This window comes from Neofelis nebulosa, chromosome 15, assembly GCF_028018385.1.
Source record: "Neofelis nebulosa isolate mNeoNeb1 chromosome 15, mNeoNeb1.pri, whole genome shotgun sequence".
Lineage (NCBI taxonomy): Eukaryota > Metazoa > Chordata > Mammalia > Carnivora > Felidae > Neofelis > Neofelis nebulosa.
In genome coordinates this window covers 68,634,384-68,778,562 of record NC_080796.1, presented here as the reverse complement: position 1 = coordinate 68,778,562, position 144,179 = coordinate 68,634,384, and the positions used below count along the sequence as shown (strand labels likewise).

The 144,179-nt window shown below is 43.8% G+C and overlaps 2 protein-coding genes, 1 long non-coding RNA gene and 1 pseudogene across 4 annotated transcripts; 2 read left to right on the top strand and 2 right to left on the bottom strand.

Moving 5' to 3' along the window:
* The first annotated feature begins 7,759 nt into the window (after positions 1 to 7,759).
* Positions 7,760 to 14,953, top strand: RGS4 (regulator of G protein signaling 4). 2 transcript variants are annotated; one of them, XM_058700552.1, is made up of 5 exons: positions 7,764 to 7,938; positions 10,824 to 10,928; positions 11,213 to 11,274; positions 11,858 to 12,024; positions 12,465 to 14,953. In XM_058700552.1, the coding sequence occupies exons 1-5, from the start codon at positions 7,895 to 7,897 to the stop codon at positions 12,702 to 12,704; spliced, it is 618 nt and encodes a 205-aa protein (XP_058556535.1). In that variant the 5' UTR covers positions 7,764 to 7,894; the 3' UTR covers positions 12,705 to 14,953. The 2 variants fall into 2 exon arrangements, with proteins under 2 accessions (XP_058556536.1, XP_058556535.1); XM_058700553.1 differs by lacking the exon at positions 11,858 to 12,024 and having other exon boundaries at positions 7,760 to 7,938; positions 12,465 to 12,662.
* A 30,448-nt stretch (positions 14,954 to 45,401) lies between these two features.
* LOC131496010 (small ribosomal subunit protein eS6-like) lies at positions 45,402 to 46,033 on the top strand (annotated as a pseudogene).
* Positions 46,034 to 60,184: 14,151 nt separating this feature from the next.
* RGS5 (regulator of G protein signaling 5) lies at positions 60,185 to 111,838 on the bottom strand. The gene is made up of 5 exons (XM_058699975.1): positions 111,694 to 111,838; positions 85,045 to 85,155; positions 78,080 to 78,141; positions 68,242 to 68,408; positions 60,185 to 65,565 (listed from the first exon to the last, which is right to left on the bottom strand). The coding sequence occupies exons 1-5, from the start codon at positions 111,735 to 111,737 to the stop codon at positions 65,404 to 65,406; spliced, it is 546 nt and encodes a 181-aa protein (XP_058555958.1). The 5' UTR covers positions 111,738 to 111,838; the 3' UTR covers positions 60,185 to 65,403.
* Positions 69,130 to 78,035, bottom strand: LOC131495233 (uncharacterized). Its single transcript, XR_009253844.1, has 2 exons — positions 72,589 to 78,035; positions 69,130 to 69,248 (listed from the first exon to the last, which is right to left on the bottom strand). It is a non-coding gene; the product is annotated as an uncharacterized LOC131495233 (long non-coding RNA).
* Positions 111,839 to 144,179: the final 32,341 nt, after the last annotated feature.

Sequence of the window (144,179 nt, the reverse complement as noted above, 5' to 3'; positions counted from 1 at the left end):
AAGGAGCAGAAAGGTAGAAAAGGACCTGGAGGACCAAAGAACTTAGACATTCAGTCTAATCCTTCCCCATTGCCAGCCAGAGCTAAACAGAGCCCAGAGCTCCTGCTTTTCAGCCAGTTATCACCATTTCATGTTGTTAGGGATACTGTTTCTCTTGCTGTTATTTTCCATCAGAACATTCCAAAACCCTTCTTGGATCATACAGATACGAATTGTAGCACCACGAAACCCATTGGGTCTGACTGTTGAAAAAAAGTAAACGGTTTTATAACACAGATTCTAGAGACAGCTATAGGGAAAGGGCGACAACACCTCAAATTACCTACCAGGGGAAGCGGGTGCCCTTAGGTGGTGTCACCGTTGCTAACACGGCCCAGGCCAATCAGTCTGGAGGCCCCACTAGGAGCTTAATGCTGTGCAAAGACAGCACCAAGCACGTAAAGGATTCACAAGTTTACCCGAATGGTGAGGCTTAAAAACATAAACCAAAGCGGTGTATCATCTAAATCAGCAGAGATGGCAATTGCATAAAAGAGAAGCTGACATTTAACTGGAATGCTCAGGGTAGGCGTATGGAAGGAGGTCTTAAGCTGGATGGTAATCGACCTGCCAGTGCTTTGGAAGCTGGCGGAGTGGGGAGCACCAAGGTCAAGTATGTGTGTCTTGCCCAAGCCTCCATGCTGTTTCCATCCTCCCTTTTCCCTGTCTTGTCCTGTCCCTCCATCGTCCGCTGCCTGGATCCTGAATCCCTATGCTGCTTCCCTGGCCTCCTTACCAACTTCTCCACCCCACTGAGGAGTCATCTCTGGGCAGTTCCTGTGCTTGGGAACCTTCGTCAGCATTTGCCTGGCGTTCTGGATCCCTGCCTGACTCAAGAAACCAACATCAGGGCAGTGAGAGAGGTTAACTGGGGCGGGAATGGGGGTCTCCTAGCACACCACCCACATAAGCTACACCAAATGCACATGTGCAAGACTCAGTTCCCATCCATGACGATCGCATGCTCCCCTGGCACCCATGATTATCCCTGTTTGTGAATGTTTGGCATTTTCCTGAAATTAATGGTTTCATGACTTTCTCTGCCACCAGAACACAAGCTCTTCACCGTTAGGGATGGAGTTTTCTCCTGCCTGGTGCAAGCAGGAGACATCCCTTCTCTAGACAATCTCTCCAGTTTCCTTCACAACCTGTTGATACCCTGCAGTCTCTTTTCCATAAAAGAGCCAGAGAGGTGCGCCTGGGTGGCTCCATCGGTTAAGCGTCCAACTGCGGCTCAGTTCATGATCTCGTGGTTCGTGAGTTCGAGCCCCGCGTCAGGCTCTGTGCTGACAGCTCAGAAACTGGGGCCTGCTTCGGATTCTGTGTCTCTGTCTCTCTCTGCCCCTCCCCTGCTTGCATTCTGTCTCTCTCTCTCTCAAAAATAAACAACAAAAACAACAACAAACAACCAGAAAGCCATGAAATGTGAGTCATAAAATGCACATGCCACCCCCCCTCCCACATTGTAGGGGAAATAAAATTCAAGCCTCTTACCTGGGGCCCTCTCAAACTCCTTAACCTTGTCTATACAGTTCCTACTCACTACATCCTAGCCTCTGTGGTTTTCTATGCATCAGACTTTTTCTGGCCTCAGGGCCTGCCTTGGTTTCTTCTGCCTGGGATGCCCCATTACTTGCATAACTAGTGCCTTTCCCGTATTTTAGCTCTTCGTTTAAATATTACCTTCTTAGAGAAACCTTGCTTCTTCATCCAATATAAAGTGGGATTCCTTACCCTTTTATTTCTTAAGGCATCCTTTGTTCTGTTTTTTTTTTCCCTTAAAAGCATTCATCACAATTCGTAATTCTTTTATTTATTTGCCTATATGCTTATTTTTGCCAGCCATCTCCCCACCAGAATGTAGGATCAAAGAGTGCAGGGTCTGGTTCTGTCCCTACCGCCTACGATGCTACTGAGCACACAGAGGGCATCTGTATGCATTTGTTGGATTAATGTCACCCGCAGTGAGAGCCTTTCCAGACCCATAGTAGATGTTCAACATAAACGTTCACATAAACCTTACAAGCTAAGGCAACACAGTCAGACTTAAGGAGGAGTTAAATAGAGGTTAGGTTCCAGCATGGTGCTGGCAGAGCACAAAACAGGGAGCGATTGATGAGGATTGAGGGCAGAGGAAGACAGTAGGACAGGCAGGGAATTGTGAGGTCATCCCGGTAGATGGCACAGTATGAGTCCAGGCGTGGAGGAGGGAAAATACACAGATATGTGGGGAAGCCTCGGAAGCCTGGGATGAATATGATGAACAATACAGGGGCAGGGGGGACGAAATCAGCACAGTCCTGGAGGGCCACGCTAAGAAGTTTACGTTTTCATTTGAGAGCCAGCGGGAGCCCAGGCTTGTTTTTTTAAAGAGACAAATAATGATCGTGATGCTAACTCATATAAAATTTGGTATTATAGTTCTGGTAATAATTTATAAGTTTTGAGATTCCCAAGTCTTCCTGATCACTGTGGCATTGTATTGTACCATCCGAACATTTCATTCAGCAAGTACTATCGAGTAGGTCTCTCAGATCGTTTGTTAGTATCCCGTTTTGCACACCAAGAAGCTGGAATTCAGAACATTTACCTTCGTTTGCAAGACCACCCAGCCAGTATGCGGAGGAGCTAGAATTAGAATCCAAGTCTGCTTGACTGTGAAGTTCAAGCACGCTCCATGACATCTTCTCTTTCCACTAACGCAATGTAAATGAACTCTTATGAAACTACTGTTACTATCTTGGGCTAAGCTCTGCATAAGAAAGATGAAATCTTTGGGATAAGGGTATTTTGGTTCTTCCCTTACTTCTTAGGAAAGAATTTTTTCCCCCAGCTAATGAAATATGACACCACCCAGGAGAAATTGAGTCACCTGGTCGCAGTCCAGGGTCAGGGGGAGGGGCTCTGATTTCCTCCAAGTGACCACCAAGCCTGAGGCAGAGACTGGGACACACTTCCCAGAAGGGAGACACCGGGGAAGTCCCCGTTCATTTTCTTGGTGGACAGCATTGTGCAGTGGGTTATATTTGCTCTCTAGCCTCAAAAATCAATAACCTGAACTCTCACTGATGTCCCGGCCATTGTAGTAAACAATTAAGTGGGGGAGGTTTCTAACAGCTGAGAGGAAATTGTGATCTGAGATGTTGTGAATGTTGCCTAAGGCCCAGCTTCAGTCTGCATCCTGCCCTCCCGGACAGAGGTGCCCTTTTTAAAACCTGGGAGAAGGATCCAGTGCCTGCCACAATAGCTTATTTCCTCGTATCAGATCCCCTAAGGGCTTAAGCAATGTTTTCTTATGTTTTCCCTGAGCTAAGGGGGCGGCGGGAGGGGGGATTAGAAACCTACCTGGGGACCACACACAGCTCACATCCTGTGTGGTTTAATGTCCCTCAGTAGGAAACAATATGTCTACAGCGTTCTGGCCAACAATACCTTCCGGATGCTGAGCATTTAGTATAAGGAGCACTTTTCATGCGTTACCTCATTGGATGCTCACATCAGTCTTGGGCAGTAGTATTTTTTACCATCATCATCTTTCACATGGACTGTTGCAGTAGCCTTCAAACTCTCTGCCACTTTGTCTCTATTCCCTGGCAGTGCCTCCCAAATTCTACTTCTAGAACGCTAATATGATGTGTTTGAATACCTTGCCTAGCCCCTCCACAACTACAGGGTAAAGTCGGGTCTTCACTGTGATGAGAAACACCCTTCAGGTCTCAGAGTGTTCGCTAGCTTCATTTCTCTCTCCCTCTGCCCCAGAGCCAGGGTTACACGTGACATCTCTGTGGTCATAAACGGTATACTTTCTTTCATCCTTCGTGGCCATGGTAAGCATAGCAGAGACCCCGGACTGTCTGAGCTGGCCTGTCACCACTACCTAGGAGATACGTAACCTCAGGTAAGTTCCTCAAACCTTCTATGTCTCATTTGTAAAATGGGATCACTGTAGGACCTTCTTTCAAGAAGAATTGTGAGGAATATGTGAGTTCTAATATATAGTGCTTACGACGGTGCCCTGTAAAGTTAGTGCCCAATAAAATTAGCTGTTAATATTGTGCTCTCTATTGTAGTGCTCTTCTCTTCTTTCTATAGACACCTATTAAGTCTCTATTCATCTTTTAACATCCTTTGTGTAAACTGTCCCGAATTTCCAACGTTGCATTTATCTGTACCCTCTGTGCTTTCCTTGAATTTTCTAAAAACAAGTTTATAATAATGACACTCAACCTTGTTCTCCCCCATGAGAGTATGAGCTTCTGAAAAATATAGCCCATTTCTGATTCATATTTAGGTTACTAGATGCTAGCAGAACGTCTAGCACACTATCTAATAAGTATTTGTAAAGTAAATGCTCATTTTGAACTCATGAGCTAGGATCCAAACTTCTCATTCTTCTAACTGGTCTACCTGCTCCCATGTTCTTCCCTCAGTCCATACTTCCGCAAAAACCACGGTGACCAGCTCATGCCTGTCATCTGCTTCAATCCCTTGAGTGGATTTCCACTGCATGGCCATAAGGTCCAGTCTCTGGACCAAGTCCTTGCAGGATCTGGCCTCTACGCCTCCACCTCTGTATCATGCTACTCTCCCCTTGTCCTCAATCTTCTAGCCACGCTGGTCCCCTTTCAGTATCTCCCAATTTAGAGAAAGAACATTTTCCTCTGCTCTGATCTCTATTTGGAATGCTGCTTCCTAGGCATATCTCATTGCTCATTTCTTCTCACCCATCACATCTCATTTCAGATCCCACCTCTTCAAAGAGGGCTTTCTGACCACCTTGGCTACAAGAGTCCTTTGCCATCCGGTTACTCTCTGTCACATCACTTGCTTATTTTCTTCATGGCATGGGTCAAAATCTGGAATTAGGCATTTATTTTTTGGCTTTTTCCACCTGGATGAAGACTCCCCTGGGGTGGGGACTTGTTCCTTGTTCACACTAACCACTGCTCTTCAAACAGAACCTGTCACTGAGCAGGTGCTCAAAATACAGGTCTTAAAGAAATGAATAAACGCAAAGTAGATCTTTTGAGAATGAAGCTATTCCGCATCCCAGGAATCATCCCAGAATGACAAATCATAGAATAATAGAATGAGAGGCTTTGTGTATGTCAGAGAAAGAAGGTGGAAAATTGTCAAGGTCTCATGATATACCCGTTTTCGCCTCCTCAAACACCATCAAGTCCCATATTGTAAAACAAGTTAACTTATATAAAGCTCTCCCAAACATTCTTTAAACCATTAAGGCTCTTAAGAGCTCAAGACATTGTAGTTAAAGAAGTGAATGAATATGAAATGCCTTGACAGATTAATGGGTAATCACAAAGTTCAACAGACTTGGTTTTGATAGAGAACCAGAGCAGTGAGGTCTGAAAGCAGCTCCCACTGTCACAGAGCAAGAGAAAATCAGGCAGAATCTCCTTGAATGAAATGCCTAATACTAATACTGCATTTTGTTATCTGCTGTATATAATCTAACAATAAAAAAATATTTGCCTAGCACTTTCCATTTTAGAAATACCTCTGTTTACATAGTTTATCTCATTTGATAAGACAGTGAGAAATACAATAGCACAGTAGACAATCCAGTAGACATAGCCTGGTTTCAGGAACCAGCTCTATTAGTTAGAAGGCGTGACCCTGGCAAGTCACTTTCCCCCTCTATTTCATTTTTGGTAAAATGAAGGTGTTAGCCTCGATGATCTTGAATCCCATTTAACTCATTGATTGGCACTGTTTGTATTTATGACAAATCAAGCTTCTCTTTGACCTAGGTCCAAGGTATAAAGTTCTTATGGGGTCTTCCTTCATGTTCCTAAGATGAAACTATCTGAACAATCACTCTCTTAGGTGCCTAGGTCCACAAAGAAGGGCTTCATCTATCTTTGGGTGACTTTTCTCCCTGTGAATTATTCTCTCCTCTTTGATGCCAGTTCTGATCGGTCCATCTCCCTGGGTCTACCTTCCTTGGTCCAATGGCTTCTGTCACTCTGCATTGCACTGTAGTCCCTTCCACAACACAACCTAGGACAGCCGTCAGCTTCACAAAGAAATTTATGTGTTCTGTGGTACACCCCAAGGAAAAGGTGTCCAGTAGCTAATCTAATTTTTTCCCATTTGCCTTGGAGAAGGCCAGAGAATTTTTCCTATAATGTTACACACATCTTCTAAACGCATACTTCCATATTTCTCTGGCGTCTCCTTGCTTTACTAGTCACGGACCAGGGTAAGGGGGTGGGCAGTGCGGGATGTCTAGGGGTTATGTATGTGGTAGGCAGATTGCTCGTTATCACTCCCCCTTCTATTTTCTCAGGTACCTTTGCATCTCACTGGAACCCGTCTATTTTTCACCTTCTCCACTGAAACCATTTGATGTCCCTGCTTCTTATATGTAAAGCACAGCTCACTATATTGCTATGATCAGGAGCCCGTCTACTGAAAAAATGAAAGCTGTTTGGGTCTGACGTAGCAATTAATTCCCTCCTTCCACGCATTCCCTTCCTGCAAGGTGAAGACCCCTCTGTAACTCTGGCGTGGGTACCAGAGCTACGGCTACAGGATGTAAAACACCTGCGTGCTTCTTTGAACATTCAGTCTGTCATATTATGTACAAAAGATACTAATTGTCCAGGTGTCAGAACCACCTGTAGGGTCAAATGTTCTTATGTTCACTCAGAAGCCTGGTGATATGCATGTGAATTACACCTTTTCTTGCCCCTTTCTCTCTCTCTCTTTCTTTCAATATCTTGATATACCAGTTTGGAGACCTGAATTCTGTAAGACATAATAGTATATACATCTATTTGCAAATAAGAAAGAGGGTGTCTATAATTGTTCATTCATTCCCTCCTCTGGTCCTCAAGCTGCTGCCTTGCAGCTCTTGGCAGGAGGCATGGACGTATAAGAGACAGTCAGTGCTAGGCTGAGTTCTGTTCCTAGTAAGATTTCTAGAGAAGTATTCCACAGTCAGGCTGATGACAGACGTGGCTAATCCACTTTCCCTAAGGGGAATTTTCTGTGCTGCCGGGCATATAACTGCCTGCCATCCAGCTTTTCCTCTCCACGTCCCTGCATGAATGTGACTACCCCCCCCCCCCCCCCCCCCCCCCGGGCAACTTCTGCACATCGCTGTCTGGAAACTGTGCTCCTGCCAAATCCCTTCTGGAAATAGGATGAGCTCTTGGACCACGTGCGATATGCTATTTCTAATGCAAAAAAAAAAAAAAAAAAAAAAAGGAAATGCATTGAGATTCGGTCCCAAAGTGAGCTCACCGAGTCTTGCTGCCAGCTTTCCTTCCAGGAGGCAACTTTTCCTTGACATTGTTTTTATATTAGAATGAATACACCTATGTTTCGTAGCATGTGACACTCTCCCTCCCCCTCCCCCTTTTCTAGGAATTCAAAACCCCATACCGACATCGGTAGGGACACTGAACACATTTTTCTTCTCCTTCCTCCCGCTTCGCAAAAGGTTTCTCCCGGGCTGTTCACTTAGCACGGTGATGCGTCAGGACCTCCCTGCTCATCTCCTGCAGCCGGGGAGGCGGGCGCTGCGGGGCGGGCGGTTTCAGAGCTGCCGTCTGATTGGCCGAGCGGCGAGGGGGGTTCAGAGCTGCCTTCTGAATGGCCGGGCGGCACGGAGGCGGGGGGGGGGGGGGGGGTGGTTCCAGAACTGCCGTCTGATTGGCCGGGCGGCGTCGGCTGGGCTATAAAAGGGACCCGGCCAGCCTCGTTAGCAGCTCGCAGATTTCTGACAGCGTCTTCCGCGAGAGGAGGGCCGGGGAGCTCGAAACAGAAGCCGCAGCGCCTCCTGCCTGCCGCCTTTCCTCCCCAGCTTGCGAATCCCACGCCTAACAAGATGTGCAAAGGACTTGCAGGTCTCCCGGCCTCTTGCTTGAGGAGGTAAGATCATTTTCAGCCACTCCCCGCGTTACATTTTCGGGGAGACTTGCTTAGTTACTTACCTGTACCACATGCCGACCTCGTTCTTTGGAATCAGAAACAGTGTGGTCAGGAGAGCCTCGACCTGCCAGCTTTCCTCCGAGACCAGCTGGACACTGTAACTGGAGGAGTGTGCTCCCCAGATGTTGGCACCTGTGTGTTGTTTTATATTGACCTCGGTTTCGAGGACCGTCCCGATCCTCTCACCAAGCTAGATCGAAGGAAGAAGTGATCAGAGGGTTTCGGACTCAATGCGGTGGTCTGTGATTGTTGTTATTATACCTGAGCATCATTGGGGTCTGTGGAATCATGGCTCTGAGCTTTCCCGATGGCGGGGGGGGGGGGGGGGGGTAGGTCTTGTTTAGGGAAAGATACCCCAGAATGAGGCTTGGCTCCAACATGGGCACACTGTGCTTTCTGTGTGGTGCTGCAGTATCTAACACTCTTTACGCTCTTATAAGCAAGTGTGACAATACAGTATGAGTTTCAATAGTGGGTCCCCCTGCTCTCACTGCCCCTTCCCCCAGCTCCTGAAATGCCTTATGTGAATGGTGGTTGAAAAGTGTTGATCCTAACAAATCGTTAAGGGTTCTGTAGAAGATCTCATCCTACCTTGTCAATGTAGTGTCAATGTACTGTCTCTTGATTTAAATAAATAAATAAATAAATAAATAAATAAATAAATAAAGCTACTTCATAGGTCCTTGTATGCCTTTGGCTTTTAAAAAGATAGAAATAAATGCTTTCAGAGAATGCTTGTATATTAGCCAGCTGAAGAAAAAGGCAGAACTGGTGCATATTACATTATTTCATCTTACAGTTAAAGGTAGAAAGTCAGTCTGTAGGTAACACCATCCCCTTGTTTCCCTGCAAATACAAATCACCTTAAATTTCAGTTTAGAAGTATCCCAGAAAGCACAGTCTTCTGTGCAGTTCTTAGAAGTTTCCCTTTCGAATATTCAGGAGTGTGAAAGAATATTCTTTGTAAAAATACGCTTTCATGGCCGCTTTTACAACGAAGCACCTATGGAACGAATGCCCCTGACCTCCACCATTCCTATCCTGAGCTGAACGGAGCAAATCGTATAGAGCTACGGTTAGCTCATCTATAAAATTACCCTCACAAAATACAGGACTGCCAGGAAAGAGTTACGCTCTGGGAAGGATTTTCGGGGACAGATGAAAGATTGCACGAGTCTGCCCGAGGAGCTAAGGGGAGGTAGCCTCTGATCAGCAAGGTGGACGGCTCTTCCCCCTCCTCGCTGGTCAACTGCAAGTTAAATAGTCCAGTGCTTCGCCCTAGCATCAGTGCCTGAGACTGCAGAAGGGCATGAACTGCTCAAGGTCACACAGGCAGTGCGTGGCAGAGTGCGGATCAGATCTGGTTTCCTGACTCCAGTGACCTCTGAAGTCAGGCTGGTTTTTCTGCTTATGGTTGCACTGTGTTGGAAGGACAGATGTCACATACTTGCTAAGCCTACTTCCAACTCTTTACGAGACGACTTGCACTGATTAGTAACTCAGGTCTCACCCTGACCCAGCACACGGAAAGGTGAAATCAGTTCTGTTTGGACCGAATCACAATGTATTTCTGTCTTAGAATCACGTGAGCCTTCGTGATTATATATTGGTATCATTAAGGAGGATTTTTGCATCCCCTGGCCAATTGGAGAAGCAGAGGAGGGAAAAATGGGCTTGTAAAGAAGAGAAAATACCATTTTAGGGGCAGTCCACGAACATAATGGAATTCAAACTTTCTGGGGCAACGTGCATAGAGAAGCCACTGATCCATCAGAAGGCTTCCTAACATGGCTCTTTATCCTTGTGACTTTATTTCTCTCCCTCTCAGGAGGAGCATCTAGCCTCTCACTTCTTTTACAATGACATTTCTCTTTTAACACTAGGTCCTGGCTTTTATAATAAAAGGGATCCAAGCCAAAGAATAATTAACAGAGAGAGAAAGTCGAGCTTAAAAACTTATTAAAAGCTGCTTCTTTCTGAGTGAGTCATGCGCCCGGCCGTCCCCTCGCTACCTATTAAACAGGGACAAATAAACTGGAAGCTCGGCTCGAATGAGACAATCACTAGCTGCAGTGATGAGTCTGGCTTGCTTCCCTTTATGGTTTTTAAGCCTCGGATGCCCTTTATCGTGTAAACGGCCTTACAGTGTAGATATTAGACAGGAAAGCGGCGGCAGCCCCGGAGGATTGCTCTAGAAGCAAGCCCCGAAGGAGCTCAGGTTTCGCCAGAGCATCTGCGGTTGCCGCCTCCTCCCGCTGCTGGAGCTGCACACTCCGTTGCGTGCTGTGTATCCCGCTGTGAGAATTGCGGAATTGCTCCGCCCACCTCGTGCACGGCTGGGACCGCGCAGCCCTTTCCCCTCCGGAGGGGCTTCTGCAGGGCCCTCTGAGGCAGGTGCAAACAAGCGATCCCGGGCCAGAAGGTGGCGCGCCACATTTCACAGTTCCTGCTTGCTTTCTGAGGCCCACGGATCACCTGAAGAGCAGTCACGTTTTCAGCGTGTTTCTATGAGAGGCGCCAAAGCGTTCCATCGGTCAACATGACAGGCGTACAGAAGGGGCTCCTGGCGCCGACTGAGGGTCAGAACTCTGTCGCAGACAGGGCAGGCTGGGCCGTGACTCGAGCCCCGGGTTTTGTAGTGAGTCACGGGCAGAAACAGAAGTGGGATCTCGTTTTCCTGAGAGTTCACGCCACCGTCACCCCCCATCTCCTAAATTAACCGCTCTCCTGTCCCTTTCCTAGTAATGGACTCTTTGAGCTCTGCCACGAGGGCATCTGGTAAAGCAGCTAATTGGCTTTATTCTTTCTCCTCTTCTTCGGTGCAGTGCAAAAGACATGAAACATCGGCTGGGTTTCCTGCTGCAGAAATCTGATTCCTGCGAACATAATTCTTCCCACAGCAAGAAGGACAAAGTGGTGGTTTGTCAGAGGTAAGAGAAAAGGCCTTGGGGAAAACCCACGGGCTATAAACTCTTTAATGTCAGAGATGTTCTATGAGGAAAGAAAGAAGGTATGGTCCTAGTGAAGCGAGATTTGCATTTGAAATTTCCAGGCACTTAGTGGAAAGACTGCCCTCCTCGGCAACAGATCGCATCCTCAAGATGGAAAATAAAATACCCGCATTTTTCTCAGGATCTTAAATTTCTTGCCGTAGTTTTGTATCACAGCATTCAAAGTTATCATTATTATTTTTTTGTCTCTGTAATGTCTCCAGGGTGAGCCAAGAGGAAGTAAAAAAATGGGCTGAATCACTGGAAAACCTGATTAGCCATGAATGTAAGTCTGATGACTTTCTTCCCCCCTAGAATGAGGACACAAGCTCTCTAGATAGCCAAGTTGTCTCCCACTATATTTGATCTAATAGGAATTGCAGAAAGGGTGGGGGTTTCCTCTGACTTCCAGACTTGGGGGAATCAGTCTGTTTGAAATTTTCCCGTGCCCTAGAGCGTCGTGATACGTAATGAGAAGTTCGTACGGACCCCATCTCTCTCACCACATGGAAAAAGGGTAGAGGGAAAAAATATGCCAAATACTGACGTTTCTTGCAGAGTCGACCTCAGTATCTCCTTCTCCAACTGACTTTGGCAATTGGTAGCTGCATGGGCATTTCAGAAACACCATTTTCTGGAATGAGACTTCACACCTTGAGCAAAGAGCACTAGGTATAACTGGGATCCAATAGATATCAAACAGATTAAGGTTACCTGACCCCAAGTGATGCCCCAGAAAGTGGGGAGAGAGGGGCCTGTTTGAAGTCTCCATGCTTTATTCTCTCAAGCACGTTGGCTTTTCCTGAAATATGCTGTCCAGGAGGCCGGTCAGTGTGGTGATGAGTGTGGGTCTCTCTCCCCCATCACAGGTGGGCTGGCGGCTTTCAAAGCTTTCTTGAAGTCTGAATACAGCGAGGAGAACATTGACTTCTGGATTAGCTGTGAAGAGTACAAGAAAATCAAATCGCCCTCCAAACTGAGTCCCAAGGCGAAAAAGATCTATAATGAATTCATCTCAGTCCAGGCCACTAAAGAGGTAGGTCTTCGTGGCAGAGAACTCCCTGGGTCTTGGTGAAATTGCCTACAAGTGGTATTGAATGGCATGGACCTTTAGATGATCCGAGTTAAAGGAAAAGATAGAGCCGTGGAAGAGGTCATTACGGTCTCGACCACCTCAAGTAAATCATCAAGAGAAAAAGCTCTTTTGTTATCCGGGTGACTTGGATGACCTCCCTTCACGAGTGTTTTGATAAATCTCCCCAGTTTGTGAGACAGAATGAGGGTCGTGCCCTGCCTGCCCAGAAGCAGATGAACCTTTTATAGTCTGTCACTCGCAGGTGCCAGGGTGGCGCGGAATGTTCTGTTTTTCCATTTCCGGGGTATGGAAGCCGCACACTCCTGATTCACTACGAAGCATGCGGCCTCCCGTCCTCCCCAGGGCAGCGTGCCTAATACGTCTCGGCTTTCACCCTGCAGGTAAACCTGGATTCTTGCACCAGGGAGGAGACAAGCCGGAACATGCTGGAGCCCACGATAACCTGCTTTGATGAGGCCCAGAAGAGGATTTTCAACCTGATGGAAAAGGATTCCTACCGCCGCTTCCTCAAGTCCCGATTCTATCTTGATTTGGCCGACTCCTCCAGCGCTGGCTCGGAGAAGCAGAAAGGAGCCAAGAGTCCCGCAGACTGTCCTTCTCTGGTCCCCCAGTGCGCCTGATTGTCACACGGCGCCGGAGGCTGACGCGCCAAGACTTCTGCCCGGAGAACCTGAGGCCGAATATTGATCCGTAGTAAGCACGAGGGCTTTTAACCCACCTTGTAGCTTAGTGTTCGTGCTGCCTGCCATGTGTGAGTCACTCCCATGTAAGAAGTAGATTTAGTGTTGGTGTTGCGGTGTCCCATCAGGGCAGGACCTCCTTCCAGTCCGGTTTTCCCAGATTTCCTTTAGGGTGCCACGTGAGCAAGTACCCACATAATGGCTTTGTAGGGGTGGCTTTTCAAAGACGTGGAGCTCTCTCCTCCCAACGGCTTGACCTCAGGTTTGTTGGTTGGTACATCTCATGTGACATCCACAAGCACATGTATTCTGTTGGCACTTTCTCTAAACTCTAAGTGTTTAGATGAGGTTGACCTATTATGTGTATATGTGTGTGTGTAAATATATGTATGTAGGCACATATATTTACATTTATGCGTATACACATATTTACATATATACATATATTTGCACACACATACATACACATTCTATGTATATGTGTCTATGTATATTACATATGTATTTCTGCAAGGAGAGATAGGAAAGACCCTAGGTGCTCATCACTAGAGTGGGTGCACATACTTATATGCACGTTCTGATCCCTGGCCTTTCATCCTGCAATCAAACAGGCAAACGGAACCAGCCGCCACGCAGGCCAAGAAAGGCATGCTAGTCCGGGGAAAGTTGATTCTGTAAAACTCCATAGATCTTGCTGGAGAAGCAGCCAAGGGACTTCATGCGTAGTTTACTCACGGAGAGCCTCCCAGATTGAACCGTATCCTAAGGAGCAAATATCCTAAAGAGTCTTATGCCTGACTGCCGCAGTTCTGTCTTGGGCTGGTTATTACTAACGGCACTTTCCAGCCCCTAAGCCGCTGGCTTCCCCTTCTTTGACTGGGTGCTTGGTGCATAATTGTTGGCAGGGTTGGTACAGAGCTGGGAGAGAAGATGTCTGAACTGAAGGAAGAAACGCAGGTGGGGCCTCGCCAGCTCTACCTGCTGGATGATACTGGCTGAGCGAGGGCACGGAACTTCGGAGTTAATAGTTTTATCCTTGACTCTTTTTCCCTCTCCTGAACAAGGTGCTCTCCTCATTTTGTTTTTGCCTGAGGACTTCAGCCATCAGAAGAGGCCCTTTTCTTCCCTGGGTGGTTGGTGGTTTCCCCACCGTGGGTCCAGGCTCTGTGCCTGCACCTGGAAACCAGCAGCAAGGGAAGGATTGTATTTTATAAAGGGATACCTGTTTGCACACACTGAAAAGCCCTTGTAAGTTTCTCTTTTGAGCGCAGGATCTTGTTCATTCCATTCCCGAACATCAGGACTAACAGAGCCCGGGGTATCTCCTTTTAGGCTCTGCAGACTAAATGAGAGAGAAAGGGGAAAAAAGAGAGCGAGAGATAGATTGTTAGAACTACTGTTCGGAACTTTTCAAGGTACATGAAATACTTGAAAATTTCTCATTTATGTTATTTATGATGTTTTGTACAATGTTTTTATTATTGTATTGTTTTATAAATGGGGGTGCAGGATATCACCTGAATTATTCATGAATGGCCAGGAAGTAATTTTCTTCTCATTCTTGTGAAACCACAGCCTCCGAAGCACACACGCACGCCTGCATGCACAATACCGATTCCTCCAGCATAGACGGCACACGTGAGCACCTTGTGGCTCCTAAGCCAACAGGCCGGGTCGCAGAAGGAAGACACCAGAGTGTGTATATGCAGATCTCACTGTATCGAAGATCTAGGTTTTCTCATTTGAGCCCTTCTTGTCTCTCTGGCAGTCCTTGCTTTCAGTGTTCCCAGAGTCCTTCGTCCGTGTCCCTTTTCTCCCACAGTTTTGTCTCTGGTCGACTCCAGGATCCAAACGTGTAACTCCGTTGATCTTGCCCTATTTTAACGGTCATGACTTTCAGATTGTACCTGTGCTCCTGGACCGCTATCTCACACAGGTCCAGAAGGTCGTTCTGAATGAGAAGTAAATTATTTTATGTAATACAATTTTCAAGTGTGTTTTTCAGTTGTATTTTCCTCTCCCTTTATCACCGCTGGCCATGCTGAGCTTACCCGCTCACAGCCCGTGGGCGGAATTCTCCCGTTTGCATGCCTGCTTTTATCATGTGCTTTTAAAGGCCTCAAAGCTGATGCTTCCCGTGAAACCCACGCATCTTAATAACAAGGGTAAATAAATGCTTCAGACAAAACTATGTGCTTGTAAACACATTAATGATCCACAGAGAAGCAGCAGGACGTAGGGTGATGATGGCAGAGGGCTCACATCCAGTCTTTGCTTGCTCCCATGCCAACTCTGGAGAAGATAGCAGAAAGTAGATGTTGTCTGTCTGCAGTTCCTGCCGCCGCTCCGCCTACCCCTCATCACGGAGCCGGGGCCGTCCTGGCTCCAGGGACTTTGCTAAGGGACTTGGTGCCGCCCTTCCAGGTCCTCAGTAACTGTGCCAGAGATAGAGTCCATCTTTCAGAGCTCCTCGCCTTCTACCTCCAATTATCTGCCCAACGAGAGAAGGTGGGAGCGGAGGAGACTGACAAGGGTGGAGGGGAGCTGTGGATCCCTGAGGGACAGATTCCTGCCCAAACTGCTCAAAAAGCCCTCCCTCCCCCCTACAGACTCCCTCCCCTCGAAAAGAGGTATAGGCTGTTCACATTCACGGTCACGGGTACTATATCCGTTATGTCAGGAGACTCCCCAGTTCCTGAAGTGTACTTTTCCCGTTGCGAGGGTCAGCTGATGGGGTGTTGGGGACCATGGATTTTCAACTATTTTGAGGAACAGATCCTTTTAAGGGGTCTGATGAAAATTATGCACCATCTCCTGAGAAAAACACACAGAGGGATCCAAACTTCTCAGAAATATTCAGAGGAAAGCTTTGCGACCTTGCCTCAAGACGCCCAGGGCCGCCCTTTCTGTCTGCCACGGAGACGGATCAGACTCGCCACAAGGGCCTGGTCGCTGCTCTCGGGTGTAGCACCATCTACCAAGTGTGGTGGAAGAATTCAAGTCACTGCTGTTAGCAAACGTGAGCAGTGCCCTTTCCCTCAGCCTCTACCTTCTCATGCTTTCTTTCTTCTTGATGGCCGGCCATGACATAAACAACACATACGTGCAAACTCTTGCTGACCGCCATCAAAGAGCGCATTTTAAAAAACCACTCATTATTGCTTATCATGGGCCGGATGTTGCCCTAAGCACTTTGCATAAGGTAAATAATTTGACTCTCACTCCAACCCTAAGATACAGACGCCAGTCACGGGCATGGCCTCTGTGAAACATCCACCACCTTTTGCCGAAGAGGAGACGACGGGGAATTATGTCCCTTGGCAAGGCCAAACTGCCATCGAGGAACAAAACTGAGATCTGACCTGAGTCATCTTTGCCTCCAGAGAGCGTGGCAGAGACATGAAGTGCTCACCAGATGCCCACACGCCGAGGGATGGGGAGCAGAGGGTCACTTTCAAGCCTACACGGCTGGGCGTAGGGCCAAGTGCATTTCCATCTCTCTCTTCTTCTCCTCTGGCAACCGTGGGGGATGATAGGTTTCAGATTGTATAGCTGCGAGATGAAGGACCCCTTGACTCACTTCAGAATATCAGATGAAGGCCGCCTGGGTGGCTCAGTCAGTTGAGCGTCCGACTTCGGCTCAGGTCATGATCTCAGGATTTGTAAGTTCGAGCCCTGCGTCGGGCTCTGTGCTGACAGTGTGGAGCCTGCTTGGGATTCTCTGTCCTCTCTCTCCCTCTCTCAAAACTGAATAATTAAACTTAAAAAAAAGAGTATCGAAGGAACAAGGAAAGGTCCTTGCTGATTTGAGTCATTTATTTCCGAGGCTGTTGGTTGCCGTGGCAGGGCATTGCTCATCCTGGGAAATACAGAGACTGTGTCCCTCATGATTCTGCCCTGTGGTACCTCCATGTGCTTGTCCTTTTATTGCGGGGGTGGGGGGGCAGGCACATAGGGATGGACTAGGAGACTCATTTATATGAATAGCAGTTTGCAAACTTGACTTTGGAGAAACTCCACGACTCATGTGCCCCAAGCCGCATTCCGGCACTCCATGTTAATAGCGCTTGAATGTTTAAGATTAGACATGAGATCATAGGAGGATAAAAGAGGGGGAAAGAGGAAAGAAGAAAGAAGCATTTAAAAGGCTGCCTCCGGGGCACCTGGATGGCTCAGTCGGTTGAGCGCCCAACTTCGGCTCAGGTCATGATCTCGCGGTCCGTGAGTTCGAGCCCCGCATCAGGCTCTGTGCTGACAGCTCAGGGCCTGGAGCCTGTTTCAGATTCTGTGTCTCCCTCTCTGACCCTCCCCCATTCATGCTCTGTCTCTCTCTGTCTCAAAAATAAATGTTAAAAAAAATAAAATAAAATAAATAAGCAAAAGGCTGCCTCCACAGGAAAATTTACTATCCATCGGCCTAGGTCCAACCCGTGGACCAAAAAAATCGGTAGAGCAAGCCAGCCAGATAGACGGGGTCATGTGATCCACCAAGACCCCAAAGCACAGTATAAACACCAAAGGGCTCCCCATTCACTGAGTGCAGAGACTGGATATGAAGCGTGAGTTTACTGGGACGCCTAGGTGGCTCAGTCGGTTAAGCATCTGACTTCGGCTCAGGTCATGATCTCAGAGTTCGTGGTTTCGAGCCCCGTGTCGGGCTCTGTGCTGACAGCTCAGCTTAGATTCTGTGTCTCCCTCTGTCTCTCTGCCCCTTCCCCGCTCATGCTCTATCTCTCTCAAAAATAATAAACATTAAAAAATTAAAAAAAAAAAAAAGCATGAGTTTACTTAGGCCAGTAGACTGCATGATGGCCACTCAACTGTTCATCATTAAAACCGTTTTTTTTTTAATGTTTATTTATTTTTGACAGAGAGGGAGAGACAGAGCATGAGTGGGGGAGGGGCAGAGAGAGAGAGAGGGAGACACAGAATCCAAAGCAGGTTCCAGGCTCCGAGCTGTCAGCACAGAGCCTGACGTGGGCTCAAACCCACATACTGTGATATCATGACCTGAGCCAAAGTTGGATGCTTAACCAACTGAGCCACCCGGGGAAACCTTCCAAACAAACGTTGTTTTAGTATGCATTCGTTGCTTTCTAGATGTCACACAGAAAAATGACACGAGAAAGGAAGATAACTGGGTTTTGTCCTTTTTGTGCTGTAGAATCGAGGCACAGTTGAGTGAGGTGACTGAGGAAGAGCTCACCTAGGAATGGTGAGCAGTTTTTTAGATTTTGTGCCCAACGTGATCGTGGCGGGGCTGAGGCCAAGAACCACTGAGTTTCTGAAGCACGTGGATGGAAGTCCGCTTGCCTGCAGACAGAACTGCGCTTCCAAAGCGGAGCAAAAACTGAGTAGCGGTAGCGCCTCACATTGATGGCATGCTTATTAATCGCCAAGTTTCTGCGGAGTGCTTTCCGTGATCGAATCTCACCCTTGGACCTAAACTCCACAGCAGATGCGGTGATTGTCGCTCCGTTATGGGTGGAGAGAATGTGACACAGGCAAGTTCAGAAACGTACCCAAGATCATACGTCGAAGAAGTGACAGGGTGTGGGCCAAACCCGGCAAACCGCCTGCAGCACGAACACGTTTCAGTGCTCTAGTCAAGGAGAAGGGGAGAGGAGTGAAGAGAAGGAAGAAGGACTCAACAGGCGAGGGGGGGACTAACAGGAAGAAAGGGAAGTGGGCGGGAGAAGATGTAAAAAGATGAAAAGAGAAAAGGAAGGCGAGAAGGGACAGAAAATGTGAAAGGAAGGAACCTGATGGATGGAGCGGAAGAAACGAAAATAAGATGCATGTTGTAAGGCAGGACCCATTACCAAGCCCTCGCCCGGGCCAGCATCTGGGTGGCTCCCTCCCCAGAGCATCCTGTGCCCTGAGCTGGGGCAGGTGGAGGTTCTCTCTGGGACTGGGGAAAAGGGGTTTGGGAAGCAGGAGATAAACGCCGGGTCAGCTTCCTCTCTAAGAATTACTTTCCTGTTTCCTCTTTCTCTTTCTAAATTTCCCAGACCCAGAGCAAGTCTTAAGAAAAAAAACCCCAAACCCTGAAGGAAGGGTTGAAAAGGATAGAAAAACAGCTCCACTCTCTTCTGGCTCCAGCGCACCCCTGCTTTGGGGTGACCTTGCACAGGGACCACACATCATTTAGCCACTATAAGGGTCACACAGCGACAGGCCCCCCGACGGAAACAGGCATTTGGCTCGTGGTCCTGGTCCCCTGGCTCCTGCCTCCCCCTCTGGGAAGGAAGCCGACGATGACCGCAGGGTCTAGGTTAAAGGCAACTGCCCCCCGCAGGAGTCTAGTCAGGACGCCGGCAAGTGAAAATTAGCAGTGAGTCCGACCGTGGGAAGTAGGCAGTGGTGACCTCTTGAGAGCGACTCTCCAGGGTGGACTGTGGGGGCGTTGCTTTTGAAGAAAGGCAAGCAAGAGTTTTGTTGATTCTTTAGAAGGATTGTTTGTAAATTTCCCAGATTTTTCCACTGATCCATCTGGCCTTCGGGTAGCTGTCTTCTCCCAGGACAGTATCGCCCTGAGATGTGCCCTCAAGAGCAACCACAAATCGTGGAAAATAAATTCCAGCCGTTTCACGTCACAGACAAGGCCGGCTCATTTCTCCTCCAACTGTCATGTCTTATCCTCTGCCTCCCGCGTCTTTTCCCATCTCTCCTCTGTGGGACTTGGTACTTCCTGCTATCCTTGCCTCGTTGCGAATGACTCCATGCTTTGGAGCACTAGAAAGGACAGCTGTTAGAGCAGTTGCCAAGTTCTAGATCAGTTCTTCTGAAAGAGCAGACCTAGGCCAGTCTATGTCCCCGACATGGCCTCAGAGAGAAGGCTCAAACCTCAGACCACGCCTCCTCCCCTTGAGTAACTTACGTTTTCTAAGAAAGCAGGCTATCGATTCATGCATTCTTCTGAAGTCTGAGGTGGGAGGAAGGGGAGTGTGAGAGGCGTGGAAAGTGTGAGTAGAAGAGGGAGGGCTTCTGTCAGGTAGGGGCCAGAGGCAGGAGCCCTCAACCCTGTCCGGGCTTAGAATGACCTGGGAGCATTTGACCCCTCCCCAAACCAATTCAATCAGAGTCTCTGGGAATGGTGTTTGGTGCTAGGTATTTATATAGCACAGCAAGGCTGACAGCCAATGGTTCGTAGGTGACCCGTGAGAAACGTTCTGTATACACTGAGGCCAAACATGTTAGAGACCCTCAGACACGGTGGTTCTTAAACTTCAGGTGCATCAGAATCTCCTGGAAGACTTCTTCAAACACAGATTGCTGAGCCCCACCCCCAGAGTTTCTGACTCAGTGGGTCTGTGACCACCAGGCCCAACATTTGCATTTTTAACAAGATCCAGGTGACGCTGATAATTGCTGATCTGGGAACACACCTTGGCAGCCATTGTTCTATCCTTCCCCAGCCAATCGGCTGAGGCCACGACCCTTCCCAGTTCTTTCTCACTCCCTCTACACGCCCAGTAGTTCCCCAGCTGCGCAGAATTCTTCTGGGTGAAATGACTCGAAGCCTGCTCCTGCCTCTCCACTGGCGTGACCATGGCAGGCCCTTCATCCAGGTCACCATCCTGCGTGGTCGGGCTGATCGCCTTGGCCTTACTTCTGCCCTCTCTGCCACCAGCCTGATACCCTCTGATTCACTCCACGAAAACCGCCCGTCAGCTCTGAGATGCACATTTGACCTCCCACTCTCCTGCTGAAAATCGGCCGTGGTCTCGACCCAGTAGGCTGGTATTCGAGACTCTGTATGATTTTTGAACTCTCTCTCGCCTTCTGGCCTCATCTCCGACGATTCCGCCTCTGATCCAGCCGTGACGATTTGCACTTCCTGATGGGCCATGTTGTTAATTGCCTCTGTCATTTTTTAAGCCAGTCTTTCACCCCTCTCCTTCATCCAGCAAACTCCTACTGTTTGTTTTAAACTCAGCTCAAGACCTATCCACAGTGAGAAGCCTCTGTTGTCGAGCATTCCCTTTGATATTCTGACATGCTTTCTTTGTTCCTAGCCCAGTGGCTTGTAACCACCGACTTGTGTCTCCTAAACTACACCGCCAATTCCTCAAGGTTACCGACCACGTCTCACGTGATTTGAGAACCCTTGCACCACGTAATGAACCTAGTACATGGAAGGTGATTGTTGACCGAGTGACTGCCTTTGGGTTTACATACTCCCGGATGCAAACAGGGAGGTGACCCATCAGACCCTTCCCATGTCCCGAACACTTAGTGCGTACTGAGTGTTTACATGGCCCGATCTTCTCAGGCTTTGCCGTAATCTTGCCATTTTCCTCTTAGAAAATCTCAGCCTTGTGCTAGGAAGCAACCAGAGTAAGAAGGAGCCGGTTGGAGCTGCTTTACAGAGAAAAGAAGATTTCAAAGAAGAAGCTGCTAGAGTGTGGACAGCGTGTGTCTGTATCTAGTCTGTACCTACAGTTAAATATACGTACATTTTGAATGATTTTACATGCGATTGAAATTAGTATGCTTCTTTACACATACAATCTTCTCATTTTTTGTGTGTGTATTTATTCATTTTTGAAAGAGAAAGCGTGAGCATGGGAGGGGCAGAGAGAGTGGGGGAGGATCTGAAGTGGGCTCTGTGCTGACAGCAGCCAGCCCGATGCGGGACTCGAACTCACCAATCCTGAGATCACGACCTGAGCTGAAGTCAGACACTCAACCAACTGAGCCACCTAAGTGCCCCCAACCTTCTCATTTATATCCACAGCAGAAAATGGCGAACATTTATTCTTTACTGTCTGCTAATATAACTCTCTATGTGTATCAACTTATTTATTGTACGTAACAACCCCATGGTGAAGAGGCACTGAAGTTTATCACTCTCCTTTTCTAGATGATAAACTGAGGCACAGAAAGGCAAGCATCTTGCCTAAGATCACATGGCTCATAAGCCGAGGAGCCAGGAGTTGGTCCCAGAACAATGTGGCCCCAGATCCCATGCTCTTTGCTACATCTCTCACACCAGCCCGGAACTCTGTCTACTTGGTGATCACCCAGAAAAAGTGGATCGGTTGACCACTCTTCCCTCAGAAAAATGTTTCTCTGAAAGCTTCTTCTTCTAATCTCACTTATTTTGTGGTAGGTTCCTATTTCTGCTTGTCTCTTCTATTACTTATAAAATTTGAACGGCTCACTTCCAACTAACACCGCATTCCGTGTTTCCTTCAGACCCTTCTCCCCTGACCAGGCAGGATTCTCTTGTCAATGGAGAGTCAGGACTCCTCCGACCAAACTAAATCTAGACCAGCGCTGTATACATCCCTGCATAATTAGCTGGCTCAGCTGCCCCCTTAATTTCTACATCCCCATTGACGTCTGGACTCAGTCCACGGAAGAATTGTAGATGGCAGGTGGAGTGGGGTCCACGCCTGCCTCCAGTGCCGTTCCCTGATTTATGGCTCATTCAGCACACTGAGAGTTGAAAAGTTGGGAACTGTATGACTTCAGCACTAAAAATAAGCCCTGAAAATAGGCCCCTGGCACTATTTCTTTTTCAGGATGAGATACTATAGGAAATTTGAGTCCAGTGAATAACCTTAAGTAGAAATAGGAAAACCCATAACAAAGCACAGGGAAAAATAAAAGCAAATGGAAGAAAAAGTAAAGGTAAGTGTGTAAGGTCATATATATATATTTTTTTTTAATTTTTTTTTTATTTTTGAGAGAGAGAGCTAGAGTGTGAGGGAGGGGTAGAGAGAGAGGGAGACTGAGGATCTGATTCGAAGCAGGCTCCGTGCTGACAGCAGCAAGCCCGATGTGGGCTTATAAACATGAGATCATTTATATGTTGAACTTATAAATCATGAGATCATGACCTGAGCCGAGGTCAGTTAACCGACTGAGCCACACGGGCACCCACATATTTTGAAGTAATAGTAACAGCTTTGACTTAACAAGCGTTGACATTTAACTTAGCACTGGGATTTGTGCTTTACATGTGTTACCCCACTCAACTCTTCCCATATTTCCACTTTGCAGATTAATAAAGCTATTCAGAGTTGAGTGCACTTGACCATTCATCCACAATCTCACCGCCAATAAGCAACAAACTCGGGTAAGATAAGGTCAGTTTGAATCCAGAGCTCTTTGGGTCCTAATGATTCAAAAAGACTCTTCCCCCAAATTGTTCTATTTTCAATAACCACCTCAGAATGGCTCTCTCATAAAGGGATTCCAGCAGTTGAGGGTGATTTTATGTGAAATTTTACCCAGCTATAGATAACTGATCTGGGGCCAAAGAAAACTCTTGTCTGAAGCAGACATTGGGGAAGCTTAATATTAATGACAGATTCCAGGCTCCAACTCCAATGATTTGGTGTTTGGGGGATGGATGCCTTACAAAAATCTACATTTAACACTCCGATAATCAGTTTGGAAATCACTGACCTAGGGGACCCAGCCCAGAACCAGGGATCTGAGGTTGTGTATCGGAGAAGTCAGCTCCTCTGACTCTCTGTATCTTAGTTTCCCCATTGGCAAAATGAACTAAATAACACCCCTCCCCCCCCATATGACCTGGACACAGAAGCTATGCAGACAGAGCAGCCTGTGTGGAGACCTCGAGATAAAAGCAAAGGGCCTTCTACTCAGCAACTTACCTTGATAATGACAATCAAACATAAGATATTAAACATAGGCCATGCTGGCTCATTTAACATTCATACCTACCTGCGAACTATATATCATGATAAAAATTAAAATTAAAAAAAATTTTTGATTTTTTTCTCACACTATATACAAAAATAACTTTTGTATGTTAAATGTAATGCAAAGGTATTAAAATATTAAAATAATATTTATTTATGCCCTCCTAATTTACCTTTTTCTTATCCATATACTATAGATTTGTTTTAAAATAGAATTTAAATAGGGGCACCTGGGTGGCTCAGTCCGTGGGGCGTCCAACTTCAGCTCAGGTCATGATCTTGCGGTCCGTGAGTTCGAGCCCCGCGTCGGGCTCTGGGCTGACGGCTCAGAGCCTGGAGCCTGCTTCCGATTCTGTGTCTCCCTCTCTCTCTGCCCCTCCCCCGTTCATGCTCTGTCTCTCTCTGTGTCAAAAATAAACGTTAAAAAAAATTTAAAGGGGCGCCTGGGTGGCGCAGTCGGTTAAGCGTCCGACTTCAGCCAGGTCACGATCTCGCGGTCCGTGAGTTCGAGCCCCGCGTCAGGCTCTGGGCTGATGGCTCGGAGCCTGGAGCCTGTTTCCGATTCTGTGTCTCCCTCTCTCTCTGCCCCTCCCCCGTTCATGCTCTGTCTCTCTCTGTCCCAAAAATAAATAAAAAACGTTGAAAAAAAAATTAAAAAAAAAAAAATTAAAAAAAAAAAATAATAAATATATATAATTTAAATAGAATTTTTATATCTAGTTGATAATTTTCTTTTAACTATTTTAGTAGAATATGCATAGATTCTTTTGCTGATATGTTTGGATTCATTTTTACCACTTTTTGGGAGTTTTCTGTCTCACTATTTTCTCCCTGCTTATTTTTTCTCATTTTAATTATTTTCCCATTTATTATTTTACAAGTTAAATTTTCTGTCTTAATTATTTTAGAGGTTACTCTGTATACTTTAACATGCAACATAACTAAGCCAAACATTAATAGTTTACCCCTTAACTGGATATTATAAAAACCTTAGATTATTTTGACTTTGATGAGGTCTGTCTCAATTTATATGACATTGCTGTCCATTACTTTAATTTTATTTTTTAAATACCTAAAAGTTAATATTAGTTTTCCTGAACAACCAATATTTATTGCATGCCAGGATTTTTATTCATCATGCCTTTTGGGGGGGGAGGATTATTTTCCTTCTGCTTCGTATAAAGCCCTCAGATTTCCTTTAGGGAAAATCTGTGAAAGTCATACTCTAACAAAAAGAAGTTTTTTGGCCTAAAATTGTGTTTATCTTACTCTCATTCTTCCAAGAAAATTTCATTGGGAACATAATTTTAATTGGATGTTTATTTCTCCTTAACTGATGAAAGGTAATACTCCATGAACTTTGAGTCCATTGCTGTGGTTGGAAAGTTAGCTATAAGTGTAAGAACTTTTTCCTTTGTAGATAATCTGCTTTTTCTTTTTTTTCTATCTGCCTCTAGATTTCCCTTCGTCTTCGATTTTTTCCTAGTTGTAGATTTATTCATTCCATAAGAAATTACTCCATAAAAATACATTCCATGAGAAATAACATAAGACATGCTCACCTATAGATAAAATCTTTAATTAATTTTGGGAAATGCTCAGTCGCAATGTATTTGGTTATTGATGATTTCCCCATAATCCCTCTCATATTCTTCAGGAACTCCTCAGACATGTTGATCTTTATATCTTATATTCTGTGCCTCAGCTCTCCCTGTGGCATTTTGAATAATTTCTTCAGAACTGTCTTCCAGTTTACTATTTCTCTTCCCAGAATTGTTCAATGATTTGTTGAAGCCAATTTGTTCATTTTGCCTTGAAAATTTTATTATTTTAACATATTTGCATTTACACGTAACATACAAATTTTATTTTTGTGTATAGTGTATTGAGAGAAAAATAAGAAAAAGATGTAAAGTAATCTTTTATCTACGATAAAACTGAATACCCAGAATACCAAAGATGCAATAACAAGTTATTAAAATCAATAAAATTTGGTCAAGTAACTTGCTCTGTATTTCAAATATTGATAACCTTTTCTTCCTTCTACCAATGAGTTCTTAAAGATGGAAATAAAAAATATCCCACTTATTATATTATATTTAACAATACATTTAACAATAAAATACACATATATGAATAAAACCATAAACATTTTAATAAGTATATTAATCAAGAAGCCAAGAACTTAATACCATTTTGAAAGTAAATTTTCCCTATATTCACCTATACATGTAATGTAATCCCAATGACATGTTTCTGGAATTGCATCAAATGTTCCCGACTGTCATATGGAAGGAGTAATGTCAAGAAAGTGGACCAAAAAAAGTCTGAAAAACAAGAACAGTGAGGACAGACTTGTCCTACCAAATAGAAGATATGATGTGACTGTCCTCATATCACTAAAGATTAATCTAACTTTAAGAATGAGGAGAAAGAACAAAAGAACACAAACTACTGAATTATGCCCCAATATATAGTTCATTTACATAAAAAAAACACAGCTCTTATATCTCATTTCAATAGGGAAAAGATGAATTATTTCAATAAATGGTGAAGCCGCAGCAGGCTAGTCATTCTGCCATCCATCTTATAGTCAGAAGGGAAACTCAAGGTCTCCAGGGTTTAGAAATGTTCTCAAAAAGAAAGTCAGTTTCCATACTTGCTGATGTTTCTCTGGATTAACACTTTTGCTCTGTTTCTTAGCTTTTGAAAATTCCTTATTTTCACAACTCAGTAACGTATTTTGTAAAGCTTATTTCATATGCTGTGCGGCACTTGGCACTGTTCCCATGGCAGATTTGTTCGGGGTGTCTGGTCCACCCCTGGAGAATACACATACGGCTTTTTACAGGAGCCTGTGGGCTTAAGAGAGTGTGAGGCAAAACAGTCGAAGACACTGACCTAAAGCAAACGGTGCGTCTACAGCCAGGAGCGTTCGTGCGGTGGGGAATGTTGGGTTGAGGTTTTTCTTGATTATAAGTTTATGTAATTGATCTACCAGGACAAAAAGTAAGCTAAAGATGGCCGTGGCCTGTGAGCAGGTTAACACGAGCTGAATGTGCTCCACATGTCAATGAGGAAAGCGGTGAATAAGCATATTTCAGGAATAGATAAAGGAGTCTCTGGTCCGAATAAAGATGAGTGAATGCTACTCGCTATAGTAAACGTTTGGAAACCTACTCTAAAATTTTACATCCAGAAAGACCCAGAGGTAGGAAGAGGTAGTAAGTGGAAGTAAACTCATTCTCTTCTTCGATATTCTGTTCCCTCTTCTCAACCTGGTTACACCTTCTGTCACCTTCCTTTTTCAAATTCCTATCTGTATTCTCTAGTCCAAGTGAAGTCTTGTCTTTCTAGAAAAATGTGAATGATCCTTACTGTCCTCAGTGATTCCCTTCTTTATCCCCAATGTATACAACTTTGATAAAAGTCAGTGCTATGCTGCCTTATGTTATTCTTCGACATTCTCCTAAATTCTTGGGTTTGGTTTTTTTGTTGTTGTTCCTCTAAAAAAAGAGTAAGGCTTTTGAAGGCAGATCTCACATGGAAGATTTCCTCTATGTCTCCCATAACCCTAGAAGAGTGGTAGGCATAGAGACTAATGATGAGCAAATATTTTATATATGTCACATAGTCACAAATAGATAACCTGAAAATGTAGTTTTCATTAAGGTGTTTCTCATGCAAATACCAGAACTCATCTGGGACATAGCTGTTTCACTACAGAACTCTTTATTTTTTAATTTAATCTTATTTTTTAATGTTTATTTATTTTTGAGAGAGACAGAGACAGAATGTGAGTGGGTTAGGGGCAGAGAGAGAGGGAGACACAGAAGCAGAAGCAGGCTCCAGGCTCTGAGCTGTCAGCACAGAGTCCGACGCGGGGCTCAGACTCACGAGCTGTGAGATCGTGACCTGAGCTGAAGTCAGACACTCAACTGACTGAGCCACCCAGGTGCCCCTCACTACAGGACTCTTTAAACCTTGCAGCTCTGCCATATTGTTTTCTGGAAAAGCTAACACAGGATCAGAGTAAATGTTCAATAATGTTTGCTTGCTGAATAAAGGGAATTGAATGCAAAAAAAAAAAAAAAGAAGAAGAAGAAGAAAAGAAAAGAAAAAAGAGAGAATGAGATAGAAAGGAAAAAAATAGAGGAGAAAAAGAAGGAAGGAAAGGAGGAAGGAAGGAAAGAAAGAAAGGGAGAAGAAAGGAAGGAAAGGAAGGAAGGAAAGAGGGAGGGAAGGAAGTGTATAATTCCTTATACACTTGTGAAAATAAAATTTCAGAGAAACGACTGGCATATTAGGGAATAAGGGAACCAATATAAGAAAATAAGACTACATGAAGGGGGTATATTTAAGTCAGAAACATAATGTACTTGGCAACACTTTGGTGCTCAAATGAACACACTGATTGCCCAGTCAGTTAAATAAACATTAGACACAGTTCAAGTAAGAGATGTTGTCCGAGAGCCAGCTTTACTGGAAAAGGTGAATCGGTCAGCTGAATTTCTCTTTCACAGATCACTGGGAGAAAAGCTGTTCCAGTGGTTCCAATAAAGCAAATGTGCCTTGGTCTCTCTTGCCTTTAGCCATTCTTCACTTGGATTAGCTTCTGCCAGGAACTGGACTGTTCCAGATAATTTTTTAGGCAACATTGGGTAGTTACACTGATTCTTTCAGGTGACAGGTTGTTATTTTTCTGAGCGAGATCTGCTGAGTCTAAGGTGGGGAGAAACCCACTCAGGAACATTGTCTTTATCGGCCAAAAAAAACCCAAAAAACCCTGCTGAATTCATTCTCATGGGTTTTCCTCCTCCCAACAGCATATGACAATGATGGAGCCAATATTGTTACCACAAAGACGTAGGTGTATCCATCATCCAAGACTGTTCTCTTTAAGACCTTGAGGCATTAAAACAAAGCTTTCCTTTCCATCCATCAGCATTCAAGAGGAAATGAGAGCCAGAGAAACAGAGTGAGGAGGGAAACGGAGTTTATTACCTTTACAAGCTAAAATTGGAACTATGCTCTAATAAATCCCTTTTATGGCTTATAGTTCATCAGTTTTAATTTGGAATGGGATGGGGCCAGCGATGGAATGAAGATAAGCAGAACTTGTTTAATCTCCAATGAGTCATTCTTATGAAAAATGGCCGCTACCCGGGTCATTTAGCCATGAGCAAATTATCATCCTTTCTTGTTAGCGACATTTCCCAATTTCACCTTCAGTTCTTTAAATAGGAACAGAGAGTTCTCGAAGTTCATATCCAGAAAATAATAACTAAAGTGAAAACAATGCTATAGAGGCCCAAGGTGGATAAGTATATTCTTCACCCCCTCCTCCACCAAATGTGAAGAACTCCTTGCCTGCGTTTTAAGGAATTTTTCAAAAATAGCCATCTACCGTGGAATCAAAAAAGGTGAGCTGGAACTTCATGGGGTGCCCTGAAAAAGTATTTATTGGCTGTGAAGCCCGTGAAAAGCACCGGGTGATCTACTTGGGTAAGGTGCTATTGATAGACCTATAAAAAATGGATACAGTGCTGGGTGACCTCAATTGAAAACACTTTGAAGTCTAAGTACAAAGCTCAGAGTGTTATTTCTGGAGTAGACACTAACAATATTCAGTGCACAATGACTTTATGTAGTCATAGGTCATCTTTCACTATGATTAAGAAATAGTTTCTAAAAGAAGATCAGACATCTCCCGATTGGATGCAGCTTTGATGCAAGTTGGAACATGATGTAAGGTTTTAATATTGAGATTCTAGGGTAAGTGGCTGATGGAAAGTACTGAGAATAAGAGAATAAGAATTTATCTAGGCCATTTGGGTGTGAGAGAACTATTAAAGATCAATTGTCCTTCCCCCATTCTGTGTGTTCCTGGTGGGACCACTAGTTACAATAGCATGACCCTCCCTCCCTCCATGCAACCGGACACGTGGAAAAATCAAGACTAATCAGACTCCGGTCATTTGAATAAAAATGTCCATGAGTTTCTGCTGCTGAGATCTTTCCTGGTCCTGAACTTCTCAAAGCTTGATTATTCAGCTCTTCTGTCGGTTTTGTAAACCATATAGTACTTTTGATACATTCTCTTTGAGTCTTCTTAAGTTGCCAAAGTTGATTTCCATTGTTTAAAGACTGTTGATAACACTGTCACTGGCAGAAATGTGTTTTGGCAGGTGAAATATCATATTAACTTCCCAAACTCTATTTAGATTTTATATACGTACTTCAAGCAACCTTACTGATTACTCATTTTTGTTTCTCAACCCATGGACATAGCTCCCTAGCGCATTAAAAGTTTCCATGTATTTCTCTATCAGTTAGCTTTTGCTGCATAACAAACCCCTCCCAAACTCGAAACTGAATGACTTAAGACAAGAATTTCTTTTTCTTTTCTGGATACTTGTGGAATGACTGAGTGCCCTCTGACCTAAACCGTGCACAGTTAGGCTTGTGTTTAGGTCTTTTCCACACACCTACCTCCTATCTTTCTTGGACAGTAGGCAATCCACATCTTGTTCTTCTCATGGGGATGACAGAAGTACAAGGTGGCAAGACCGATTGTGCAAACATATTTCACGTCTTTCCTAATGTCTCATCCACTAACATCACCTCGGCTAAAGAGTCACAGAGCCAAAGCCATGCTGGGAAGCCATTCTGGGAAGTATACTTTGCCTGTAGCAGAAGGGAAGAAGGACTGAATATTTGCTATAAAGTAGTCTAAATTATTACAGTCCACCTTGCATCCACATTTTAATATCCCTTCCACACAAAATATGCTCACTGCATTCAAAGACCCTCAAAAATCTTATTCAATCCCCGCCTCAAGCTTGAAGTTCTGGATCCCTTGATGTACTTCATGTTCAGATGAAGTTTATCTTCTTTCGTATGTCCAAAATTTACAAGACGATTGATCTCCCTCCCCCTCCCCCCCCCACTCAATATGCAATAGGATACGGACATAACAATTGCAATGAATACTCCTATTTGGAAAAAGAAGCAATGAAACACCCTTAATAATCACTGGTCCTGGAGAAACTATGAAAACATGCAGAGCAAATGTTGCCAAGTTTCTCTTGCTGAGGGCAGAAAAGTCCCTTTATTAGATTCTGGTTCCCTGTTTTCTGTAGTTCCTGAGTCCAGGCTCTGGGAAGTTCTCCTTTCCCATTCCATTCTTTGGCTGTTTCTGCGGAAGGCATCAGTGAACCTGCCCTCCTGTCCTGAGCCACTTTCTCTGCCTGCTTTCTGCCTGTAGATAGTTGGGAACATGGAGAATGTTTTAGGTATTAAACACTATGAGCCACTTTTTAGTCCGTGGGGAGAGCACTCTTGTCAACACAACTCTTGAAACTTTATGGGTTTTCTATGTACTTGGTTCCAGTCAACTCCATGATGCCAAGACTTCTTTTTAGATATGCCCTCTTCTAGGCTTAATTAATGATATTGTAGGCACATCAAACTGAGGTGGCACCATGTTGTTAAGCTTTCTAGCACCCCCATTTTTTCAATGATGTTTTGCCAGACTTTTAGTCTGGGAGTGATACAAATTCATAAGTAAATATCTACCAGTGCATGCCACACATGGATGCTTCATAAATATTGTGGAGCACTCCATTCTTTTTTCATCTGCTTTTAAGCCCCTCTCTTATTAGTTTGGTCCAAGGTTAACAGACGTGTCCCAAGTAAAATATTAATTAGAGCCTAGTCACCTCAAGAGAAATTTATAAAAATCAAAATTTGGTATCTGCGGAGTTGAGAAATCGATCACTACCTTGGAAGGGCACCAAGGTGCTGTGTTTTCATGGGGAAAGCCCCAAGCTACATCTCCCATCCTTTAAAACACTATTAGAAGCCAGCAAGACATTTATGGGGTAGTTTTCATAGATTTGCATTTTTGCACCTTCTCTGGTTTTACATTTGGAGAAAGGCATCGTGGAACTCTACTTAAATCTAACATGTTCAGCCCTGAGCAGAACAACGGGTGCTGCTTTGGACAACTGAGAAGGGGACTCTGGTAAACTCTACAAAGAAGGTGCAAGAGCCTCTCATTAGACGACCTCTTTGGTGACTCTAGGTGACTCATTAGCGACTAGGGACCTTTTCTGAGCCTTCACGTCCTCATGAATTTGGCGGGTTGTGATGGTACCCGTGTTATGGAGTTGCTGTGCAGACTGAACAAGACCATGATCTAACAAGTGTCCAGCACAGGGGGGCGCCTGGGTGGCTCAGTTGGTTGAGCGACTGACTTCAGCTCAGGTCATGATCTCACAGATTGTGAGTTCAAGCCCTGCGTCAGGCTCTGTGCTGACAGCTCAGAGCCTGGAGCCTACTTCAGATTCTGTGTCTCCCCCTCTCTCGACCCCTCCCCTTCTCACGCTCTGTGTCTCTCTGTCTCTCAATAATAAATAAATGTTAAAAAACAAAAACAAGTGTCCAGCACAGGAAAGTAGATTAGCTCTGTCAACACAGTTCTGATCCCCTAGCAACTTACCTTCTAGCCCTTCTAGTTTGGAAAGCTAAAGAATTACACTTCTCAGTTCCCTTTGCAGCAAAATTTCTGAATGTGACTCGAGCTCCACTAATCAGATGGCCTTGTAGGAGTCTTTGTACAGAGTGGATTTACACAGAGAGAGAACCAGGATAGAGGGTGGTCATTTTGCTGGCATAATGGCGGCCAATGGTGGTTCTGGAGCTAGAACTTAGCGGTGACTTTCCTGAGTCAGCATCTTCCTGTTTATGGCAGAGGTGGTCTTGCCCTGAAGCCAGAAGGCATGACAACGAATTCCCTGATTCTACAGTTCCTCTAGAGTAAGAGAGGTAAGAGGACCTCCTTGGCAGGCCGGTTCTTTGGTCCGGTGTTGGTAGTCATTTCTGGAAGCTCAGTTCAAGTCTGTTTCTTCAGCTCTGCCAATGAGTCTGTGCGCTGTGCACTCTCGGTAACCATTAATAAATCCATTTTTGCTTAAACCAGCTAGAGTGGATTTGGTCTCTACAGTTCAGAGCCCTGGTGAATAGAGGGCACATTGATATGTTAGTTACACCTGAAGATATGTCTCATGGAAAGCATTCCTTTAGGGAATAAAGTTTGGCCTAATGGAAAAATCACAACTCTGGGAGACATTGTGCATTGAAATACAGATGCCCCGTGAGTCAGGGAACAGCAGACAAGCGATTTCACCTGTCTGAAATCCAATTTACTCATCTGTAAAATGTTGTTAATAATGCTAGTATAAACGATTTTTTGTGTATTTAAGATATATTTGTTGACCATTGACTGAATGTCAATCTTCTAGGCACTTTATTTATTTCCAGACACAAAATAGACTCATGCCTGCTCTCAAGATGCTTCAACTCCAGTGAGAGGAGACAGACAATAAAAAATTCTAGCGAATAAACATAGGTGATATGACAAGCGGGAGTAAGCACTTAGAGAAGAAAAACACATCAGGGAAAGGGTTAGAATATGATTGGGAAGGCGTGGGCGGCCTTGTTTTACGTAGTGTGATTGCAGAAAGCTTCTTTGTGCTGAGCCCTGAAGTGCATGAGGGAGAGAGACACATGACTCCCTGGAGTGAGAGCGTTCTGGGCAGAGGAAAAGTGGCCTTTGTGCATTTAAAGACCAGCCAGAAATCTGGGGTGTCAGGAGGGCAAAGCAGGAGGGGATGGGCGGTGGTGGGGAACCAAATTGTGTTTCCCAGCCCACTGAGAAGCCTTCGTATTTTACTAGGATTGAAAATCAGATGTAATACGTACACCCCCTAGCCAAGCACTTGAGTCCCCTTTTGCTCCTTCCACAAAGTAAGTTAGTTTCGTCCCTATGACATACCTCCAAACTCACAAGGCTTCAAGATATGCTGATGGGTTGTGGGCTTCCTTTTTCTCTTTTATCTGTATTTTTCTCCACTCCAGAAAACTACACACACACACAAAAGCTACTCATCTCCACAGACTCTCAATCCATTGTCTTTATTTATTTTTTTATTAAAAAATTTTTAACATTTATTTATTTTTGAGAGACTGAGAGAGACAGAGCATGAGCAGGGGAGGGGCAGAGAGGGAGGGAGACACAGAATCCAAAGCAGGCTCCAGGCTCTGAGCTGTCAGCACAGAGCTGGGTGCGGGGCTCGAACCCACGAACCGTGAGATCATGACCTGAGCCAAAACCAAGAGTTGGACGCTTAACCAACCTAGCCACCCAGGTGCCCCCAGTGCATTGTCTTTAGAACGGACCAATCTTCTCAGTGCATAAGAAGTCACATCAAGAGAAATAAAAGTAGAAGAAATAACCTGGCAGAAAACTAAAGAAGTTAATGTCTCCTCTAGCCTCACAGCAAGTGGGCCGACACTTCACAAGAGAAGCTTTGCCAAGTGTTTGCAGCATGAGAGAAAAGTGGCTTATCTGTCTTCTCTTTACAGTCTGCAGACTTGTCTGCACTGTGGCTCAGAATGAGAGCAGACCCAGTTGTCCCCTTGTGTTCCCTCTCCTGTCGGACCTTCCTTTGCCCCTGCTGTTCCTTCTGTCTGGGTCGGCCATCCCCCTTTTCACCTAGCAAAGTGTATCTCATTTTATTTTTTAAATAATTAAGGTCTAGCTTCAGTGCCACCTTCTCGGAGAAGCCTCTTTTGGATTCCCCAGGGAGGAGCTGGTTAATTTTTCTTTCTGTTCTAATAGCATTTCCTTCGTGTCTTATGGAAATTCTTAATGGTTTCTCTTGTCTCTCGCCCTAGGCTGTGAGCCCCTCGTGCCACGTTCACGTCTCATTCTTGTGTACTTTCTCATTGTTTAGTCCAGTGCTTGACAAATGTTTGTTGATAGGAGGAAGGGAGGAAGGGAGAAAGGAAGAAGGGAAGGAAGGAGGAAGGAAGGAAGAAGGGAAGGAAGGAGGGAGGAAGGAAGAAGCGAAGGAAGGAAGGAACAAAGGAAGGAAGGGAGGGAGGAAGGAAGGGAGAGAGGGAGGGGAAGTTATTTACATCCTTGGTTGGATGCCTTTTTTGAAAGAGGCAGAATATATGAAACCTTTAAAAAAAACCCATGAAATCCCTAGAAAACTCTAAACACAAGTGGGCTTTTTGGTGATGATAAGAAGCAAGGATTCTCACTGGAGACTTAGAAAATTCCCAATAGGAATCAACATTTTTAAAAAGAAGTGGGATGCCTGGGTGGTTGAGTGTCCAACTCTTGATTCCTGCTCAGGTCATGATCCCAGGATGGTGGGATAGAACTTGGCATTGGACTCCCTGCTTAGCATAGAGTCTGCTTAGGATTCTCTATCTCTCCCTCTGCCCCTCTTCCTCCCTTGTGCTCTCTCTCTCTCTCTCTCTCTCTCTCAAAAAAAAAAAAACAAGGGAGTATTTGCTTTGGAAAATCTTAACATTCTTAATTCACTCTGGCCGACCTTTGGCTAAATTCCCTACAATGGGAATGAACAGCACATCTGCGTGTTTTCTTAATGATAAGAGGAGTTTTTTGTTTTTTTTTTTACTTATTCAAATAAAACATTGATTTGAGGGAATTGATTTGCCTATTGAGAAATTGAGGCCTGGTTTATCTCATCATTTGATATTCCGGCAAATGTAATGGAAACAATTTCCACTGAAGTATGACTTCTTTTTTCCAAGTTTTGTTGTGTTTATCTGCTCTGCTCTTTGACTAAGCCAAACCAAGAGTCCGAAGAGAGCCAGAACATTGCTCATAAAATCTAGCTCACATTTATATAGGCTTCTTCGCAGAAGGTTAGTAGATCAGGTAGGAATTATTATACCTTTTTTTTTTTTTTTTTTTTTTTAATTTTTTTTTAATGTTTATTTATTTTTGGGACAGAGAGAGACAGAGCATGAACGGGGGAGGGGCAGAGAGAGAGGGAGACACAGAATCGGAAACAGGCTCCAGGCTCTGAGCCATCAGCCCAGAGCCTGACGCGGGGCTCGAACTCACGGACCGTGAGATCGTGACCTGGCTGAAGTCGGACGCTTAACCGACTGCGCCACCCAGGCGCCCCATATACCTTTTTATTTTTAAGGAAACAGGCTCAGAGAGGTTACTTTATTTGCCTAACATATAGTATAGTTCTATTCGAGGACTGTGAACTTAGGGGTTTGTGGAGCGTTGCTTTGCATTTAAATTTTCCCCTGATTTTATGTGCTAATTTTGTAATAATACAGCCTTCATATCCACACCTATATTATTTTTAGCAACACATTTTATTTATTCCTAAATACTACACAGGGTGTGATCTGGCAAGAGGGGAGCTCTGCTCATAGCTGTATTTAAAGAGAATAGACTGTATAAGAAGGAAGGAAAAGGTAGGCATGGCCAAAGGGCTCACATTTTTGAAAATAGAAATGACTCAAAAGAGGAGGGGAGTTCTCAAAAAAAAAAGAAAGAAAGCCAACAATGTGGAGGTTTCATAATATGGCGGATGATAGTTTTTTTTAGGAAAGAATGACTAAATATTAAAACATTGCATGTAATGGCATTTATAATGCCAATCCAGCATAATTACCCAGCTTAAAGAAATCAACAAGGTGCTTCTACAAAACTAACGGTCCAATTTGCGGTCGCCCTTCTGGCTTGTTTCCACTTACTGCCTCGTATGAATGTCGGCCGACCATTTTCCATAGCCTCATCCTCTACAGATCGTTAAAGGGAGAGGATAAAACTTTTCCCTTCAGAATACTTATTATTCCCACTAAAGTAATTAATAAATTATGAGATTTTCATGGAGAACTGACCTGTGATTTGAGCCAGGGGTCAGAAAGACAGAGGAGAACTTGGCAGAGAAGCATCACTCAGTGAGAAGCCATGGGGTTCGCCATTTCTCACGTTGCCTTGAAAACGATCCCACTTCAGAGGAAACTGCTACCCTGAGGCTGAGAAAGAAAGAACTGGTTGGTGATTAAGTTCATCAAAATTCTTGAATCATAAGATAAGCTGGAATGATTTGAAGCATTTACTAGGTTCCTACAGAAGTGCTAAGTGCTCTGGCAAAAAATGATATTGTTTAATTACTGTGGTGTTAATGAGGCTACTAGTATTTTCTACACTTTTCAGAAGTCGAAACTGAGGCTCAGAAAGACGAAATATCTTGACTGATAACATAATTTCCTAGAATAGTGAAGGAAGATGGCCTGCGATGGCCTGGACTCAACGGGGTAGCGATAGAGGTGATGGTCAGAAAGGTGGCCAGATTCCGTATATACAGTGAAACCTTGTTCTGTGAGTGTTCCACAAGAGAAGCAAACATTTCTCGTAAATTTTAACTTGATAAACGAGCGATGTCTTGCAATACGCATAGTGCCTGAAGATGAACATCACATGATCACAACTGAGCCAATGGTTCTTCTCTCTCTTTCTCTCTCACTGTGGGATTGTGGGTGATCACCTCCCATGTTCAGATGCTTCGTCTCAGGCTGTGGTGTTTGGCAGAAATCAGTGATTTTTCAGAACGTTGGAAGGTGCCAACTGGCACTAATGTAATTTTTGTCACTTCAAAGCACCTATGGACAGTCCTTTGCTTTTCCATCCAAGAGTAAGCTTAGGAATGCTTTGCTTCATTCCAGGTCAGCCTGTAGATATAGGCCCTTTCCTCTGCTGCCTTATTGCCAGTTACATTCAATACAGTCTATGACAAGAGTTTATTAATACTGTAGTGTAGTCAACATCCGTTAGTGATAGTGAAAGTCGTCCTGCACGGTAACCCTCCTCTGTCTTGTCTCCCTCCCACCAGCCATGAAGGTTTTCAAAGGTAAGTGCAGGTTAATTTGTTTATTTTTCTTTATATTTTGTATTTTCTTTATTATTTTGCATTACATTACAGTATTGTAATAGTTTTATGTGAATATTGTTTGGTTGTGGAACGAATCTGAGTTTCCATTATTATGGAGAAATTCACTTTGATATACAAGTGCTTTAGATTGGAAGCACGTTTCTGGCACGCATTATGTGTGTAAACCAAGGTTTTACTGTATTTTTGTAGGTGACCCAGTGGGATCGTAGAAGAAATGGATACAAGATGTAGACAAACAAGGAGAAAAGGTGAGTCCGGGGTTTTGGTGTCAGCCAATGAGTAAGTAACGACATTCATTAAAATGGGAACATGCGAGGGGAGGTGAGTTTGAGAAAATATGTCGGACTCCGGTTTTGGTTTTATTTATTTTAAAGCATCAGTTTCGTCTAAGGAAAAGCAGCATCTCCAATCAGTAGAAGAAAGCCGATTCTTAACTCATTGGTTTGGGAACAAATGGATAACCATACGGCAAAAAGTAAAGTCTATCTTGAACCTTATGCCAGGGTAAAATCCAAATGAATCGGAGTATTAATGGTAAAGAATGAAACTGGAAAAGTAGAAGAAGAGGGGCGCCTGGGTGGCGCAGTCGGTTGGGCGTCCGACTTCAGCCAGGTCACGATCTCGCGGTCCGTGAGTTCGAGCCCCGCGTCGGGCTCTGGGCTGATGGCTGGGAGCCTGGAGCCTGTTTCCGATTCTGTGTCTCCCTCTCTCTCTGCCCCTCCCCCGTTCATGCTCTGTCTCTCTCTGTCCCAAAAATAAATAAATGTTGAAAAAAAAAAAAGAAAAAAAAAAAATTAAAAAAAAAGAAAAGTAGAAGAAGAAATCGCCGGACCACTATTTTAGGTGAGAGAGCCTTTCTAAAATGTGACACACTTTATTTCTTTTTTAATTTTTTTTTTTTCAACGTTTTTTATTTATTTTTGGGACAGAGAGAGACAGAGCATGAACGGGGGGAGGGGCAGAGAGAGAGGGAGACACAGAATCGGAAACAGGCTCCAGGCTCCGAGCCATCAGCCCAGAGCCTGACGCGGGGCTCGAACTCACGGACCGTGAGATCGTGACCTGGCTGAAGTCGGACGCTTAACCGACTGCGCCACCCAGGCGCCCCACTTTATTTCAAATTCTCAACGCCGCCACAATCATGGCGTTGGCAGATACATGGAGCTTGGCTTCTTGGGCTCCATTTCATGCACATGTAGTGCAGGAATCCACCACTGACACAGGGGACATTGCATTCTGAATTTTAGGCTCACCTTTCTGAAGTTTTTTTTTTTCTCCCTTCATGTCCTGACTGCCTCTAATTTTTACCCCTCAGCCCAGTGACACTGTTGAAAGCGCTAGGCGACCACTGTCTTCTAACAACTTATGTGCCATGTTCGGGACCAGCAGCTTCTCAGGGGGCGGAGGTAGGAAGCAATGCATGAAGGTGGGCCCCACCTCAATACATTTTCCCTCACTCTAGAATTTTATCTTTCCATTTCTGTTTCTGGGTGCTCTGTGATGATTTCGTACATATTTCTCCCATGTTTCATAGTTGTTTTGGAAAGAAGGGTTAATATGGCATAAGTTACTCTGTCACATACAAATGGCCCTTCTCCAGGGCACCTGGGTGGCTCAGTCAGTTAAGCATCCGACTCTGGTTCAGGTCATGAGCTCGCAGTTTGTGAGTTAGAGCCCTGCGTCGGGCTCTGTGCTGACAGCTCGGAGCCTGGAGCCTGTTTCAGATTCTGTGTCTCCTTCTTTGTCTGCCCCTCTCCCCACTTGCAGTCTGTCTGTCTGTCTCTCTCTCTTGCTCCCCAAAATAACATTAAAAAAATTAAAAAAAATAAATAAATGCCCCTTCTACAAGTAGTTAATTGGTCATACAAATAACAAGTAAAGATTTGGTGATTTAAAAAGCATGAGATAAACTTGTGAACTCTTACAAGCTTAGAACACTAAAGCCAAAAGTGGAGGAATATACATCTTTTTAAGCCATCTTGGAAAATCTGCAAAAATTTACTATGTGCTAGGATACAAAGTGAATCCCGACAAATTGCAATACATTATTTTTACGAGGACTCCATATAATTATAAGATATAGTTAACGGGTCTCTATCTGAAGGAAGTGAAATCATTATCTCAGAAAAGAGAGTATCTTCACTCTCGTGTTCATTGAAACATTATCCATAATAGCCAACACATTGAAGCAACCTAAATGTCCACTGGCAGATACATGGACAAAGAAGATGTGCTATATACATACAATGGAATATCTGGTCTTTAGAAAGAAGGACATCCTGCCATTAGCAACAACATGGATGGATCTTCAGGGCGTTGTGCTAAGTGAAACAAACCAGACATCAAAACACAAACACTACACGACGCTACTTGCTTGAGGGATCTAAAACAGACAAACTAATAGAATCAGACAGTAGAATGTGGCTGCCGTGGGCTGGAGAGAGGAGGAAATGGCGAGTATTAGTCAAAGGGTCCCAAGTTTCAGTTATATAAGATAAATGCAGCCAAGAGGTCTACAGTATAGCAGAGCACATACGCTTCACAATGCTGTGTCGTGTACCCTTCCAATCTTCTGGTGGCTGTAGTCGTTCCTGGTTTGGTTACCACTTAACTCTCATCTCTGCAGCTTTACAGGGCTGTCTCCTCCCCCTCCCCCTCCTCCTTCTTGTAAGGACACTAGCTGTATTGGATTAGAGCCTACCTAAATCGAGTTTTACGTATCTTAATTTTATCTGCAGAGCTTCTGTTACCAATAAGGTTATACTCACAGGTATTGGGGTGTGCAATTCAATCCATAATCCAGACATGCATGGACTTTATGTAGAAAATTACAACAGTCTGTTGAAATGCATTAAGAAAGACCTTCAAAGGAAAGAAGGGGCAAGAAACTACAATATTAAAGTGGTACAATGTGATCTCAGTGAAGTAATTGGTTCAATGAAATTCCAATCAAGCAATGATTTTGTTTTATTTTTGTTTTTTGTTTAGGGAAACTTGATAGACTGTATCCAAAATGTGTGGGAAAGAATTAAAAGCCAACAATAGTCAATACAGTCCTAAGGAAACAACAAAGAATGGGAACCTGCTCTCCCAGGCAATAGTACTCGTTACCTTATTTCATCAAGTCTAAGGTGACCAAGTTGGAAGGTGCACCATCATTTATGTGCCATTGAGAAGAAAAGTCACAAAAACTCTAAGCTATGAGACAATATCCGAATGAGCATCTACATAATACATTAATTAGTCAGACCAGTCACACATTACTTTTACATTTCTTTCGTCTGTTCTGAAATTAGACCCTTTTCTCCTCCCATCAGGTAAATTACTTTGTTGGTGATAAGAAAATTTTCGCATGCATCTCAATAAATAGATGAAAAACAGCATCATATACTAGCGGCCATCTTAATTTATTAGGTCCTACTAAGCATTTGGTGTTGTTTTTTAAAAAAATATGAAATTATCGCCATTCCTCCAATAAAGACTACTTCTTCATCAATACCAACTTTATGCCCAACTGCTCTGTTTTCGGGACGTTATGGATACACAATGAATTTTCCTTTCAATGATGAATAATAGTCTATATTAAAAAAACATTTCAGTGGCAACCGTAAACATGTATTGATAATAATGCTCATAACAGTGTAAGTGACTACACTAGAAATAGCTATGACCAGATTTATATTTGCGCAGAAAAAGAAAATTACATCATGACTGCCACTTGGCCAACAGTGATTATACGTCATGGTCCCTCATCACATAAATTAAAGTAGATAGATATGCATCTTAGAATTCCTTAAATATAGTGTAAAGTTCTGGTAATTAAGAAAGCAAGAGAGAGATACGGATCTATGTTGACATAATGTACTGTGCAAGATGATATACAGGTAAGTACAAAAAAAGTGTGCAAAATAGCAAAGTAACATTTATGTAAATGGGAAGGGGAAATGTATGGATTTGCTTTTAGATGTATAAACTCGCTCTGGAAGTTTAAAGTTATTTATTTATTTTGCTGGTGGGGAGAGGGGCGGAGAGAGAGGATCCCAAGCAGACTCTGTGCTGGAACTCACGAACCTGGAGACGATGACCTGAGCCGAAGTCCAATGCTTAACTGACTGAGTCACCCAGGTGCTCCTGGGAATATATTTTAAAAACAACAGCACCAGGGGCACCTGGGTGGCTCAGTCAGTTGGGCATCTGACTTCAGCTCAGGTCGTGATCTCACAGTTTGTAGGTTTGAGCCCCATGTCTGGCTCTGTGCTGACAGCTCAGAGCCTGGAGCCTGCTTCGGTTTCTGTCTCTCTCTCTCGCTCGCTCTCTGCCCCTCCCCTGCTCATGTTCTGTCTCTCTGTCTCTCTCTCTCTCTCAAAAAGAAACCAACATTAAAAAAATAAATAAATAAATAAATAAATAAATAAAAATCACTGTTTCTTACAAATCCCCCAAGACAGGGGGACTGAGGTGTTGAAGGATAGAAGGGGGAGAAAAATCTTGCACTTTGGAGCCATATAAATCTAGCTTGATAGGTTCATGGTTAGCAAAATAACATGGTTATGTCTGTAGATAACTAAAATTTAAAAGTATTTTAAAGTTTCAGGACTTATTACATTACCTAAGTGGAGATAACTAGAACTCACTTGGATGGATGTGTCCTGAGGAGTTCAAGGTTGGGGATAAAACTGGGGGGAGCTGTCCCTATCTGGATAGTATTTAAAGCCGCATGGAGAGATTCAATCCCAGAGGTAACAGAAAGAATCCAAGAACTGAGCCCTAGGCCACTCCTTAACTGGAAAGTCAGAAGGATCAAGGAGAAGACAGTTGGGAACAAAGAAAGTAATGTGAACTAAAAGCCGAGTCAACAGAGTGGCCAACGGTGTCAAATGGTGTTGACTTTGAAGATGACAATATCCAGGAATTTACCACTAGGTGTGCAACGCGCGAGTTAAGGGGTGATACTGACAAGAATGATTTCAGTGGAGTCGCTGGGGTGAAAGCCTGATGGGAGCAGGTTTGAGGGAGGATGGAAATGAGTGTGTGGAGAACAGAAACTTATCCCGAGGAGGATGTAGGTCAAAGGAAGATAGTTGTTTTAAGTTTTGGTGGTTTTGTTTTGAAAAAAGGGTTTTGTTTTGACTGTCCCTTCATCTTATATTTTTCATAAAACAAATCAGGCAAAATTAAGAAAAGCAACACGCAGAAGAACTTTATTAATGTTGTCTGCATGAGAGATAAGCATATGAAAAGACACAGAAACTGCAAATTAAAACATCGAATTACCACTACACACCTGTTAGGATGGCTAAAATTGAAAACAAACAAATACCAGAAATACCAAATTCTGGTAACGATGTGGGGAACAGGAACTCATGTTTATTGCAAAGTGGAACAGCCATTCTGGGAAACTGTTTCTTACAAAGTTAAATATACACTTATATATGACCCCACAATTCCATTACCGGGTATTTAAAAAAATGAATTGAAAACTCACAGCCACACAAAAACCTGTACATGAATGTGTATAGCAGTTTTATTCATAGTCGCCAAAAGTTGGAAATGACCAAGATGACTTTTAAACGGTGAAAAGATAAATCAACTGTGGCACATCCATGCCGGGAAATAGGACTCAGTAGTAAAAAGGAATAAACTATTGATTCATGCAACAACATAAATAAATCTTCAACTCATTTTGCCAAGTGAAAGAAGCAAGATCCAGAAGGCTACCGTTTTGATGATTTCATGAATTTGATGTTCAGGAAAAGGAAAAATGATAGCAATGGAAAACAGACCAGTGGTTCCCATGGTCTGGGGGAAGGGGAAAGATCTGACGACGAAGGGCCTTCGTCAGAGAATTTTCTGGGTAGTGCAACTGCTCTGTATGGTGGGGGACCTTTGCCAAAGCCCACAAAATAATACAACACAGCTTGAGCTTTATTATATGCACACTTAAGAAAAAAATCAACCAGGATTTGAAAATAAAAACAAAACATAACAGGGGCCTTCCGGTTTACACTATTCTGGAATGGCATGTGTCAGACCTACTTTTCTGTCATAAGCAAATATAAAACCGGACAGAATGTAGGAAGCAACTATTTTCAGACACTGGATACAGACAGTGACTCTGTGATCCTGGAGAGAACGGAAATACACAAACCGAGCTCCACATTTACCCTAGCTTTCTGCTTCAGGGCATTTTCTGAACGGCAGTTGAGAAAAACAGAATCAAAACAGAATCGTGATTTTGCTAGGTGGGAGAGAGAGAAAATAAGAGTTTCAGCTGTTTACAGAGGCTGGAGTTTGCAGGTCAGGGACTCAAGAGGTACTTGCACAAAGAAGGAGCTCCAGGAATCTGCAAAGGAGTCTAAATGGCTCGTCAGACTTGTGGTTGAGCGAATCCAAGAAGACACTGCATAGGACTGACCGAGAAGAGCCAGTGGGGAGCTGTGATCTGTACAGTTATTGTAAAGCTCACACAGTGCTAAGCTTACCGGAGTTCTGAACAGCTAAAAACTCCTAGCAGAACAGGTGACATATACAGCTGAGACCCCAGAAGGGCCATGACTTAGGAATGTTAAGCACCCGACTTCGGCTCAGGTCATGATCTCACGGTTCGTGAGTTCGAGCCCCACAAGGGCTCTCTGCTGTCAGCGCAGAGCCTGCTTCAGATCCTGTGTCTCCCTCTCTCTCTGCCTCTGTCCCTCGCTCTCAAAAACAAACATTTAACAAAAATAAACAAATAAACAAGCCTCAGCAAAAGAAAATCTGCCAGCAAATTAGCTGCCTGCCAGTAAAATCTCAACACGCTTAAAAAGAAGACAGCATAATTCGGACTGCCAAAAATGTAGCATTCACAATGATAAGTAAACATCATGGGAAAATAGCTGTATATTAATGATCTAAAGAAAAAACAGGCAGTTTATATACAGCAGAACAAAGATAAGATTGACTGCTGGCATCTTATAAGCGGTAATTCAAACCAAAAGACAAGGCATAAAACATTTCAATTTCACGTACTTTTTCCAGAGAAAATATCCATCCAAAGTAAAGGCAAAATAAAGGCATTTTGAAACAGGAGCTGACAGACTTATTATTAACAAATATCCACTAAGAGAAATGCAGACCTAAAGTCTTCAGACAACTCATCTAAATCGAGGAATGGAGAGCACCAGACGTGGTCAATGTGAGGGCAGTGAAAAGAGGGAAAAGAAATATCCATCCTAATTACAAGGAAGCTGGAGTAGATATGATATAAAGTATATTTCAAGACAAAAAGTTTTACTGTGGAAATCAAGAGGGGCATTTCATCAGCTTTTCTAGAAGACATAACAATCCTAAACATATGGACACCTACTAACGAAGGTTCAAATGTACAAAGCAAAAGATAACAGAACAAAAAGTAGACAAACATCGTTTGAGGTTTTACCATTTATCACTCCGTAATTAGAATAAGTAGACAAATCTGCAAAAGTATAGAAAGCATGAACAACATTATCAAGCGACCGAACGAACCTACTTAACACGAGTGGGACAGAGAACCCTAAAGCCGTTCTTTTCGAGGGCACAGAGGATGTTCACTAGATAGGTCATCTGCTGGGCTAGAACAAAATTTTTATTAAATTTCAAACAATTGATAAGCATAAGGTGTGTTCTCTAACCACAAAGGAATTAATTCAGAAATCAGGAACAAAAAGATATTTAGGAAATCTCTAAACTTTTGGACATTAATCAGTAAACCTCCAAAGGAGACTTGGATCAAAGAAGAAGACGTAGGGGGAATTAAAAAATACTTTGCTTTAAACATATAAAAGTTTGATGTCAGTAAAGCAGTGAATAGAAAACAGACTAACGCTAGAGGAAATCAAGTAAACCCAAAGCTAGGTCTTTGGAAAGATTTTTTAAAGATGATACGCATCTCACTCAGCAAATCGAGAAGAAGAGAAGGGAAACACACACACGATCAATATCGGAAACGAAAGAGAAAACATTATATATCCATAACACCAAATAGATACTGAAAATAACCTTATGTCAATAAAATCAAGAGTTGCGATGAGGTGGGCAAAGTCTTTTGACATCAAACCTCAATAAAACTGATCGAAGAAAAAAATAGCAAAGGTAAAAAGCGCTCTTTTTTGCAGGTCCTCGAAGGCGGTGGGCTCTTTGGGATGAAGCTGAACCTCTGTTTCCCAACCACTGGCTGCCAGAAACTCATTGATGTGGATGATGTTTGCAAACTCCTTACCTTTTCTGAGAAGCGTGTGGCCACAGAAGTTGCTGCTAATGCTCTGCGTGAAGAATGGAAGGGTTCCATGGTCCGAATTACTGGCGGGAATGACAAGCAAGGTTTCCCCACGAAGCAGGGTGTCTCCACCCATGGCCATATCCACCTGCTACTGAGTAAGGGACCTTCTTGTTCCCGGGCAAGGAGGACCAGAGAAAGGAAACACACATCTGGGTCAAGTGGCACCATGGATGCCAATCTGAGGGTTCTCAACTTGGTCATTGTGAAAAAAGCGGGGGAAGGATATTCCTGGAGTCGATGGTATTACTTATCTCATCATCTGGGACCCTAAAGAGCTGGCGGAATCCACAAACCTTTCAGTCTCTCTAAAGAAGATGCTGCCACCAGTATGTTGTGAGACAGCCCCTTAACAAGGAGGGTAAGAAATCTAGGGCTGAAGCGTCCTGGATTCAGTGTCTCGCTACTCCCCGTGTCCTGCAACACAAACGTGGGTGTATTGCTCTGAAGAAAGAGCGTGCTAAGAAAAATCAGGAAGAGGCTGCAGAATATGCTTAACTTTGACCAAGAGAATGAAGGGGCCCTGCCTAGCCTTGCTAGGAACAGATTGCCAAGAGGCGGAGGCTGTCCTCTGAGTCTGAGTCCAGCCCAAAGGGAGATGTTCTTGAGGCACCTGGGTGGCTCGGTCAATTAAGGGCCTCACTCTTGGTTTCAGCTCAGGTCATGATCTCACAGGTGGTGAGATCGAGCTCCACGTCGGGCTCTATGCTGACAGCATGGAGACTGCTTGGGCTCCTCTCTCTGTCTCTCTCTCTCTGTCCCTGTCCCCCCTCAAAAGAAATAAATAAACTTAAAAAAAAGTATATGTTCTAAGAGCAACAAAGGAGATCAGCCATCAAAACAACAAGACAACAACAACAGTAAAAATAAACAAGGAAGGAAAGAAAAAAAAAAAAAGGAAAGGCAAAAGGAAGAAAAAATAACCTTATATCTGTCAAAAAAGACTTCAGCCACAGATGGGTTCACTATTGAGTTCTATCAATCATTTGGGGAAAAAATGACACTAATCTCACAAAATTTTTTTTTTAGAAAATAGAGGACAATAAACCTTCCAACTTATTTATGAGACTAAAATAACCCTAATACCAAAACCAGACAAGAGTATTGTGAAGAAAGAAAATTACAGAACATTCGGATGAAAATAGCTACAAAATCCTTAAAATATTAGCAATTCAAAAATAGTAATATATTAAATAGATAATACATCTGAACTAGGTGAACTTTTACCAGAAATACAAGATTGGTTGAGGATGTCTGACTTAATGTAATTCATGTTAACAGAATAAAGCAAAAAAAAAAAAAAAAATCTGACCATCACAATTAATATAAAAAAAAATTGACAGAAGGGAAAAACTTCATAGCAAAAACTATAAATGAGGAATAGAAGGGAAATTTTTCATCTGGTAAAGTGCATCTTTGAAAATCCTACAGTTAATATCCACATTAAGAGTGGGAACAAGGAGGGGTGGGGCGCCTGGGTGGCTCAGTTAAGTCTCCGACTTTGGCTCAGGTCATGATCTCAGGGTTTGTGAGTTTAAGCCCTGCGTTGGGCTCTGTGCTAATGGCTCAGAGCATGAACCCTGCTTCGGATTCTGTCTCCATCTCACTCTAACCCTCCCCTGTTCATGATCTATCTCTCCCTTAAAAATAAATAAACATTTAAAAAAAAAAAAAAGAGTGAGAACAAGGGAAGGAAGACTGGTCTTTTTATTTCTATTCAGGACTTTTCTGTGGGTTCTACCCAGCGGAGTAAATCAAGGAAAGAGAAGAAATTTGTAAGCCTCAAAAAGGAAAAAGGTAAACTATCTTTATTTGTGACAATGTCATTGTGTGCACATAAGGAGTCTATTAAAAAAAAAACAAAACTATGCAAAGTCACAGGATACAAGATGAATATAAAAATTGTCTTTCTAAGTACTAGAAATCAAACTACAGAAATTAAAATTATAAAAAATATTAGGAATAAACTTAACTAAAAGCCTACTAATTCTTGACACTAAAAATTACAAAATATTTCTGAGAAAAAGTAAAGCAAATCAATATCAGTGAAATATACCTTTTTCACCAATTGGAAGCATCACTATTATTAAGATGTTATTTTTCTCCAGTTGGATCTGTGGATCCAAAACAATCTCAATTAAATTCTCAACAGTTTTTATAAAATATAAATTTATATATTTATCCTAAAATTTATATGGATATTCAAAAACCCTAGAGTAACCAAACAAAATTCAAACAATAAGTACAAGTAAGAGAACTTATTTTATCTGCTTTCAGAAATTATTATCATTTTTTTAATGTTTATTTATTTTTGAGACAGAGAGAGACAGAGCATGAGCCTGGAAGGGGCAGAGAGAGAGGGAGCCACAGAATCCGAAGCAGGCTCCAGGCTCTGAACTGTCAGCACAGAGCCCGATACGGGCTCGAACTCACAAACTGTGAGATCATGACCTGAGCCAAGGTCGGACGCTTAACTGACTGAGCCACCCAGGTACCCCTTTCAGGAGTTAGTCTTAAACTACATTAATCAAAGTAGAATGGATTATTAGCCTAGTGACATATGCAAATTGATCAAATTAGAATCCAGAAATAAATGCATGGTCCTGTGGTTAATGATTTTTTACTAAGTCATCAAAGGAATTCAGTGGGAAAAGGAAAGAATTTTCAACAAGTGTTGCTTGAAAGATTGGAAGTTCTCATGGGGAAAATAATGAACCTGACTCCCTACCTCAAACCACACCTGAACAATCTAGAATTATAACATTTCTGCTATTATGAAAAAGTGTTTCACTAGTGAGATTCTTTGGATTTTTGAGGCCACGTATACTTTATTCGGACATGTTACATAAATCTTTTCACTGAGTAACCCCCAAACCTACCAGTTTTGAATGAAGCCTAAAATAAAAGGCAGTTCTGTAATAAGTCTAGGTTGCTATGAATTCCGGGAATGAAGGTTCAGAGTCATCCCATCTGGCTGAGACCCATAACCAACTGGAGTGCTTGTTGAGGGCAATGGAAATGTGGAGCGGAGAGTGGAAGAATGTAGTTACAAAGGCCAACTGCAACCATGTGACTATCTTACCTATCTTGGGTTCCTCTTGGGCCATATGACCCAGTAGCTTTGATGGTACTTGAAATGTCATCGGTAGATAGAGATGCCGTTTGGAGCATTTGTCAGGCCCTTATGAGTGAATGGCAGAGAAGATGTTTGGGTTTGGATGCAGTCAGGCCATCATCTGCACAAAACATTTTAGTTTGCTGCAAGGCCTTAGTAGACAATGAATGCTTGGCCCTGGCCACAACATTACCGTGTGAACTAAGCTTCCCGTCATGACTTGGGAATTATCTGACCCCCCCCAACCCATAAAGTTAGATGTGCATAGCAGCACTTCATCGTCAAATGGAAGTGACACATGAGCTAGCGCTCAAGCAGACCCTGAAGGCACAAAAAGGGAACATGAGGAAGTAGCCCAAATGCTCAAGGCCCTTCTCCTAATACATTATCTTCTCGCCCTCTTAGCCCACATCGCTTTTCTCTTGGAGCTCTACCAATGACCAGTGGACGAAGGAAGAAAAAACTTGAGCCTGACTTACAGATGGTTCTGCATAATGTAAAAGTAACCACCCCCTCCAAATTGAGCACGGGCACTGGAGAATAAATATGCCTCAAGGAGATGTGCATGGGAGCCAAGCTGACCAGGGGTGAAATCTAGTGGTTTTGCCATGTCTCACCTTGGTCAGGGTGAGCTACGTTTCTCAGAACGCCCTTCCCTGTGTGTTTCTGGGTAGAGGGGGCTCCGAGAGAGATCCTGTGTGGAAGGATGGAAGCAGAGAAGCAGCCACAGTGGCTCACACACATGGACGCTTATCTGCCGGCCTCCCTGTTTGGCTGAGACAGCAGGTGGGCCTGAAATTGCTATGCCAACCCCTGTAACAGGTGAAATAAAATGGAGTCACTTATGTCAAGGGGTTTTAAAACGGAGCCGAGAGGCCATTAAGGAGGTGCGTGTCCTCACCTGATGGAACCGTGAACTTTTGAACCGTGTCAAGTGGCAAATATTGCAAGGACTCTACACGGGCATCTGCAACTCGCTAGACCGGCAGACTTTTGCTTAGTGCGAGCCCTGGGGATCAATTACGTTTAGCCAAGATTGGTTTTCTGCCACCAACACCAATCAAAATTCTTTGCAAACAACATATACAAGCGTTCCCCCTTTGTCTTTAAGAAGCCCTGGCTTTTGCTCCCGAGGAGGACACAATTTGGGTTGCTCCCCAAATCTGTGCTCCCCAAATTCTGAGATCCCAAATAGAGTAAAACCTTGGCTTGCGAGTAACTTGTTCTGCTAGTGTTTCACAAGAGGAGCAAACATTTCTGATACATTTTAACTTGATAAACGAACGATGTCTTGCAACGCAAGTAGCACATGATGCCGAACGTGACATGATCACAACTGAGCCAATGGTTCTCTCTCTCTCTCTCTCTCTCTCTCTCTCTCGCTGCGGGGTTGTGGGTGATCGTCTCCATGCTCAGATGCTCCGTCTCAGGCTGCGATGTTTGGCAGAAATCAGTGACTTTTCAGAACGTTGGAAGATGCCCACAACTGGCACTTGTGTATTTTTTGTCACTTCAGAGCACCTATGGACAGTTCTTTGCTTTTCCATCCAAGAGTAAGCTTAGGAATGCTTTGCTTCCTGCTAGGTCAGGCTGCCTGCCGATATAGACCCTTTCCTTTGCTGCCCTATTGCCAGTTACATTAAATAGAGAATATGACAAGAGTTTATTAATACTGTGCTGTAGTCAACACCCGTGCGAGCGTATACAATGGCCCCCACCCAGAAAAGGATTCCGCTGAGCCAATAGATAGCAGTGACTCCATTAGTGGTAGTGAAAGTCGTCCTACACAATAATCCTCCTCTCTCGTCTCCCTCACACCAGCCATGAAGATTTTCAAAGGTAAGTGCAGGTTTATTAGTCTGTTTTTCTTTATATTTTGTATTTTTGTTATTATTTTGTATTATATTACAGTATTATAATCATTTTTGTGACTATTTTTGGGTCGTGGAACAAATCCTCTGAGTTTCCATTATTTCTTATGGGGAAATTCGCTTTGATGCACAAGTGCTTTAGATTTTGAGCATGTTTCTGGAATGAATTATACATTCATGCCAAGGTTTTACTGTAAATGCTTTCATTTCAGTCTTCCCGGTTTTCTCGCCAGATCCTCCTTCTGCCTCGCTCCACTTGCTGAGTCAGGTGCTGGTATTTACCCTGTGACGAAAGGGCCTGGCTCCCACGGGACACCCTCACCACCTGGACCAGAAGCACAGGTTCCCGTCTTTCCCTGTGGACTTCTGCTTAAGTGTGTGGGATCAGCTCGATTTCGTTCTCCTCCATTTTACATCCATGTCTAATCCCTAATACAACAACAACAAAATCCCCAACTCTGTTCTGTGCCATATATCTTATCTCATTATAGTGAAAAACAAAAAAACCAACACAATCTGCCATCTGAGGTGCCAATTTCCGGGAATGACTGATGTAACCTTATTCCTGAATTATAGGAACATTTTAATTCTCTGTAGGAGTTTTTGTGTAATAGGATTCGCCTTATCCGATGACATGGCTTTGAACTTGTAGTGCAACTTGGGGAAAATTTTTGCCATAAAATTGGTAGACAATGATACAAATCCTTGAGCCAGTTGTCTGGGAGGAGCGGGTTGCCAATTATTACCTTCTCAAAGCCAACAGAAAGCAGTACAAGAGTTTCTAAACCTTCCTTTAGTTGTGACTTCGTGGCCAGAACGGGGTGAGGGGTGGTGTGGGGCAAAAGTGTTTCGACCTGCTGCCATTTACTCTGTACCAGGGGAATCCTTCTTAGCCAGGACTGTTTCCTGAAGACCCAGAATTGCAAGCAGTGTGTGACTGCTGAAGGTTTGTGATTAATGAACGTAAAACTCCATGTTCTAGGGGGCAGGAGGTCACAAATCACAAAGTCCTAGAACTCAGCTTGGTTTTTAGCGTTGACATGACTCAGCAGAACTCCACCCTGCACTGGACGTGTGGGAGGCTCGGGAAAGGGCATCCCAGGAGGTGCCGCTTTGAGCAGGGGGCGTGGAAGCGTATGCATCTTGGGCCTGGAATCGTGACATGTATGTGTGTCTCTTCCTTTCCGCTGGTAGGACCTGGGCAGATCACTTAATGTCCCTGGGCTGCTTCCTCAACTGTAAAGTGGGGATAATTGTGACTGCTTTTCCTGCCTCACTAAGTTGCAGTGGAGATCAAGTGGACTTCACTTTTGTCATTCATTCATTCATTCATTCGTTCCACAAATATTTTTCGAGAATACAATTTAGCAGCAGCACTGTCCTGCCCTACATCCTTGGGTTACGTAATTGAACAAGACACGAGTTCATAGTCCAGATGGACACAAGAAACACCGCCACCTTGGGCAAGTCACTAACTCCCTCTTTTCTCAACAAGCACCTCGTGTTTATTTCTTGGGGTTATTGTGGTAATGGACAGAGAGTATGTGCCAAAACGTGTATCTTTTGGTACAAAGAATTATTATTTTCACGTTATTACTTATGTTTATTATTATGTTATTATTATTTTAGGGAGAAAGGACTAGGCAAAAGAAATGCATCTTGTTTTGGAGGGAGTGTGGTCAGGACGTCTCCGTTCGTGAATGACCCTCCAGCCAAGTCTGGAAGGCTCACGCGGGTCAGAATGAGGCAAGGTTCTGCAGGCACGGAGGAGGGGTGGCACTTGGTAGTGAGGAGGACTGGGGTGGCTGTGCCGAACTCCTTCAGGGAGAAGATGAAAGGATAGTGTGGTAGCTGTACCACGCAGAGCTGGGATTCCTTCTGTCAATTTTGTTCAATGTTTACATTTACTTTTAAGAGAGAGACAGAGGGAGACAGAGCATGAGCGGGGAAGGTGCAGAGAGAGAGGGAGACACAGAATCGGAAACAGGCTCCAGGCTCCGAGCCGTCGGCCCAGAGCCGGACGCGGGGCTCGAACTCCTCAACCGCCAGATGGTGACCTGAGCCGAAGTCGGACGCTCAAGATACATGCAGCTGTCATGACTGCTGCAGTCAAGTTCAGAACAAAGTGTTAACGTGCAGAGAACCAGGAAGCCCCTAACTTTGCCTGAAGTGCAACCTAAGGCTTCATAAGCAATGACGTTAGGAAGGATCAGGTCAGGATCTTTGTATTTATCCTATTAGGCTATCATGTTCTTTTATTCTTAAATGTTTTAGTTATTTTGGAGAGAGAGCGTGAGTGGGGGAAGGGCAGAGAGAGGGGGGGGGGGGGACAGGGGGTCTGCAGCGGGCTCTGCGCTGATAGCAGTGAGCCCGATGCGGGGCTCAAACTCACAAACCGTAGGATCGTGACCTGAGCCTAAGTCGGACACTTAACCGACTGAGCTACCCAGGCGTCCCAAGACCATCACTTACTAAGAGAAAATTTCTTAGACACTATGTGACTTGTTCGGGTGATCCTTCAGGATCTAGAAAATTCAGGTGTTTGGACTTTGATGCTTAGGAATCAATGTTGCTACAGCGGCTGTCGCCTTACTAGGGTTATACAAACCTGGTCTGTCGGCTGAATTACAGCTTAGCTGGAGTACATCTATTTTCTGAGCCCCAAACCAGAACACGTGGTCTGATGAGCGTACTTTTGGGGAAAGACCAAGTAGGGTATTTGGAATGGCAGCTGTCTTCGAAGATCTCTGTGACCTTGGGTTGCTAGATTCTTCCTTCCTTGTGCTTAAAAAAAATATGAATTCTTGGGGCACCTGGGTGGCTCAGTCAGTTAAGCGGCCAACTTCAGCCTAGGTCATGATCTCGCGGTCTATGATTTCGAGCCCCGCATCGGGCTCTGTGCTGACAGCTCAGAGCCAGGGGCCTGCTTCGGATTCTGTGTCTCCCTGTCTCTCTGACCCTCCCCCATGTGTGCTCTGTCTCTCTCTGTCTCAAAAATAAATAAATGTAAAAAAATATATATATATGAATTCTTCAGGACCCCAGGGGTGATGGTCTGTGGTTGATAAGAGAGGACTGGGGGCAGGCAGGGTTCGCTGGGATTCCACAGCGGTGTGGCTTAACAGCACAAACCAGATGTTCCAGGGGAAGGGACATGGAGGCTGTGCCCTGCGAGTGGTGCCCCATGCCTCTGAAGACGTGAAGGAGAAAATCTGGGCCTCCTTTGGGGTAAGACGACCTGGACTGAAGTTAAAGGGAGAAGAAAGAAAATCAAGGGAGGGAAGGAAAAGGAAGACACAAATCCGTAGCCACCTTGCATCCTCTCTTGGCCCCTTTCTGGCTGCGTGGCCTTGAGCTCATCACTGAATGTCTCTGAGTGTTAGTTCCTCATAAGACCAAATGGAGCAGGGTACCTCCTGGCTCAGTCGGTTAAGCCTCCGATTCCCAATTTCTGCTCAGGTCATGATCTCACAGTTTCGTGGGTTCGAGTCCTGCATCAGGCTCCGTGCAGAGTCCGCTTGGGATTCTCTCTCTCTCCCTCTCTTTCTCTCTCTCTCTCTCCCTCTCTCTCTCTCTCTCTGCCCCTCCCATTCATTCACTCATACACTCTCTCTTTCTCTCAAAATAAATAAACTTTAAAAAGAAGAAGCAATGGGGAAGAAATTCTTGCATCATAAAATTACGAAAATTACGTGTGTATCTGCCAAAAATAGAAACAAATTATATTTGGAGTAAGAAGGAAGCTATATTATAAAAATTAGAAAGAAGTAGCAGAAGAGTTACAAGATAGCGAAGAAGAAGAATTAAAAAAAAATATTTAAGGAATAAATCCAGACATAAATGGTATAATTTAATCCCAAAATAGGATAGTGAGACACCAGAGACAGAATAGGTACAAAGATTCTGAGGGGAAAGAGATCAGAAGTGAGAAGCTAATGTAATCACACACGTGGAAACGAATTGAAAGTTTAAAGGAAACTTACAGATGGGAGAAGTCGCCAAAGCAATTGAACCAGACGCAGGACGAGCCAGTATCAGGCCCTCCCTGTGGACACGAAAGTATACAACCTCAGATACCAGTCAAGGATCGCAGGTTGGGGGAAAGGCCACAGAGGACCCAGCTAGCCGTGGTCAAACACCTTTTTCAACAAAGAAACCAGGCAGAGGCTTTGTAAATAGGCCAGACCACAGACTGAAGGAAAACCCTGCATCCTTCTCGTCTTCTCAGATAAGCTGTGACTTTATGAGGGTTAACGAAGAAACGAATTTTAAAAGAAAGATCACATTTCCCTGCACATAGATACACATTCCTCCGTGAATCTTCAATAAAGAGCCCACAGGCATTATTCAAGGTCATTTGCTCTTTGACCAAGCCTGACAAGATGCTTCAGTGTCGAGTTTGTTAACAGATACTGCAGTCTGGAATTAAAAAAAGGACCTCCAGGGACCAAAGCCGGAAGACCCATATCCTAGGCTCAGCTCTGCTGATGTTAACGGTGTGACCTTGACACGTCCTTTATATCTCATGAGGCTCAGACTTATCATATGTGAAGTGAATGTTTTAATCCTACCTACTTGGACCACCTCATGGGGTTATGAGGACATTCAGGTGAAATAAGGTAAGAAAAAGCTATACAAACATGAGTTAGTATTAGGTCATCGAGAAGACTGTGGTACTAAAGAAACCAGAATAGCTCAAGTAGATATTTGGTAGACCAGTTAACTGAACCTGATTCTGTGTCACTTGGCTATAGTCTAGACTCTCAGGACATAAGGACACCAAGGAATGAAAAGGGGCCCAAGCCTTTCTCCGTATCACAGTTCGAAACTGGCTGGGGAAAGGGCAAGGGGTAGAAATGAGGACATACTATCATCTCGCTGTCTCTCTTGGTGATACGGAAGGAAATGCCTACTTTCTCTAATCATGCTCCTGATGATTCACATCAGCAAGATATAACGGGAAACAAATTGACCTGAATGAGGATCTGAGATTTTATTTTACAGGTTACAAAGTCATTTCATACATATGATTTCATTTACTCCTCATTGAGCCTCTGTTGGAAAATCTAGGTAGCCCCATTTTTGTAGGTGGGCGCACAGAGGCTCCGGGAATTATTCACACTGCTCAAGATGGACTAGGGGAAGAACCAAAAGCCTACAGCTCAAATTTTGTGACTCTAAGCCACACGTACTGAACCGACTGGAGAGAAATGATGATTGTAACTAGAAAAGCCATTTTTTTCCCCCAGCTCTAAAGCCTAATATTATCTACACATGATTTTCTGAAGTCTGCACTTACAGTTCAAAGGGACATTGATTTAGTTTTTACCAAAATATGCCATCTGTATCTTTGGAATCTCTTATAACCCTGTTTCCTGTTGAGGAGCTAAGATCTGAATAAATGCTTTCATTTGGATTTCAAATGCCTTTATCGTCATGATGCAGACACTTTATAGATAGCTGATAAATAAAATAGAAGGCCCCTCACACAAGCTAAAAATATACCCTCTTTTTCTTCTTTTATCTATTCTTAGTAATTCTAGAAGGACAGAGCTGGGAAGATTTGTCAAGATAAGAGACATACAATCCCCAAATGCCATTAAACCTTTTTACAGGAATAAAGTGCAGTTTCAAAGGGGTAAGATTAGACCCCAGTACCTTCCTATCTCCGAAGGTGAGGCAGAAATTACAGTAAATGGTATTAAGATGGAAAGTCACAAGAGCTATCTGCCATAAAATAATCAAGAATAACTCTTTTTTTCCACCATTTTTTAAATGGTTAGCAAGATGGGGATGTGCAGGGATAAAGAACATGAGAGGTGCGTGACCTCCTTGTACAGAAAAGGAAGAAAGCCACAGAGCAAAGAAGTTCAGTGGATGGCTACCTTGATGAAGGTAGGGTAGGTGGCCACCTGCCTGGAGGGGTCTGAGGTAGGCGAGGTCCCACCAGCCTCCTGTCTGCCGTGGTGCCAGTCTGCCCCCCTTTCCGACTTGGCAGTTATCATATTGGACAGCAAAAGTTTTGGGATGTGGGAGGGAGATTGTTTCCTGCCACAAGAATTTAAATCTCCAGTTAACTCACCCTAACCCTGGGCCTACCCTAGGAACTTGGGAGAAGAGGGGTGTCTGGAAGTTTTCACGTCCAGACTTTTTCAGAAGTTACAGTAACAGAACTTTTTGCTTTTCCAACACTCTTTAAAGAAGAGAAGTCCCTAAGTCTTCCACACAATCATCTTATCCAATTGGTAGGGACGCGTCTTTAGTGGAAGCACGCCAGATCAGAGGAATGTCACCCCCCTTTAGTTAAGTGGGATCTGATGGGTATGAAGAAAGCCTCCCTGGGGAAGATGATGTCTGTGCTCTAATTCTTGAATGCGTAGGTGTTAGCTAGGTGAGATAGAGTGGGTATTGTAAGAGGGATTGCCTCGCTGAGGTCTAGAGCATGAGACAGCACGGTGCTCTTGGAGTTCTGCAAGATGGTGTGAAAGGCTGGTTCAGAGACCTTTATGTATTAGGCTGAGGATCTAGGATGCCAGCCTCTAGGGCAGTGGCAGTCAAAATCTTAGAGTTCAAACAAACTTCTAAGATTAAGAGTAATTTTTGAGGGCATCCCATATAAGAGTAGTGGTTATGTTATTATCTGTCAATTAATTAATTAGTTATTTTTTTAAAGTGTATTTATTTATTTTGAGAGGGGTGGGGAGCACGCATGAGCTGGGGAGGGGCAGAAAGAGAGGGAGAGAGAGAATCCCAAGCTGGCTCTACGTTGTCAGCGCAGAACCCAACGCGGGGCTCAATCCCACAAAACCGTGAGATTAGGACCTGAGCTGAAATCAAGAGTCGGACGCTTAACTGACTTAAATTTGTTAATGTCGAATATTGGAAATGACAAGCTGATAGACATCTAGGGATGCTTTAAGTGAGATTTGTACTTTGCCTTTCAAGACTCGAGTATTGAAATAATACATAGAAATATGAGATGTAAATCAATGGATGGTGAAGGGTGCACATAAGTCTTTACAAGCTCTACTCTTGGGCCAGGCGTTCTGGGAGGCCGAAGAGCATGAAAGGCCATTGAAAGGTCTTAAACAGAGAAATAACACGACCAGATAAATCCTAAGAGGAGTGATGTGATCAGATAAGCTGTGTTCTCCCTTGACGTTAAAGCTGTTAAAGATTTTGTGTGTTATTCCTCATAGGAGAATTCGCATTTAAGGGAGATCACTCAAAGGATGGACAAAGCTCAACAAAATGGAATAAACGCTAAATGGTAGTTGAGATCTATAGCATGATGACCTTGCCAGTTCTTCAAATCCAGGTAAAGAGTAAAACAATACATAATAGCTGCTAGAATATTTGGATAAAAGACTGTTTTGCGTTCATAAATCTTGGCTTATTACCTCGAGCTGTCAGGGAATGGGGCCATGTAGAACATGGAGGGTTGGGCAGATTTCAAAAAATAAGATTATAAAAGATAGATCTCTTCCCTCAATCAAAACACTCTTTCCCTCTGGCTGTGTTCAGGAAGGTTTTGAGAAATTGTTAATGTGTCTCACCCCATTGGATTCATTCACATTAGCATTGAATAGCTGGTAACTTTCTAAGAGGGCATTTTGCCTTTTGATGAGCACTTTGTTAACCCAAAAGGACATTTGATTGAGAAAATTATTATAGAGATAGAGGAAAGGTGGATATTTTTGAAAAGCACAGCTTTTCTGGGCCAGCCCTACCTTCTCATTTCTCTAGTGTCTTACGGTTCTTTGATTTCAACTTTAAGAACACTAACTCTTATAGATATGTGAAGGAGGCATACCATGAATTTCACTCCATAGGAAAAATACCCCAGACTGGGAATCAGCCTATCTGTAAGATGCATGCTATTTATCCAGATGTGTAACTTCGGGCAAACCATTTCACCTCCATGGGCCTCAATTTCCTCATCTTTAAAATGAAGATCGGGAAGCACAATTTCTTAGGATGGCAGGGCAGTTTTTCGTGTGTGACAGCTGGACTGGACTGATCACCCAGGGCAATCCGACTTCCTTAGGCAAGTGGACGCCCCCTTTGCTCTCAAGGGTTGTCTCCCAGCTGCTGGCATCTTAGCTGAAGAAGAACTTTGCAGGGTGGGGAAGACCACACTTTCCTGAACATAAGACGGCATTTGTAATGTCTATTCCAAGGCTGACATTTCCTGAATCTGGATTCTTCCTTCGTCATTCTCTGCTCATTCTCAGCAGAATTGTTGGAGAAACGCAAGTAGATATAAAAGTGATGGCTTTAGCTGCTAAATGAAAAGTGGTCAAAATAAATATTCACTTATAAGAAATAAGGGAACATCAATGAGCCCTGGCTACCGAAGATTAAGCAATGGCGGCCTCCTCATAAGCTTTGCTTTCTAATAACATTTTCGTCCACAGTTTTTAACAAGTTATAACATTGAGAGGGTAGGACTTGACCACAAAATGGAAAAGCCTGGAAACTGGACCAGGAATTCACCCGATGAGACTCATTCAAATGAAAAGTGCACGGAGGCATTGGGAAGCTATCTGAGAAGGTGTAAAGTAAGATTTGGAAAGTGGTTTATGAGCAAAATGGTTTTCAAGATACTACTGATTTAAAAATGCAAAAGTAGCAAAATGTGCTTGAGAGCTCATATAGCTTGGAGAACTTGGCTTATCTCACTGACAGATAAGAGCATGGACTCGCACTTGGGCAGTATTGGTATAGTCTGTTCTACTCAAGTAAGAACTAGTAACCTAATGCTGTGAGGGATCGCACGTGGTTCCTTTGGTCTAGTAGAACAAACAGGAGCCTGAGAGGCAGTCACTCTGACCTCTAAGTCTGTTCTGCCACTAATTCATAGTGATCTTGAGAACATCACTTCTTCTCCACGGGGAAAACGTATCAATGGTCTTTCCTCTAGTAACACTTCTTGATGGAAACTCCCAGAAACGCATCCCAGATAATTAAAGAGGAGATTAGGTGGTAATGCAATGCCTCGGGGCCATTGCATCTACAGTAAATGGAGTTAGGCTTCGTGGGGACTTGGAAGGAGACTGAGGAAACTGTCAGAGACCAGGACAGACATTCTCTTCGGTTTCTCTCCCAATCCCTCTCATTCCCACACACACGGACTCTCATCATTGTCTCTCCCTGCAAATCTTCTCCCGTTTATGCTTCTTTCTGTACGCAAACTTTCCCCATTTCCCCAGTCCCCATCCCTCTAGTTGATTAATTTCAGCCCATTACCTACACCATCCGAACACCAAGTCTAAGGTCATAGAATTGAGCTGCTTGCAAAGGCACCGGGATCTCAGCTCTTTCACGAGTGCAAGGGGAGAAAGGAATGATGATACTCACCCCAAACTGCAGGATCCAAACGGTATCATGGGCTTCGTTCTAACAGTGAACAGCAAGGTCAAGAAGTTGTCATTCGAATGCAAGGGAAAGTGGTCAACGGAGTGCATGGGGCTGGGTCACTTTGTATCTCCCTTTCTGAGTTTTGCTGGCAGGCTATATTAGAATCGATACTTGTTTGGATAAGGATCATCCCAATGGAAGGAGTACTCACCTGGTGTCAGGAGGATAGTGAACAAAGAAGCCTATCTTAAGGGGCAGGTTCACAGCAAACGTACGCAGGAGTCAAGAAGGACTCACAGGAGGTTGTGATACAGATATATGTTTAATAAAATGTATGTGATCATGGTTACAGACACATATTGGGTGCTTTATTTATCAAGAAATGTGAGTCGCATAGTACACAACATATTGCATACAAACTCAGAAGATAAACACAACCGTTTCTACATGAAAAACCTATGGGATAAATGCTGACAGATGCATTTCCAGCCTTTCATTTCTCCTCCTCTCTGTCTCATCCTGGAGATGAGTTGTAAGCTCCTGCAATTTTTAAAAATTCAGTTCTCCCATGCCCTGATACTATATGATATATATATATAACTTTTGGCAAAAAAATGATCCAGATAATGTCCCTCCATTGGAAAATTTCTCAGCATATCCCTTTGCTCACACATTTCCTTAGACAGGAAATTAAATGCTTTTAACGTATCGGTTATTACACGTTTGTGGTTACACTCACCTATTTTAAATGTTTCCTCTTACGGCGGGGGGGTGGGGAGAGAAGAAGGGAAGGTATAGGTGTGAGGTGGGGAGGGAAAATACCTCAGGAGACAGCTAGTACCTGGCAAGAGGCTTCTTAAACCGGATATGAAAAAGTTTGATGCGTATCTTCTCTACTAGAAAAATCAGATAAGAAGATTATTATTATTATTCAGCTGTGAGGTGAGGATAATATTCCAAAGATTTTTTTCCCCCCTTCACTTTCTGCTCTGAGTCTCCATTCAAAGCTGCAAATGTCCCCTCAGTTGGAAGAATCTTTTCAGTTCCAGGATGGCTCATTGAGGCTGGGGAAAGCCTTTCTTTGGGTAGCGATTACTCTGGTCTACCAGATGCCCCATTTGCTTGAAAGTATGTTTGACACAAGCAGCAGTTCGACCTCCTCCAAGAAAACCGTTAGGTACGTACTTGTCTCATAGAATGAGGAGACCAGAAAACCAGAGAAGTGTAATGACGATCCAGTCGGGCTGTAGTGAAGACCTCACGTCTGGAACCTACAGAGAGTTGCCTGGCTCTTGGGTTTAGACGTTTGGATGTTAGAAACCCAGTTCTCTACTCTCTGCTCCCTGGCGCAGGTGAGCCAAGTGGGGACAGCAGATCCGCCATATTGATTCTTCCCTCTAATCAAGACTGCCTCGGATTTTATTTTATTATTTTAAAATTTCTTTTAATATTTATTTATTTTTGAGAAAGAGAGAGAGAGAGAGAGAGCACGCGAGTATGAGCGGGGGAGGGGCAGAGAGAGAGAGGGAGACACAGAATCTGATGCGGGGCTCAAACCCACAAACCATGAGATCATGACCTGAGTCCGAGTAGGAAACTCAACCGACTGAGCCACCCAGGCGCCCCGTGAGACTCCCTAGGATTTTAAGAGGAAGTTTCTCATTGAGCTGCACTGTGAGTCAAGAAATGCCTTTCCGCAAATCGTGTTGATGACAGAAAGAAATGGTTTGGTTTTGGTCAAGAGGAGCTATTCTTAAATGTTTCCTAGGAAATGGATTAACTTTATAGGCCTGGGCACTTATCTGCTTCACCGGCCCTCTGTCCTCTCTCCCTTTTCTCCTGCCCTTTATCTCCCAGACTTGCTAAATTCCCAGGAAACAGGAAATGTTTGGATTGCTGGAGGGAATGATTTCAGGGATAAAAAAAACCTTTTCCCTGAAATAGAGAATTTCCTTTTAAACACTTTTTATTATCTAATCTGTGATGGGACAGATGACAAAGCCCTGGCGGAGAATTATTGTTGGTGGATCGGTTGATCTGCTGATGCTCAAGGTTTTATGGAAACTTCCAAACATTCCAAACACTTGTTATTCTTTGGGAGGCAATTGGTAACGCCATCCCACCCAAAGGGAGTAGAGAGAGAGCACACAGCAACCCAGCAAAGCTACATATTTGTAGAGGATAAAAATAAAAACAGTTCCTTTCACCAATTTTTTCTCATTAGGCACGAAAAACTGAAATCTACGGAGAGGAGAGCAGAGAGCTCATTCGCTAGAGAACTTGAGTCCCGCCCTCCCCCACCCTCCCTGGGTGTGGGGGGCGAGGCACAGAACATTTCCATACAATTGATGCTATTGCTGTGAAAGCACAGTGATTGAAATGTCTCAGTTCTGCATTTCAGAAGGTCTAGCCAGGAGAAGGAAAGGGTGTGTGTGTGTGTGTGTGTGTGTGTGTGTGTAGGGGGTCGCTTGCGTGAACAAGTACTGCTTTGGTAGATAAACACAGCCTCCTAATTTCCTCTAGAATCAACAGTCTATGTCTTTATTCTGGTCCGGTTGGGACCGTAATCTGACACCAAGCCCAAACTGTATCAAACCCAGGCAGAGAAAGTTAGGTTGCGGGCTATTCCCTGGCCTCATCTTAGGTTTCCTTCAAGAAGGAGAGGCGTAGCTGCCTCTTCGCATTGACCACAATTTGGTTCCGCTACCTCTGTACATCCCAGATCACTTACAACTGTAGCTACATTTTCACAAGGGAGGGAGAACCGAAGCACCACAGGACTCCTGCATTAAGTTTCACGCTTTCCCAGCAATTTACTCAAGAAAAAGTGGGGAGGAGGGGGGAGGAGGGGGAGGCAGTGAGACACAGACATTACACAGGTTTTTATTTTCCTGGAAGGATCATCCCAGTTTTTCTAAGTTCCCAGAATTAAACGAATTTTATTTTCTTTGTGTTACCATGGAAACTTCCAGTAACACTGTGGAGTTTTTTAAAATTTTCTTTTGTCTAAGTTTAAAAACACTTTTCAAAGGTTTCAAAGAACTTTTTTAGGGCAATTTTGATATGTTTGCTTTTCTCATTTGGGGCTGTGATACTTGCTTTCCTTTTAATTTTTTCATTTCATATGTTAGAATAGTTTCTATTGTGTGTGTATACTACTTTAAATTTAAAATAGTATATACAGATGTCTCTATTACAGGTCATTGTTTGGCTGGGAAGCATTCATTTTTATTTTCCTTCACAGCCCTGCCCTCATGGTGCTTTTCCTGCCCTCTGCCTCCTGAGTTCAGCCTATGAAAAGGTGAAGGCCTCCCTTTTACCGTCCACAGACAAGTCCTCCCCACCGCCAGAGGGCGTGCAGTTTGTGAATCCAGTTGATCTGGGTCTGTGCAACATCAACCATCTGGGTGAGCTCTGTAACATCTAGTAAATTCTCTGAGCGTTTGCAACCACTTGGCTCTTTCAAATAATGCGAATCAAAAATTTTGAATTTTTAATTCAACGAACATTTTTCTGAAAAATGTTTTGGCATTCAAGGACAGCAACTCCCCTAGATCCTTGCGTTCTTACCATTTCTAGCTGCATGAGAAACTCAAGGGCTGGAGATTTTATGCTAATCTGGACAGTGTAGACGGATGCTGAGGAAGGCAGTACCAGGAATTTTTGACCTGAGTCGCCTGTCACTTCTACACAAACGCACATGGCAGGGATGTCTCCATGCTCACGGTGAGAGCTGTCGACTGCTTATGACAAGCTTCTTTGCAGTGAGCAATGTCTACACCTGTGAGTGCACTCTTACCACACTGGCAACTGTTGACCGCGGACCCACTTAGTCCAGCCCACTTTCAGAATGTGAAATAAATAGCAAGTATTCAGAAGTGCATATGGTATCCTTTGAAACAGCAAAATTAGAGAAAAGCCAACAAAAACAGCCAGTGTTTGCCTGAAGGATATGGTAACGATATTCTCAGGAAGTAATTGAATAAACAGGCTACAAACATGGAAAACTAGGAGTGTGTGGAAGAGAAAGGGAAATAAAAGGAGTAAATACGAGACTAAATGTAATCTTCTCCTTAAACACTTCAGAATTTTATTAATCCTTAACAAGTTCTTTTCAAATTAACTCAATATCCTCCTCCTGGTTAGCTTCAAATATAGTTTAGCTTGATTCTCCTTATTACTAAATTATGTAAATCATTACTTAAATCTACTAGAGATAAGAAAAAAAAATCTAGTGAGACTTATAATAACGAAAGACGGAATTAAAAGTTTAAAACTGCTAAAAAATACCACGGCCTATCGATCAGCTGTGTGCGAGGCACGTTAGGATATAAATGTGCACTTTGAAGACGAGTACAACCCACTAACATGGGCAGCAAAACAGGGCAGGGAGAGATGGAGTTGGTAAAAAATCACATTGTTTCGCAAAATGTGGGGTCCTTCGGAATGCTATCTCAGAAAGCCTCCACAGTCGAATTAATTTTTCTACAGATAATTTGTTCTTTTGAAGATAATCGCCATTCCCTAAACAAACAGATGGCATCATAGGGTAATTAGCCATTTGTAGGCCTGACAAAGTTTTCCCATTTTAGTGGATAGCTCTCCTGATGTGGCGCTAAGAGAAATCGCGCTGGACGGCATCTGTTGTATTTCACGTGAGTGGAGTTGCAAAGTTTGGAATTTTATACTCACAGGGACTTAAAATAATTTGAAAATGGAAACTTTGGGCCTACGTACTTAGATGCGTATATATATATATATATATATATACACATTTATTAAATACTCCATTGTCAGGTTGTTGATTTAATACAACATTTGGTAACTTGGTGGGGGGTATGAGAGAGGTACAAGGAAAGAACCAATATGGATTGTGTTCAGCTTGACTTTGTATACACATAACATATTTATGGTTATATCTCTGGCTAGTGATCTCCAGCCAATGCAAAGAGGCTCTGAAGGGAAGATTGATATTTTAAATAATGTATTTGCTTAGCAATCAAATAATGGCTGCCTCATAAAATTCTTACCACCTTTTAGTAACCAAGGTCAGAAATGGAGAGATAATTCCCCCTGGGTCAGAATGAAAACAACAAATGAAATCAATGGATCTCATTTGAAATCGGTCTTTCCACATCCACATTCTTTTTCCGTACCAATCTGGGTGGATAGAGATCCATTACCTAAACCGAATGGACCCACATTCTACGGTATCATATTCTTTTCTTATGTCTCCTTGCCGTAAGCAGAATTTTCCTGCGACTGTGATTAGCGTTGACAACAACATCCTTAAGAATGGGGCAGGAAGAAGAAAATGGGAGAGGAAGGCATTCAGACACTAGATAAACATCCAAAATAATGTGCACAGAAAGAGTCAACAACGCCACCCGGGATTTTCCCCTGTTTGGGTATCTTCGAACGAAGCAGCTATGGGAAGCTAATGTAGATTAGATTGCTGGAGAATGCAGGGTTATTACAGAGGAAATAACTCACTGGATGATCCACACAGCCTGACTAAATTACTACTTGATTAATTCCTGATAAAACTCAGAGCGCACAAAGCGAGGCAGTGAATCCTTTTCCATCAGGGCATAGATTCTTTTCTGGGCCACATCGAAGCTGCTCGGGGACGGTTCCACCAGGTTCTTCGTTGTGATGTCCTTTGTGAAGTGATCGATATTCACCTGCGGGCCGAGAAACAAGGTCACGAGTCAGCCCAGGTGGCAGGATTTGATGTGGGGGGGGGTTGGGGGGGTGGGGAGGGACAGGAATTGGTCACCAATAAATTCATGAGGGGAAGAGGCTCCTAAGAAGTGAGAAGAAATGTCATTTCTGTTTTATAGGCAGTGGGGTGAAGCAAGAGATACTCTAAAAAATGCACGAGTCGGATTAAGATCCAAATAACGCACGTGTCGGAATTCCACCGGCAGCCACCGTGCTTACCGCTTTTAATCCTCACAAGAACCCCAAGAACATGTGTAGGCAAAGCCTAAGTGGCTTTCTCCAGGGCACCGAGCTAAGGCGTGCATATGAGTCAGAGACTCAGAGTTTGAATCCGCGTGTCCTGACACCTCATCCCTCAACCTTCCTTCGGCCGCGTGTGCTTTCACGCCTGATGGAGACAGGGAAGAGGAGAAGGGAATTCCGACCCGGATCCAGAAGCTTTTTTCACGGATCTGGAAGAGCGAGGAAATGGGGTCTTTCCCGGAACAAACCAGGCAACAGTGTTTTTGACAGACAAGTGATAAGAATAGCGGCTAGTGTTCATCGGGCGCTTTGTCTACACAGGCTCTTTGCCGGGAACGTTAGTTTTCCGGGCTCTGGGTCGAGGCTCCCATTGGACCTCGCCGCTCTGAGCAGGATGCCATGCCCAGCTTACGACCGAGGGGCAGAATGCGAGGGATTCGCTCCAGGTCACGAGTGGGACAGAGAAGATGAAAAGGCCAGGCAGTGTCGCCCTTCACTACTAGACTGCAGCCTTGGAAGGCGTCGCGGCTTGATGTCCTGCGTGCAGTTAGCGACACATCGCACAAGTCCCCGGGGGACACCGTTCGTATTAGGGGCCAGGTGGATGGTCCCCCGGATCGTGCAGGGCACAGACCTGCACGGGCCTGCCTGAGTGTGACTTGAGAGGATTCGCTGCTCATCATCTCGTGGGCTTTAAGGACCCTTAAGCTATCTGGCTGTAAAAGAGAAAGAAACAGAATCCAAATTGGCCAGTGGTTCTGAACTGGAACATCCCAAAACGTCCTAGATCGCTCCTGGGCTGCTGGAGGTCCTCGGCACTGGAAAAGCTCTCTGCGCTCAGAGGATGCGGGTATGGCTGCAGGCAGAGTCAGGGACAAAAGCCTGGCGGAGAGCGCCAGGCCACGATGGGCCGGACAGCGGGCGTGAGCTGGGCTCCAAGCTCCAAGACAAAAGGAGTTGAGACTGTGGTAAGATTTTCCATGGTGAGAGGGGCCGGAGTGCTTTCTGCAGGAGGAAACGATGCAGCACAGCCTCAGAGCTGAGGTCCAGGGCCTGGCTCTGCATGTGGGGACCCCAGCCCGGTGAGGTCAAGTTACATGCCCGCTAACGCTCAGGAGGGACAGGATGGAGGCGACACAGTAATGTAGACCTCTCTGTTCCCAGGCTTTTCTTCTTCTTTTTTTTAATTAAAAAAATGTTTACTTATTTTGACAGAGGGAGTGCGATCAGGAGAGGGGCAGAGAGAGAGAGAGAGAGAGAGAGACAATCCCAAGCAGGCTCTACACTGTGAGCGGGGAGCCCGATGCGGAGCTCGAACCCACGAACTGTGAGATCATGACCGGAGTCAAAATTGAGTGTCTGATTTTTTTTTTTTTTTTTAGTGTTTATTTGTATTCAGAGAGAGAGAGAGAGAGAATGAGCAGGGGAGTGGCAAAGAGAGAGGGAGACACAGAACCCGCAGCAGGCTCCAGGCTCTGAGCTGTCAGCACAGAGCCTAACACCAGGGCTCGAACTCCCAAACTGCGAGATCATGACCTGAGCCGAAGTCAGAGGCTTAACTGACTGGGACACCCAGGCGCCCCTCCTTTTATTCTTCTTGTCACACTAATGCAATGCTTCTTCCTCTCTCACCGTGAATATATACTGAGCTAGGTAGGCAACCCTACACAGAATGGTTGAATTTCAAAAAAGTATAAAACGCTCTCCCAATCTTAATGTTTAAAAGAAGGGATGCCTTTACTTCTCTCTAACACATTGTATCCAGCAGCGTGCAGCCTCTACTGGTTTTATTACTTTTTTGTGAGCAGGCCCCCTCTAATGAATCGTTCTGATACACATTCACATGTTTGCTGAGCCAGGAAAATATTATCACAGTAACCAGGTATGATCACCTGATGATCGGCAATGTCCACATCATCCACGCATTCAACTATGCGTGGCCATTTCTCTTTTTAAAATCTTAGTGCCAGGGATGCCTGTGTGGCTCAGTCGGCTAAGCGTCCGACTCTTGGTTTTGGCTCACGTCCTGATCTCACAGTTCCTGGGATGGAGCCCCGAGTCGGGCTCTGCGCTGACAGCACGGAGCCTGCTTGGAATTCTCTCTCTCCCTTTCTCTCTGCCCCTCCCCTTCCCCCCCCCCCCACCAAATAAATAAACATTTAAGCATGCTCTAGGTACACACACACATACACGTACGTGAGATGTTTACAGCAAAGGGTACCGAGGATGGGAGAACCTGTCCGAAGTCACACGTGGAGGAAAGCCTGGGATCCATTCGCCTCACAAATGTTTGCTGACCACCGCCGATGAGCCCGGGGCAGGGTTCCCACCCTCCCTGACGTGTAGCTCAGCCCACGGTGACCACCCTCACTCACCTACCCATCAAGACCTACCTCTTTAGGAGCCTCCGTTTGGATGAATTCTTCATAAATTTTCTTCGCCTTCTCGGCCATCTTGGCAGGGGACTTGATCTTCTTGTAGTCCTCACAAGCCAGCCAGAACTCGAGGTTTTCCTCACTGAATTCAGACTTCAGGAAACTTTTGAAGCTGGCAAGCCCATCTAGCGAGGGGAAAGTTTGGTTGGATGGATAAATACATGCGTCCTTCATATTATCCATACATTTTTTAGAAGTTTATCCAAAATAGATTGTAAATGTATTATAAATCTGCCTCCTTGCTTACCAACACTGTATCCTGCTGTATCGCCTGGATTTATTTACTACATATTTCTGTCACTCATGTAAGAACCTTACACGTATTAACTCTCATTTACTCCCCTTATGAACCATGAGGCAGGTGCTATTCATGTCCTATTTTTACAAAATGAAATGAGAGAGATCAAGGGGCGCCTGGGTGGCTCAGTCGGTTGAGCATCCGACTTTGGCTCGGGTCGTGGTCTCACGCTCATGAGTTCGAGCCCCTGGTTGGGCTCTGTGCTGACGGCTCAGAGCCTGGAGCCTGCTTCGGAGTCTGTGTCTGCCTCTCTCTCTGCCCGTCTCCCACCCACACACACAAGATTAAATAAACATTTAAAAAATGAAAAAAAAAATAAAAGAGAGATCAAGTAACTCGCTCTTAGGTAACCAGCTGGTAGGTGGCAGAGGCAGGATTCAAATCCAGGAACCTGCATTTGGTGACAAAGGTTTACCTGTAAGACCATCTAGGAATATTAAGAACACTAACGCCACTCTGGATACTCTTCAGTCACCAAAAGGAAAAAGATACATTTGGAACCTGATTTGGCACTGTAATACTGACGTTGATTATCGTGTGCATGACAATTCTTTCTTTTTTTTTTCTATCGATGATTTTTGGGCCGTTATTAGACTCCAGGCAGTACGATAAGTCACAACGGTAAGTAAAGCTGTCAAGGTTCCTGCCCTAATGGAGCTTCCAGATTCTGGGGGAAGTAGGAAGAAAAGGAAGAAACACAAGAAACATTGACACACAAAAAAGGAAAAACCATATGAAAGATAGTAACGGAGTAACAGGAGGGACTTAACTTTATTTTAAGTTGGCGGAAAGCCCCATGAGAAAGGGACGTTCTGTTTGAGACCTGAAGACAGGCAGGAAGGGACTGAATGAAGTTACCACCCGCGGAGGAGTTACTATGCCTGTCAATCATACGTCAGTGGTTTTTTTTTTTTTTTTTCATTGTATTTATTTTTGAGGGGGGCGGGGGCAGAGGGAAAGAGAGAGAGAGAATCCTAATCAGATTCCACACTCAGTGCAGAGCCCGATGCAGGGCTCGATCCCATGACCCTGAGGATTGTGACCTGAGCTGAAATCAAGAGTCAACGCTCAACCTCCTGAGCCACCAAGGTGCCCCAATACGTCAGTTTTTTAAAACACGTTAGCTTTTTTTTTTTTTTTTTAATTTTTTTTTTCAACGTTTTTTATTTATTTTTGGGACAGAGAGAGACAGAGCATGAACGGGGGAGGGGCAGAGAGAGAGGGAGACACAGAATCGGAAACAGGCTCCAGGCTCCGAGCCATCAGCCCAGAGCCTGACGCGGGGCTCGAACTCACGGACCGCGAGATCGTGACCTGGCTGAAGTCGGACGCTTAACCGACTGCGCCACCCAGGCGCCCCAAAACACTTTAGCTTTAATATAATTACAACTACTGTGTTTTCGGTGTGCTGTTGCTCATGTGGACTCCAGCTTGTTTCAAAATATGTATCCATCCATGTAATATATATGCATATATTTGTCTGTTACAAATGTGTATATGAGAAGCTCTTAGGCCTGATGCTGTGTTTCTTTTTCCTCCCTACCCTCCATAGGGGGTGATATGTGGGAATTCACTGATTTCATAGAACACGCACCCAGCACCGGTGCCGATTAAACCAGGATACGTAGTAGTCTTTTTTTTTTTTTTTTCAATTTACCTTCAATACATTTTTATTGTCTGCACACCCCTTACCATCCCCTGAAGCCACATTCAATTTTAAAGAAACAGAATGGTTAGGTGATAAGTAACTTGGATTAGAGTCATCAGCAATTTCTGGATGCAAACAAAAACACTTTGCATTTTAGTCCCCTCTTTTTTTTAGGTGAAATACTTCACCTAAGATTTTTTTTTTTGTAATTTATTTACTTATTCTGAGACAGAGAGAGAGAAAGAGAGAACATGAGCAGGGGAGGGGAAAAGAGAGAGGGGGAAAGAGAATCCCAAGCAGGCTCCACACCGTCAGCGCGGAGCCCGACACGAGGCTCGAACTCCCGAACCGGGAGATCATGACATGAGCCAAAACCAAGAGTTGGATGCTTAAGCGACTGAGCCACCCAGGTGCCCTAGACTTTTTCCTTTTTTATCGATCGACATCTAAAAATAAGCTGGGAGCAATGGTAGGCATGATGAACAATTTGCTCTGGAAACTTCGCTAGGAGAGTTACTGTAAAGCCATTTGGTAACACATATCTAGATAAAATCAGGTGTGTTTTCCTTCTCTCCCTTTCCATATTTTGCACTCTATTTCTAGCACCATTTGTTATAATTTAGTGACACAGGAGTCACGATATATGCTGAAAGAAGAAATAAAGCCTAGATCTCTCTCTCTCTGTCATAGTTAAAGTTTTCACTGTTTCTTAAACAAAAGGTGCCAGGTAGCCTCTGTTGAAATGGAAAAACGCCCAGGACTTTCTAGGGGCCGGGAAATGATAGCAGGAGTGAAGTCTTACGAACACCCGTGCAAGACTTTGGAGGAAACTATAACTTCACAGAATTAAGTCTGTGGCCATCGTATTCTCATCAGGCCCCTGTCCCCACAACCTGTCGGTCTCTGTGAATCACCCATTCCAAGTCTTTATAAAAGGTACAGATAAAATCCCAGTCCTCCCAAGCGTTGGTATTTATGACCTGAGGACGCACGCCAGGACTCCAGAACAATATTAACATTTACCAGGCATCGGGGGGGGGGGGGGGGGGGGGGCTGAGCTCGGAAAATAACTTTCCCGTGAAGTCAGTCCATTTCCTGGGCACTGGTTTATCACTCTCACTGAATTCTACAACACTATTTCAGGGCTTCTCATCAATGCGCACACTTTGATCAGAGACTCATAACCGGCTTTAAACTCACTCCATCGTCCGGGGAGATGCTTAAAGCTAGTCTTTCTCTCACCTGGCTTTTGAGAATTCTCTGGATGGCCCCTTAGTAGGACCCTCAGATCACTCCCCAGATACCTTCTCCTCCTTCGCCTCTGGTTTTCCAGTGGGCCATTCCTTGACTCTCTGTTCAATTCCCATCAGCCCCGAGGAAGCCCTCTTGGGTCAGAGCCAAAGAGACTCCAGGAGAAACGTGTCTAGTCTTCAAGGAACGCACACATCATCTCTGGCCCACACCACTGCCCTTGCACTCCACACCCACCGCACGGGGCCCTCGCCACACATCCCTGAGGAATCCCTGCGTCCTCCCCTGCTGAGCCTGCACAGAACCCCAGGATACTTCTCAACACACCTCTTCGGGCATCCCCTACTAGGAAGCAGTTGAAACCTCCCGATCGCCGCTCTTGTGGGAACCGTCTAGGTTTTGACCCACATTACAGCCCCAGAGCTGGCCCCTAAGGAATGGTGTCACTTTTGACATCTAAGCAAAAGAACGTAGCAGCCCTACCAAAGGACGAAATGAAGCCAGTTCTAAAACCACTTGGAAAATAAAAGGAGTGTGAGACAAATCCAAGTCAGCTGGGTGTATAAAGGAAAACTATTAAGGGCGAGAGACGCCTGGGTGGCTCAGTTGGTTAAGCGTCCGACTTCAGCTCAGGTCAGGGTCTTACGGTTTGGGGGTTTGAACCCCATGTTGGGCTCTGTGCTGACAGCTCAGAGCCTGGAGCCTGCTTTGGATTCTGTGGCTCCCTCTCTGCCCTTCCCCCACTCATGCTCTGTCTCTCTGTCTCTCAAAAATAAATAAATATTAAAAAAATATTAAAGGGGGGAGATGAGAATAAATCTCCCCTCCTGGAGGAAAAATGGTGGAATGTCATGAGTGGATAGGTGACAGGTGTCATCACATAGCTTGCCGGTTCCGAGCACGGGCTCTGGAGTCAAGGTGCCCTCGGATGGGTCCTGTTTCACCACATCACCACTCAGAAATGTCACTATTCGGTAACTGGGGCAAGTGACCCACCCTCTCTGAGCCTCAACTGCCTCCTCTGTTACACGGATATAATCATGGAACCCACGTGAACCCACGTGATAAGGTTGTCCTAAGGACTCAGCAATTCACGTCAAGCTCTTACCTGGTGTCGAACATAATGAGAGCTCAGGAAGTACTGTCTTTCATCATTTTTATTCATGCCTAATTTAAAATCAGTGTTTGCCATCATTCAAAAGCCAGCTCCCAGGTTGCCTCAGACGGGAGGTACACTGCCCTGTACTTGCTCTTGAAGATTTTTGGATGGTGATGGGAGAAGAGCTTTCTTCATCCTTTTGTTGTTGCTGTTCCCTGACATGCCTGTCTTCTCCAGGAGGCTGTTCAGGCTTCGCGCTCAAGGTCTGAGTTTCACGTACCTTCGCCTCTCCTTCCCGCCCACCTCACATCTGTGCCTCACATCGAATAGACAGACGCTGAGCCAAATAAGACCCACTAAGGGACGCCTTTCCTCCCACATCGCAGAGCCGAAGGACGGAGAGCTAAAAGAAAAATAAATCTACCACGGTAGTCTTTTATTTCATGAGCACGTTACCTCACCTCACTTTCCTTTTCTGAAAAGTAGAGATTGTTATCGTATCGAAGCCCTAAAATTATTACGCTCCTTAAGTAAAGCACTACATGGAAAGCGCGTTGGGCAGCGCCCGACACGTGAACAAACAGTACAAGTAACCTATTGCTGATACTATTATTATTACTGCTTTGAAGGAATTTGTGGCTGCCAGTGAGTCAGAGGAGGGCATAGATGAGCCAGACAAAAAAGGAGGGAGAATATTGGAAACCAAAGAGAGAGAAGCAGGAGGAGAAGGCAAAGATAGGGAAAAGAGACACACAGAGAGAGAAGGCTAGATCTGGGCTGTTCCATTCCCCAAGGACGAGTCCAAATCTCAAGGGTGTCTCAGGAAGTGCTCTGACCTTTTGGAGCTCCTGGGAAAAAAAGAATTCGCATATAAACTTTCCCGCTGCTACTGGATTGTGTTTCATTCTTCCTTGGCTCTTTTTTAAAAGAATTTTTTTAATGTGTGTTTTTTATTTTTGAGAGAGAGAGAGAGACAGAGTATGAGAGGGGCAGAGAGAGAGAGGGAGACGCAGAATCCAAAGCAGGGTCCAGGCTCTGAGCTGACAGCACAGACACAGGGCTCGAACTCACGAGCCGCGAGATCACGACCTGAGCCGAAGTCAAGGCTTAACCAACTGAGCCACCCAGGCGCCCCCTTCCTTGGCTCTTAAAGACAGTCAGGTGGAGGAATTTAATGTCACGGTCTTTTTTTTAAATTTCAAGTTTATTTATTTTCAGAGAGAGAGAGAGAGAGAGATAAAAGAGTGAGCAGAGGAGGGACAGAGAGAGAGAGAGAGAGAGAGAGAGAGAGAGAATCCCAAGCAGGCTCTGCACTGTCAGCATGGAGCCCGATGCAGAGCTCGAACGCATGAACCGTGAGATCACAACCTGAGCCGAAACCAAGAATCAGACGCTTAACGGACTGAGCCACCCAGGCGCCCCTAATGTCACTGTTTTATTTAAACTTCCGCGTGCAATCCGTGTTTGTGTTTAATGAGCAGCACACTGGTCATTTGTCCCATAGACCTAATGAATACAGGTGTCATCACCTGCAGAATTGAACACAAAACAGGTAAGAAATTGACATACTGTCAAAACAGAGTTAAATACACTGGAGGCTTAAAAATGATTTCTTAAATGAGGAAAAGCAAGAGAAAGCTTGTTAGTTGGGAAAGATTGAATAGGACCTTAACTGTCTAATTTTTAAGAGGTTAGGTACCAATTGACTTCATTTCTGCTCAAGAAAAATGTGGATTTAAGGAATACTGGGGAACTATATCAACTGTGAGGCAACCTCCTGCATGAGCAGAACAGAATGCCAAATGTTCTCTGTAAATCAATGAAGATGCCACTCCTCGAGGTGAAATGGTTTAGTTTATCCAATCAAACATGCAAGCAGAGATTGTGGCATTTCAAACGCATAGATTTCTCAAACGTATCTTTCTTGGTTACCTATTTTGCATCATTCACAGCTAATGTTAGCTATTTCTGATCCCAGACCATGAGTTTTAGCAGATTCAAATAACATTTCCTGAGAGCTGAGTTGCTAAAGTTTGGCTTAAAGTTATTCACGAGGCACAACAGCGGGTGTTCGGGAGAATAGGTCAAATGTCTCTTCAGGTTTCTGGTGCCTGGTGTTCTGTTAGTCCTTCTCTGGGGAGAACGAGACAGCGAGAAGTGGAGAGCAGGGACAACATGGCAAGAGGGACACACAGAGCAAAAAGGGGAGTCATAGAGAGAAGCCGGGGGAGAGGGTGGAATGGAAAAATAAAGAGGAAGAGAGAGACACGGAGAGTAAGGGCAGAGGAATAAACTTCGAGAGAGAGGCAGTCTTATTTACTAATGGCACCCCCCCCCCCTTTTAGGGCATGGGTCTCCACTCTTTCTGCGAGATCTCTATATTCATACCAGAACCTCTCTTTTTCACCTGAGCTTCTTTGAATATAAAGAAAGACCCTTTCAAAGGAAGAATTTTGACCTGAATGGTTATCAAGTGCTTTTCCATTTATCACTAGGGGAAATTAATTTCCCCAGTCTTCAAATGTTAATTCCTAGGGCGCCTGGGTGGCTCAGTTGGTTGAGCCTCCGACTCTTGGTTTCGGCTCTGGTCATGATCTCAGGGTTGTGGGATCGAGCCCCGAGATGGGCTCTGCACTAAGCATGGAGCCTGCTCAAGCTTCTTTCTCTCTCTCCCCCTGCCCCCCTCCCCTGCTCGCTCTCTCTCTCTCTCTCACACACACACATTAAAAAACCGAAAAAACAGAAGTGACAAAACACATTTAAAGAAAAAAGTTAATGATTTAGGAGGATAATTACGTAGAACTTAAGGTTATACGTACACACGTATACACAGATACATACTGTGTAACACATCTATATGCATATGTAATTTTGAAACGTATATAATTAAATGAAATGTGAATATTATATATACATGTTTACACAACACTGACGTGAATGTATATTTTCTCTACTGAGAAGTAGCAAATATTACTGTGTGAGTCTCAGGCCTCAAGCTGAAAGGCTTCAGACCCTCAACAAATGCTAAGGTGTTAACACTGATTGCCTCTGATTTAACTTCTGCCCCTATCTTTCTTATACCAAATAGCTCCCCGTCCCTAAAAGCCTGAAATACATGAACACGTGCCCCTAAGGATTAGCGGGACTGAAAAGGATTGGATTTGGGCACACAAATATATATCCTTCTCGTTCATGGTTTTGTAAACATGAAAATAAGTCTTCTAATTCTCAGGTTTCTTGACCCTAGCAATAAGTGCCTGGACCCAGGGTACTTAGTATTCTTAATGTAACAATATATCATCTGTCTGGTTGCAACTGGCCCCAAAACCATTGTGTAAGACAATAAATAAGTCAATTGAGAAACATAAATATTTTTCTCTTAATCAACCTCGTGGAATTTCTGGATCCAAGAAGCAAAATGAATGAACTCATTCACCCGTTAGGTCAAGAAACATTTACTGAACACTTTATATGTGTCAGGGCATGGTATTCTGTTTAGCCGAAGAGATAAAAAGAGAATCAAAGTGGATAAGATTAAGAAAGTTACAAAGAGGTAATGATTCTACATCAGGTAAGCAGAAGCTTGCCCTACTCAAAACAAGACATAATTTTTTTTAGGTTTATTTATTTACTTTGAGAGAGAGAGTGCGCGCATGTGCGAGTGGGGAAGGGGCAGAGGGAGAAGGAGAGAGAGAATCCCCAGCAGGGCCCCACTGTCAGTGCAGAGCCCCATGCGGGGCTCGAATCCATGAAACGTGAGAGCGTGACCTGAGCCAAAACGAAGAGTCAGAAGCTTAGCCAACTGAGCCATAAAAAATTTTCATATACGATTCAACATATGGCCTTTGTTATCTATGCTGTGCTTATTAATAATGATGCACCTGCAAGAAGCATTTTTTAAATCCTTATTTTTGCAAAGCATCCAACAGTTTCATATGCCATTCTTGGGGCAAAGATGAAGAAATACAGGTTGGATACCTTAAATTGAATCATATTCTCAAAACGAACTATTCCACAAATACTTATTCTCCCCATATCGTGCACTTCTTATTGGGAAGTTGTTCAGATCAAAAGGCTAAGCCTTGGCTGTCCCTGAGTTTATAATCTATCATCGGAGGGAGACAGCGGTGAAGAAGTACTCGGTAGGTAGTATCAAGCAGCAGAAAAGATGTGCAGACAGGTTCTCTGGAAGCTCAGAGGGAGGATAAATCATTCTGGATGGCCAAGGAAGACTAGGCAGTCAGCATTCAGATCTGCTTTCATAGGAGAGGAAGTATTTCAACAGACAGAGATGGGAATACAAAGTATTCCGGCCACAGGGATTACATGTAGAAATCCCATAAGGGGGGGAAGAAGACCTCAGTTTGACTGCAGACCAGCCATCTTGTTATCATGGGGAACCTTAACCTTGATACCGCAGGCCTTGAGGATCAGTAAGGATTTGGATTAGGGGAGAGGCAAGCAGTGCTCTGTTGGTATTAGCGTGGGAACGGGTTCTTGCTGGTGCTTCTGTCGTGTCTTGAAGGAAGGCAAGCACCAGAAGAGGAAACCAAGGCTGGGGGAGATAACAATGCATGTCAGGCCACCAGAGCCGTCAATAGCAGCTTGGACTAGGACGTACCTACCTGATCTTGGTTCCTAATCCACTGTTCTTCATGCTGTTGTAACCAGTCCTTACCAAGCCATGATGAGGCTAAGCTGGAAAAGGCAGTGTCTCTCTTTTACTGATGAAAATATTGAGGGGTGCCTGGGCGGCTCCGTCGGTTAAGGGTCCAACTTTGGCTCAGGTCATGATCTCATGGTTCGTGGGTTCGAGCCCCGCGTCGGGCTGTGCTGACAGCTCGGAGCCTGGAGCCTGCTTCCGATTCTGTGTCTCCCTCTCTCTCTGCCCCTCCCCCCACTCGTGCTCTGTCTGTGTCTCTCAAAAATAAATAAACGTTTAAAAAACTTTTAAAAATATTGAGAAACACACAGGTCAAGCCACTTGCTCTGGCTCATAAGAATAAGTAGGATAGATGGGAAAATAATCTGCGATCATGAGTCCACAAGCAACTTTCTTTTCACATTCTCTCACAGTACAGTAGAACTTTGTCTTCTTGTGATCTGGGTAACCACACTCCCTGGGCATCCTTCCCTTGTTGAGTCCACACAGAAAAATTGAAGCGGGCACCTGGGTGGCTCTGTTGGTTAGGCATCTGACATTGGCTCAGGTCATGATCTCTCAGTACGTGGGTTCGAGCCCCACATCGGGCTCTGTGCTGACAGCTCAGAGCCTGGAGCCTGCTTCGGATTCTTTCTCTCCCTCTGTCTCCCTCTGTCTCTGCCCCAGCTCGTGCTCTCTCTCTCTCTCTTTCTCTCAAGAATAAACACAATAAATAAATAAAAGAAAAAACGAAAAATTGAAGAAGTGTCAAAATTGGAGAAGGACACCGGCAACACAAAGGCGATTTTTGCCTCTGTTCCCTCTCCTGACCTTTGATAAAAGACGATTCCAACTTACAGTTGTTCTGCAGGATCTTGTCCAGGGAGTCACGCCATTGCAGAGCCTCATCCAGTGGGGGTCTTCATCAAGAATTAAGGGGGAGAAAAAAAAAAAAGGTGACCGCCATGAGAAGGGTACTAACCACATCCACTGACCATGTCCTGGATCTGCTTTTCGCAGAAAAGCTACAACCAGTGACCCATCCTCAGGACAAGGGAGTGTGAGTTATTTTCTTTCTAGCAATTGGGTTTGGTGGGCTGGGTTTGCTGTCCCTCATCTGTATTGTGTATTTTCATCTCTTTTTGAGCAATTTGTTTAGGTCTGTCTCTTTTTGGAAGTAAAGTCCATTCATCATGAAGCTGTGTCTTGATATTCTCGTATATCCGATGACAGTACCTCCAATTGTGCCCTTTGTGGCCCGAATGCAACAGAACGAAATCCAGTGGCCCCGTTATAGGGATTGAACTCATGTTCTCTGCCTCCCTGATGCTTCACTTTAACCACATAATTTAATCAGCAAAGGGCATTTGATTCCACATCCACATCCCACTGCCATCATTAAGGCTGGAAGGCGAAAGGTGTAATGCTGCCTCACATGGGAAATGAGATCAGAGTATGTCTACGTTTTTAAAAACCTGGGTGCATTTTTCCTGCCCTGTTAGGACAGATAGTGAGTTTTGCAAGATTTCCTCCTGAGAAGAAAAGTGGTCTACATCATGACTAGGAATGTTGTCCATAAACGCTCCAGATGCTGACTCAAAAGGAGAAGGTGATAGCTAACATATAATTTCCCCTCTGGCTGTTTTTATTTTAACATTTATATATGCAGCAACCCTGCAGCTATTTCATTATAACCACTAATTCCCCTCTCCCCGCAGGATTGTGTCAAGTCCGGCTGGTGCAGTCTGGGAAATATGGCTGACTGTGCTCTCCCTGGGGCTCCCCTGCTCTCGCTCCTGCACTGTGATGGGAGTCCTTCCCCGTCAAATCAAAAGAAAGTAACAAGGCATTTTTTAGAATAGCAAGGCCAGTGAAGGTATTTTTCCTAAATTGGAACTTCCTTAGCTCTTCACTATTTTTATCTACTGTTCAGACAGTCCAGGACTGTTCCTGCTTCTGTTTTTTTTTTTTTTTTTTAATATTATCTTGGGGTTTCAAGTATTAAGATGAGCAGCTGAGCTTGATAAGACACTTGCTAATTCCACTCTTCATTTTGCTGCCCAGGCTTTGCTATATAGATATACTTTATTTACGTAGGGAGTCCAATATGGCAGTAGATTTTTTTGGCTAACGTGCTGTATTTCCTTCACTTCATTTTTTTTTTTAAGTTTATTTATTCATTTGGAGAGAGACATTGAGAGCGAATGGGGGAAGGGCAGAGAGAGAGGGAGAGGGAGAGAATCCCAAGCAGGCTCTGCACTGTCAGCACAGAGCCCGACGTGGGGCTTGAACTCACGAACTGCAAGACCACGACCTAAGTCAAAACCAAGAATCAGACGCTTAACCGACGGAGCCCCACAGGTGCCCCTCCTTCACTTCTTTACTTTTCATCATGGAATATGGGCAGATTTGGGGTCTTAATTATTCAATTCTCCATAATGTTTTCTGTTTTTACTATTTGAAGATTAAACATGACAAAAATAAGAATAACAAACCTGGTGAAATGATCTTAGGTGGTTTCTTTTTTTCCTGGCTAAGAACACAGGTGTCACAGATCAAGAACACCACACTAATCCCTCGGAAATTTATTTTTAAGATGTGAACAGCCTTCCTTCCTCCCATTTTCTTCTGGTTAGTGTAAAGGAGCCCAGGAAAGAGAAATCATGAAAAAGGGATTGCAAGTATGTCCCTATGTTTTGCTGCCTCGTTTTATTTCTAACCAGAAAAAGACCTGTTTTCTAGAGGTCGTAACTCCTGTTGGCTCTTCTCTATTACCCCCTACTGAGAACTTTTCCTATACATATGTTATTTCATACCTACATTTTTACCATAAGGCTTTCTGCCTCTTAATTCACTACAGTGGGTGTGATGTTCTGAAAATAAAAGACTCCCCTTCAAGTCTCTACTGATTGTTGACAGAAAGAGCAGGACATTAAATAATTGGACAAAAGAAAGAGAGCAAGGGAAAGGCCTGGTTCCCTCACTGAACCTCTTTCTCATTTCATAAATATTCTCCTCAGATGAAATCACCTTCCTCTCCCTGCTTTTCCTCTGGTTAGCACAGAGGAACACAGGCAGAAGAAATCACATAAGCAGGTGCACCTGACTTAAGCGTGCTACCCGATCCAATTTGTCCCAAATGGTCTTGTTAGAACCAGACTAATGACCAATATGAGCGGTACATCACAGCCAAGATTAAATTCCTGAAAAGGACATGTGCAGAGTCCGCCTGGGGGTTAAATTAGTCCAAATTGATTCAAGGACACAGTTGAGCAGGACACATACCCCACAGCATACAGCCCAGTGTTCTGATTACCAGCCTAGGAGGTAACGGAGGTTCATCCTGTCCCGATTCTCAGAATTTGCCAGCCCTCATTAAGTCTGACTTCTTTGGAAACAAGATAGATGCAGATCTAAATGGCCACTAAGTGCCCCGGTTTGCAAGGTCATAGCTGACCACAGAGAGTGGGCATGGTCTCGGAGTGTGCGTGTGGGGGAAAGGGAGGGAGCCAGTTCACATGAAAGGCAAAACAAACATTTACAGAGATGATGAACCGTGTGTTTTCTAACGCCCTGTGTAAAGGCCACCTGGTCCAGGAAATGACCATCTCGACCGGAAGTGTTCTCTCTCTTTTACTGTCCTCTTAGCCACTTACTCGTTGAGTCGCTTATGTGGCAACTCACTGCCTAAACGTAGAGTCGGTGAGTCATGGAGAACTTTTCCCATTCCACCTGTCCAATGGTGCATCCCCTACAGCATTAATCTACCCTGCAATAAGTGTGCATCAAATGAATGCAAACATTAGCAATGATTCAGCGTGCCCATAGTCAGTCTGGTTGATGAAAGCCGTAAATAACACTGAACCTTCGATTTCAAAAATGTTAGCCCCGTGAACCATTGCTACGACTGTTGGCAACTCTGACACGTCCTGACTGTAACCATGAGAAAGTATTTTGACCTCTCTAAACACTGTGGGTTCCTCTTTCCTCGTTTTTTAATCCACACGGTCCCTGGCCTGTATTGGAACACTTCTGGCAATGTTCTCACTTCCTCTTCTTCTTGACAACGACATGAAATCCCAGTTATTTATCGGCCCTGATGTGCCTGCTCTGTTCTCCCTTCCTTCCCCGCAGGGCATTGTGCTCACAACTCAGCTCAGGTCCTTTCGTGGACATTTGTTGAGCCCTTACCCCATGGCCAACAGTGACCTGGGTGCCTACGATGGGGATATAGATGAAAACATCTGGGGGCGCCTGGGTGGCTCAGTAGGTTGAGCCTCCGACTTCGGCTCAGGTCATGATCTCACGGTTCACGAGTTCCAGCCCCACGTCGGGCTCTGCTGACAGCTCAGAGCCTGGAGCCTGCTTCGGATTCTGTGTCTCCCTCTCTCTCTCTCTCTCTCTCTCTGCCCCTCCCCTGCTCATGCTCTTTCGTTTTCTAGCTTTGGCCCAAACATCGTACATACAGCCATAATCCTGGCCATGATGTTCACCCAGCAGCTCACCAGGTCAGAGTCTGCATATGGGAACACTTGGTAACTGTTCACAGCTAGAGCCTGCTTCTGTGTGGTCATTCTAGAGTTATAAAGTGGTCAAACAACAACAGCAAAGTGTAGTTTAAAATTAGTGGCAGAGGGAAGGAGAAAAGGAACATCTAGAGTATAAAATGAACTATAAGAATGTCTGTATCACATAAGGGAAGGGAAGCCAAAAATAAGATAAGAACAGAGAGAGAGGCAAACCCTAAGAGACCCTTAAATACAGAGAACAAACTGAAGGTTGCTGGCAGGGTGTTGGATGGGGGGATGGGCTAAATGGGCGGTGGACATTAAGGAGGGCATTTGTTGGGATGAGCACTGAATGTCGTATGTCAATGATGAATCACTAAATTCTATTTCTGAAATCATTATTACACTACATGTTAACTAACTTGGATTTAAATTAAATTTAAAAAGAAGATTATCTGTATCAGCTGCTAAGCATTTTATAATTGATTATATGACAAGCCATGATAACAGTTATTGCAAACTAAATTTATGTGTTGTGCTAATTTGTTTACTATTCATTACGAGGACCTACGGCACAGCCTGGGGAAATACTCGCGTATGGACAGGATGAACAAAAGTGGGAGTCCTCAGAGAGAGAGAAGACCGTTGAGCAGAGTCAACCCCTGGTGATGAGTCAAAGGTGCGCCCTTTGAGAGGGTTCCTGTGGGTAGTAAGGTTTCAACCTGACCAGAAAGAGTGAAGAGAAGATCCTGGAAGCGGCGACTTTTGCGAAAGAAGATTCAAAACCAAGTAAGCATTGTAAGGAGTGACCCAGAATGGAGTCGAGAAGATGTTGAGGAAGCAGGTACATCTCCCGACACCATAAATGTGTGACTTTGGTCAGCGCACCTGGACCACCTCCCAGGACACATCCTTCTACTTTGGACCAAAACAGAGCTAAGGTAACACCTGTTAGCTGATCAGCCACTTGTGTATTAGTTAAAACTGTGCCAGCACCAATCACAATTCTTTCAAAACAAATTACGTAACCTTGTGGTTTTTGACTTCATAAGCTTGCACTTCACGCTGGCGATCGGGAGCACATTTTCAATTTGGGTAGGCTCTGTATCTCCTAGATTGCCATCACTAAGACCCCAAATAAATGCTTTGGTTGTTTTACGGTCTTCATGATTAACCCTCTCTGTTTCTAGAATTACCCCCATGAAAGCATTGAAAGGGATAGGAGTGGGAGTGGGGGACTGAGAGAGTTTTTTCAGAGTGGAACACAGCCCCAGAAGGAAAAGAGCAATTAAGAACACGAAAATGGTAACAGACGCCAGCTATGGGTGGTAGGGCTGTGGGCGGCTCTTGTCTATTTTTCTTTTTCATTTCTATTTTTTTCGATTTCTGTTTTGTTAATGAGAAAAATAAAAACCTTGTGGGGCGCCTGGGTGGCTCAGTCGGTTAAGCGTCCGGCTTAGGCTCAGGCCATGATCTCACAGCTCTTGAGTTTGAGTCCCAAGTCAGGCTCTGTGCTGACGGCTCAGAGCCTGGAGCCTGCTTCAGATTCTGTGTCTCCCTCTCTCTCTGCCCCGCCTCCCCTCGTGCTCTGTCTCTCTCTCTCAAAAATGAATAAATGTTAAAAAAAAAAATTGAAAAAGAAAAAAAAGAAAAGGAAAAACATTGAAAAAGTAGAAATGCTTTTTTAAAAAGGGATTGCTTTTTTTTTAAAGATGAGAGGGTTAAAAATATCTTCAGTCTGGAGAAGGTTTATTTTCTTCTCTGAGAGAGGAACATGGGTACAAAAAGGCAGAGAAATTTCAAGTGGCGAGAAGAGAGATCGATCAAGCTCATGCAGAACACAGTCTTTTCATGATAATTAAAAGGCAAGGAAATTGGCCAAACATGAAGAGGTGGAAGGCGTTGAGGGGTTTGACAGAGGGTGAGAAAGCCTTGCAATGGTCACCATGAAAAATGCAAGAGAGGCACACAATAGTCTCTAGGGATATGAAGGATTTCTCCCCCCCCCCCCAAAAAAAAACAATTTAAACTCCTGGAAGAAGAAAGGCGACAGAAGACAAGAGAGGAAAATCATCCAATAAATATCGACCCCAGGTTTTCTTCCAAAACTGCTTCTCTCTGAATCCCTGTTAAGCCAAATAGCTCGAGTGTCTGTGTGCAAGATTAAAACAGAGAATCAAAGCAGGAAATGTAGTACTATATTTATTTCCAAAAGTGAATTCCTACAGATCCATAACCACTACATTGTTTTCTTCAAAATAGATGGCTTTTTTGATCTGTCGCTGCTATGAAATGTGTTTCTCATTCCCTGCCAGTGCCTGGTGCGAGCCACTCCACCCTGAATTAGCTTCCCCTTTCTAAATGCAGAAAACCCAATTACGCCTCACTTCCGGTGTGGAATCACTTTGAAGTAATAAGAGGAGAATGGAAATATCCACTTAGGTTGAAGGAAAAAGATTTAAGAGGAATAACCCGTCTCTTCCTCTCCCAACCCACTCGGCTATCTTAGCTTAAAGGGCATTTGGACAAAGAAACGATTGGCCAATTTATACGTATGTTACGTTTAAGAAGAAATTCAGGTATAAAGGGGTGCCTGTGTTTCTACCACGTTTCTGCGATCTCCTCAAAGCTTTTAGATGACAGAGTGAAGGAATTCGACTGCATCTGTTTTCTCTCCTACCCACTTGCCCTTCTTGATTTTCATGCTCGTGAAAATGTTCGAGGGGGTGGATGGAGATGAAAACGATGTGTGTGCTGTGAGGACAGTTCCTCCAGTGGTCAGCTGGACTCTGCCATGACAGCTTGAATCTTTAGAATTCTAGTGTTTCTCCATGCCTGAATCGATGGAAGTGGGGAGGTGGGGGAAAAGGAGAGAGAAGTCCAGTCAAGAATATTAATTTACGGATCTGGGTTAAAAACTCTTAATGTACATTAGAGTCGGCTGGTCGAGTGTTCCTTCCTTCCTCTGGCAGGGAACAGAGTCTTCTGTTCCTCTGTTGGACCCTGAAGGAATAGTATTTTAGAGAAGGAGCTATTTGGCTTAAATTGGCTGCCTTGGTATTGTCCACCTCTCCAGCAGGGTCCCAAGGCAGGGCCTTATCTTTATTTTTTTAAGTCACCTGCCAATACCCAATAAGATGCTCCAGACATGGAAGGGTAAAAAGCTTATTTATAAACCACCTCTTCTCTGAGGGATCTTATGACCTTCGGCAAGGATCGAAGGTGGGGAGCTGGACACGGGAGGGCTGGTGCTGGACACCTGAGAAATAGCCATCCTCTGGAGGAAAAGGAGCGGAACCCATGTTTGTGACTCACTTCTGGGTCTTGGCTGGTTTCTCCGGCTTCTCATTGTATGGGATGACAAGGTCAACCGCTGAGTCTGGCTTCTGGAGGAGAATTCCCAACTTGGTCTTAATCTCCTTGGCCCTAGAAAAGATATAAGGGACAATGGAAACACCATATGAGCACACAGATCTGGCACATAGATTTCTTTCTGTGTCAGAGAAACGAAAATGAACAAAAGCCCATTGTACTATTGTGGCAGAAAGAATACTGGTGTAGAAACCGGGACACGTGAGTTCTAATAATTAACATTTATCAAGCTCTTATTATGTTCCTGGTTAATACGCATAATCTAATTTTGAGAGAGAGAGAGAGCTCAAGCAGGGGAGGGACAGAGGAAGAGGGAGAGAGGGAATCTCAAGCAGCTCCATGCCTAGTGTGGAGCTTGACATGGGGATCCAAGTGACAGTGAGATCATGACCCGAGCCAAAATCAACACCTGACGCTCAACCAACTGAGCCACCCAGACATCCCCTCATTTTATTCTTAATTACTGGTTTATATGTATCCTTTCATTTTTATATAAGACAGATACTATGGTATTATTCCTTTTTACAGATGAAGACACTGAAAGTCAGAGTGTTGAAAAACTTAAGATAACCCAGCCAGTCTGGAGATGGAACAGGAGCCCACATGGTCTAGCTCTAGAGTTCACAGGTGAGCTACCCACTGCATTGGCTATCTGTCCTCCGAGGACCCTGGTCCCAGATCTGTCATTAATTAGATGTAGAATATTTGAAAAACTTATCATTTTTTACCACCAGGCCTCAGTTCCCTCATCTGTAAAATGACAGAGTTAACCTAGATGTTTTCTTCAGCTATCTTGAGCTATATAATTAAATGATTCTGCCTGAAGATGTATTCTCTATAAAGTGTTCTTTATTTAGATGGATTTGGTTTCTCCCCAGCCACTTGCCCATTGTTCTATAATGGCTACTGGAGTATCTTACATGCAGTAAGCCTTCAGTAGATGATTATTAATTGCCAGTGGGCCAACCATAGCAGCACCATACCATTGCTTTCTATCCTCAACATTTCAGTGAGTCGATGAAGTCAGAATTCTGGGCATTCCACGACCATAGGACGCAACTGTTTTCATGCCGAGTTTCAAAACTAACCTTCTAAGTTATCGATTATCATGGCGAGTGTGAACTCCAAGAGCACCAGCAAATTGTAAGCATTAATCCGTAAGGCAAGCTGTTGTATATTGATAGACCCAAAAAACTGTTCTTTCACTGCTGTCTGAGTGCTTTGCACAGGCTCTGAAGATAGGATTGATCACATTGCATGATGGTTATTGATTCATGTGTCTGTTTTCCCAGCTGGAAGGTGAAAGTAAGCTCTGAGTCCTGAATACCTGTCAGTCCTGTGGGAGTTTATTGCCCGGCCACCCAGTCAACACTCAAAAACATTACCCAGAGTGAACTGAAGAGATCTTGACTTTGTTCCCGACAAATCTGCTAACATTTCTCTCCCCGTCAATGCTGGTCCTAACCTAAGTCTTCAAGAGCTATGATGGGATTCATCTTGTGGCCAGATGGGCTTTGGCTGCTCTAAATAAACTTTCTTCATCCATTCACGTGGAGACAGTGATGAGACAATTTAAGTAAAGAAAACGTGTGAGCCACCTGGGTGGCTCAGTTGATTAAGCAACTGACTCTTGATTTCGGGTCAGGTCATGACCTTGAGGTTCGTGAGTTTGAGCCCTGCATCTGGCTCTGTGCTGATGGTACAGAGCCTGCTTGGGATTCTATCTTTCCCTCTCTCTCTGCTGCTCATGCTGGTGTGTGTGCTTCCTTCCTCTCTCTCAAAATAAATAAATAAACTTAAATTTGTTTTGGAAAAAAAAAGAAAATGTGTGAGATTAACAATCACGGATATTAGATAGAAAAAATTAAGGAAATCTGTAACCTACCAAAAAAACCTATAAATGTTGAATCATATCATAGTTTCCTTTAGTATCATAAATACAATTTTGAAACTGTGATTTAGATTTAGTCACTTCAATGTCCTTTCCTTTTCATTTCTTTCTGCTTCCATTCTTTCCCTAGGACCCTTTCTCTGGCTGAAGCCAGCTCAGATCCCACAGCCCAGCACCCAGAACAGCACTTTGGTTGAAACCGGAAAGTTCCACGGGGGGAGCTTATATAAACCATGAGAATAAGTGTCATTTCGATTCCAAGCTCTTCACGTTGCTTAAATTAACCAATGTTTTGGATTTTTTGCCCAGAAAATGGGACCGATAAAATAGTACATCCTCTTTTTCGTGATGATTAAATATGCTAATGCATGTGAATCACTTAGCACAGTGTTTGGCATATAATACTGCTTCTTCAAAGTTAGTTCTAACTGCATAATCATTTTTCCAACTAAGCTCATCCATGTTCCCTAGCTTCAAGTACCAAATTAAAACATCCAAAAAGATTCCCACCAGTTACTAAGAATTATTACACCCACCACCTGCCATATTCTAGCTCTGGAGACAAGAATCACCAATTTAATATTTATCTGGAAAAGAAAGAAAATATTACGAAGGCAGGGGCAGGGGCGATGCACGCTATATGTGTGGCTACCCTCTGCTGGCTGGTGTGCCAGAAACACCAGGTCCATTTTGGGGGTCAGGTCATAATATCCCACCCAGTTCTTGAAGAACTTCACCCATAATATGCTCTCCTTCTGGCCCCATATCCCCTGACTCCCCACCCTTGAGTAAACTGGTGCATGAAGCAGCTGTTTTCAGTCTCAACCTTGACTCAGTAGTTCACCCACCAACATTTAGAACATTTCTCATATGCTTGGTTTTTTTGTTTGGAAGGTTCTTGAAGTTTGGGGGTTGTTTTTTTTTTTTTTTTTTTTTTTCCCTTTCCATTTCTGTTTCTTTTTTTTCTCCCCGTGTCTTTTGCTCCATTTGAGCCATTGCTTTTTGTAAAAGGAAGAGAGATATTTGTATGTGATTGCTGGCGAAAGAGCAGGTTGGACACGAAGGGGTAAGTTACAAGGAGTGGAGTTCTGTTAAATTTCATTTTTTAATTTCCTCCTTCGAAAAAAAATTTATCGTGTATTTATTTTTGAGAGAGACAGACACAGAGCATGAGTTGGGGAGGGGTAGACAGAGGGGGAGACACAGAATCCGAAGCAGGCTCCACGCTCTGGGCTGTCAGCACAGAGCCCAACGCGGAGCTCGAGCCCACGAACTGGGAGATCATGACCTGAGCCGAAGTCAAGAGCCGGACGCCTAACCGACTGAGCCACCCGGCGCCCCGTTAATTTCCTCCTTGGTCATGTTGACTGTGTCAGCAGCTCGCCACACACTTACAGAGTTTGGTCCTTGCCTTCAAGGTGCTTCTAGCCCACTGAAGCCCCAAACTTGTAAGCGATCACAAGCAGCTTTTCAAGGAGAGGCTCCAGAGGGCAGCAGATCTCTGGCCCACAAGGGCAAGTCGGGGCGAGGGGGGCTTCTCCAAGGAGGCCAAGCGGGAGCAGCAAAGATGGGCCCTTCCAGGCAAAACGAGGGGGGTGTGCCCGTCCTTTGGAGGGAGGCCCAAGTGGGTCTGCGCTGCTGAGTGTCAAGGGTGAGTAGGGAGAGCAGACAGGCGGGTTAGACGAAGCCGGCTCGCTCTGCCTCCCCTTCCTGATGAAGACAGGGATGGCAGGCGAGCCTCTGGACGGCGCTCAGCCTGGCGCAGTTTGGGTAGGAAAACAAAAAGAGGTGATGTGATTGAAAGGTGGCTTCAAAGACTGTGTCTGTGTGGACAGGTGGCATCCCATCTTACAAACTCAATCTGTCTTGGGTTTTTCTTTTGTTGACTCTTTCAGGATGTACTTTCCCATAAAAATACATGGTTTTTTATAAAGGTGGTCAAATTTTTAAGATGTCCCACAAAGGCCTTTTAAAACCAGAATCAATCGGGGAGGGGGGGGCTGGGTGGCTCAGTCAGTTGAGCATCCAACTTCGGCCCACGTCATGATCTCATGGTTCGTGGGTTCGAGCACAAGTCAGGCTCTGTGCTGACAGTGCAGAGCCTGGAGCCTGCTTTGAATTCTGTGTCTCCCTCTCTCTCTGTCCTTCCCCCCGCTTGCACTCTGTTTCTCTCTCTCTCTCTCTCTCAAAAATAAACAAATGTAAAGATGAAATAAAATAAAAAATAAATTTAAAAACCAGAATCAATCAGAACCTTAGTACAACTTCATCTGCATCACTGCTTAAATAAGCTTTTCACCGTGAGGATGTTCTAGAAATCAATGGCCATTTATAACATTGCCTATAGAAAATTGCATTCCATTCCCTCAGAGTTGATAAACATATACCAGAACATCAGGTTACTCGTTTCCTCATATTTGCCCTGGGGAGGTAAAGGAGAAAGGAAATGCAGGGCTTCGGGAAATACTTCTTCCCATAGCTTCAACTCTTGGCGTAATGTGTGTTCAAATATCAGACGTTAAAGAGAGTCCTTAAGTCAGGAAGTCCATTTGGTTTAATTAGGAGTTTGCAGGAATATGGAGAATGAATAATACGATTGCATCTCTTACAAAACACTAAGAGTTTAAGGATGAAGCGGTTGGCAGATGCTGCAGTGGAAGCTATTGGAAACCTTCTATGTTTTTTTGCAAGGATAAACAATGTTACTACATTTGTTTTTCTCCCCAGGAGTTCCTGGAACAGACCGGACACATTCCCCCTTGCCTCTTCCTCCCCACCATAGCTACACACACGTCTGTGATCAACATAAACCAAGTGGAAAATCAAACAAAACAAAAGCTCAACCCTATCATTTTACTCCCCCTCTTAAAAATCAACTTGAATGTATCTGACATTAACTCAATGTCAAAAACAACTCCATCTAGAGAAGAAGACATTCTAACACATTTATGATTTCTACTCATTCTCCGATCGGTTTGACCGCCCTGGCTACATTACATTAATGCCGGTGAACAGGAAGCAGTTTTTAGCTCCTCCCATCTCACCCCTGTCTTGGTACCCTTTTGTTTTACAAAGAAAACCTTGTTTTGAAATAAAATCAATTGGAAATGACTGGGTGAGATTTTAATTAAAGGCTCGGAGGGAGATAATTCTTTTTGTAGATGACTCACGTTAGCGATTTCAAACTGAGAAGGGTTGGAATAGTTGTAGGGTTTGTGGTTTTAAATCTGTGCCTTCTGTGGGTATACTGGCCAGGAAATCAAATTTCCAAAGGCCCTGGGTCACCTAGGTCCTTCCTTCTTATGGGTGAATTGAGTCAGAGATGTTACCTTAAGGTGCACATGTATGAAAAACAGTAGAAGCCATCAATCAAAACAGAACTATAGCTGGATTTTTAAAACTACAATTATAGGGGTGCCAGGGTGGTTTAGTCGGTTAACTGTCCAACTTCGACTCAGGCCATGATCTCGCAGTTCGTGGGTTCGAGCCCCACGTCGGGCTCTGGCTCTGTGCTGACAGCTCGGAGCCTGGAGCCCGCTTCGGATTCTGTGTCTCCCTCTCTCTCTGCCCATCCCCTACTCGCTCACACGCTCTCTCTTTCTCTCTCAAAAATAAACATTAAAAAAATCTTTTTAATCAAAAATAATAAAATGAAATAAAAATGCAATTATATTCAAGTAGAATATAGGATATAGAATAGCCAACTATATATAAAGTCCTGTGCGAGGTGTTTCATGGGTTACAGAGATGGTTCTTTGCTTTGGAGACACTTGGAATAGGTGAATGTAGGGCACATATGTGTAAATTATATGGTCGATAATTTTCTAGTCACTGACCACAGTGCCTGGGATATACCAATTAATGGACACAGGCCCTAACTTCAAGGAGCTCAAATGGGTACTCATGTGACAGCACGAAGACAGTGCAAAGGGAGACGAAACTCTTAACAGCTGCCCCTATTGTATTTGTAGAGCCTTCTGCATTTTTCCTTCTCGGCCCTTATCAATTTGCACATGCATCTGTTTTTTGGGTCTTGTCTCCGTCTCCCCCTGGAGTGACAGGTCTCCAAGAGCAGGGTCAATATCTGTTTTGTTCACGATTCCAATGTCAGCACGTCATTGCTCAGGGCCTGGCACTTAATAGGTGCTCAAAAAAGAGGTGCCTGGGTGGCTCAGACGGTTAAACGTCAGACTCTGGCTCTGGCCACGACCTCGTGGTTCCCAAGTTCAAGCCCCTCTTTGGGCTCTGTGCTGACAGCTCAGAGCCTGGAGCCTGCTTCAGATTCCAGGTCTCCCTCTCTCTCTCTCCCTCTCTCTCTCTCTCAAAAGTACACAAAATTTTAAAAAATTAAAGTAAAATTCAAAATAAAATTAAAAAAAAATAGGTGCTCAAAAAAAAAAAAAATCTGCTATGTAAATTGAAGACCCAGTAAATGAATTCATGAATTGCTCAGTTAGAGTAAAACTGAATTTTGGGGTGGGGCGAGTGAAATACCAGGGTGTGGCGTAGAATATGTCCCTGAAACTAGAATTTTTTTAAATTTGCTTATTTATTTATTTTGAGAAAGAGAGACTGCGAGTGGGGGCGGGGCAGAGAGACAGGGAGAATCCTAAGCGGGCTCCGTGTGGTCAGCACACAGAGCCTGACCTGGGGCTCGAGCCCACAAAACCATGAGATCATGGCCTGAGCCAAAATCCAGGGGTGGTCGCTTAGCCGACTAAACCACCTCAGGTGCCCAAGACTCGGGTGTTTTTTAATTTGGTTAACGGGGAGAGGTGAAAAGCCACTGAATGACCACAAGGACTCTAAAGGAACCAAATTCCATTTCTAGCTGTTAAAGAGGATGAAAGGCAAGTAAGGCTCAAACTAAGCATGCTCAGTCAGTTCTTAAGCCAGGTAGGGCCCACTCCTGGGAGAAGAGGCGGGGGAGGCAACCACAACCCCTAAGGGTCTGATCAGAATCTATTGTGAGGCCGTAATTTATCCGGACTTAAAAACAGAAGTAGCCCGGAGGCAAAGACCAGTCTGGCGGTTGGAAGACATGTGGTAACCATAGCTTTCATTCCAGACTCCAGACGTATGTTGGGAACGGTCAAGAGGAAAGCCAAGATGGGGAAGCATAGAACAGGGATTTTACATTTCCCAAAGAGGTGTCCCCAAACCGTCCCCTCTCAGGGACAATCCAATGTAAAGTCAATTCAGTTTAAATCTGTGTCGTAGATGCCCCCTGCTGGCTGTGGGTAAGTGTGCGCATCAGTGGAGAATCCTCTAGAGAGGCAGACCTGTAGATGATCGGAAGATCAGAAGGCAGTGTTCCAGGCTGCTGCTTGCTGAAGAAACACCACAGAGCTTGGTGGCACAGAAGTAAAAAGGACATGCGTTTTCTTGGCTCCTGAAAGTGTCATAAACACCCAGAAAAGATAAACAACAGTTTCGAAAACACCTGTTCGCAGCCAGTCTCCACAGCCTGAGAGTACTGCCTCCAGAGCCATCAGCTAATCTGAGATGCAGGGGAAGAAGTGGGGTCCCCTGAGCTCCCGTGGTCAAGGTGGAAATCACACAGACAGAACCCAAGCCGAGGCTGACGGAGAAAAGGGAGCCCGGAGGGTGTGTGTTCACGAGGCAAGACCCATCTGGAAAGCCTCATCTGGCTGGAAAAGCCTTCCTGTTGGCGGCTCTTCTGGAGCTTGAGATGAATGGACTTTGTTACTCATCGATGGCTCATGAGACGCAGGGGTTAGTAAATGACCTTGAAAACCCTTAGCGGAATAGAAAGAAAGACAGTGGAAAATCAGGCCAGTGCAGGAACTAAAATTCTGAACTCCCCAAGATGCTCGGAACATGGCCTCTTAAAATCAAGATCCACGGTGCCGGGTCATTCCAGTAGAGAGAAAATGTATCAGTTTGGAATCTACCATTTTCCTGAATTAACCTACTTCGATATGAACTACAGACAGTTCATGCCTTGCTTGTGTTCAAGCTCCTACCTCAACTACCCCGGACTGACTTGTTACTTTCAGTTCCCGCACAGGCAACGGACAGTAAAGGCTAGGGAGTCGACGCGGGTGCTTATTCAAATAAGCTGACCTTATTTCCGAGGATCATAGTTGAGATAGAAAAGACAGGCCTCCGTAGAATTCACCTTTTGCTCACTTATCTATTCAACAGATTATTAAACGCTTGTCCTATGCCATACACTATTACCGGTTTTGAAATCCCCAGTGAAACAAAAAGACAAGGTCCTCTCATGGAGTCTGTATTTTAGTTGAATAGGACAAACACAAAACAAGGAATCAAAACAATGAAATTAAAAATACCAGCCGGTTGGAATTGCTACGATGTGACATTGTGTGTGTAGGCTTTCGCCTCAGCTACATGCCCCAATAAGGAACTCACATTATCCTGGCGGTCAGCAAGCTTTTTACCAAGACCGTGCTGCAGAAGTGACCTCTGTAAGTGTTTCAGCTGTCCTTCCTGAGATCAACATCAGCTGCTTTGCCAGTTAGCAGAATATGTTAGCAATGAGGTTTTACATGCAGGTTCGTTCAGTAGATAATTGGCTCTCCCGGGCACAATAATGGCGTTCAAGTCATTTGGACAGGTGACTCATTGTGGGAGCCTGCACCCATTTCATAGAAAGGTTATACAAATGTAATGATCTCTTCACCCTTAGAGACAGCACCCATAGCTTGATCCCTAAAATAGTCTTGCGTTCAAGCCTTGATTTGGAGATTTCTTGTTGCCTGATATCACCCACAAGGGCCTCAGGATATTGTCTGGCTGAATCTTTCCCGCCAGTTGTGGTCAGAGCACAAAGAATGAGGACTTTACTGAGATTGGAGAACAAGTTATAGAAACTTTTTTGCACCAGCTCGTTAATATTTATTCGCACAAATAAGTATGGCCCGTTTGGGTTTCACGTTACGAATGGTGGTCTTGTTTTCTTAAGCTGGTAGCAAAGTCGTAGGGAAGCAGGTGGCCGTCACCCATGGCTCACCATTAATGGCTATGTTTAGCTACCAAAACGAACCTGAGAGTTGGATATGAATAAATTGATTTAGGCTAGTTTTCAACAGTCCCTTACTCTCTGTGTGACCTTATACAAGTTCCGTAACATCTCCTGGCCTCGGTTCCATCGTCTGTTAAAAAAGGACAACATTAGTGCTGCCCACGCAAAGCCTTCTGCGAAGAGTGCATGAGATAATGTATGTGAAAGTTAGCATAGTGCCTGGAACATAAATGTCATGGAATACATGGTGGTGGTGGTCGTCCTTCTCCTCCTCACCACTTCCACCATCATCACCACCATCACCATCATCATCACCATCATCATCACCATCCTGAGTAGGGAAAGGGTTAACATTAGGCAGGGATAGATAAGGGACCTCGGGGAGGCAGGCTGCACCTTCAAGTGGGAGGCTGAAGCTGCTGGCAGGGGTTTGGGGAGAAAAAAAGGATAGATACATCCCAGACCTGCCTGGGCTAAGCGCCATGAGTGGAGTCTCAGACTTTCCGGTAAGGTCCGAATGAAAAGTCAGAGACAAAAATCTTTGGTGGCAACCCAGTCGGGATCCCTCTCATGCTCGAGAGCTTTGTACTTGCCCTCGACAAACTCTCTCACTTGGCTCACTCTCTGTTGTCCACGAGCTTCCTTCTTGGACTCCGTGAGACAAGGACCAGTGTCTCTCCCACCCTCCTGTAACGATCATTACCATCATCGTCACCACCACCATCACCACGGCCTTCGTTACCTCTACTTAGGAAACTTCATCTTATACCACCTAGTATTATGGTTTGTAGCAGTTTCCTTTAACTTTGGGGATATTAGTATTTGATCACATTAAGCTCATTTTCTCTTGGTCGGATGAATGAACTTCATGCCGTGAAAGGTGAAATGGAAAGGAGTTACTTCTGTCCAGGGCTTTTAAAATGGAGCGGTGGACGCCATTAAAGTATTGGGCCTTATGCACGTTCACACAGGATGAAATCATAAACCTTGAACTAGCTGCAAATATTCCAAGGACTCAGCCTGAACACCTGCTACTTGCTATAGTAAGAGGTTTTGCTTAGTGATTGCCTTAGCAACCAATTATATTTGGCCAAGATTTGTTTCCTGCCACCAACACCAATCGAAATTCTTTGTAAACAACATATACAAGCATTGCCTTCCCTTTTGTCTTTAAAAACCCCTGACTTTTGTTCCCTGGCAGAAGGGGGGGGGGGGTGGGAGGAGGAAATGACAATCTGAGTTGCTACCCGAATCTTTACCTTCTGAGTTGCAATTCTGAGACCCCAAATAAATGCTTTCGTTTTATTTTAGCTCTGCCTCTTTTCTTGGTACCTTCAACATGACTTTCTTGGCGAGATAACAAAGATACCGAACTGAATTAGGAAAAGTCAGAAGCAATTTCTGGTGGCCCTACTCTGGGGAAGACAGGAGGGTCTTGGCAGTGACCAAAAACAGAAGGGAGGGCCTGACTCACCTACAGGTGGTGTGGAAAGCTCTATCTTTGTGGCATCCTTGTTTGCTTCCTACTGATCAAAAGCAGACTGGACGTGGGCAGGTTGATAGAGTCCGGCCCTATCTGGTGATGCATCTTCTTCCTCAGTCACATGGGGGAGAGACACTCTGTCTCCCCAGATCCCTGATACATATGAGTGTGGAAGACCACGCAAGGTCACCGGACTTTCCTTATAATCACACAATCTAGGTGTAAACGTTCTACCTGGTCGAGAGCTCACTCCTCCCCACAGCAAACAGGCAGAAAGCAAGTGATCTGTAGCAACTCTTAAAGATAATAACAGTGATTTACACAAAATATTAATTTACCGAGGTGTTAGTTCGTGTTTTCCTCTCCATAGAGTTTTTCCTCTTACTTTTAAGAATCTGTATTCCCTAAATCATAGTGCTGAGACAATGCTTGAGGTACTCAGGCATTTGTGCTTTCTTACCTCTGACAAAGCTGTGCCGTAAGGCCAAAAGCAGATATTAATTGAAGGCAGTACTCCATTTCTGGCCTTTGTTTTCCAAGACCCTAAACTCACCAGGGAAATAGGGTGGCTTCTTCTCAAAGAAAAGAATTGCTTTTAATGAATGGTAAAGGAAGAGACCGAAAAACAGAGGGACAAGAGGGCATTCCTGAAGCAAGTCAGAGGACGGTTGTCCAGTGTTCTCCAACTCATCAAACCACCACCCTTGTCCAGCCCACACCGCAGGACTCCAGGGGGGGTTGGTAGGACCATAGAAGGGCAAAGAAATAAGGTGCCCATGAGACTTTCCCTTAGCACCAGAGCTCCTAGCTTATCCAAAATGGTATCCAGACCCAAGCAAGGGCCCCAAAGCATTATGAAGCTTCAAATAAGAAATATAAATAATGATGTATCCATTTTAAAATTGTTCAAAACCAGTCACCTGTAAGTGTGAAAAAGTACCCCCCACACAAACACAGGATTGCTTAAATTAAAACAGTAGATGTTTGGGAGAACTCAGTAACCATATGGTGATGAAACCATAGGAATAGTGAACTATATGTGGCAAAGTTTCCATTGCTGAAGAAAAAAAAAAAAAAAGAATCATCAAGAAAAGAAAAGCAACCAGTTGTTTTGGATAACTTAAGTCATATATAACCACCTGGCTCTGTCCAGAGGATCTCAGAAGACACTTTCCAGATCTCAATTCCATGATTACAGTGACAAATAGCATGTTGAATTGTGTTAAATCTCTTCTCTGCCCTTGGTAAAGAAGATGTCCGCCTCCCAACTGTGGTAAAAGCCCGTCTCAGGTTATATAACTGCAAGAGTTTTCAGAGCAAAGCGGAACGTTGAGCTCTTACCCACAGAATCAAATTAATACCAGAACTAAAAGGCAGGAGACAGAATAGCATGGTGATTAGGGGCATGGATGTTGGAGCCAAACCATCCAGATTTACCCAACTACCTCTGAGACTTTTGGCAAGTTTTTAAACCTTACTTCTCCTCTGTTTTCTCATCTGTAAGATGGAAAATGGAGACAATAATGGCACCTACCTCAAAAGGTTCTTATGATGATAAGCTGAGTTACTCCATATGAAGCACTTGGATTAATGCCTGGCAAATTTACCACGCACTCTGCACATGGCAGGGATGAGGACAGTGACCATGATGATGATTTGCTAACACTCCTATGCCAGTGTTAGCAAATAACATTAGACATAAGAAAAATGTCTATCTTATTCCTGCTGGTCTCCCCGTTATCTCCCACGCACATGGTCTTGCTCTCCCACTGTCGAAATGGCAATTTACAGCTGTTCTAATACTTGAAGAGCCAAACGAATCTCACTCCTTTCCTGAAAAGTAACTACTCCAGCCTACACTGCTTTCTGCCTTCTTTGGTAACAAGTCACAATTGAGACATAGTTAAGGGGCCTTAGAGGGCTTTTAATTTACCCTCCCCTTACTTTTTTGTTTGTTTATTTATTTTAAGAGAGGGTGGGAGGGGCAGAGAGAGACAGAGAGAGAGAGAGAGAGAGAGAGCAAAGCGGCCTCTGAGCGGTCAGTGCAGAGTTCGATGTGGGGCTCGACTTCATGAACCAGAAGATCGTGACCCGAGTCGAAATCAAGAGTTGGTTGCTTAACTGACTAAGCCACCCAGGCACCCCACCCTCCTCTTATTTTAAAAGAAAACACAAAACACCAAGGCTTATGGAAATTAAAAGGTTTTTTATAAGATCTCACGAGATCTTATCCCAAGATCTCTAAGAAGTTCTGGAGCAAGGGATAGAACACATTGTAGTTTTGTTTTGTTTTTTAAATTTTTTAAATGTTTTATTTATTTTTGAGAAAGAGAGAGAGAGAGTGGGGAAGGGGCAGAGAGAGAGGGAGACACAGAATCTGAAGCAAGCTCCAGGCTCCGAGCTGTCAGCACAGAGCCAGATACGGAGCTCGAACTCCCAAACCATGAGATCTTGACCTGAGCCACCCAGGCACCCCAGAACACATTGTTTTCTGCAAAGTTGCAGGCGGCCCATTTTCACTCAATTACTCTTGTCCCTCACGAATGTACATCTCAGCTCCATATGTATGCACTTCCGGCGAGATAGCCGGTTTCTTGCGGGTGAGTACCGAATCTTGCGTCCTTCGTCTCCCAGAGCACCTTGAAATTAACTAAGTACTTTAAAGTAGCTTTACCTCCTAAGCGCACAAGCCCACGTTGCTTGGGTTTATGTTCCAACTCTTTCTCACCAGCTGGGTGACTTTGGGCAAGTTGCTTAATTTCTGAGCCTCCATTTTTCTATGTAAAATGGTGATAATATAGCCTCAATCTCATATCTATGATACGAAGCTAAATAAATTAATGCATTGAAATGTTTAGAATAGCACTTGGAGCATAGCAAATATTCTGTAAGTGTTACCTATTCTTATTGCCGCCTAATTATATTTGCCCTCCTATCTCTAACACAGCATCTTGCACATGTTACTAAATGTTTATTGAATGGATGAATGGAATGGAATGGAAGAGAATAAAATATGTTCAACAAAGATCTGGGTGACTAACATGCCAGATAAGCCCCTTTCAGAAGGCTTCTACCTTGGAATAGTGCAGCTAATTCTGAGGGTACAGCAAAGGCACACAGCTGGAGGACACTTCTATGGGGTAACAAGGAAAGCCAATCCAGAGACGTCTGCTGCTGCCTGGTGAGGCTCCGAGCTACGTGGCAATATCACCTCCCTTGTGCTATTTAAAAATGGAAGAGGGGCGCTTGGGTGGCTCAGTCGGTTAAGCGTCTGACTTCAGCTCAGGTCATGATCTCACGGTTCGTGGGTTCGAGCCCTGCACCGGGCTCTGTGCTGATGGCTCAGAGCCCGGGGCCTGCTTTGGATTCTGTGTCTCCCTCTCTCTCTCTCTGCCCCTCCCCTGCTCACAGTCTGTGTCTCTCTCTGTCTCTCAAAAATAAATAAGCATCAAAAAAAATATATTGTTTTTCCCAAGCACTGGCTATATCCGTACCAAGGGTTCCCGTGGAAATTGAGACATTTCCCATGCTTTCATGGCCTGTGCCTGACACATCCATCATGCGGAGCAGGTTATTGGGGGTGATGAAAGAGGCCGTGGGGGGACGAGACAGACAAGATAGAAGCAGATTATTTCCCTTTGACCTTCAATTCCCTGCCTTATTCGAAATATTGTTGGCAGGATTTCTGGACTTTTGGTAATTCAGTTGGGAAGCCAGATAATAAGGAGTGGGAACATTGTCTTCAAGTTGAGGACGACAGAAATTTATGGTTTATTTTAATTCCCCAAGTAGAGGGGCCAACGACCTTCCCACGAGAGCTTCTCTGAACACTAGTGTGAGCCGTAGCCTTCGAACATCTCCGTGCCATTCTGCTTTAAACTTTTATAATTTAAGGGACTTTACAGACTGAAAGTTTCTAGTTGCCCATGGCCCCTGCCTTATTTAACTTGTTTTATATATTACAAACGAAGGACATAAGATGAGTCATAAAGAATATTGAAGAAGGAAGAAAGGAAACAGAGTGAAATTCTATTTATTGAGACCTTACTCAACAGTAACATGTGTCACATCACTTAATAAAATTATGGTTCCCACAATGTAACGTGTCTTCTCCCCGTGAATTTATGTATTGGATCCAAATGCATTACCTCAATAATCAAAACCAGTTGGTTAACATTCATCTTTGGCAAATTATTAGGAGGGTTTGTTGAGCAAAATAATAACATAACTGTGAGGAACAGGACTATTTCTTTGTCTGAGGCCCGGAATTTGATTTCACGCCATTTCTTCTCTCCTGCCGCCAACATCCTGCTAACAGCCCCTTAATCTTCTCAAGATTTCTGTTTTCAGGAATGGTCTGCTCATGGATTCCCACGTTCGTTTCTATATTCATTCACTTCTCAGACTCTAATAGAGTTAACCCCAGTCTGTCGGGCACTGTACTAGAGCACAGGGGAATGTTCCACGCAACTGCTAAGAGATTGTCCCTCACCTTTCATCTGATGGAGCAGATGTGTCTATAGGATGCGGCTGTGATAAGCTGGCATAAACTCTAGATGTGAAATTAGCACGTTGGGACTCACGCATGCAGAATGTATTGTCTGCCCTTGGGCCCGACACCTAAATTACCATGCCTCTTCATTGGTAAAACAGTGATGTTGATAACACCTCCCTTCCAGGGTTAAGAATTAGAGTAGGTGCTGTTAAATACCCAAAAGTGGGGGAAAAAGTGGCATGAGCCACAAGGAAGATGCAAAAGTTCCGTGAGAGCTCAGAGGCTGGAGGGCTACCTTCCCCCTGAGGGAGAAACAGAGAAAGTCTCCCCAAGGGGTTGATGGTTGGGGGGGGCGGAGGTGGATGATTTGGCTGTGACCCTGTGTGATAGGGGGTCTGTGATAGGGGGTCTGTGACAGACCCTGTGACAGTATTGCTTTGCGTCCCCAAACAGGTACTCACTTCCTGTGCTTCCTCCAGTTCCCCAGGGATCCTTCCCCAAGTTTACTACAGACGTTCTCACCTTTCTAAGACGTTTTCCAAAAATTCCAAAGAAGCTTTTGAAGCGTATAGGGTGTGTTGCGGGGTCGCGATGCTGGAAACTTCTCTCCAGCGTGCTTATGGCGCTCCTTCATTTTCTGTCAGGGAGCCACGCAGTCTGCCTTGTGGTGCCCACACACCGGGAACTGAAGAATGGGATGCCCCACATTGTGTGGTTGCTGGGACTGGATGGGAGTGACTAAGTTAGAGATCTGGGATCAGGATAGACACAAGGTCCAGGAACCGAGCAGATGGTCACCAGCGAGAGGCAAAGCGGGCGTCCCTGGGCTGAGCACCCTCCTCTAGACAGAAGGCACAAGGGATCTTAGACAAATGCACCTGTCATTTCAGGTATCGCAAATGCAAGTCACGGCTGATAGGAGACCGTCAGATACAAAACACAACAAGGGACAAAAGACCCGAGGAAGCAGGGCCAGAGAGGGGCTAGGACCATGCCACAGAAAGTAGATGGGAAGGACAGTGTCTTCTAAATGGTCGAGCATCTAGTTAAACCCTTGAGATATGGCCTGAGAAATGTTCACTGAAGATGCCAGAACATTCTGCAATGCAACGAAAGAGGCACAGACGGAGAAGGGGAACTGGCACGGGGAGTTGTCTCATTTAACTTTGGATGCTTCGCGGTTCTCTGTTGTAGCCCCATCCTGATACTTGGCGGCAAAGCTTTCCCAACATGTAGGTGACTAAGAAAAATCGCACACTAAGACAAAGCACGTGTACGTCCACTAATTAAATGGTCTGACTCAACGCATCTAATGCATAACCTTGCCTAGCGCTTATAACAACCCCGTGAAGGAAGTATCGATATTATCGCCACCTTACAGATGAGAAAACTGAGTTACAGAGAAGCTTGTCCAAAATCACCCGATCAACGACAATGGTAGGAGTCAAACTCAATCTCCTTACAGCCCCTGGGCCCTCAATCACTGTGTGATAAGCCTGACTTGTCCTGTTCGGTCATTCTCGCTGGCAGCTCTATGCAACTGGCAAGTTGAAATGGGGAGACACATTTTTTTTTTTTCCTTAAAGACGACAGTTTATTTGGTAGCCAAAATCTTTTGAAGGATGGTGTCTAGGGAAGAAGAAGTATTTTAAAAGTGGAGGCGTACAAAACTCATAAATTAAAGTCCAACAGATAAAACAAAGGTGAAAAGTCAAGCTGCAGACCTTGAATTAGTTCCAACTCCAACCAGCTCTGTGACCTTGGACAAGTTGTCAAAAGGTCTGGACCTGTCTTCTCATCTATAATAGAAGGGGTTTGTCTGTGACTCTGCTCCTATTCTCAGTCTCTGATTCTGAGTTGGTGGTAATAGAGGAGAGAGAAAAACATACCACACTCCCCTCAAGGAGCAGAATCCATCAATTCTGGGCACTTGGCTTTACTGCGTGCATCTGAGCAATGAAGATTGTACAAGGCACTCATTTCTAGACGGTCATAACCATCCGTTGTCTCTGCTATTCTTGCCTTTTTCTTGCTCTTAAGCCAGTATGCATTTAATAAAACGTGTTCTATGAGTGGCCGACGAAAGTCACGGATTCCTTCCCTCCCTACCCTTCCAGCCTTTGGGACTCATTCTGGCTTAATTACAAAGGGCCCTGTGTGGCCTAGGAAGGGAGACAAAGGTTAAGCTATTCTCAGTGAATCTGGAAAATAAAAGTTAGGGGGCAATTCAAAAGAAAAAAATCTAAAGGCTTTCGAACCCTCGGTTGAGAATTTGGAGAAAATCCCAACTTACAGAGGTTTTCCCTTCACTACTGCCAGCTAAAGGAGGAAGTGTAAACGCTAACTATGAGGGTAGGAGACATGTTTGCTGCAAAAGGAAAAAATCTCCATCAATCTACACCCATCTCGGCGAACAGCTTTGCTTTCGATTTGTCTGCGTGGATCTCTGATTTCAACAAACAATCCGTCTTTTTGCCAAGTTGTACAAAATATCAGAGGGGACTGTGTGTGTGTGTGTGTGCGCGCACGCACAGGTGCACATGTATAAATGTGCATGTTCAAGTTGACATACGTGTTTTTAGATTAGGGCGATTGGGAAACGAAGTCTAAGCTTCTGGAAACTTGTCATTCCGAAAGCACCAGCACCAGGTCTTAGACGGTGGGCTCTTTGGAGAAAGTCTTCAGTGTGACCTGCACTGTTGACCTTGTCCCAAAGTGCATAGGTCATTCGGTCCCACAGTCTTGACTCAGGTATCTCTTGTTAACTGTCACTTCAAATACGTTGCCAAACACAACAAATGACTTTGTTAGTGGAGCATCTTGATCCTTTCCAACCTTCCCGAATCCCCACAGACAAGGGCCTCCTCCCAAAACAGATGTTCTGCACAAGAAGATGTCAAAAAGTAGCAGCTTGACCAAAACAGCTCCACTTTGCTGCCAATAATAAGCACTTACAGAGGAGAGAGCACTTTACATTTTTCAAGTATTTTACTTCATGCTGCGTCTCCTCATCTGATTTGAGTGTGGTGGTTCCAACATCTTTCTGGAAGGCAGAGTCTGAGGATCTGAGTGAGATTCTGTCCAGACGGGCTAGGTGTCGTTTGAGAAGTGTCCCGGGAAGCAGTCCGATAGGAGAGAGAAGAACGGGTAGAATATAGACCGATGGCCTTGGCCTCTTTTCCTATTCAGGGAGCCATTGGGATGATCAGATATTGACTGCCCAAAGCATTTAGAGACTGCTTGGCTGAATCCTTTCAACCCTGCACTATTTCCTTGTTGAAGGAGAAAAAAAAGAATGTCAGGCCAAGTTCTTTTATCCTGACCTGGGAACTGGATAGAATGCTTTGCAAAGAAACAGCCTGTCCGAACTTTCCAGGAGCCCTCTGGTCAGAGCCAATAAACCCAGTCCCATGTGCATCAGCTGTACTGATGACACAGGCATCCTATGATTAGGTTGACTGCACCTTCAGATTTTCCAGGAAAGACCCGATTTCTAATGCCTGGGGTAGAGGCAAGCTGTATGTCCTCATGGAGGCAGAAATTGCAGCCATCATGCACTGTATGCCTGGCATGGATTCTTGGGGTCCAAAGCAGTCCCCAAGAACTGTGAGGACTCCAGGATCTACTCAGCTGGTAGATGAGAACTGGTTACAGATATAAAGGCCTAGAAATCCCGATTCAACCCTTCTCGTGCTAGCCTCAAGGATGGAAACTATTTCACTGTTAAGGCAAAGGGTGAGTCTTACTCCGGGCGGCATTTGGAAGGGCATGGGTAGGGCCACTCTTTCCACTGACTGGAGAAAAACATGGCACTGTGTGAAAGCAATTGACGGAACCACACCCCCAAGGCCAGGTGGGTCTGTGACTTCATATCACATTCCCCTCCCTGCCCTCCGGGAGCTTACAGTCCTTAGGTTAGCTGTAAACAAAGTACCGAAATCACAGACTGTTAGAATCCATGACCTTTGAACCTACATTACCCCTGGATCTGACAAGAGACTGAAACCATCTTTTCCTTTCATGGAATTCACCAAAATAAAAGAATCACATTCCACTGCACATAAATACAGATTTTTCACAAACCGAAAGTTTATTCTGGATGTGTCACGAGTATTTTTAAGAAATATGGGGTTCTTAATTTAGTCCATTGAGATCCAAAGTGGGTGGAAGAAAACTGCACATTTTAATTGATTGCTGCTTTCAAGCTACATCCCGAAGTTACTTCCCTGGCCTTCCTGCAGGACTTGGGAGGAGATGCAAAGTTAGAATAAAAGTACACTCTTTCCTCAAAATACATGGTGTCCAAATTAAGCACAACAAAGTGATAAAGCTGGAAGAAAGGAAGAGGGTCATGTTAATTGCCCCATCACCATTCCAAGAGGCACCTGACTCATAACTCACCCTCTGCTACTTATTAGAAGTGAAGGTTACAGCTCAGGACCCCTATATTCCCCACCCAGTACCCTCTCCGTGAGGTGTAGAGCCTTTTGCACGTGCATCTAAAAATTCTTGTGTTCCACAAATAATTGCAAGAAAAAGAGAAGTAAAAGACAGGAAGCCTATTCCTATGACTCCTATGACTAAGGAGTGAGGTAAGGGTCTCTCAATCCATCCCAACGTGTGAGCCTGGGGTTTATGTGTCATCCGTGCCTGGGGGGAGATTTAGGGGTATCTGTTCCATCTTGGGGCAACTGCACCTGAGCTACTGGAGCAGCCCAGGGGGGAGAGGGCTCCTCACCCCGCCCCCCCCCACCCCCCCGCAACTGACAAGTAAAAGAGTAGAAAAAGGATCTAGCTTCCAGGTCTTGGCATGTTGGGCTGCGTGCAGTAGGCGCTTAGTTAACGTGATCTGAGCCCGACAGGCTCTGTGACAAGGTTTCTGCAGTCCGTGAAGGGACAGAAAGGGTGGGCGAAAGGGCGCCGGACACAAACCCCTCACGTCAACGTTGTTTGCGAACCGTGCACCCCACCTCGCCACACCTGCTCTGTCAGATCGCTTCAAAATAAGATTTCTGGGGCGCCTCGGTGGCTCAGTCGGTTGACGTCGGACTTCAGCTCAGGACACGATCTCATGGTTTGTGAGTTCCAGCCCCACATCGGGCTCATTGCCTTTAGCGCGGATCCCATTTTGGATCCTCTGCCCCTCCCTTCTCTCTGCCCCTCCCCTGCTCATGCTCGCGCTCTCTCTCTCTCTCTCTCTCTCAAAAATAAAACATTAATCCCCCCAACAATTGCTAATGTCTCTCCACCAGATAAAAGCGCTGGCCTCTCAGTCTCTAGGTGCTTCTGTGAGAAGTGCTTTTACATAACTGAGCCTGGTTAATTGTAGAAAGAACACTAGATCCATGGCTAGTGCTTATCCACCTAATAATATAATTCAGTAATAGCAATACAAAAGTATGATCTTTGTTTGATCCTGATTCACACAACCCAACTGCAAAAAGACCGTTGAGGATATTTGGATGCTTCCTGGATATTTACAAATATTCAAGAGTTGTTCATGTTTAAGTATGGTCCTGGTTTTTAATGTCTTTTTAATGTTCTGTGGAGAGTCGGTCTGTTCTTAAAGGAGACACCTGCTGAAGGAATTGTAGATGAAATGGTAAAAATACCGTACTAGCTGACAAATTCGTCTTTACTATTAAAACAAAAAAGAGGTGAGATTATGATGAGGAAGGATGAAAGTCAATAAGTTTTGTCAAAAGCCTTGGCCCATAATTGAGACTTAACTCCCGATCACCCACGAAGAGGGAAAGAAGGATGGAAGGCAATGAAGTCTTTCATAGGGGTTATAGCATCTCTCCCCAACAAGGAAAGTATCCTCATTTACAGATGAGGAAATGAAGCTCGGAGAGGTTTAGTGACTTTCTCGGGTTCACACAGCTAGGAAATAACAGAGGTAGAGTTACGAGTGCGGTGTTCTTTTTACTCCACCTCACCACTAATGAGGAGGCAGGGAACAGACTGTGAGCTTGTGTCCTTCTCTGGGTTTACTTGACTCTGGGTTTTTTTTCAGCATTCCTAAAATGTGTAATCTCAGGCAGTCAAAAACAGGCTTTCACTGTCTTTATCCTCTGGGTGACTCAGCCTTTAAAATACAGTGCAGGCTCAATGTTATCTGCGAACTGATTGGAACTTTAAAGAAAGAGATAGGAACCTGCTATCTTCTGGCCTCCAGCCAGAGTCTGGCTCCTGTTACTAAGGATTGATTCTGACGGAACTAATTAAAGTTTAGTTCCTTTGCTTTCTGGCCAGCAGGACAGACAAAAGCCATGAACAGAGAGCCGCAGAAACATTAACCCCATCCCTAGATATCAGCTATCCCATAACAGTGGGTGGTGTTTGCGAAAGAAGGAAAAACTAGATAATTTTTAAAAATTTGTTAATGTTTGTTTACTTTTAAGAAAGAGAGACAGAGCACGAGCAGGAGAGGGGCAGAGAGACAGGGAGACGCAGAATCCGAAGCAGGCTCCAGGCTCCGAGCTGTCAGCACAGAGCCCAACGCGGAGCTCGAACCCACAAACTGTGAGATCATGACCTGAGCTGATGTTGAATGCTTAACCAGCCGAGCCACCCAGGTGGCCCGGAAAAATTAGATGACCTTTCAAGGATCCTTCCACACTGAAGGTTCTGGGATCCAAGCGTGTTTTGAGTTGATATCTGGTGTTTCAACATAGGCCTGGCTGACCGAAAGACGAGGAAGAGGTGCCTCCTTTAGGGAAGGAAGCTTTTCATCAGAAAAGCTGGCGTAGTAACTGCTCGAGAAAGAGCTGAAGTTATAGGATGTTAGAAGCTTCACCAACAGCTGCACCTACCCTCACTAGAAACAAGAATACTCACCTCTTTAACACAGTTTTCCTATGGAAGTTGCAGAAATGCTGGAGGGAGTCTCCTCCCCACCCTCCTCCCTCTCCTACTCCTCCCCTCCCGCTCCCCACCACCCCGGAAATCCCTCTTTGTTTTGGAACATGCACACTCTGTCCCCTGGAAGCCTCCGAATATCACTGTTGTTCTTCCCGATCCCTTTGGAAGCAGAGGAAGCACCAGGCCACCCTGGGAGCAAGTCTGTCTCCACTTGTAAATTTATTCATGCGTTCTCTAGACAAAAATATTTATTAAGTACCTACTATATGCCAAGGGCAGATTGTCTTTTTTAGTAAATAAACTCTTTAGGCAAAGTGGTGGGGATATCTTTCCTCCTGAGCAGATCTCTTCAATCTTCACAGACAGGAGGGGATGGGAAATTGACAGGTCCCCAGGAGACAGTAAAAAAGGACATGCTGCACAGGAGGGTAACTGATTAGAAATTCAAAGTTCCCTCTGTGCTTGTCTCAGGGGGATAACACCAAGAGTACAAAGGAGTCCGAACAGCAGTCACACTCCCTGGGCCCTCTCCCCTCCTTGACTTGGCCCAGGTAGGTTCCGCAGATGGCCTTGGGACACCTTCTTCCTCTGGGCTCTTCCCATATAGGCCTGGCTAACTCCTTCCTGAGACTCAGTTCATGAGCCTGGCCTAAGTATCGTTTCTGGCAACTTCCTGCAAATTTTCCCTGACCACTGAAAGCTGTTGTGGGGTTGGGGGGCAAGGGGGAGGGGGGGGCTCAGAGAGCTTTTGGTGGTCAGGGAAACTCCGTGCAGTTACTCCTTCATAGTGGATCTCAGTTAATTTCCATATGCTTTCTTGTTTCTTTCCCTAACTGGGCTGCAATTTCCTTGAGAGCAGGGTCTGGGTCCTCTGTCCTTACGCCTAAGGCAAGTATGGAAGTTTGAAAGGCAATCCAGAGAACTGCTCAATACTATGGCATCAATAAGAACCAAAACAAAGTTATTCTTAGTGATTCCCCACCCCTCAACTTTATTGAACTATTTAGTTTATTGAAACTTACGAACAATTTAGTTCATTTACTTCCTTAACATTATAGTGTTTCAATTGGCGATTGATATTGGCGATTATATCACAAGACGATGAGCTACAACAGGGTTCAAATTCATACTTATTTGCAGAAAGCATGATCCTAACATCAACTGGAGGCTCCACTCCTATCTGTGGGCTTCTTTGGTGATCTCTTACTGGTTCTGACTGAGCTATGCCTTGTTCAATTTCACTGCTACAGTGTTCTTTCCACGGTTGGCCCAAGGGTGTGTTCATGCCTTTGAAAAAGCTGGGTTTACTTAATCCTGCAGACCCAAGACCTTAATCTTGCCCACTCAGCAAGGTGTTTCCACGTGGCTTAACAACCTTAAAAGATTAGTTGATTAATGGCCCTGCTTATTAGATGCCTTTCTATTCTAAATTATCCACACCTAGACCCATATAAATCAAAGAGGAGGAAAAAATGGAATGTGTAGTAAAAATAAATATAAACAAAAAGTACCAAAATATCACCTTTGTTATTAACCCTGAACAGCTCCTGAAATTCCCACAAACTGGAGATGACCAGAAGCTTCCCTGTGAACTGTGGATTGAAAATATTTTCACCACCTTAAACGGAAATCAGGGGTGCCCAGGTGGCTCAGTTGGTCAAGCGTCTAACTTCACCTCGGGTCATGATCTCCCGTTTCGTGAGTTTGAGCCCCACATCGGCCTCTGTGCTGATGGCTCGGAGCCTAGTGTCTGCTTTGGATTCTGTGTCTCCCTCTCTCTCTCTGCCCCTCCCCTGCTTGCACTCAGTCTCTCAGTCTCTCTGTCTCTCTCTCAAATATAAACATTAAAAAAAAGAAAAAAAGAAATAAAAAAAGAAATCAGATCTACAGCCGACGCTGGCAGAGATAAGGAGTTCATGACACTTCATTAATATCCCAGGGAAAACTCTCTGTCAGAAGCCAAGTCTTCATTATTTGTTTCCTCCCCTCTTGGGTTGGTGTGAACCGTGAACGTGGTGACAGGACTAGTCAGCACTGAGGGAGAACGATTATAATAATCACACCGGCTGCTTATACTACACTAACAACTTTTTGGGAATCATCATAACACTTTTCATTTTAGAATATTTTTGTCTTCTTCCAAAGAGCCATATTTATTTTTTAATTTTTTTTTAAGTTTATTTATTTTGACAGAGAAAGAGAGTGGGAGCAGGGGACGGGGAGGGAGAGACAGAAACAACGTGTGCATGGCCAGCATGGAGCCTGATGCGGGGCTCAAACTCACGAGCTGTGAGATCATGACCTGAACCGAAGTCGGACGCTTAACCTACTGAACCACCCAGGCGCCCCACTGGTCTCGTTAAATATATAAAAATACGTGAGGTCAACTTTGAGCTTTAATAAGCAGTGATCTTAAAGATCTAAAGAAAGAAAGAATAGCTTCTATCATTATGTAAAAGTTGACTCTGGTTTAATGCTTCCCTCCACGTTGAAAAAAGAAATATGTTCTGGGATTAAATCTCCCGGTACACGAAGTAAAGTTTGCTTTCTTATGAGCAGGTTGCTTCTGCCACAGCCATGATTTCAGCACAGGGTTCGGTTCTTGATGATTTTTCATTAATTGAGTATTTTCGGCTCCCAAATGTTTAGAGAGAAATCAATTTGATAAATTTCCCTTTAATTGTATCTCTTGCTAGCCACAGAATTCAACTGTGCTTTGAACATATTGAAACTATGTTAGAATGGAAAAGGATGTTAGAGAATGGCAAATCCAAGTCTCCTTGATTCAATAAGAAGATAGAATCCCAGGCCAGTGAACTTGCTCATGGGTGCAAATGTAGATAATGACAAGACTGAATCTGCTCCTAACTCCTTCACCGGTCCTCTTTCCACCAGGATAAATCACAACACGCTAATCTGGTTTTGGTAAACTGAATTTTATTTCCAAAGCAACTGAAAGGTGCAATTTCACTCTTCAGCAGAGCTTTGTGTTATAAACAGATTAGTTTTGTATGCATGTATGTTGTCCTAATTTCTTATGCATGAGTCTTCAGATATCTTTATCTAAGCATTGAGACCTACCCACGTTCCTCTTGTAATGTGGAGAGAAATGGGGGGGGGAGGGCATCTGGTGAAGAGGGAGGTGAGAGACAGAGAGGAGAGCAAAGATGATGGGTTTGGATGCATTCATTCAAGCAACAAGCTTCCCTTAGAATAGATAGTCTCAGGCTCTCTCTTTTTTTTTTTTTTTTTTTTTTGACATTTATTTATTTTTGAGAGAGAGAGAGAGAGAGACAGAGACAGAGCATGAGCCGGGGAGGGTCAGAGAGAGAGAGATACACACAGAATCTGAAACAGGCTCCAGGCTCTGAGCTGTCAGCACAGAGCCCGACGCGGGGCTCGAACCCATGGACCGCAAGATCGTGACCTGAGCTGAAGTCGGACGCTTAACCGACTGAGCCACCCAGGTGCCCCAATAGTCTCAGACTCTTTCCACGAACATGTGCTAACAGTTGCACAATCCCATTCCTCTAAAAACTCCTCTCAGCATTGTCCTTGGAAATCAGACTCTATTTGCAATGGAAATGGACCACAAAAAACAAGAATGAGTAGGACACAATTCGAAGATTCTACCACATGCCAGTGAATGAAAAGGTTCAGGCAATCCAGGAAAACATGCTTGCTCCTTGGCCACCCTCAAGTATCCCACGTGCACATTAGTTATATCCTGGAGCATAGGATGTCACTGTGCACTCGAAGATACAAAAAGGGATTCAATATTAAGGTTGATCATGAATCAGATATAAAACAGTAATAGGGGTCAGACCTGAGCTTGTAAGAGACGAGAGAAATCATAAATAGCCCATGGAACACAACCTTCTTAGGCAAACACTGCCAGAGCCTTTAGAGATGGAGTTAAGTTGCACACAGATCACTTTATTTCCTTTAAATAATGAAGCCTCACACCAAATGTGATCAAATCCATGCTTAAGAAATAAGAGGAAAATACATATCCCTACTTCTGTGCGTCAGGTAGGGTTGTTGGGTTAACTTTTCTAACAAGTCCGATATTTGTTTTCTTCTATTTACTTGGCCCAGATGCTTAGGGTTCCCTCCAGAATACTGTCTACCTTAAGGATAACCAGAGAACCTCAAAGGTATTTTCCCATTTATCTAAAAAGGAAGGCTAGCTAATAAATAACCTCTGTGTCCCAACCGCCTTCTTCTCGCCAGGATTCCGGCTAATTTTATCCAGTGGGATCAAGATACACAGCACAATGAGAAATCCCCTCTTCCTCCTGGCAAACCTGCCTCTCTCTCAGTCCACGCACATTAATCAATGAAGGTTAACATTTACACAGTTCTCCTAGGTGCCAGGGAGTGGGCTGACGGTTTAATATACAGTAACTCATTCAATCCTCATGAGCAGCCCCCGAGGTAGGTTACTGGCATCTCCGTCTCAGAGAAGGAAGCTGAGATACGGAGAGTAAATAAACTGCCTGACCCCACAAAACAGTAGGACCGGGATTCAAACACAGGCGATTCGATATTGTATTTCTTGCTCTTAACCATACACTTCTGACTCTGAGCAAGCACCCTATGGACGAGGCATCTCCTTGGAGGAAATGAAGTTCGAGATCTTAACTGATGCACGAAATACCTATCTGTCTCCTATTGCTCAGATCTTACAAGCCTCTGTGCTGTTAGCAGAGAGGAGGCAAGCCCCAATCTCTAATCCCACACCTGTTTCCGCACAAACAACAACAGCTCTCTATCGCCTCTGGATATCCACCCCTGCGCAAAGATTCTCCGTATCTCCATCTCTTAAGTCAAAATAACTTGGTTCTCACCTTTCCAGGCACGAATGGGGCAAAGCCGCGAGTCCTTTGCACATTGTGGCAAGCGGCTCAGCGTCTCGGTTTTGAACACGCGATTCTGCACAGCAGAGCGAGTCTTTGAGAACTCCTTAACTGTCTGGGACTGCCTTTCCCTCCGAGGAATATATAGAGGCTCTTTGCCAGCCCTCTGCTGCTCCCTGGACCAATCCAGACCGCAGAGGAAATCGCTGGCTGGGGCACAGCCGTTGGAGGAGGAGGCGGGAATCCCGTCTCTGCAGCATTAGCCTCCGGCTGCTCCAGCAGGGGCCTCCCCGGTGCACTGGTCATTTCAGGTTTTAACACGTGAATGTGAGCCCACCGAGGAGCAGAGTGCCAGGGGCCACCCCAGATCTGCCCAAATCATAGCCTGTTCGGACCGCAAGGGCCCTGGAGAGCAGTTCGCCCAACTCCGAGTCACGGTGCAGAAGGCGAGACTTCGAAAAGCCCAGGGGACGCGTCCTGAGTATCTCCGTGTGCCAGGCTGCCAGGCGCTTAGCGGGATGCTAGGGGTTCAAAGAAAGGCACCCCCCCCTGCTCTCGAGACCCCAAAACATCACATCAATGCAACGTAAGCGAGCCATGGAGGAACGGCCAAAATGTGCAAGCTCTCAAGGGCAGCCAGACAAGATGTGGGGGAGGAAATGAGCCTCGAGCTTAGTGACATAAGAGATAAAACACCCCACGCCGTTCTATCCGCCAGCTGTTACCCCCAAGTCCCCCTGATTCTGTAGTTGGTCTTCTGATTGTTCTTTACTTTGATAACGTCTTCAGGTAATTCCGTGGACCCAGCCCCCACCACCCGTCCAGAGCCCGGCTGCCTTCCCTTGCCCTTCAACCTTTCCCTGCATCCTTTCGCTCCAGGATTATTTCCACCAAAAGTTACCTTACTTGTGTTTCGTCCTGTCAGGACCCAGGGGGTTGATAAATGAACACAATGCCCTGAGGGGTGGGCAGGCGTCCAAGCTAAAAATAAACAACACCATTAGCATCTGGAAGAAAAGCTCTACATTTAGAGCTCAAGATGATTCTCACAGTGTTCCCTGTTGTCTGAAATCATTTGTTTTACACTGTTGGTCAGGGCCCGTTGTTGGCTTGTAAAATCAATATAAGCGTATTGTGATCTAACGTTCTAAATTAAATAAATAGATTATAACAGACACATATGCAAGTACATTGCAGGAAGAAACTTAAACATTGTTTCCTGAAAGTTTTGCTTTAATTATCAATGTGGGTGTATGAACAAGGTCGTTAGATAAGCTGTGTTTCTGACTATACTTCGTAATCAAAAAGGCTTGAGGACCACAGCTCTACACCATATATTTTATTAACAAGGAACCCTGTCACCTTCACCTTTGTAACCCCAGCACTTAGCACGACATCAGGCATGTCGACATTTACAGATATTGCTTCCGCTAAATGCAACTGTCCGGATTCTGCCATTTCCTGGCGGCGCAAACACCTGCAGGTCAACTCATCTGCGCGATGGAACGCAGTGTTCCTAGAGATTATGAACAGTGTTGTTGACCTTGAGTCTCAGGTTGGGAGTATCTAGACTAGCAGAGGAGACTCCTTGGGGCAAGAGCTTAAGTTAACGCTTGCTATTTAAGGATCCTCGAGGAGAGCATAATCCGAAAAACAAGCGATGTAGAGCCATGGAGGGTGATGTCTTAGCCAGGGCTGAAGATCAGAGCAGGTTTCTGGCCGATCCGGAACTCATGTGACGAACGGGTGGGCTATTCAAGAATCAAAATGATCTCAGTCATACTAAAAGGTGGGCCGGAACCCAAAACACAAAAAGATGCAAAACGCAATAGAAATAAATAAGAAGCCAGTCCCTTTTTGTTTCTAAAACTCTGTAAGGACGGCATAGCCTGAGCGCGTGCAACTGAGCCTGCTCATTGTATTAGTCAGGGTTCTGCAGAGAAACATGGCCATACATACACATATATAAATATACACGTATGTTATTGCAAGGAATTGGCTTATGTGATTACGAAGGCTGAGGCGTCCCAAGACCTGCCGTCCTCAAGCTTTAGGCCCAGGAGACCCAGTGACATACAGTCCTAGTGCAAAGGCCTGAGAAGGAGAACCTGTGGTAGACTTCCAGTCTGAGTCCAAATCTGAAGACGTGGAGAAGACCCAGGGCCCAGCGAAGATAGGCAGAGAGAATGAATTCTCGTGTCCTTAGGGTTTATTTTGTTCTACTCAGGCCTTCAGTGGATTGGATGAGACCCACCCACACTGGGGAGGCCAAACGGGTTGGCTGGTTCAAATGTTAATCTCTTCGGCGGGGGGGGGGACTGGGTGGCTCAGTCGGTTAAGCATCCGACTTCGGCTCAGGTCATGATCTCAGGTCATGATCTCAAGGCTCATGATCTCTGTGCTGCCAGCTCAGAGTCTGGAGCCAGCTTCCGATGCTGTGTCTCCCTCTCTCTGCTCCTCCCTTGCTCACGCGCTGTCTCTCTCTCAAAAATAAAGATTAAAAAAAATTAAAAAAACAAAAAAACAGATGTTAATCTCTTCTGAAACCACCCTGCAGAGACACCTAGAATCACGTTTCCTCAAATATCTGGGTGCCCTGTGACCCTGTGTAAATTAACCATTACACTCATGTGAAATAAGTTTGGAGTTCCTTGTAAAACAAATAAAACAATGTTTTTCTCCTCTCTCTCCTGAACATCCCTCAAAATGATAGTAAACGTATGAAAAATATATAAAGCTATATAATACCACAGGGAAAGGGAAACAGGGGGTCACATTCGGAGTGGTTTTGATGTCTTTGTAAAAGGCTGAAAGGGGCGGTTAGGAGTGGTTACTAAAGAAGCAGGGAATAGAATTCAGAGAACAACTCCAAAAGGTATCCGTGTGTTTTGCAGGATGCCACAGAGGTACAGACCGCAAAGCGCTAGGTACTACAGAGGGAGGAATTAGCTACGGAACCAGAAGTAGTGGGGATAATGGAAAGTTTTCCCGCCTACCTCACAGAACGGCCGTGATTCATTTTCTTAACTAAATCATGCATCTGGCTATTGAACTATTATGATTATTATTTTTTAGAGATGCATCTTTTTTTTTTATTTTCGAAAGAGAGTGGTTGAACGAAGGAGAGGGGTGGAGGGAAAAAGAGAGAGAGAAAAAGAGACAGAGAGAGAGAGAGAGAGAGAGAGAGAGCATGTTAAGCAGACTCCACGCTCAGCACAGAGCCCTCTTCAGGGCAGGATTCCGTGACCCCGGGATCCTGACTTGAGCTGAAATCAAGAGTCTGACGCTCAACGGTTTGAGCCACCCTGTGTAACTATTATTGATAACACATTTATTGAGATGCCTTTTTTTTAATTTTTAAAAAACATTTATTTATTTTTGAGAGACAGAGAGTGTGCAGGGGAGAGGCAGAGAAGAGAGGGAGCCAGAGGATCTGAAGCGGGCTCTGTTCTTACAACGCAGAGCCTGATGTGGGGGCTTGAACTCACGAACTGTGACATCATGACCTGAACTGAAGTCCGATGCTTCCCTGACTGAGCCACCCACGTGTCCCGAGATGTCTTTTGTAACCCATGATGGCGCTTGGTGGGGAGGATCTCTGATCTGGAAACCTCTGGGCTCCTGTGGACGGTCAACAGACATCCATCCACTGATCCACCTCTTCTGGCTTCCGAGTTTCTCCCTAAGGGCAGCTAAGAGCGCCCGTAATAGCTGTTTGATTTCTTTCTTTCTGACGAATTTTTTAATTGATATACTGGTTCAATTTGTAAATCTGCCACCCAGAAGTACGCCCTGTCAACAGGTTGTTATTTTTTTTTATTTTTTTTTAATGTTTATTTATTTTTGACAGAGAGAGAGAGAGACAGAGCATGAGCCGGGGAGGGGCAGAGAGAGAGGGAGACACAGAATCGGAAACAGGCTCCAGGCTCCGAGCCGTCAGCACAGAGCCCGACGTGGACCTCGACCCCACGAACTGAGAGATCGTGACCCTAGATGAAGTCGGACGCTCAACCGACTGAGCCCCCCAGGTGCCCCCACTCTGATCTTTTAAATGAAGGTGAAGTTGTTGAGGGTTAAAAAGCATCAATACTAACACAGCAAGTAGGAGCTCACTCTCTTCCTCCAGTTTATCTCTTACAATTGCTGGAGAGAATTTATGATATGCGTACGTAGTTGCATTTCTCTGCAGACCTACTATTGAACACTTGGGTCATTTCCAAGTGTTTGCTTCTGGCAAAAGGACTTCAATTAATATTCCTGACTATGTCTCCTGGAGGAGTCGCTCTACAATGCATTCTACAAAGTGTAATTGGTAGATGTTCTACTACAAAACCATAACGTGGTCAGGCCAATTTGGACCCCCAGCAGGGAATGCACGGAAGCATCATTTTCCTCTCACTTTCCCCAATATACGACATTTGCCAGGCTTTAGTTTTTTGCCCCCCCCCTTTTTTTTTTTGGCTAGGCAAAACCAAAAAACAAACAAAAACCCTGTACCATTCTAATTTGTACCTTTCTAATGCCTCGTGGATTTGAGCTTCTGTTCATACTTGTGGCTGCAACACTTGTTTTCTTCCTGTAGTTTATTCTCGGTTTTAAAACAATCTGTTCTTTCGCTGATTGGCTTTTCCATATTGCTGTGCAAAACTTCTTTATACAAATGATGGAACTGGAAATGGGAGAAAGGAGACGAAAGAGAAAAGAATTGGGTCACTGACTGTTGGCTAGGCAACGGGTCAGTGGTAAAGGATCCCCACAAAATCTGGTAGGCGAAATAGGAACAGGTGAAATAAAGAAACGGAATGAAAGCACCAAGAACAGTACACATACAAAGGTAACCATTAGGACAAAAATACAAACCTTTCTACATACCAAAATGAAAAGAAAGATGATAGATTAAAGAGCAGAGAATAGACATTTCACAGAGAACGAAAAATAGAAAATGCTACAAAACACACATCATCATACAATATCGTGACAGAGTTAAGACCAAAAATTTAAGTTGTATCAGTAAATGTGAGTGGGTGTCAATCTCCTATTAAAAGGAAAGTTCTCATTAGACTTACAAAGTAAAACCCAACTATATTCTGTAGTTGAGGAACACACAAAGTTATTGAGAAAAGTTAAGAACAAAGAGAAGGACCAAGGCCTAAAGGGAGGTACGAAAACAGGAAAGAAGGAGAAGTGATTCTGACCTAATACAAAGAATTCAAGCCAAAAAGTGTCAAACGTGGCAATGGAAAATACTTTTTAAGGCTTAACAGCCACGATTCATGATGGAAATGCTAAAATTATAGATTTTTTATACCAAATAACAAACTCAGCAACCACCCTTCTGTTTGATAGAAACACCTTAATCATCAGAGACTAATACACCATTCTTAGCACAGGAGACAGAGAAAAATAAATACAAAGATAGAGGTCCACATCTATTCTGTAAAAATGTAGTAAATAAAACTTGAAGAGCTACTTGGTCTTCAGGTTTTTTGAAAGAGTATATTTTACATTGCCATTTTAGTTTTACTAACAGCAACAAATTTAATTTAGTCTTCTATTTCTTCTTGGGTCAGTTTTGGCAATTTGCATTTTTCTGGAAAATTGTCCATTTCATCTAGGTGTCCAAGTTTATTTGTACCACGTCTTAATTTTTAGAAAATCTCTACTTTGTGTTTTTATGCCTCTCCACCCTGGTATTCTTTGTTTCTTTGTTTTTCCTCTCTTCCTGTCTTTCCAGAAGTTTATTCTATCTGTTAGCCTTTCAAACAACTAATTTTTATTATGTTTTTGTTATGTCTTTTGTTTCCTATTTTATTACTCGGTGTTTGTATCTTTATTGTTTCCTATCTTCTATTTTTTAAATGTTTGTTCTATTGAGTATGTTTTATTTATTTTTTTAAGTTGATTTATTTTGAGAGAGAGAGAGAGCATGCGAGTGGGGTAGGGGCAGAGAGCGAGGGGAGAGAGAAAATCCCAAGCAGGCTCTGCACTGTCAGCACAGAGCCTAACGCAGAGCTTGAACTCACGAACTTCAAGATCGTGACCTGAGCTGAAATCAGGAGTCAGATGCTTGACCGACCACCCGGGCACCCCTATCATGTACGTTTTAAAAATTAGTTTATAATTTAAACACTTGGCTAGATTGCACTCAGTTTTTTTTTTTTCTACTCAAAGGCATAAATTGTCTGATCTTTAATATTATTTCAGTTGAACTATGCAATGTTGATATATTATTTAGTTCAAGTATTTTATATTTTTAAGTATACTATCATTTTAACCAGGATTACTAAAAAAAAAAGTGTGGGTTCTCAGTTATTGTAATCTACTTTCTTTCTTTTTTCTTTTTTTCAAAAAATTTATTTATTTTGAGAGAGAAAGAGAGAGTTTGAAGGAGGGGTACAGAGAGAGGGAGAGAGAGAATCCCAAGCAGGCTCCTTGCTCAGCAAAGAGCCTGACACAGGGCTCAATCTCACGACTGTGAGATCATAGCCTGAGCCAAAATTAAGAGTCAGATGCTCAACCGACTGAGCCACCCAGGTGCCCCCTACTGCATTTTACTTTCTAAAAGTACAATTCTTAACGTAAAATTTTTTATTATGGACTTTGATTACGTGGCGGTTGAGATAATATGGTCTTTGATTTTTAATTCTGTTAAAATCTGTTGCCTATAGGTCAAGTTTTAGTAAATATTCCTCATACGCTTAGAAAAATATATGTGCTCTTTTTATTGGGTGTACAAGGTTCTACACATCTTTCTTATAATTATCCCTTTTATTCAAACCTTCTCCATGCTTACTCATTATGTCTCTTTATCAGTTCCTGATGGAGATATTTTAATACTTCCCAATTGAACATGGATTTTTCGATTTCTTCCAGTGACTAAGATAGTATTTGCTTTGTATGTTATGCAACTATATTGTTAAATGCCCACCAGATCATTAGCACTATACCTTTTAATTAAAAAAAATCTGTTTATAAATCTGTCACTGTCTCTCCCAATTAATTTTGCTCTAAAATCTGTATTGTTTGATATTAACATTTCTATCTCACCTTTGTTTTGGTTACTGCTTGCCTTTGTTCACCATTTCTGGGTCTTTATTACTTTATTTTAAATTAAATAGCATATCTCTTTATGTTTCAAATCTGATAACCTATGTCCCTTAATAATTGGTAAGTATAGTTTTTTTCCATTTGATCAATAATATATTTGAATGTGTTTTTACAATCTTATTTTGCATTGACACTTTCCTTTTTTCTAACCTTCTATTTGAGACAGAGTTTCTTGATTCCTTTTATTATGCTTTGCTCATTTGATAATTATACATTTTATTATTTAATGGCCACTCATAGATTTTTAATACACAGTCAATTAATTTTAACAGTCTCAACATTACTCATTGTCTCTATCCTCCCTCCAAATAAAACAAAAACCTTACTTGGGTATCATTCTTCCTTCTCACCTGTTGGTATTTTCCAGCTAAAGGAAAAAAAAAAACATGAAAAGATGCTCAACATCGCTCATCATCAGGGAAATACAAATCAAAATACATTGAGATACCACCTGACACCAGCCAGAGTGGCTAAAATTAACAACTCAGGCAACAACAGATGCTGGCGAGGACGTGGAGAAATGGGAACCCTCTTGCACTGTTGGTGGGAATGCAGACTGGTGCAGCCGCTCTGGAAAACAGTGTGGAGGTTCCTCAAAAAATTAAAAATAGAATTACCCTACGACCCAGCAATAGCACTACTGGGAATTTATCCAAAGGATACAGGAGTGCTGATGCATAGGGGCACTTGTATCCCCATGTTAATAGTAGAGCTATGAACAATAGCCAAATTATGGAAAGAGCCCAAATGTCCATTGACTGATGAATGGATAAAGAAATTGTGGTTTATATACACAATGGAGTACTACGTGGCAATGAGAAAGAATGAAATCTGGCCATTTGTAGCAACGTGGATGGAACTGGAGAGTGTGATGCTACGTGAAATAAGTCAGGCGGAGAAAGACAGATACCATATGTTCTCACTCATGTGTGGAATTTGAGAAATTTAACAGAAGACTATGGGGGAAGGGAAGGAAACAAAAAGTTACAAACTGAGAAGGAGTCAAACCATAAGAGACTCTCAAATATAGAGAACAAACTGAGGGTTGATAGGGGGAGGGGGTGGGGGAGGGGAAAATGGGTGATGGGCATTGAGGAGGGCACTTGTTGGGATGAGCACAGGGTGTTGTATGTAAGTGATGAATCATGGGATCTACTCCCGAAGCCAAGAACACACTGGATACACTGTATGTTAGCTATCTTGACAATAAATTATACTAAAAAAAATCCATGAATTAGTAAGGTAATGGAAGTTTACCCTTTCAGTACATTCTTACGTCACACTGATTTTCTGTTGTTGTTGCTTATGTTGCTTTTTGTCTCCCACTCTTTTTCAGCTCATTTTCCTTCTTGTTTTAGTAGTTTTTTTCAGCAAGGATCTATGGGAGTGCATTTTACAAGTTTTTATATTTCTTTAAAAAAAAAAAAGTTGGGCTGGTTATAGAATTTAGTTCTTTTGTAGAATAACTTCCCATGGAAACTTACAACAAATTTTTTTCATGTTTATTTTTGAGAGAGAGCGAGCGAGCATGAGCGGGGAACGGGTAGGGAGGGGGAGACACAGAATCCGAAGCAGGCTCCAGGCTCTGAGCTGTCAGCACAGAGCCTGACGTGGGGCTCAAACCCATGAAGTGCGAGATCATGACCTGAGCCAAAGTCAGATGCTTAACCGACTGAGCTACCCAGGTGCCCCCTGTGGGGATTTTTAACCAGGTGTCCTGGGTTTCAGAGGCCGTAGGATGGACAGGTTTCTCCGTTGTCTGCCAGGCTATGCTAGATGCACTAGCCTTCAAGCATGTCTTGTCTTGTGCTGGTGGAACATGGGGGATGGGATGGGGAATAAATAGTTTAAATCTGGATTGTGCATATGGAAGGCCTACAGCAAGAGCACTAGGATTCCTGGCCTGAGCTGGGACGAAGCGGGAGGAAGCGGGGTGCACTTTGTCAACGTTTTATCCCCGCTGGTTACCTGATCCCGAAGATCACAATGTCTGCGAAGTTGTGTGTGCAGAACTCCAGTTTTAAGAAATTTGCTCACGAATGGGAGTTGAGGGAGTTGAAGCCAGGAGTAAAGCCTATTCTTTCAAGAGGTTTGGGGGTGATTGGAAGGAGCAAAGTGTCTGTAACTTGAGCAGCACTAAGGATAAGAATTATCTTTAAAAGGATGAATGAGGTATGAGTATGTCTACAGGGTGAGTGGGGTGGGCCGGCTGAGGTTGGGAAAGGAGGCAGATCCGGCTGAGACAGAGTGGAAGGAAAATGAAAGAAGAATTCTACGAAAATGTGTGATGAAGGGAGCGGAAGATGAGCAGGTGTCTTTGGAGCCCTAATCTTCTCAGTTAAGGAGGAGGTGGGAGCACAGATGCTTTGGAAATATTCCCATTCACTCTTTCTACTTGGTTCATGGAAGAATTGGAACTGGCAGCCCCATATTTTATTAAATTATTAAATATTTTGATGGCTAGAACTCTCTGTTCAGATACGGGCATGCCTCACCGTATCTGAACAGCACTCAGCAGCAGAACAGGATAATTCCCATGGAAATTGCAGGGGTCTCTCACTACATATATTAAATCAGAAGAAGGATGGAATTGGGTCCAGACTCCATGCTTTTTTGCTTCTAGAAGACACTGAAAACGAGGAGCCTTGCTCTGTCTCTAAAGGGCACAGACAGCCAACATAATTCTGTGAGAGCTGCTTTTCTGGTATCGTTACCCTGATGTAGTATTTATCCTCAAGGTCAGTCGTGGCTGTTGAAAAGGCTGTCCTTTCCCTGGAGAACAGCATCCTCCCCTGACAAATCATTTCTGTTGGGAGAACGTTCTGTAAGTCCACGTTCTCACTACAAATATTATCCAAATTAGCACCGGAGGACATTTTAAAAACAAGGCCTTTCTTGAACTTCCTGAGCCAAAATGTCTGGACTTAATTCCCTTTTCTATGAAAGAAACAGGAGCTTTTGGGTGAAGGGTGTGTCTTCCAATCTTTTACCTCCGTCTTCCTGGCAAGTATTTTTTTTTGTTGTTTTCGTGGTTTTGTGGGGTTTTTTGTTTGTTTACTTGTTTGCTTTGTTTGGGTTCCCACACCTGAGTGAGGGATTTGGAGAGAAGGCCTCCAAGTGCTCTTCCGTTTCTAGCATGCTGCGCTTCTGAATCTGGGAGGGTACAGCCTTTTGTGCCCTAGGTCGGAAGCAGAATGTCAGCTCCCTGAGGCTAAATAGTGAGCGTGTCTTGCCTCTGAGTCCCCCAAAGCATGTAGAATGGAGTACTTGTATCAGTAAATATCTGTGACTGAAAATACAAAGTGAGTCAATTAAATAAATGGCAATAAATGGCAATTAAATAAATGGCAAAATCCAAATATCATAGCATCGCCCAGGGCTAGCGCCTTCGTGAGGACTGGAAAAGAGAGGCCGTTCTGGGGGGCAGGGGGAGAAACATCTAACTGCACAGCATTGTTGGTGGGGATCTGGCAGAGTCTCACCCCCAGCCTCCTTTCTTGCCATGTGCTCTTGTGCAGAGGGCAACCCCCACAGCTGTACTAGGCGGCCCTGCTGTTGTCGTAGATCGCCAGACCCTCTGTGAAGACTAAACAGCAACGTGCTCATCACTCCCCCGAAGGTCTGCACGTAACCTGAGGGGATGCCTGTCCTGGGAACCGGTATGCCACCCAACCTAAGCAACCAGAACTCAGCCACAGACCGAACGCCCCCTCCTCTTAGATACGACCAGGCTTCAACATCACCATGTTTCACATCCTCTTGACTTCAGGCACGTCCAGAAGTAAAGCCTTCCTGTTCGTCAACTATTAACCTCGTGCTATTCTGACCCTTTCTCTCTCCTGTTCATATTGCTGGCTCTTCTGTCGCACTTTACACATTCGTGTGCTTGCCTTATCTTTAGCTTCCTCTCTTATCCTTCCTGCCACTTCCTGGGCTTAACTGAAATGGAGCTGTTCCTCAAATTTGAGGATTTTCTTTTCTTCTTTTCTTTACTTTTCTTTTCTTTTTATCTTCTCTTCTCTTCTCTTCTCTTCCTTTCCCTTCCCTTCCCTTCCCTTGCTCTTTTCTTCCCTTCCCTTCCCTTCCCTTCCCTTCCCCTCCCCTCCCTTCCCTTTCCCTTTCCCCTTTCCCTTCCCCTTCCCCTTCCCCTTGCTTCTTGTCTTGTCTTGTCTTGTCTTGTCTTGTCTTGTCTGTCTTCACATTCGGTGGATTTCAGGATTAGGAGGTAATTTCATTTTCTCCCTTGCTTTATACACCGTGGCTTCATAGACCTCCCTGCTCTCACAAGACCAACTCATCCTCTAAGATTGGCAGACACTGAGCGCTACTCATTCTCTTTGTCTCTCCAGGACACAAAACGGATTTCGTGTGGAACAGCAGTATTCCCAGCCCTAAAAAAAAAGAAAGAAAGAAAGAAAGAAGAAAGAAAGAAAGAAAGAAAGAAAGAAAAGAAAGAAAGAAAGAAAGAAAATGAAAATTTCCTGGCATGCCACCATCTCTTCTTCTACAAGATTAATTAACAGAGTAACCCCCTTATTTTTTTGCTTCCAATCTTTTATTTACATTCTAGTTAGTTAACGTTTAGTGCAATGTTGGTTTCAGGAATAGAATTCAGGGATTCGTCTGTTACGTACAACACCCAGTGCTCATCCTGACAAGTGCCCTTTTTAATACTCAATACCCATCTAGCCCATCGCCCACCCACCTCCCTCCATCAACCCTCAGTTTGTTCTCTACCTTTAAGAGTTTCTCATGGCTTGTTTCCCTCTCTCTTCCCCTCCCCTCCCCATCCCATATGTTCATCTGGTTTGTTTCTTAATTCCACGTATGAGTGGAATCATGTGGCATTTCTCTTTCTCTGACTGACTTATTTCGCTTTACATAATACACTCTAGCTCCATTCATGTTGTTGCAAATGGCCAGATTTCATTCTCTTTGATTGGAGTAACTCCATTAAAACAATCTTTTGACCTCATCCAATCACCAATCTATTGGACTCTCTACTTCCTCACTAGCCTGCCCTCCTCCTCTCTCAGGTGAGACCTCAGGAAACTAAAGTATGATCGCTCTTTGGCAAACACTGCCCACACTGTTGACACCTGCTCCCTCCTATTTGTTCATATGGAAAAACCCAAGTCCAATTTCACTGAGCAATCGCACATCCTTGAGAATTATATAGGTTTTCACATGGGGAGACAGGTTTCATGTCAATTTTGTGATCCACACCTTCCAATGGTGCTCAGCTCTCCCCAGCAAGTCTCCTCGCTTATTCTAGTAAGTTCCTTTTCCCACTTGCTGAAAGAACCATCTGACCCCTTCTCCTCAAGGTCCAGCATCATGTTTTATTTGAGAACAAAATAAAACTTGAAACTTTCAAAAACGAACTCCTTTGTATTCCCGTCCCCAAATACCTCCTTCCTTGAAGCTACCAGGGGCCTTGCTCCCTTGGATAATCTGCCTCTTGTTTTCTCCATCATCTGTCTTTCCCTTTCTCTGGCTCACTCTCCATTACCATTCAACCTGCTCTAGTGTCCCTCATCTTCGAGGACTTACCCTTGATCTCAACTCCCTGTGCACAACCACCTCTACCTCTCCTCCCCTTGTGATCAAAATTCTTTAAAGAATTTTTTCCACATTCAATCTCCATACCTTTGCCTCTTATTTCCTATTCAGGTTTGTATATCTCTACAACAACATTTGTATATTGCTGTTTGTTTTTTGACATTGGGCTTTTATAAAGGTTTGTTTTAGTGTGATGGATAACATAGCAACACTCGTCTACTGGGTCATCTACTCACGACCTAGAATCAAAACTTGCTAACATTTTGCCTTATTTTTTCAGGTTCTTTAATGTTTTGGTTTTTTTTAAACAAATAAATCATCACAGGTGAAGTTGAAATCCCCTTTCTTTTCTTCTTTAGACACATTCCCTTGCGTTACCAAGAAAATCATTATGATACATTTAGTTTGTATCTAAATCGTTTTTTTAAACATTTATTTATTATTGAGAGACAGAGACAGAGCATGAGCAGGGGAGGGGCAGAGAGAGGAGGAGACACAGAATCTGAAACAGGCTCCAGGCTCTGAGCTGTCAGCACAGAGCCCGACGCGGGGCTCGAACTCACAAACCACGAGATCGTGACCTGAGCCGAAGTCGGACGCTTAACCGACTGAGCCACCCAGGCGTCCCATATCTAAATCATTTTTTATGCTTTGCTGCATATAAATATATATCATTTTATTTCATATACTTTACTATATATAAGCATATCTATACACATATATCCGTAAACACTCTAAATCTAGTTCTGTACATTTTTTTAAAACACGCATAAGAAGGAAAGATTCCGAAACTTTCTTTTTTCCTCAACTATAGACTTTTGAGATCTCTCATAATGATTCCCATTTGTCTACGTCGTTCATTGGAAATGCTGTATTGTATCCCATCACATGGATCCAAAATCATTTACTTGGGAGGCAGTATTGTATGGTGACTATGAGCAGGGGCTCTGGAGCTGAGCTGCTTGGGTTTAATCCAAGCACCTGTCATGTACTGGCGATGTGACTTTAGGCAAGTTATTTAAACTCTCTGACGTCAGTTACTTCGTCTATGGAAATCGAGTTAAATAACTGTAGCTAGTTTTTGGATTCAATGAGGATTAAACAAGTTTACTTATGCGAAGTCCCTAGGAGCTTCCTGGCCTATATCAAGCACGCAATACGAGTGTGTCAGTAGGAAAGCAGATGGCACACTCAAATTGGGATCATTGGAAGAGGGCTTACTTGTCAAAAGGACTAATTACAAAAGTGTAGGCAGAGTTTCGATCAACCGTAAGGAATAGGACAGTAACCCGTAGCAGCAGGGGATAGAGGAAGCTGTTACCACTCCTAGGTCCACATGGGGTTTGGGACGCCTCAGTCGAAAACTCAGGTATAACTTTTGATTCCCCCATCACTTAAGTGCTAAGAGCCTACTGTAGAACGGAAGCCTTGCCAATAACATAAAGAATTGATGAACACATATTTGGTATGTCATGTGGATTACTAACTGTATTCTTACAACAAAGTAGCCTAGGGTGAAGAAAACGTTACGAAGAAAATCGTAAGGAGGAGAAAATACACTCACAGCACTGTACCACGTTGGTTGGAAACAATCTGCGCGTGAGCAGACCCGTGCGGCTCAAACGTGTGTTGCCCAAGAGTCAGTTGTACCTGAAAGTGCGTACTTCAAAATGCCGTCTCACCTCCTCTGTCCGTTTCAACTGTAAACTCTTAGACAAATTTTGAAAGAGGAACAACTGATGGACTGTACTGTTTGTATCAGCTGACCAAAAGACGTGTATAAGTAACCTATAAAAAGGCGTAAAGTAAGGGCCCTTCTCTCTATACTTAGGCCCAAATTTTAACTCTTCTTTTCTTTAGTTTGTTTCTCACCGGAGAAGATTTTAATCCGATTGGTGAGGCTCCAGGGTGTGGATCGGTATGGGTGGCTGTGGTCAGGGGGCTTCGTGTGTGGCCTGCCTTCATGTGCTAAGCTGACTCAAGCAAGACATGATCCTTTAGTGTGCACTCCTCTTGTTCCCTTTCATAGCCCCCCTTCCTGGTGGGATTTGGGACACACTACCCCAAAATATAGCACGTAGGCATATTGAATACCTTAAACTAAAGGATTAGAGAAAATGGCAGAGGCAGGAAAGTCTCTCTGACCTTCCCCTTGCCTGCTCTCCTCAAGCAGCCATAAGACCCTCACATGAGATGTGCCCTTCCTAAACCTGGAGGAAAGGACCATCTGTCTCTCCGAGATAAAGGCGCCCAGAAAGAATTGGAAGGAACAGGTCTTGCCAGGTTCCCCCATTTGCCACATTTTGCTCCTTGTTTTATCATATCTGTCCGCGGCTTTCCACTCTTCAGCAAACCCAGCATCAAAATACTCGGGCCTCCCCAAATCTTCAAGTCTTCATTTCCTTAGGAAGGCCCCTGTGTCACATAAAACGTATATGAAATAAATGTGCATGCTTTTCTCCCGTTAATCTGTTTTTGTCAGTTAAATTTTCAGACCCAGCCAGGGGTCCCAAGAAGGTAGAGAACTTTTCTTCTCCCCTGCAGTCTTCCCTCTTCCTCCCGTCTTCCTCCCTCCTCCTCCATGTGACCTCATGACAGATGGTGTCCTCGGGACCCCCTGCTGGCTGCTTCTCTTCTGTGCTTTCCTCTCTGCTATATATCCCTGTGGATAAACTTTTCAAAACCCCAATTCTTTCTTCTTAACTTACTTTCTCTATGTGGCCGGCCAAAGAATGGTAAAACCCCGATATGTTAAAAGTTTGTCACAAGACCCTTAACAAAGTTTTCATTGAGGAACCAAGCACTTGCAAAGTTGTTAACAACACCAACACCAACACCAACAAAACTACTCTTGGTTTCCTTTCTGCTAGCGAAGTTTAGAACCTGGCCAGAATAGGAACATGTGTTAGAGTATTTTCAGGCAACGTTGGGTCTTCTGACCGTAATAGCCCTAAATTCCCACTTTAATCCCGCACAATTTTCAACATGGATAAATACCAATCATTTACGCCCTCATACTGGTACCAGTTTCTTCTTTCAGAAATTTATGTATTAAATCCACCTGCTGGAGGAAATCATGCCTTAGGGACCGTGTAAGAAGCTTTCTGGAGATGATAGTATGAGATCTTAGAAGACTGTGAGTAGGGCCACTTTGTCACTGATGGGATGTCAGACAAGTTCTTCACTGTCGCCCCCGGGAGTGAAAGAGGAGGGAAACTATTTCTCTAAATGAAAATCACTGGATTTTACCCTGATCCCACCAGGAGCTCTTCAGCAACACCCCTGTCTCCCACCTGGTCCACTGGGGTCAGAACATACAACTGTTCAGAGGAAACAACTTAGTTTTACTGTAACAAAGGAGCGTTTCAAAGCCCAAACCTGCTTTAGTTCTCTTAAGTCATTTGGGAACATTGCATTCTCACAGGGATGTCCCTGAAATCGTGCCAGGTGGATCTCTGTCCAGGTGACAGATAAATCAAGCTGTAAAAAAGGTTCCTTCTCAGAAAGGCAGGATGCCTGGATCGATCTAGTGCAGTTTCTGAAATTACTGTGTTTGTCACAGGAGGCCAGATATCACAGCGGGTAAGGAGTGCAGACCCTCCCGCCATCTCCAAAACTATAAAATTAGGATAATAATAATTTCCACTTCACAGGGTTCTTGTGTGGCTTCAAGGCAATAATTCATGTTAAATATAAAATGAAGGATTATAAAACAACACTATAAAAAATTGCATGCCAACAAACTGAACAACCCAGAAGAAACAGATAAATTCCTAGAAACATACAATCTTAACTGAACCAGGAAGAGAGAAAAAATCTGAATAGACCAATTACATACCAAAGGGATTGTAATCAAAAAACTTCCGAAAAATAAAAGTCCGAGACCAGATGGATTCACAAGTGATTTCGACCAGATACTTAAAGAAGAGTTAATATCTATTTTCTTCAAACTATTCCAAAAAATAAAAGAAGAAGGAAAACTTCCAAATTCATTCAATGAGGCCAGCAGTACCCTGACACCAAAACGAGACAAAGACACCACAAAAAAAGAAAACTACAGGCCAATATCCCTGATGAACATAGATGCAAAAATCCTTAACAAAATACTAGCAAGCTGTATACAACAATACACTAAAAAGATCATTCGCCATGATCAGGTGGGATTTATTCCTGGGAAGTAAGGATGGTTCAATATTCTCAAATCAATCAATGTGATTGATACACCACATCTACAAAATGAAAGGTAAAAATCATGATCATCTCAATCGAAGCAGAAAAAGCATTCGACAAGATTCAATATCTATTCATGATAAAAAAAAAAACTCTCAACAAAATGCAGTTAGAGGGCACATACCTCAACATAATAACAGCCATATATGAAAAACCCACAGCTAGCATCATCCTCAATGGTGAAAAACTGAGAGCTTTCCCTTTAAGGTCAGGAAGGAGACAAGGATATTCACTCATGCCACTTTTTTTTTTTAATTAAAAATTGTTTTAAGTTTATTTATTTTGAAAGAGAGAGGGCAAGCAGAGGAGAGGCAGAGAGAGAAGGAGAGAGAGAGAATCTCAAGCAGACTCTGCACTGTTAGAGTAGAATCCAATGCGGGGCTTGAATTCACGAACTGTGAGATCATGACCTGAGCTGACACCAAGAGTCAGACGCTCAACTGACTGTGAGATCATGACCTGAGCTGACACCAAGAGTCAGACGCTCAACTGACTGTGAGATCATGACCTGAGCTGACACCAAGAGTCAGACGCTCAACTGACTGCCCCTCACTTTTATTCATCATATTACTGGAAGTCCTAGCCACAGCAATCAGACAAGAAAAAGAAATAATTGGCACTCATATTGGTAAAGAAGTTAAACTGTCACTATTCACAGATTACAGGACACTACACTTAGAAAATTGTAGATGCCACTAAAATTTTACAAGAAGTGATAAATGAATTCAGTAAAGTGTCAGGATACAAAATTAATACCCAGAAATCAGTAGCATGTCTAAACACAACAATGAAGTCACAGAGAGAGAAATTAAAATAACAACACCATTTACGATTGCACGAAAGAGAATAAAATACCTAGGAATAAACTTAACCAAGGAGGTAAAATACCTGTACTCTAAAAACCTATAAAACACTGATGAAAGAAACTTAGGATGCCACAAACAAGTGGGAAGATATTTCATGATCATGGATTGGAAGAATTAATATTGTCAAAATGTTCATATTACCCAAAGCAGTCTATAGATTCAATGCGCTCCCTACCAAAATACCAACAGTATTTTTCCCAAAACTAGAACAAATAATGCTGCAGTTTGTATGGAACCACAGCAGACCCCCAATAGCCAAAGGAATTCTAAGAAAGAAAAACAATGTTGGAGGTATCACAATTCCATATTTCCAGACATACTACAAAGCTGTAGTAATCAAAACAGTATGGTACTGGCACAAAGATATACACAGATCAACAGAACAGGACAGAGACTCCAGAAATAAATCCACATTCATCTGGACAATAAATCTATGACAAGGGAGGCAAGAATATACAATGGGAGAAAAGACAGTATTTTCAATAAATGGTGCTGGGAAAATGGACAGCCACACATAAAGGAATTAAACTGGATTACTTCTAACACCATACACAAGAGTAAACTCAAAATGACTTTGAGTTTATCACTAAACATGATACCTGAAACCATAACAATCTTAGACGAGAGTACAGGCAGTAATCTCTCTGACATTGGCCATAGCAACCTTTTTTCTAGATATATCTCCTAAGGCAAGGGAAACAAATACAAAAACAAACTATTGGGACTTCATACCATCAAAATAAAAAGGTTTTACACTGTAAAGGAGACCATCAACAAAACAAAAAGACAACCTACTGAATGGGAGAAGATATTTGCAAGTGATATATCTGATAAAGGGTTAATATCCAAAATATATAACAAACTCATACAACTCGACACCAAAAAGCCAAAAAAAATGGTTAAAAAATGGGCAGAGGACCTGAATAGACATTTTTCCAAAGAAGACATACAGATGGCCAATGGACACATGAAAAGATGCTCAACATAACTAATCATCAGGGAAATGCAAATCAAAACCAAAATGAGATATCACCCCATGCCTTTTAGAATAGCTAAAATCAACAAGGCACGGAAACAGCAAGTGTTGGCGAGGACATGGAGAAAAAAGAATGCTTGTGCACTTTTGGCGGGAATGGAAGTTGGTTAAGCCACTGTGGAAAACAGTATGGAGGTTCCTCAAAAATTTAAAAATAAAAATACCATATGATACAATAATTCAATTATTGAGTATTTACCCAGAGAAAACAAAAAACACAAGTTCAAAAGATATATGCTCTTATGTGTATTGCAGTATTATTTTTTTTAATTTTTTTTAACGTTTATTTATTTTTGAGACAGAGATACAGAACATGAGTGGGAGAGGGACAGAGAGAGAGGGAGACAGAGAATCTGAAGCAGGCTCCAGGCTCTGAGCTGTCAGCATAGAGCTCGATGAGGGGCTTGAACCCATGAACCACAAGATTATGATCTGAACTGCGAGGTCATGACCTGAGCGGAAGTCAGATGGGCCACCCAGGCACCCCTGTTGCGGCATTATTTACACTAGCTAAGGCATGGAAGTAACCTAAGTGTCCATCAATAGACAAATGGATAAGGAAAATGTATATATACACAGTGGAATATTACACAGCCATAGAAAAGGTTGAGATTGTGCCATTTGAGACAACATGGATGGACCTAGAGGGTATTATGCTAAGTGAAATAAGTCAGACTAAGAAAGACAAATGCCATATGATGCCACTCATAAGTGGAGTCCAAAAAATTAATAAATAAACAAAAAGAGTCAGAACTATAAATAGAGAACAAACTAATGTCAGCCAGAGGGGAGGCTGGGGGTTGGGCAAAATGGATGACAGGGAGATACAGGCCTCCATTTACAGAATGAGTAAGTCACAGGAATAAAAAGCAAAGCGTGAGAAATATAGTCAATGATATTTTAATAGTGATGTAATGGGATGGAGGGTGGCTATGCTTGTGATGAACATAGCATAATGTATAAACTTGTCAAATCACTAAGTTGTATATCTGAAATTAATGTACCATTGTGTGTCAACTGTACCCAAATAAAAAATTCAAAAGAAATAATCCTGAACCTGAATTCTAACATTAAGACTCCCAATATGTGATTAATTAAATCTTAGTGTTTAAAAGTGTTTGAATCAGGGCTTATGTTACTTGTAATGCAAACCAACAGATACAGAAATTGGTACTCCTCCCGTAGGCTACTATGAATAACATGCAAAATAAAACCCAACATAGGACGTAGGAGGTTGGACAGGGGGAGTGAGGAACCCACCATTTACCATGTTGGTTTGTGTTGACCATGCATCGTGGCCTTACACAAGACGGAGACAAGCTTACGCTAGAAGTGGCCATTCTAAAAAGAGAGGTGGGAAATAGGCTTAGCTATAATCTGCAAACCCTCTGGACTAAAAGTCTGATAATTTGGAGCTATGCAAGGTCAGAAAAGCTAAATCTGAGGCACGAGTTCTTAATCTGGTTTCCATCTATTTGGGGCACCTTGCAGGCCTATGAATAAAATTCAGAGCATTGGTGTGTACTTGGACAGCAAAACAAAATTACCTTTCTTTCCACGACCCCTAAGTGAAATTCAGCATTTCCATTAATTATAAATATAGACCAAATCAACAAGGCAATCTGTAGTTGGATCTGTGAGTCTATTTGTCAGTGATAGAATACACAGATATTTTCAGATCACGTTATAGTTATTACAGATGTCTACAAATATCATTTAAATTCATAACTACTTTGAAATTTCAGTAGACCCCATAGCTAGATATGGAATTAATTTTTAATATCTTCAGCATTAATTTTCTAGGATTAATAGACATCTATAATATCAGAAATGTGCTTTTAATGATTTTCACAACTGTATTTCCATCTAATTTTTCCTGCAATCCCGTGCATTTTATTTTATTCACTTAAAGACATTGCCCTGTGTCTATAAACTTCACCAAAATTCCAAAGGGGTTTGTGGCATAAAGAAGGTTAAGAACATTTACCTGCAGTAAAATTAGCTTAGCAAGAGAGGAGGAGACAGGAGTTTTAGGAACAGGATTGTGTAGCGAAAGGCAAACATTGCCTCCGGCCACTCCCTAAATTCTCTGTCCTACAGACAGGACAAAGGTATTTATTGTGAAGGTTCATCTGGGAAACAGCTGGGGACCAAGAAGTGGATTGTGGTGGTGCTTCCACGCCCCAAACTATTGTTCATAATCTTCTTAAACTGAAATGGTTTGGTGTGAAGGCCAGAGGGATGAGCTAAAGTCAAAAGCTTGTTGCTGGAGGCCTAGAATTCCAGACTCAGAGACTCCACGGGGACAGAATTTATGGCTCCGGAGTGGAGGTAAATAGATTAGCAGCTTGTCAAGCTTAAAAAAAAAATTATTTTTAAGTTTATTTATTTATTTCGAGACAGAGAGAGCATGAGCTGAGGAGGGGTAGAAGTTTTACCACATTTTTGCTCATTTGTTTTACTGTTATTGAAGTTTACTATGTATACAGAGGAGTGTTACAAAGGCACCGATCTGTAAGTTTCCACAAACCCAGCACACCTCTAAAAGCAGCACCCAAAGTAAGGAATGGAGAATTAAGAGCACCCAGAAGCCCCCCCCCCCCCCCCCCCCGACCCCAGGCTCCCTTCTGGTCAAGCTCCTCCATTCTGACTTCTAATAGGGGAGCTTGGTTTTGCCTCCTGCGGTAATTTCTGTCTAAATAGGATCATACAGTATCTGCCCTGGTGTCAGACTTCTTCATTACGTTTGGGAAACTAATCCATGTTTTTGCAAGCTGTAGTTTGTTGGATTCCACTGCTGTGTAAGCAGAGGTTCTCAGAGTGTGACCTAGGGACTCCTAGGTCCCTGGGAACTTTGCAAGATGTCCACAAGGCCTAAAGCACTTCGTCTGCCTTTTCTCGCTCATTCTCGAATGCGTGTATGGTGGAGTTTTCCGGAAGCTACATGGTACGTGATGTGATTCATGCATTCCTGTTTAAAAAATTTTTTTTTCAGTTTTAATTTCTACTATGGTAACTATTAATAAATATAACCCACATAAAACCTCCTTGGGTGGTCAGTCGGTTGGAACCTCGGACTCCGGCTCAAGTCATGATCTCACGGTTTGTGAGTTTGAGCCCCACATCGGGCTCTCTACTGTCAGCACAGAACCAGCTTGGGATCCTCTGTCCCCCTCTCTCTGCTCCTCCCCACCCTGTCCTCTCTCTTTAAAAAATGGATGAACATTAAAAAAACAGAACAGAAAACAAAAACCTCTTTGGGTTCTGCAATCATATTTTAGAAAGCAAAGAGATTCTGAGAGCAAAAAGCTTTGAGAACCATGATCGTAATTGTTGAACCATCTGGGGATTTATTTTTCTGGGGCACTGATGAGCATTTACATCTTTTCCAGTTTGGGGAGCGATTATGAATACTGAACCTCTATGGACACGTGTTGTGACGAACATATAGACCCATTTCTGTTGGCTATATATATCTAGCAGTGAGATTGCTGGAGCACAGTGTCTGTTTAGTTCCTAGTAGATGCCCCCAGAGAGTTTTCCAGAATGTCTGCACCAATTTATAGCCCACCAGCCATTGCTAAGTTTCAGCTGGTCTACATTCTCACCAATAGGAGGTACTGTTTATCATTTCAGCTCTTCTATAGATCACGTAGTTGTATTATATCAAGGTTTTAATTTGCATTTCTTGGATGACAGATGAAGTTGAACGCTTTTATGTATGTATGTTAACTATTTAAAAATTGTTTTGTAAATTGTTCACTTGTGTATTTTTCTACTGGGTTGTCTATCACCTATATTGATGTATAGGTGTTCTTTTCCTTTTTAAATGTTTGTTTTCTAAATCTAGTGAAATGATATGTTTCTCTCTCTCTCTCTCTCTTTGTCAATGTGCATTATATGGACTGATTTTTTAGAATTAAACCGCCCTTGAAAATCTGGATTTATTCTATTTGCTTCTAATATATATCCATTTTTATATATTGCTGGATTTGATTTGCTAATTCTTCAAAAGGCTTTTGTATCTGTGTTCATGAGAGAAGAGAGGAAGTACAGAGATTTTCCTTTTTTTTTTTTTTTGTAATGTTCTTTGCAATCAAGGTTATGCTGGCTTCTTAATGTGACTTGTAAAATGTTCCCTTTTTTCTCTTCTCCAGAAAATGTTGTGCAACATTGGTGTTATTTCTTCCTTAAGCATCAGAAAGAATTTACTCATTAAATCATCCAAATTAGGGTTTTCTTTTTTCCCCCAGTTATATGGAGATATAATCAACATGTGATATTGTATTATTTAAGATGTACCACATAATAATTGGACCTATGTATATATTGTAAAATAATTTCCACAGTAAATTTAATTAAAACCCATCACTTCACATAGTTACGCATATTTTACGGTGAAAACTGAAGATCTACTCTCTTAGCACGTTTCAAACACACAGCAAACATTGTTAATTGTGGTTATCATGTTGTACATAATATTCCTGGAACTTATTTATTTTCTAACTGGAAGTTTGTACCTTTTGGCCACCTTCACCCAGTTATCTACCCCCCATTTTCACCTCTGGCAACCATCGATCTGTTGTCTCCTATGGGTTTGGTTTTTTAGATGCCACATATAAGTGAGATTATGTAGTCTTTGTCTTTCTTTGCCTGACTCATTTCACTTACCATAATGCCTTCAAAGTCCATCCATGTGGTCACAAAGAGCAGAATTTCCTTTTTTATGGATGAATACTATTCCATTGTGTATATGTACCATATCTTCTTCATCCAGTCATCTGTTGTTGGGCACTTAGGTTGTTTCCAAGTCTTGGGTGTTGTGAATATTGCTGCAGTGAACATGGGGTGCAAATATCACTTCAAGATATTGATTTCATTTCCTTCAGATATATACCTAGAAATAGAATTGCTGGGTCACATTATAGTACTATTTGTTAATTTTTTGAGGAACCTCCATTCTGTTTTCCATAATGGCTGCACCAATTTATAACTAACCCCCCCCCCCCCAGTGTACAAGGGCTACATTTTGTTCACATCCTCACCAACACGTGTTATCTCTAGTCCTTTTGATTTTAGCCATTATGACAGGTGTGAGGTGACATCTCATTGTGGTTTTGATTTGCATTTCCCGTCTGATGAGTGACGTTGAGCACCTTCTCACGTACCTGTTGGCCATGTGTATGTCTTCTTTGGGAAATTATCTACTCAGAGCCTCTGCCCATTTTTTAAATTGGATTTTTGGTCTTCAATTATATAAGTTCTTTATATATTTTGGATATGAACCCCTTATAAGATAACTGACCTACAAATATTTTCCCCATTCTGTAGTTTTCTTTAAGGGAAGATTTTCAATAACAGATTCAATATTTTAGTAGATATCAGGCTACTCATAATCTATTTCTTCATCTGTCTGTTTTAGCAAAGTGTCTCTTTTTTAAAACTCTTTTTTTTTTTAATTTTTTTTTTTTTAACGTTTATTTATTTTTGAGACAGAGAGAGACAGAGCATGAACAGGGGAGGGGCAGAGAGAGAGGGAGACACAGAATCTGAAGCAGGCTTCAGGCTCTGATCCATCGGCCCAGAGCCCGACGCGGGGCTGGAACTCACGGACCTCGAGATCGTGACCTGAATTGAAGTTGGACGCTTAACCGACTGAGCCACCCAGGCGCCCCGCAAAATGTCTCTTTGAGGAAATTATTTTATCAACATTATCAAGTGTATTTGTATAAAATTCTTCATAATATCCTCCTTTTCATCTTTTTGATGTTTATGGAATATGTAGTGATATTGTCTTTTTATTGATAATTTATATTTTTTATTTATAATTTCACACTGATAATTTGATTTTTTTTACCTTAATATATTTTCAGTTTGAAATGTTTCAAGCCTACAAAAAGTTACGATAATAATGAAAGATAATGAATTATCTTCTTCACTCAGATTCCTTGTTATTTGTCCACATTTGTCCTCCCCCTAGTCTCTCCCTCTACACACACACATATACTTACACACCACTTTTCTCTGAAATGACGCCCCATCAGTAAAAACACTTCAGTATGAGGCCACCCAAAGTAAGACACTTTCCACTTTACCCCCACACCACCTTTCCAATCAGGACATCAATATCAATATGGCACGATAGCCCAATTCTGGACACACCCCATCCAGATTTTGCTACCTCTCCAAACAGAATCCCCTGTGTTCCAGAACGCTCTGCACATGTGTGTGTGCCTTGTATTCAGTCAGCTTGTCTTATCAAGCTCCTTCAGTCTGCAACAGTTCCTTTATTCCCATCCTCCTACCTTTGACACTTTCCAAGAGTTCAGCTCTTTCATTCTACCTGGTGACTTTCAAACCTGGTCTAGCTGACAGTTTACATGGCCAGTTCTATGCAAAAACCACTGAGTTGATGTGGTGCTCTTGTAGCTGCCTGAATCATGTGCCCCCAAAGATGTCCTTACCCCAATCCCCAGAACCTGGGAACACGGAACTCTACACGGGAATGTGCAGACGTGTCCAGACACGTGTCCGGTCTACCTCAGTAGGCACATCGGTGCAATCCATCACAGGTAATTTGAGGGAGTATGATACCACCACATTCCACAAATTACTAGTATCCCAGTTATCATGGCCTGAGGCTCAGCACTGAGTTCAACCCCAAGGACGTGACCAAATCACTCCCAAAATTCCATCTTTGAGGGACCATTTCCGGCGACTGTCTTCGTTTCAATTTCTGTAATCAGGGTCCAGGAAGGAAAAACAATCACAAGTATTTTTTTTATTGTTTTTTTGAATGTTTATTGAGCTTTGAAGGAGAGAGAGAGACAGAGTGTGAGCAGCGGAGGAGCAGAGAAAAAGGGACACAGAATCCAAAGCCGGCTTCAGGCTCTGAGCTGTCAGCATAGAGCCCGATACGAGGCTCGAACTCGAGGCTTGAACTCACAAACCGGGAGATCATGACCTGAACTGAAGTCAGACGCTTAACCGACTGAGCCACCCAGGAGCCCCACAAGTCCTTTTCATAGTATGACTCTAAGGTGCCTGGATGGCTCAGTCGGTTAAGCGTCTGACTGGGACTCAGTTCTGATCTCACCGCTTGTGAGTTCGAGCCCCACGTCGGGCTCTGTGCTGACAGCTCGGAGCCTGGAGCCTGCTTCGGATCCTGTGTCTCCCCCTCTCTCTACCCTTCCCCCACACTCTCTCTCTCTCTCAAAAATGAAAATAAACATTAAAAAAAATTAAAAGTATGACTATAATATGAATAACGATTCATTAGGTATCAAAATTGTTTACTGGGCATATTTAAAGGCAAAATAAGGGAACATCGTTTAAAAAAAAAAATTACCACCAAGGTAGAAACTGCAGGAAGCAGCTACTTCCTCCAGGAGAGGGATAAGGAAGGAATACGGTGGGGACGATTAAACATAAAAGCTTGGTAAACAGTGCCAAGGGCTGCAGCCCATACCTCAGGAGGGACACGGCCCCCTGGGTGCTGGTGTCTCTGGGCTGCAGGGAGGGGCACCTGGGGCTCCGATCGAGACCCCTGAGGAGCAAGCTTGATTCATGCATCCATCCTGCTTTCGGAGCCCCGCTTGCACCCGGCTAAACAGACACGATGTATCAGCCACAGAATGTTCTGTGACTTGACTTTCCCGGGAAGCAAACACCAATCATGTGTCCGGAGAACAGCTAAACTGCAGAATTACCGTCTTCCAATCCACAGCAGAAAAATGATTGCAGGTGGCGTGGAGCCCTACGCCTTGGGTGACCCTCTGAGGATGGTTGCTGATGCACCCAGCTGAAGACAGGGTTTCCAGCAATTAGGGTTGTGTCGTTGTCATCCGCGCTTCATGCTCCTGGGAGAGAACACAAAATAAACCGCTCGCTTCCCCATAACTGCCCTTCCAGGCCATTGTTTTGCTTTCTGCCTCCAGTCAGGTGTTTTGTTTTTGTTTTTGTGTTTTTAAACCCTCATCATAAACGCCGGGCCTTTATGTCAGTGATGTGAGTGGTAGGGTCACCCGCACGACAGTCCTAAGCCATAACCAGAATACGTCACTCCCTGCCTCCACCAGCGTCTCGCTTGAATGGATGATTTAGGCTAAATGGTCTCCATTTCCACATTCTTCCGGGGTAGAATTTTAATCTGTTGTTAACGCGGCCACCCGAGTGATCGTGTGTTAAAAGCTAGGTCAGAGTACGGTCTCTTCTTCTCTGCGCAAAACATCCTGCTGACTTCTCGTCTTTCTGAAGGGCAGGCAAGGCTGGGGTCATAGCCTTCAGGCCAACTGGAGACTGAGCGTCTTCCTGCCATCCCACCTTTGTGCCCTCGTTGTCAGCTCTTCTGTCCTCACTCCCTCTGTCCTAGCCACAGAGCCTCCTCTGTCCGCAAAGCCAGGCAGGCTTGTAGCTGCGAGCCTCTGGCCTTGCAGCTGTCTGTCTTGGAATGTTCTTTCCATCCACATGGCTTTCCTCCACAACCTCCTCAGACTTCTACTGAAATGTTACCCTAGTGAGACTGTCTCTGCCATTCTTTTTTTTTTCTAATTTTTTAAAATGTTTATTTACTTTTGAGAGAGAGAGAAAGAGACAGAGCACAAGCAGGGGAGGGGTAGAGAGAGAGAGAGAGAGAGAGAGAGAGGGAGAGAGAGGGAGACACAGAATCCAAGGCAGATTCTAGGCTCTGAGCTGTCAGCACAGAGCCTGACGTGGGGCTCGAACTCAGGAGCCGCAAAATCATGACCTCAGCCGAAGTCGGATGCTTAGCCAGCTGAGGCACCGAGGCACCACGTCTCTGACATTCTTATTAAAATTCAACACCTGCACAGACCTCCGATCCTTACCGGCCTTCTCATCTGATGCCTCCCATGAAGATCTGGGCTCCATGAAGGCAGAGATTTCTGTCTCTTAGTTCACTGATGAATCCCCAGCCTCTTCCTGATACTGGGCTCAGAGGTCATTGACAAATATTTATCAAATTAATAGTTTGATGGATGAAGGATGTGTGATAAACCTGGGCTTCTCATCTAATGGTCGGCTGATTAGGAGGAAGTCTTTTGTGTCTTTGTACCTGAACTCATTCCTCCATAAAATAAAGGTCATGATATTCCTGTCTAACTCACTGTTCTTTTACCATTGATAGGGAATTTTCCTGTTTATGAAGGCTTTTGAATGTCTGAATAAAAAGCATTGAAACATGAGACGTTCGTTTTTATTTTTTTTCCTTAAAAAAAAATTTTTTTTTAACCTTTATTTATTTTTTTGAGACAGAGAAAGACAGCATGAACGGGGGAGAGTCAGAGAGAGAGGGAGACACAGAATCCGAAACAGGCTCCGGGCTCTGAGCTGTCTTGGACTCACAGACCCTGAGATCATGACCTGAGCCAAAGTCGGATGCTCAACCGACTGAGCCACCCAGGTGCCCCGAGACGTTCGTTTTTAGAGGTAAAATTGAAAACAGCTTTTGTCTGAGGGTCAGAAGACGGGGGGGGGGTTTAAGGCATGGGTGAGTCATTTCAGCCACCACTTTGTACCTGGGATTAACCTAACCGTGACTTCCTTTTCTTCCTTTTCCTATGCGACAATCCTTTTGCATAGGATTGCTGGGAACCCTGACGGACAGCATGAAACGTAATAGATACACCATAAACATTAATTTCCTTTTTCTTTATGGCCCTATCAGTCAGGCCAAAATCAGGAAAGAAAGTTATAATGTTAATGCTGATAATATTAATAGAAGCTATTCTTATACTGTTTCTGAGTGGTTAATTTAATTTAAAATACCAACATTTTGGTGATGTTAGTTCCACATGGACTAATTAGCTGAACTCACTTTCGTCTCCACCCACACCCTGCCTCTACACGACTCTCAATGAATGTCCGTCCACCTTTCTTATACTACTTTAACAGTAATCCAAAGTTCAGGCTCTGATGGCGATTGAATCAGTGACACTAAACCGTCACTAAATTACGTTTGCCACTAATTATCTCTATAATAGAGAAAAGACTTATTTATAAGACCTTGTTGTTGACCTCCGGGAGTTCCTGCTATATTGGATTATATAAAAAGAAGGGCACAATCCAGGCACTCATTAGAATAGAGTCTGATAATTTGATTATTTCCAGATAGGTTTCTCCGGGCCACATAACAGTCATAACAGGATCTGTCCATCACGAGCCCTCTGGAAAAATCCGCAGGGACTCACGTATCACAAGAAATTCAACCCCATTTATAATAATTTTCCTATTATTGATTATAAGATGACAACTGCACTTTGTATGGATTTTGTACAAGTTACTGGCATTTGTTCCATGGGCAGATCCAGTCAGGAAAGCTTTTCTGGCCAGTACAGCAGGGTGGACAGGGTGAGAGAACCCACACTGCGACTGACCAGAGAGACAGGCAAAAAGTATAAAGATATTTAGAGAAATGTTTCCAACATCTCTCTCTCTCTCTCTCTCTCTCTCTCTCTCATATTAAATGATAACAGGTAGTTCTGAAGAAATTTACCTCTTAGGGGCCCTGACAACCATAATAATCCTATGCATTTGTCTTAAAATCTATAAAATGCCTTTCCAAACCCTGTGCAGTAGCTAAAAGTCGTTATTTTTCCCACCTGACAGACAAGAAGACAGGTGTGCGGATGAGAGTTGGGTTGATGAAGTTTGTGTCCTGAGGAAAGCCAGAGCCTGTGGTCAAGCTCTGGGGGGTTGGATGGAAGGATGTTTTGGAGGAGTAATGCCAGGGGCACCTCGGGGCTTGCGACCCCCAATGTAACCTCTTGGGAAAAACCACTTTGCCTGGAGAATGTAACAATAGTAAAGCAAACAATGTTCCCGGGACAAAGGTTAGGTCTATTTTTAGTCCAGTGGTATGCGTAAGGCCACAGTAAGTCCGAAGGAATGTGTTTTGTATGATGAAGAATAAACTGAACTTATTTGGTACTGATTTCTTTTATATCCACACCCTCGCCCTGGAGTCCCTATGACCGTTTATGCTTATTAGGGCTCTGTTGTCCTGGGCACCGGGAAGGAAGAAGCAGATGGGAAAATCAAACAAAAGCTAAATGGGAAATTTTTCCCTTCGGTGTTCATACGGGTGCCTCACAGCCCTTGGAGAGTCCACAGGATGCCCACCTGCCCTTGCTCTGGCCGCGTGCCAAAGTCAAAGACTTCCTCAAGTGCGGTAGTTGCTGCAGCCCCCCCAGGTGTGGTTTCATACTTCAGGGTGACATCAGAGAGGTTAAAACGCAGAGAAAACTTTTAAAAATGAGGGACGCCCGGGTGGCTCAGTCGGTTGATCGACCGACTTTGGCTCAGGTCACGATCTCAGGTCATGATCTCAGAGTTGGTGAGTTTGAGCCCCTCGCTGGACTCTGCTGTTAGTGCGGAGCCCCCTTCGGATCCTCTGTCCCCGTCTCCCTGCCCCTCCCTGGCTCATGCTCTCTCTCTCTCAAACATAAATAAACATTAAAAAATGAGTTATGGAACCTAGATTCTGGACGCATCCTTCCTGCTCACTGTGCATCCTTGCGTCATTAAGTTCCTTTCCCAGGCTCCATTTGTTTGGTTTCGTTTTCCTGGAAAATGGGGGGTGAGGAGACAGTGAACGCAGTAGTTGCCTGGTTTAAGATGTACCACTATATTCGATGATAGTTTGTTTTGTGGAAAACCTATGGGCTGGAGATTGTCAGTTTGTCCAAAATGTAGGGTAGGAGCAGTTCCCTGAGTCTCCCGTCTGCTCTGAGCAGACACACACCCTTGGTATCCATTCATTCACTGTTCATACTCAGTGAAAGCTTCCAGTGCCTTCTGAGGAAAATAATCAATGTCTGACCTATTTCTGGTATTGTCTTCTCCAAACACTTTTTTAAAAAAATTTTTTCTTTAATGTTTATTTATTTTTGAGACAGAGAGAGACAGAGCATGAGTGGGGGAGGGGCAGAGAGAGGGGGAGACACAGAATCCAAAGCAGGCTCCAGGCTCCGAGCTGTCAGCACAGAGCCCGACGCGGGGCTCGAACTCACAGACTGTAAGATCATGACCTGAGCTGAAGTCGGCCGCTCAACCGACTGAGCCACCCAGGCGTCCCTGTCTTCTCCAAACTCTTAAGAGTGAGTTAAAAAACAAACAAACAACAACAACAAAAAAAACACCTATCTTTTCCTCAAAACATATGCTGACATGTGATGGGGAATTTTAACAAATACACACGTCGACAATGCCTACAAGTGTGAATTGCTGCTCGTAAAAGGTATGTGTAACGACACAAAGGTTCTGCAGTATTCCAGGCTCAGATCCTCCATTGCCTTCCCTTCACAGCTGGAAAGCAGTAAAATTAAATAAAATTAAAAGTGCTTACCTTCTTGTATGCAGAAGATAGGAAGCCCTCCCACAAACTAATAACATAATTGGCAAAACACTTGGAGAGGTTGTCTACAAAGAGCAATATGAAAGTGGCCAAGAAGTACCTGAAAAAGTATTCGGTATCTTTAGATGTCAGGAAAATGCACGTAGAAACCCAATGAGATGGTTCTAGGCACCCACTGTAATGGCTACAATGAAAACACACTGACCACACCGAATGTGGGGTATGTCACAGAAGAATCAGAACCCCCAGAGGCTGGTGAAGTGAATGAAGGATGGTACAATTACTTTAGAGAACTGTTTTAGCAGTTTTGTTTCATGTAAACGAAAAAATACACTTCCCCTATGACCTGCCAATTCCGCTTTTAAGAATTCACCCAAGAGGGGCGCCTGGGTGGCTCAGCCGGTTAAGCATCCGACTTTGGCTCAGGTCATGATCTCGCGGTCTGTGGGTTCGAGCCCCGCGTGGGGCTCTGTGCTGACAGTTGGGAGCCTGGAGCCCGCTTCGGATTCTGCGTCTTCCTCGCTCTCGGCCCCTCCCCCACTCATGCTCTGTCTCTCAAAAATAAATAAACATTAAAAAATTTTTTTTAAGAATTTACCTGAGAGAAATGAAGATATGTCAACACAATGGCTTGTACACAATAATAACCAGAAACTGGAAAGAATTCAAATGAATGCCGATGAAAGTAGATAAATAATTGTAGTTATGTTCATATGTTGAAATATGAATTCGTTAGAAGTCAAAAAAAAAAAGAATAGGCTAATAACATGTGCAATAACAGACAAATTTCAAACGCATTTTGAGCAAACAAAGCCTTACTGAAAGAAGATGTACTCCATGATTCCACTCATATGAGGTTCTAGAATGGGTGAAACTAATCCATGGTACAGAAAAATTAGACTGTGTGCCTCATGAGGCAGGGTGGAGATTGACTGGAGGTGGGTAGGAAGGAACTTTTAGGTGTAAAGGAAGCATTCTCTATCCTATCTGAGATGGTTACGTGAGTAAATATATTTATCAACATCTATCTAATTGTCTACCTAAGATCTGTGCATTTCACTGTACATAAATTGTACCTCAGTAAAAAAAGACTCTGTGCCTGGATTCAGTGTGATTCTTCTGTTGGCCACCTCTCTGGTTTCACATCCTACCCCTTGGCTCTGAGCTCCCAGTGCCCCGGCCCCATGTTCTTCTTGTTCCTCAAGCCCACCACACATTCCCACCGGTTCTTTGCACTTGCTGTTGTCTTCCCAAATATCTTCAGGCCTTGCTTCGCTGCTTTTTATAGGTTTCTGCTCACCTG

What these genes read in the sequence shown, in the direction of transcription:
- RGS4 (XM_058700552.1), top strand. Translation starts at nt 7,895, where the DNA reads ATGTGCAAAGGACTTGCAGGTCTCCCGGCCTCTTGCTTGAGGAG. An exon ending in AAAGTGGTGGTTTGTCAGAG is followed by an intron (nt 10,929 to 11,212) that starts GTAAGAGAAAAG and finishes TAATGTCTCCAG; the next exon opens with GGTGAGCCAAGAGGAAGTAA. An exon ending in CAGTCCAGGCCACTAAAGAG is followed by an intron (nt 12,025 to 12,464) that starts GTAGGTCTTCGT and finishes TTCACCCTGCAG; the next exon opens with GTAAACCTGGATTCTTGCAC.
- RGS5 (XM_058699975.1), bottom strand. Translation starts at nt 111,737, where the DNA reads ATGTGCAAAGGACTCGCGGCTTTGCCCCATTCGTGCCTGGAAAG. An exon ending in CCCCATTCGTGCCTGGAAAG is followed by an intron (nt 85,156 to 111,693) that starts GTGAGAACCAAG and finishes TATCTTTTCTAG; the next exon opens with GGCCAAGGAGATTAAGACCA. An exon ending in CAAGATCCTGCAGAACAACT is followed by an intron (nt 68,409 to 78,079) that starts GTAAGTTGGAAT and finishes TCCCCTCGCTAG; the next exon opens with ATGGGCTTGCCAGCTTCAAA.